Source organism: Bicyclus anynana, chromosome 20, assembly GCF_947172395.1.
Source record: "Bicyclus anynana chromosome 20, ilBicAnyn1.1, whole genome shotgun sequence".
NCBI lineage: Eukaryota > Metazoa > Arthropoda > Insecta > Lepidoptera > Nymphalidae > Bicyclus > Bicyclus anynana.
Genome location: NC_069102.1, coordinates 7,457,507 through 7,579,402, shown reverse-complemented (window position 1 = coordinate 7,579,402; position 121,896 = coordinate 7,457,507). Strand labels below are relative to the sequence as shown.

At 36.2% G+C, this 121,896-nt stretch overlaps 3 protein-coding genes across 3 annotated transcripts; 2 read left to right on the top strand and 1 right to left on the bottom strand.

Moving 5' to 3' along the window:
- Positions 1-1,408: 1,408 nt before the first annotated feature.
- On the top strand, positions 1,409-4,939 carry LOC112045154 (uncharacterized). Its single transcript, XM_024081241.2, has 3 exons — positions 1,409-2,551; positions 3,357-3,490; positions 4,524-4,939. Exons 1-3 carry the CDS (start codon positions 1,776-1,778, stop codon positions 4,706-4,708), a joined length of 1,095 nt encoding a protein of 364 aa, XP_023937009.1. The 5' UTR covers positions 1,409-1,775; the 3' UTR covers positions 4,709-4,939.
- Positions 4,940-6,132: 1,193 nt separating this feature from the next.
- On the bottom strand, positions 6,133-41,960 carry LOC112045181 (proton-coupled folate transporter). Its single transcript, XM_024081271.2, has 5 exons — positions 40,788-41,960; positions 30,876-30,977; positions 16,911-17,132; positions 10,129-10,285; positions 6,133-6,320 (listed from the first exon to the last, which is right to left on the bottom strand). The coding sequence occupies exons 1-5, from the start codon at positions 41,758-41,760 to the stop codon at positions 6,224-6,226; spliced, it is 1,551 nt and encodes a 516-aa protein (XP_023937039.1). The 5' UTR covers positions 41,761-41,960; the 3' UTR covers positions 6,133-6,223.
- A 14,958-nt stretch (positions 41,961-56,918) lies between these two features.
- LOC112045177 (uncharacterized) lies at positions 56,919-85,936 on the top strand. The gene is made up of 5 exons (XM_024081267.2): positions 56,919-58,314; positions 73,914-74,015; positions 77,108-77,329; positions 79,421-79,577; positions 82,348-85,936. Exons 1-5 carry the CDS (start codon positions 57,339-57,341, stop codon positions 82,439-82,441), a joined length of 1,551 nt encoding a protein of 516 aa, XP_023937035.1. The 5' UTR covers positions 56,919-57,338; the 3' UTR covers positions 82,442-85,936.
- Positions 85,937-121,896: the final 35,960 nt, after the last annotated feature.

Below are 121,896 nucleotides of genomic sequence, written 5' to 3'. Positions count from 1 at the left end.
ATTTTATTATAATAGTTAACAGATTACAATGTGAATTTGAAGTTAAAGTACATAGGTACCTACTTCCGGCTTGCAGTTTCATTGGCTAGATGATTTTAATTATTTAATTTTTAATAAGTTTTGTTTCGTCTTCAGAAAACGTTACGTACCTAACAATAATAAAAATTATTATAAATTTACATAATAGTGTTTTGTATTTTATTGCTATATTTAACAATAAAAAAGGACAAATAAGTAAATGAGAGAAAAATATGAAGAAATGATGTGAAATGTTTGAAGCAAGTTATATTTCAGGACTCTTGGCCTATGTTGTGCATTCACCACCCGCTGGGCAGTTGGCATCGACGACTTGAAGCAGTGTGTTAATCGACGGGCAATTATTGTCGGCGATCACATAAAATAAAAAAAAATCAAATAGACTTCACCGATAATACCTATCACGAGAAAAACTTCTTTGAATTCTCAGGATAACGTAGGTAGGATAACCTATCTATTAAACTCCTATTATAGGTACATTATATTAAGATGGATTATTATTTACGCATAGTTAAATATTAATTATTTTACAGTTCTATTATAATAAACTCACTTAATTTAACTAAAAAATAAAATGAAAAAAAAATGAATGAAGTAAACTCTTAGTGGCATCTAGTGGCCAATAGACTAACTAAATTAATGCTGTTTATTATTGCTATTCACCGATAGATGTCGCAGTTTAAGCCATGTAACTTAAAAATAAATATTAATCTCATTTAAAAATATATTTTATAAAATAATCCATAATAATTATTATTATTAGTTTTCAATTACATTAAGTGTGTAAGTTTCATTATTTTTTTTAGTAAATAATTGTTTCGCAGGAGTTCTTGTGTACTGCAATAGATGTCACTAAAATGAAACTCAAGTGAAATCATCTAACTACATTGAAATTTGTTATATTTTATTCACACAAACAAAATATTACTTAAATCATTAACTAATTTAAAAAAAGTAATAGTAGTAAAAAATTATAGAAATTAAATTGGAAAAAAAACTAATATTACAGAACGAATATTACAGAATGTATGAATGCCACCGTGACAATGACAGGTTTGAGATTTTTGAATTTTGATTTTGATTGTGAAATGTGAGTACAGGGTTCCCAACTTAGGGGTTTTCCCCCCAGATTTAGGGGGCAAATAAGTGAAATGGGATTTTTTTAGGGGTCTGAAATTTTTAGGGGTATTTTCAGGGATTTTTTGACTCTTTAATATTTTTAAATTGATGATAATTTTAATATTTCTTTCTTGGCCTAGCGACTTATAACGACATATAATACGTTATTCTACAACCACTCTGAGGCAATTGGAGGCAATTTTCATCGAAAAAAAAAAAATTGGTAAAGTTCATTGGTCAACATGTATGATTTCAAAAAATCTGAATCTTCACATAAAGACGTACTATTTTGTCTGTATTAAATATAGACTTTTGAAACATATGACAGCATATTATTTCTAAATTATTATGAATTTATATTTTTTAGGGGGACAACTCAATAATTAAGGCGATTTTAGGGGTTTTTGACACCAACTTTAGGGATAAATATTTTGGAGAGTTGGTAACACTGTGTGAGTACTCGTATTTAGAATTTTATGTGTAAATTTATATATAAAATGTATGTATTTAAATGTTTTAAAGGCTTTTTTACGAAATTGAAGTAATAATGGTATATTTAGTTTTCTAAGCGTTTTACTTATTTTATTCTCGAAGAAAATTCCAGTTCCAGCAATCTAAATATGCAGCGACTAAAATCTCCAAGTAAATACTTTAGAACTTTATACAATATTAGAAAACTAAGTCGAAAAGGTTCTATACTTACCTCTAACTTAACTGCAACTATCGAAGCTTTTGACCATGAGTCATTACAAAGAAATAAAATACAATCTCAAGATCTTGGCTTGAGATACTTTATGGAAATGGATAGCGATAGAACCGATATCACAGATATGAGTGTCGCCGAATTAGACAATTTATTACAAGAATTAATAACAAAAAATAGAGATAAGCAGCTCACTAAGTTTGTGTACCAATGTCTTGATAAACGAAAACGCATGGGTGTCAATATGCTTAAAAAGTTGTTCAGATATTACAGTATATCCGGCCGGGTAGATATTGTGGAGGCACTGCAGAAGTACTGCTTTAAAGAAGATTTTAATTTGTATACTCGTAATGGGGAATTTACACACTATATCGCAAAAGCTCAATGTATGAAAGGTAACTCACAACAAGGTCTGTCGGTATTAAAAGAAGCATACATCAAATATGAAAAGTTGAGAAGTTTTTATCGAGTGATATTTAGAGAGCTAATTAACGATACTGTATCAAATCGCTCTGAAGCGTCAATGGTGATATTTAAAAAATATGTACTAGAGTTTAGTGAGGCGTGGAATGATCATTATCCCTTAATTTGCTACTGGCACGTCTGTTGGTCCAGCAACTGGTTCTCTGATCAGGTGACTTCAAATGAGCTGATGGAAAAGTCGAAAGTTCTTCAAGATATTGTCAGAGATAAGTAAGTATGAGTAAATCCTAATAATCCAAGATATAGTCCACAACTCTGCTTGGAGTTTTTCTCTCTGCCACGCAATGGACCCAGCACCTGCACAGTGAATCTATGGAATGCTAAGATATTTGTCTCGTAGGGACATAACGGATCTATAGCATAAAATTATCATTGATGTACTGTCTATTTCATGACATCTTGTGGTCTCAAAACCTTTTGAATATGGTAAGTGATGATGCAATCTAATATGGAATCTAGCTAACTTAGGATTAGAATGAAAATCCACACTATTTTCGGTTTGTATATGACATCATACCTGAATATTAAATTGCTTGGCTGTATGTCTTACGGTGGTAACTACTCATAGCTACAGCATAGCCATCTTTAACTAAAGAATTTTGGACTCAAAGATGTTAGAAATTTCGACTTAAGAGATTAATCAGGGGTTCTCCTCAAGGTGTTGGTCGGCTGACCACTAGGTGAACCAATGACATAGAGTGTGTAACAGGGACTAAAGAGTCGCTGGATACTGGTTGACTATGTCATGTTTGGAAGTTCTTACCAAAGGTCTACATTCAGCTGAGTATATCCATCAGTTGATTATGATAATGAATACAAGACAGTTTTGAAAAATAAATGATGATTCAATCCTCACCCTGTTGGTCTATTGTCATACCCACTCCAAACACAGTCTTTCCGGACTAGTTAGAGGGGAATGGGAATATTTGTCATATTATAAAAGTTTTGGAAAAATAGTATGCAGTGTTTTTTTTTTTAAATAGACTGTTTACTTATTATTTTTGTATAATTTCAGAGCAACAACATTTAGTATCAATATTCTTCGTGAATACAATGAAGATGCTGTTGTTAGATTACTACAAAGTTTACTGAAGTATGCTATGATGGAAGAGTATGCTAAAGTATTAGAGATTTTGTTTGACTATAAATGTAAGTAATATAATGTATTTTTTTGGGTCAATGGTCTCGTGCTTGACAATAGTTCTGCCTTTAAGGAGCAATGCTGAGATCTGAGATGGGACGTGTTTGTCTAGAAAACTCCTATTCACACTTGCCTTGGAGCTGATAAAATAGTGTAGTTGTCTAATATAAAATTTAATATAAACAACATTAATTTGTAGTACATGGAAATAGGGTCCTAAATATATTGATATAAATTAATAAAAGTTAAGGATTTCTTTTAAAACTTAATCACATATTTTTTAAAATTTTCCAAACGTCAAAAACGCTGTCGTCCATTTTGTGACGTCACTTGATGTGCTAAACATAGAACTAATTGATAACAAATATTTTTAACAAACACTACATTTGTATGGGATTTTTTTTAGTGCCGTCATGAAACAGTTGAAATATTTTAGCTTTTAGCTAGTATTGTCAAAAACATATTTAATAAAAATTTCCTGTAATCACGTGTCAAAAAAAATATCAAAATTTTTTTTAGTCTAGTAGAATGATAATGAACTATTTAAGACCATTTAAAAAAAAAGTGTCAACTAACCTATTGTAGTTAACAAAAGAAAAGAAATCTGTCAATGAAACAAAAGTTTTAAATTAAAATTATTAGGTTTTGGATCGAAGCAGATGTTACTTTGCGGAAGTTCATCATGAATAGGTTGTTTCTATATAATATGAATAGGTTAGTTATGGTGTTAAGCATGTTTAAATGCTTAACACCACAACTAACTTCTCCAGGCTTGCGGGAGCATGGGAGCAACCATTGTTTTCAGTTATTACACTGCACAACTTTTGTCATAGGAATGACTTTTATCACTTGAGTGTTATCAATAACCCTGAAATTGTTACTCTAGTTACAAAATGAAAAATTATCACCAACCCACATAGGACCAGTGTGGTGTGTCTAGGCTCCATATCCCCACTACTAAAAGAAAGCTTGACCCTGATAGTAGGCTGTTACAACATGCTGATAATTATAGTACTTACCATAGTTCCAATTGTGTTTCAGTAAGGAACAAAGATATGCGAGGCTGCACAGAGATACTCAAGAACTGTGATTCACTTGGTATATCATTGCCAGCCGACCAACAAGGAAGATACATAAGAATGTTAATATATAAGGATTATTCAGACCCAAAACCAGAAGACAAACCGAAGAAACCAACTTTAAAAAATTTCAAATTGAAGTTTTAGACATAATTTGTGATATTGTATAGACTGATAAAAACTGACTTCTACTAAATTGAACAATGGGGAATATGTATTGTAAGAAATAGTAGTCTGAGACGGATGTGACGTCGCTTGATCTCGTGTTGGCTTGTGCCTACACTAGGTGGCGCGACTTGTTTCCGGCTTGTGACATAAGGCGCTCGCCGTACGGTCAGCTTTAGTATTATTGTTGCGTTCGAGCCGTCCACATATCTTGTTGTGTAATTCTTTATGGATTAATTTGGGATAGGCGGGGCGAATAACTTGAGCGATGAAGATGAGTGTTTGATGTATTTGTCACCAAAGGGATCCCTCAGACCTGGACCCGGAGTCACAAGTCGGTGGGACTGCTCAAGGTATTCTCTGCCATTCTAGGGTTCTATTTTGGTTACATTGTGATTAGATTTGTTGTCCTGACAAATATTGTAAATAATCTTTGTTCAACATTGGTTTTCTTATTTTTAAAATCCACTTTTGAGTTTTTTGTTGACCATTTTTTTTCTATTTTTAATCAATTTCTGTCAAAACAAAACTGATAAAAGTGAAATCTTGTGGTGAAACATTATTATTGTTTTAAAACACCGCCATTTTAACGCACTATGCGAATGTGTTGACGTCTCAAATATCTATTGGTCACTTTTCTATTGATTGCTTGATGTTGCTGTATTATTGAATTGTTTTGGGAATTGTTTTCATAAACTAAGAACCTACAATTAATAATAATTTAAACCGAGTAAATTAGTTGAAAATATTGTGAGTAATTAAAAAAAATATCTTGCCTTAATTTCAAACACGTATATTCACCATATTGTATGTATTGACTGAAATAAAAAACGTTTTCTCAGTAGCTGATAAATAACACTTAGTTTTGAGTTTCAAATTAGTAAATAAAAAGGCAAAATGATGTACAAATTTAGACAAATACATTATTACATAGATAAGATAAGATAATTTTTTTTAAATGTTTCCTAACTAGTTGCTAAGAATTTACAAAATATATGACAATTTAAATTATTTATAAAAGTTTGTTTTGTTTTGTTTTTACCCACCTCAGTGACCCAGTGATTTACCTTGCAGCTTTGGAATACTAGGTCCAGGGTTTGAGTTTGAAACAGGCAATGAAATATTGATAAACACCAAAAGGCCAGTAGATATTTGTAGTACCAGTAGGTTGGTAGATTTTATCATCATCATCATCATAATCCATCATCATCATCATCATCATCATCATCATCATCATCATCATCATCATTATCAATACATATTTGGCTCACTGTCATGGGTCTCCTCTCAGAATGAGATGGTTAGGCTAATATTCCACCACGCTGACCCAATGTGGATTGGCAGGTAAAATTAGATAGATTTAGGTATGTGAAATTAATTAAATAATATAAAAATAAAAGTAACAATAAAGTACAAACCTTAAATTTATTGAGATTTTGTAGTAGGTACATAATAGGCCTTAAACTAAACATACAATAAATATACATTAGGAATACACTAAAATCTCGTTATTTCGTTCTCCTTGGGTTTGCTCTCAATGGACTGGGAACTAGATTCCATCTCGATGTCTTTTCTATGTAAAATATACAGGCTTCTGGAAATAAAAAAAATATATAATTAGGTAATAAATTGCTGCCTATAACTGCCTCGTAGGTTTAGTCAAGTGGTTCGACTATACGGTTTCAAATCAAAGGTCATTGATCCTGATCAGTAAAATATTTAGTGTTTACCCGACTACGGCGAAGGCAAAAGGAAGGGTACCAAAAGATTTTGGCAGTCTGTGTATTATGTATGTATGGAACGTATGTTCCTCCGAAGCGCCTAAACTATTGAAACGATTTTAATAAATGGTGGTCAAAAGATTTGTAATAATGGCCAGGATGACATAGGCTATATAATGTTCATAATTTTTTTTTTATATAAACCACATCTTCTAAACCCATCACGTGTTTACTATATAAGGAGCATGAGGTGACAAACTTTCAGCTTTTACAAAATGACGAAGGTCTGGCTGTTGCTGGCTCTCCGTCTATCAGTAACGGTCATTATCTTTATAGTGGTCGTTATGGAAATAATCATAACATTATCACTTTAAACCCATTAACCAGTATCGGAACAGCGTGGTGGGTCTCTACCCAGTATACCCCCTTCTGGCCCTGCAGTTCAAAAAGCTGTTAATCAGGGGCGTACATAAGGTTGTACATCAGGGTATGCACTAGTAAGACAATGTAACCAAAGTGGGAAAATGTGCACTGGATAAGCATTACCAAGTCATTGTTAGGGTTTTTTTCTTTATAAGTTAGCCCTTGATTACAATCAGACACGACATCGTACCGGAACGCTAAATCGCTTGGCGGTACGTCTTTGTCGGTAGGGTGATAGTTAGCCACGGCCGAAGCCTCCCACCAGTTATAATAAGCCAGGTATGCAGTGCTTTACTGCATGTATGAAGTGTACGCCACTGGTGATAAAGATAAATCTCAGCTGAAACGAAATCTGCTCTCCGGTTAATCTTACAAATAATTAGCTTTATAACTTTACTACGCTGTAAAGTAAGGAAATAACTAGTGGAAAGTCACTAGTTTTTGTTGCGACGATGTTTAAATTAGATTGTTGTCATTCACAACATTAGGTAGGCGTATAATTACAATTATAAATAAACCTTTTTTTGTCCACCTCAGTTTATAATGGGAAGACAGAAATGCGCTTTTACACCATGGGTATATCCCAAGGTCTTTCAAGGCGTTATTTTTTCTTAACTTCAAATTAAAATAGAAAATTCGGTTCAAGGTTTTGATTGTTATTAGAAATCGGACTACTTCTTAAGGGCATGATACCGTTGACCGCAAGGTCTCTTTTTGCTCGTGTTGAAATGTAGGCGGCAATAACTAACAGATTATAAGATTTTAAACCAATTTTCATGCAGATAGAAAAATAATGTTTTTGTAGTAGGTATCTCATCATCCCATGTCCGGCTCACTGTTGAGCACGAGTCTACTCTCAGAATGGGGATGATGACTAGGTTTGAATATATTGATTTTTATGATACATTTGTGTAAATAAGGTCAATGTTAACTAATTTATATATAAAAAGCAAAGATTGTCTGGATATTTGCAAAATAAATAAGATTATAAAATTTCAAAAGCTATTAATTTTTTGTTATCGTAATTAGATGAAAATTCATACTGTTTTAGCTTCCTTACATTAAATGTGACATTTTTTAATAAATAAACTATAAACATAAACGCACAAATAACAAAGATATTTGCAATTTTGTTTGAACGCCCATACAAATCTAACGATCAGCGAGCCAATGACGTCACTTATTCGTGTCATTTTGTATGGAGCGTTTTTCAGGGATCCGCGGCAGCGCCGCAAATCTGACTCTTTAAATCCCTGTAGCTCCGAAAGTAATGATCGCAGATATCCTGTTATTTTTACAAAATTGCTTTACTATTAGCATACTCTTGATTTATATACAATTTAAAAAACTGTCATCATCCCTAGCTCATCGGTAAAGCAGCAGGACTTGTACTGAGAAAGCATGGATTCTATCCCTGATAGATTACGATACATAGATAAACAGCCAATTTTCAAATTTTAGACGGCCTTTGTGGCGTAATGGATTTAAAAGACGGTGGTCTTGGGTTTCGATCCCCGGCTGAGCGGATTGAAGTTTTCTTAATTGGTCCAGGTCTGGCTGGTGGGGGGCTTCGGCCGTGGCTAGTTACCACCCTACAGCAAAATAATGTTTTATAGTAGGTACCTAATACCAATTAGGCCTCAAGAGCTCATCGGTAAAGCAGCCGGCCTGGCACTGAGAAGTCATGGATTCTATCCCCTACCGAATGACTAGGACTGTTGTCGTAAATACTGCGTAGTGACACAGTCTTTGACGACTAATTGAAGGAGAAAGAAATATAGATAATATTAAATACAAGCAAATGGTTCACGTGATGATAAGTGATCATCGCGTACAACAAAGGAATGTGCATTTGCAGGGCACACTTGCTCAGAACAAGACTTTAGTGTATTTGCTAAGGCATTTGTATTCTTGAGTCTCGTATGCCTGTACCAATCATCAGACCGAAACAGTGTTCTTTGTTAGTACTATAAAGTTTTTTTTTATTTACAAGTTAGCCCTGGACTACAATCTCACCTGATGGTAAGTGTTGATGCAATCTAAAATGGCAGCAGGCTAACTTGTTAGAAGGAGGATAAAAATCCACACCCCTTTCGGTTTCGAAACGATATCGTACCGTAACTCTAAATCGCTTGCCTGGTCTAAAAAAAGTTGTGGGTCTAAAAAGGCAACGATATTTCATACTATAAAATATCGTAGGTCTAATTGTAAGGGATGTTCAGAGAGAGATAAATTAATTATTATCATTTAGCATTCTTTCAAGCAAGTTAGCTTTGATTTGTATTCTAATTTTAACGCGACCTTTCATTGAAATCGCACAATAAGTAACTAAATACTTGAATAGTAGGTAATCGCGCAATGCTCTTACAAAAAGCCGATTAATTCAGAACGATTTCGGAGTGCTAAAATCCAGTTTCCAAGTAGGTCTATGTCAATATTTAAACTTAACTATCTTTTGCTATTGATTTTGCTTGCAACTGTCTCGTAGGTTTAGTGGTTAGCTGTATGGCTTCGAATGACGAAGTCCTGGGTTCGGAAGCCCTGGGTCCGGCAGTGAAAAAGGTAGGTACTGAGTTTTTCTGTCTTCTTAAAAGTTTTAAGTGGGGCAAGTGGCGGTTATACTCTTTCGTTGGAGAGCCCATTAAGTCGTCTGTCACAATAATTATCATTGCCATCTGATAGTGGAGTTAGCCCCCTCCCGCATTGGAGCAGTGCGATGGGTCTAAGCTCATATCCTCTTGGATAATACCTAGGTTACCTAATAATTGGTTGATACCTATGTTTAAAATAGGTTAAAATGCTGCTACTAAAGTATAGGTATCATCAGTATCAACCTATATTCGGCTCACTACTGAGCACGAGTCTAGCAGTCAGAGTGAGAGGGATTTGGCCTTAGTCCGCCACGCGGATTGGCAGACTTCACACACGTTCACAAGAAAATTCTCAGGTATGCAGGTTTCCTCACGATGTTTTTCGTTCACCGTTTGAGACAAGTGATATTTAATTTCTTAAAATGCACACAACTGAAAACGTCACGTCTCGTAGTATAGGTAGGTATACGAGTATGAACTTATTACAACGAATGAATTTTTAAAATTATTGCTTGTTTATTTGTCCCGCTAATCTCTGAAATTGGTGGACTGATTTTGACGGGCTATCACTGGCAGATATTGATCTTAAGGAATAACGTGATAGTAAAGGGGATATGAAGCCCGCCACTCATTTCGGGTTGGCGGAGTAAATGTTAAAAGTACTTACAAATATATAATTATGGCAGGGACGGCTAGCGCGGCGCTAATGAGATAGAAGGCGCCCGAGAACGTTGACAAGGTACTGAGGTAAACCTTGCTGTACACAGGCGAATAGATTACAGGGACTAAAGCCTCCGATATGCTTATTAGAGAGCTCGTTTTTCCTGAAAATAAGTAAAAAAACCACTTTAGTAGAAGTAAATGTTACGACGCGGAAGTGTTATCGCCGTTTAATGTTGGAAATAGTAGTCTGTGACGGATATGACGTCGCTCGATCTCGTGTTGGCTTCAGTGTGCTCGTGGCTTTCGAGCCGTCCACATCTCTTGTTGTGTAATTCTTTATGGGTTATTTGGGATAGGCGGGGAGAGTGACTTGAGTGGAAAAGGGGAGTGTTAGTCGACTGTCAAAGGATCCTTTAACCCTACACACATCGTTCACAAGTACGTGACTTATTATCTAGGGTCTTATTTTGGTTACAGTTTGATTTGTAAATTAAGTTGTCCTGACAAGTGTTGTGAATCATAACCTTTGTTCACATTAGTTTTCCTAAATTTGTAATCACTTTTAAGACTATAATAGTAGTCTGTTAGCTAAAATGTCATAGATTTGAATTTCTTACAATACAAGTAAAATCTAGTTATGAAACTATCATTATCATTATATCAGCCGATGGATGTCCACTGCAGGACATAGGCCTTTTGTAGGGACTTCCAAACATCACGATTCAGAGCCGCCTGCATCCAGCGAATCCCTGCGACTCGCTTGATGTCGTCAGTCTACTTGGTGGGGGTTCGACCAACACTGCGCTTTCTAGTGCAGGGTAGTGAGAAACTAGTTTGGACAAATACGAGATATATTAGGTAACGAGGAATGAAGCTGCTTTCAAAAACCTCAATAGGGTCCAGATTGATTGATTTAGAAAAAAAATTCGACTATGTAAGTATTTACGTAAGTAGATATCCAAAACAAGACAGAACATTTATCGTTGTCAAATAAAACATCGGAGGCAATTTATTAAACTACATATTTATTAGCGATTATTATTAAAGGTACCTACTTAGTAAATGGCCTAGGTATTCATCTGTTTTTAAGTTAGTTAATAATTAAGTGCCTACACTTATCTTATATGCGTACCTACCGATCTATTATCACCATCATCATTACTATCAACTTATAGTTCGGCTGCTTTACTATCAACTTATAGTCCGGCTGTTCGAATACAGTAAGTTTTTCTGTATTCTGAGGTCTCATAATCCCTCTCCTATTATAATGAAGGGTGGACCATTACAACAGAACGATGAGGGTTTTTTTTATTATTTACAAGTTAGCCCTTGACTGCAATTTTACCTTATGGTAAGTGATGATGCAATCTAAGATGGAAGCGGGATAACTTGTTGGCATAGGACGAAAATACACTTCAATTTCGGTTTCTACACGACATCGTAAATTCGTAACGGTACGCTCAATCGCTTGGCGGTACGTCTTTACTGGTAGGATGGTAACTAGCCACAGCCGAATCCTCCCACCAGCCAGACCTGTACCAATTAAGAAAAAACCTATCGGCAAAGCCGGATAATCGAACCCAGGAAACCGCGCATACCACTACGCCACGGAGGTCGTCTAAAAGGAATAAAATATGATAATGAAATGTTGAATAAAAGACAACATTTATGGAGGTCTGAATTTGTATAATTAGATAACTCTAGGTATATCTAGTTGGAAGTTAGGTAATTATGTGTCTTTGAAGTTATGATTAGGCTCTTTCTACTGTTATACTCATTACTCATACATATAGGTAGTTTATGATTCATGTAAGCAGGGGCGTAGCTAGCGCCGTATCTGCTATATCAATGACTAGCTGACGCCGCGCGGTTAACCCGCGTGGTTCCCGTTCCCGTAAGAATACGGGGATAATATAAAGCCTATAGTCTTAATATAGCCTATAAATGGGCTATCTAACACTGAAAGAATTTTTTTGAAACCAGTAGTTCCTGAGATTAGCGCGTTCAATCAAACAAACCATACCACAGGGGCCTCTACGTGTGAAAGCTAAAATTAGTAACAAGTAATGTACAATACGTATATAATAATGAAGACGAAAGTCTTCGAACAGTGCGTGATGACCTACGGATCCGATACTTGGTCGCTAACTATGGTCACTCAGCGGGCGATGGAGCGAGCTATGCTTGGTGCTCTGCGTGATCGAGTCAGAAATGAGGAGTTCCGCAGACGAACTAAAATCACTGATAATAAGTATATAGGTTGGTAACTCTAATATTTGATTTATTTAAAAAAAAATATAGCTACGTTTATCTACATCCTGTGTCAACGTGCCGTCTAATCATTTTAGGCAAATCCGTCACAAATGAACAATGAGTTAACGGATTGATTGTATGAAACGCAATTTCAGTACCTACTACCTACTACCTAATCGCAAGGCCGTTAAAGATGTCTATTTTATCTTGAGGGTTTCGCGTTGCTTGTAGAAAAGTGTATTTGGTCAGGCGTGTTTATGTTTATGAAGGACCGTCAGTAATATTAGTGTCTTCCCGATTCCCAAATTTGATCCACAGCGCCAAAATCATTTTGAGAATGGATCTTCATAGACTTATAAAAATTTCGACTGTATAGTCGAAATTTTTTGTATTGTAGTATACATATACCTATATCATTACCTATATATTTATATAATTTTTAGGGTTCCGTAGTCCACAAGGAACGCTTATAGTTACGTCATGTCCGTCTGTCATCCGTCCGTCACCTACATCAAAAATATGAACAAAGTCGTAAAATTAAAATATTGAAAAATATTTTTTTTAGCGGACCTTACCAACTTGTAAATTGGGGATGATGTTTTTTTTACTCGTTTATCTCATAGTATGGGGTATTGTTGGATAGGTCTTAAAAATACAAGAGGGGCCTTTTTTCAATAGGATATATAATGAAATTACAGGGAAAACTATAACGGCTAATTAGCATCGCTATTTAAAGAGTAATAGTCGACCAACTTATAAAATGTAGTTGGAATTCGAAAATTGTAAACTAATAAGTCGTCAGTATGATAACACAGAGTTTGTTAAAACTAGAAAGGTAAAATTTAGTATGGGTATTGGGTATGTACATTAATTTCGGCTAGTGTATGGTAAAAAAAAGGTTTGTAGTTTTTTTGGGTTCCTTCTTTACATGCAAAGTGAGGATGAATTTTTCATCGTCTATCCCATGGTGAAGGGTATGGTTAACGGTATTTTTGTATTGCATTATATAGATAATTAAAGTGCTAACTTAATCTACGGAACCCTACTTTGCGCGTGGCCCGACACGCACTTGGCCGGTTTTTTATACATATAATAGGTAGGCAACAAATATCATGGTACGCTATTCCAGTCTTACTTATTGTTCAGAATTTCTTATCTACCCCTACCAAAAATTAAGAATTTTCGTACATAGACAACAAACATTGCTCGGTTTGAAGGCGATGCCAAAAAATTAAATGAAATTTTAAGAGCCGATTTGGCATAGCAAAAAAGGATCAATAGAAAGGACATAGATACGATGTTATTTTCTGCTTTTTCAGAGATTTAGATTTAGATTTAGAGAGTAGATTCAATAAAAAAAAAAAGATTTTATCTAGAAATACGTTGGTCTATGGAAGGATCCTATTCAACGTTTGTCGGGTCAGCTATTTAAAAATAAAACTAAAGCTGGTATCCGTATAAACAGTTGTTAATTATTCAATAAAAAAAAAAACAGGAAAATCTACTTGATATTAAACATTCTTTACAGAGTTTCATGTATAATATTTCAATAGCTTTATGTTAATAAGGATCAAAACCATTTATATTATTCATTTATTGATAAAAATTGGTAATTTTTTAATGTAGGAATGAAAAGAAATTCAGAAATCTTGATTTCTGTATAAAATGAATCTCCTAATCGCCTATTTTCTTGTATAAAATCCCATTTATCCATTTTAATGATCAAATTATTCATGTACCTACAAATCTTATTGACAGCGACAGTAGAACTTTTTTAAAAATTAATCACTTCAAACGTCCAAAATAGTGATAGGGATGTGCTTGATTGGACATAAATATTTTTCGATATCGACATATCTATTTATGAAATTCCCGTTACTAAATCAAGTTTATCAGCGATCGTGGTGTTATTTAAAGAAAATACTCTAGCTTAGAAATTGAATACAATAAAAAAAAAACGATTAGAATGAAATGTTAAATTTTAATTTAAACAATAAAATCACTGTCGTTATAAATCGGCGTCAAAACTAGGTCAACATAGTGACGCTAAATAAAGTTAAATAAAAAAGTAAACAATCACAATCAATTGCTCTACTTCTATTGTAGTTTAAATAAACTAAAAACACGTCACATTTTATCAAAGTTTCAATAGCGCACCTGTCATAGTGCGTGTAACACATGTATAAACATACGCATACCGCAATCTGCGCCTTTGTATACTATATAGTTAACGTATATACGTGATATTGTTTGTAGGATATAAGCATGTCTTAGAACAGGAAATGATAAATACGTGCTATGGAATTGTAGACATATTTGTTTTTCTATTTTAAAATATAAATGCGAAAGTAAATTTGGTTATTATTTCGAGTTACCATATATGTTTATTGTAGACATCAAAGAGTTCCTGCAGGACTTAAAAAAAGAAAGTACATCAATGTGGACGAAGTCGCGAGTGTATGCTAGTTATATTTGAGAAGACGTACTTAAGTATATAGACATGTCTGTCTAGCGTAGACAATACTAAGAATGAAATGTACCTATTCTATATTTATTTACCTGTGCATAGCATAAGTGTATTTTCATGTGTCTATGCACTCAGGTACCTATTTGATAGTGGAAAATACCTGAATAGGTATCTGTATTATGAAATCTAACGGAAACTAATATAAGAATATGCCGATCATTGAAGTTAGAAGTGCAAAGTGCCTTCCAGGCGGTCGAAGTCGTAAGCTGCTGGTAAATAATAGACCATTATGAGAATAAGATATCAAAATAAAAAAATGTAAATAAGGAGTTTACAATATCGACCTGCGGAGTTAAGCAGCTCCTATTAAGTACGTATGCTAAGCAACACATTTTACGATTATCAATATTTTCCCATCCCTATTTGAATGAATTTGAGCGTCGTTTCAGAGCGATTTAATATGATTTCTATAAGTTGTATTACCTAGGTACTACCTAGGTACTCGTAATACAATTATATTGCAATGTACAGAGAGAGGATACTACGTAACATCTTACAACTTTAGACAAGTCAACGAATCGTGAAGTGGAAATGGGAAATGCGCAAGGCGCGCTAGATACATTATATATATACAATACATATTTTTCACTTCGATAGATTATAATATACCGAAAAATAACAAGTTAAATTGTAATCAGCATGTTCAATTTACAATATATCGACAGATTACATATCACGAGTGAGATTATAAACTAACGTATTTTACAATTTAACGGTGACATATACATTAAATAGGTCCTAGCTTTGAACATCCTATACATATGTATTTAACTCGATGCGATGACAATGACGAAAATTGCTCTAATGCATAACTGCCCCTGCATCCCATAGAAATCTCAAAAAAAAAGATCAAGTTCTAATAAAACTTGTTACACTTAGACGAATATTACATCGACGAGTTTATACCAGAATCACACCCCTGTTCTGACTCGGTTATGTGCTTGCAAAGACGATGAATCTTTTGTTTTTACAAATCGTTGTTTTTGTCTACCTTGATAGCCTTGACTGTAGCTTACTAACCTACCACTAAGTGATTTAGCCGTTATGATGGTGCATCATAAATTCGAGCTAAAATCACGTGCGTATTAATCGATATCACGTTTAAGAGATTAATTACACCTATTAAACTGACAATTTAAATGATATTTTTCAAGCTTAACCTAATTTTCAATCATATTGGACCTTTACCGACCTTACGTAATTAGAGCGTTCATTTTTGTAAAATTAAATCCTTTTTTCAAGATTGCGGAAAATGCATACATAGGAAATGCATACATTGATCGAGATTTTGTAATTTAGTCTAGGCTTCGACCACACCATATCCAAAATTCAGCTTTCCCGGTTCATTTGTATTTCTAACCCGATTAGGTATTTTCGACATAATGATATCTTAGTGGCAGCGCTGTTTACTTGATGTTCTGTGGCCGGCATTACCGATATCCAAAAAAAGCCAAAACGATTCCCAAAAGTAGATTTATAAGAGTAGTGTGACGTTGTGTGACGGTGTCTACGCTGCCTAACAAACAACTGAGCTCAAATCATCAAATACTTTCTTATTTATACCAACACTATGTCTCCCTACTACAATAACATACAATAATAAATGTTAATACCAAGACGACGACGGCCTCCGTGGCGCAGGGGTATGCGCGGTGGATTTACAAGACGGAGGTCCTGGGTTCGATCCCCGGCTGGGCACGTTGAGATTTTCTTAATTTGTCCAGGTCTGGCTGGTGGGAGGCTTCGGCCGTGGCTAGTTACCACCCTACCGGCAAAGACGTACCGCCAAGCGATTTAGCGTTCCGGTACGATGCCGTGTAGAAACCGAAAGGGGTGTGGATTTTCATCCTCCTCCTAACAAGTTAGCCCGCTTCTATCTTAGACTGCATCATCATCACTTACCATCAGGTGAGATTGTAGTCAAGGGCTCACTTGCGAAGAATAAAAAAAAAAAAAAACCACCTGTAATCGAGAAACTTGTAACATTAGGCAGTAAACTAACTTACCAACTTCATCAGCGTTCACAAGTTTCGAAGCGATGGAGCGCAGTGACGTAGCCCCCGCAGAACTGAACATGTCAAGAACAGGTCCCAGGAAGTACACGGTCCTGGTGGGCGCCATTGCGTAGACCACGCTGGCTGCAACTCGACTGAGGCATGCCGCGATGCCGATGATGCTGTCTTCAATGTTCCACCGCTTGCTGAACAAGTATATCGTTATGAAGGAACCTGCGCAAACAAAAAACTCAAGTTTGTAACAATCCACAGGTAAATCCCCGAGGCCATCCTAAAAACTCTGGCTTGAATTCGTGAACGCCGACACGAGAATCAATACAATTAATAAATCGGATTCTAAAGATCTGGCAAAGTAAGCCAAAGGAGATTTTATGGAATTAAATATCACGTGTCTCAAGCGGTGAAGGAAAACATCGTGAGGAAACCTGCACGCCAGAAAAATTCTGTCTTTGAATTTTCTGCGTGTGTGAAGTCTGCCAATCCGCATTGGGCCAGCGTGGTGGACTATTGGCCTAACACCTCTCATTCTGAGAGGAGACTCGAGCCGTATATAGGTTAATAAAGACGAAGCCAAAGCAGACCTTGTGGTAGTGGGAGAGTGCTCAGAAAAAGATGAAACGTTAGAGAAACCCCGTATATATTTTCGTCCGAAATACCTCAGTGTTTGTAGACAAAAGTCTACGTATTGTCAGTGATGATACGGATCGCGACTTGGACGTTAACTATGGGCCTCATAAAAGCTCAGAGTTACTCAGCGAGATCTCACTCACTCAGTATCTCATGATCGAATTGTACATGAGGACTTCCGCAGAAGAACCAAAGTCATTGACATAGCACATGGTTCTTAGAGCCGATTGACGTTTTGGTCCCGAGATGATGATATGGTAACACTGCACCGGAAAAGGTCAACACCCAATTATGAACTGATGACATTAAGCGGGAAACGGGGAGCTGCTGGACGTTCGAGATCATGGTATTTGGTAGTCTTCAAAATATACCTATAACTAGGCGCAGATATACAAACAAAGCATGAGCCTCTTTAGGTACTTATATATTGTCAAGAAATGCTGTAGGTATGTTATAGCAGATAAAATAATTGAAGTCACTGACATATCCTAGTGAATTAACAAATCCACAATATTGAACAGCCGGAAAATTATAGTACAAGGCTAAAATACCAAAATTTATAACATACTCGTAGTTTAATCTAATGTCGACTGTTTTCATGCTTATTAATTATTCTTCTTCCTACGAACTGTATAATTGCTTCGTTATAGTCATTATTTAGCTAATGCAAAATTATTGTCGTTATGTTATTATTTTTAACTATACGTAACAGTGAATAATAAATTTTGTTATTATTCGCGATACCTGATATCGCACAGACTCACAATATTATTGCCTAGCCATTGACCATCAAGTATGCCCATGTGTCTGCAGCGCTGCCCGCAACGAAGACGTTTAGACGCAGATATCCATACAAAGCATGAGCTTCTTTAGGTACCTATATATTGTCGAGAAATGCCGTAGGTATGTTATTGCAGATAAAAAAAGTCTCTGACAACTTTTTCTCAAAAGTTTCTGGATTATGTTGTCAACAAAAAAGTACCTAAACCATCTAGGCAACCCATAGTTTGTAGCTTTTTCGTCCAAAGGTTTTAACTTTTGTTGTAAAAAAAAATAGTTTTTGAGAAAGATTTAAAACTGCTAACCTAAGTAACTAAATATAAACTAACATGGTAAGCAATATTTTCCTCGAAAGTTCAGTTCAGTTGTTAACATTGAAATAAAACGCAACGATAAAGTATAAAATATCGTGGATAGTCTCGGATATCTTTTTTTCTCAAAAGTTTTTGGATGATGTTTGCAACAAAGGAGTAAAACGTCTAAGCAACCCATAGGTTGTACCTTTTTTTTTTCAAATTTTGTAGTAAAAAAAAAACATACATACAGCCGAACGTAGAACCTCCTCCTTTTTGGAAGTCGGTTAAAAAAAGAAAAGTCCACAGTCCACAGTCCACCAGGACCTCCGTCTTGTAAATCCACTGCGCCACGGAGGCCGTCAAGTGTAAGACTCCGTAGGGTTCCTTGTGGACTACGAAACCCTAAAAAGACTCACTGATTGATTAACAAATCCCTCCTCCCTTAAAATTCGAATTTCCAAAAAACAATTTGTTTTTGTTTGTCAATGTTAATTTTTATGATGAATCAGTCACTCAGTGGTATTTCGCTTATAAGATATTGTCTGTCACAACTTGAACGTCTCAGTTACAAAAAGTTACCTGACTTCGAAACCTTATAACGGCGCGCCGCAATTTTGTACCATTTAGCTCGCCTTGCTACCGGCTCCTTATAATTTAATACTTGGTCTGTTTATACATAGCCTTATTTTGAAATTACATAATTATAATATAATAAGACATTTATTATAATATTTTTTTTGTCTATACTAAATTATAAAGAGCTAAAGTTTGTGGTATTGTAAGAGTAATCTTAGGATCTACTGAACCGATTTTGAATATTATTTTACCAATAGAAAGTCACGTTATTTGTTATTGCCATATAGGCTATACTTTATCAACGTGAACTACGCGGGTGAAACCGCGGGGCGTCTGCTAGTATCTAATATTTTGAAGACAATAATAGTCCATGAGACAGGTAAACCCTTCAAAAACACTGTTAAAGATCAAATCTCCATCTCAGACAACACAAGGGTTTTTACAAAGCAAAGGGTTTTGCGACTGAAGACATGATTGCTCATAATATTCTGAAAATATCAAAAAAATATTTTTTATTCTTGAACAATAATTGAGGATTGACTCTTGACCTGCTACCTTCCAAATTCAACGTGGTCCAAACTATATAGCTAATTGGCAACCAGTCAGTCATAAAACTGATCGTGTGTTGGTCGCGATTTGCAACACACAGACAAGACAAGGTTTTTGCAAGACAACATAAGGGTTGCCATCATGCCAATCGCGACCATCACACTATCAGTTTTATTGGACGTCAGTGGCTAACTAACATTATGGTAATAGCATCGGCGGATACACAACTTTCATTGATTTCATCATTTGTGTCCACTGCTTAGTGACAGTAGCCACAGACACAATTTATTTTTTTAAAGAATATTATCCATTCCCCTGCAACTAGTCAGAAAAGACTGTTGGGAGTGAATACCTGAATAGTTCGAACCACGACTCCTCGACAATGAGTCTTTACCGTTGAGCTTGTAACGTTTGTAATGGTTTTAATTAAACTTTGACGAAATGCATTTTAAACGATTTTGTCACGTTTAAATTCAAAGTAGCATTCGTAGACAGAGAAAGTAATAGACGCATTTATAGTTCATAATCCTATAGTTGATTGCATTCTTTCAAAAAAGAGAGCAACGCATGGATGACGCGTGGCAGTTTTTTTCAGTTCTTAGGTCCTTGCATTACACATACGGGATACTAAAATATGAAAACTATACCCAGGCCGTAAAATGGAGTGGAAAAGATAAAATAAATAAGGAGTTACGTTTACTTTAAGGATCGCATTATTGTGGGTATTGTCATATTTTTAGGTTGTTTGAATTGAACCCATGACCTTGGAAGCAGAAGTCAGGTTCACCACCCCCTGCACCACTGTCACTTGGTCGTCAAATAATAGTTGGTGTAGTAAAATCATGAAATTTAAGCACTGCCAAAACTATTAAAACAATAAAAGATCAAAAAACAAAGAACTATTAAAACAGTTTTTATAAACGCGTTAATAATTTAGTCAAGTACGAATGATTTTTGAATTTACCGCCCAAAGATCGTTCGTACTCGACTAAAACATACATACAGTCGAACGTAGAAACTCCTCCTTTTTGGAAGTCGGTTAAAAATACTAAATTATTCTGTACGGCCTATTAATGGTCCAAACCCATAGATTATGGTTGTGTCCAAAGAGTTCGGAGTCTTTGGTCTTTGGCATGACATTGACATTAATAGTAGTTTTTTCTTCTATGGTAATTGCGGAATCGGAGTGTAATAAAAAATAAAATTGTTCTTTCTTTTCTTTAAACCAAAATAAAAAACAGGTGTTATAAATTAATAAAAATATTTATTTGTACAACTTTGTAATTTGTATTTACATTTTACAGGCATCAGTTATTTTTTAATTAAGTGGTTGTTTATATACTTACTTTCAAATTATAGATACAAGACAGTGTGATCTCCCAAAATATTAGGTGGCAAACTATCCCCTAAAATGCGTTACTCCTTCAACCGAAGGTATACTCATCTGCCTTTAATTTCAATGGCGAGCATAATAGGGGGATAGGGGAGAGTACTGATTTACGGCAGAAATAAGCAAGCACTTTCCCCTGTCAAGTGCTATCACAAAAACTCTATTAAGACTATTATGAAATGATTTGCTAACGTAGTCAGGGGCGTAGCTATATCAGCCGTATCAATGATACGGGGCCTCCGAACCACAGGGGCCCCTTATGTATGAAATTAGTGAAATGTAAAAAAACAATATATAAAAAAAATACTTTCATAGTTTTTTTCAATGATCCACAATGTAACCCGAAAAAAAAGAGTTAAGGGTAAATCAAATACTTAAGAATTTTTCGGGATTTACCGCTCGTCTATCAATGGGTCCTCAAACTAATTTTGATATATGGCCCCCTTAAGGTACGCTATTCCACTGAACGTAGTTGTAAGATTCTGCCTCGAGAGAAAGAAATAAACAAAAGATATGGATAATGTTTCATAATATGTTGTTTATAATAAAAAACTTACTCATCTATACTAATATTATAAAGAGGTAAAGTTTGTAAGTTTGTAAGTTTGTCACATTTTTTAAATGGGGTAATCTTCGGAACTACTGGTCCGATTTTAAAAATTCTTTCACCAGTAGAATGCTACATTATCGGGGAGTGCTATAGGCTATATTTTATATTAGTATCATATATATTAGCCGAGTTATCACAGTTTTTGTCATACAGGTCGGACTGAAAATCCTCTTAAACAGACTTATTCGCATGCGCTGCCTTAACTATTGTGTAAAATTGAAATTAATGTATGGAGACTTTATGTATCTTTAAAAGTTCTACAAAAAAGTCCGCGACACCATATATCTATCTTCTATATATTAGCAGATATAGTACCTTTTATGTTTTAAAAAATATTAATTTTATATACTTAGGTTTACGTCAATATTTATACAACTAAACCTTAATCCTTATTAAAATAAATTATTTAATAATCACAAGGATATTATGGAGATAAGATTTGCCCTTTACAGTATGTTAATTACTTAAATAGTTTCGGAGATAATACAACATTTCAAAAAGACGCAGAAATTCCGCTATATGACGCCCGGCGCCTTCATTTACGTAGTTCCCGTTCCCGTGTGAACATGGGGATCAAACATAGCCTATGACACTCGCAAATAACGTAGCTTTCTTTTGGTAAAACAATTTTCCAAATCGGTCCAGTAGATTCAGAGATTACCTCCTACAACCACACGAACTTTACCTCTTTATATTATTAGCATAGAAGTCTCTATTTCTCTAGGTCATACCACAACTCTCGAAGGACTGGACCGATTTTGCTAAGGGTAGGAGTAAGATAGAGAAGTTACAGGGTAGGGTAGGGTACGGGTAGGGAAGCGTAGGGGTAGTGTAGGGGTAGGGTAGGTTTAGGGCCGGGTTTAGGGTAGTGGTAGGGTAGGGGTAGAGGTAGGGTAGTGGTAGGGTAGAGGTACGGGTAGGATAGGGAAGTGGTAGGGTAGGGGTAGGATAGGCGTGAGATAGGGGTACGGGTGGGATAGGGGTAGGAAAGGGATAGGGTACATGGAGCCTATCCTCCGTAGGATGGGGGTAGGGTGTAGGTAAGGTAGGGGTAGGTTTGGGGTAGGGTAGGGGCAGGGTGGGGATAGGGGTAGGGTAGGGTAGGGTAGGGGTAGGGTAGATGTAGGGGTTGGTTAGGGTAGGGTTGGGGTAGTGGTAGGGTAGGGGTAGGGTAGGGTAGGGGTAGTAGTAAAGTTGACATCGAAATTTACGCGGACGAAGTCGCGGGCGTCCGCTAGTTATTTATATTTGAGAGCTCCTTCCGGTAAAGATGTCATCATCTTGTAGTACTAAGTATTTACTTAGTTACGAGTAGCGAGAAATTGTGTATCATAGAATAAACATTATAACGGAAATTGCCGATTACATATTATTTTGAAGAATAAAACTGTCTCGATGACAAATTTAATGAGGAATGTTTATCAACAAAGAAATAAAAAAATGAGGATGTAAATCGCAAGTCATTTTACACCTGCTAAATTAATGTCAATAAATTGGATTACGCTTATAACACGTACAGTTCTCAGTTGATTTAATGTTTATTTTAATAGGTTGTTAGTATAGACAAAATTAGATTATTTGAATAGATAAGCAGGTGAGCTGAGAATTTAAAAAATAAACATTTCTCAAATATCATTTCATTTCATAGTCTGACTCAGGACTCGAACGCAGGATTCGAAACCTTGTGAAAGAACGTTTGTGATCCTTGTGAACCATCGAAGCAGTTTACCAATTTATAACTTACTAGCGGACGCCCGCGACTTCGTCCGCGTGACATTTAGTTTCTCCCAAACCCCTCGGGTACCATGGATTTTTCCGGGATTAAAAGTAGCCTATGTGTTAATCCAGAGTAAAATCCATTTCCATTCCAAATTTCAGCCAAATCGGTTCAGTAGATGCGGCGTTAAAGAGTAACAAACATCAATACAAACTTTCGCGTTTATAATTCGCGTTAGGATAATTTAATTATTGAAGTCACGGATTTGGCGAAAAGCACAGCACTAACTAAGAACTGTAGTAACAACTCATTAACAACAACAGTAACAACACATCACGAACAACAGCAACAAATCAACATGTACAATTTGTACAAGCAGGTGCGGTTGACTTGATGTTTGAATCAGCGTTGCGAGACAGTGATGATTCTAAATTCTTGAGGAAATACCAGTGAGTTATTACTGTCGTCCCCTTTTATATATAAAAAGTGCAAAAATACGTGTCGTTTAAATTTGTATAATTTTCCACTTGCGCGTTGACCATGAGAGGAAAATTATTTGAGTTTATATTATTCTAGATAGATATGAGTACATTAACATTAGATTTACATAATTGATAACAACTAAATATTGTGCGTTATAATTTATTTAAAATCGCAGAGAAGACGAAGTTGTTATTTGTTTTATAATACGCAGTACTATTAGTAGTTTTTATTAGAGTTATTTTGATTATGTGGTTGCTTATTTAAAAATGTTTCTATAATATGCATTAGGTTGCAGAAGCGAAGGCTGACAAATTCTAGTAGGTAACCCGTCTACAGGACCAAGCGTAATAATATGTACCTACTGTTTTTTAAGTAGCGCGAAGGGGTTTATTGTACAGATTGTAAAAATGCTGTTGTAATATTAAATAGATACATATTTCGAGCGTATAAAACAATAATGAATATGTATGTATGGTTTTTAAAAGGTAACCCGATAGGAATCGTGTTGTTAGGACCCATCGCCCCTGGTAGGTAGGTTTATGTTTATCCAGTGGCGTATCTTGCCGCGGAGGGCCCCTTTATCAAAATTAGTTGGGGGCCCAAATGAAGGGTAAAGATATCTCAGAAAGGAAACAAAAATGCTTGTATTAAATTAAAATAAATATTATATCCCGCAATAACCGATGTAAGATGTTAACGACCTTTGGGGCACACGCTTAACCGGAAAAAAATATTGCTTTTTTTTATTCTTTACAAGTTAGCTCTTGACTACAATCTCACCTGGTGGCAGTTTAAGATGGAAGCGGGCTAACTTGTTAGGAGGTGGATGAAAATACACACCCCTTTCGGTTTATACACGGCATCATACTGGAACGCTGAATCGCTTGGCGGTACGTCTTTGCCGGTAGGGTGGTAGCTAGCCACGGCCGAAGCCTCCCACCAGCCAGACCTGGACCAATTAAGAAAACCTCAATCGGCTCAGCCAGGGATCGAACCCAGACCTCCGTTTTCTAAATTCACCGCGCATACTACTGCGCCACGAAGCCGGCCGTCGTGTTTTTTTTTTCATTTTTCATTTTTAGTAAGATATCCGGCATAAGAAGTAGATACCCTCATCTGTTATATATTTGGGATTAGATTAAATTACAGAAAATATTTACATTGACACATTGCAAATAGGTTGCCTAGTTAAACTGCAGCCGGATAGTAAAATAGTATTTTTTATAAACATTATTTCCGTTAAAATAAAATTCCATTTCAGATGTGAAAACTTATAGCATTTTTTATGTAGCCCAGAGGCCCCGTATCTATACAAGAGTTTGTTTGTTTGTTTGGTTGAACGCGCTAATCTCAGGAACCACTGGTCCGATTTAAAAAATTCTTTCAGTGTCAGATAGCCCATTTATCGAGGAAGGCTATATTTTATCCCTGTATTCCTACGGGAACCTGAAACACGCTGGTGAAACCGCGCGGCATTTACTAGTTATTGATAAGGCGTCAACGCTATAGGCCCCTACATTGAATGGCAATGAAATATTGAGAAATTTGAGTTGGTAAGTTGGTGTTTCACCCTCCTTGTTTTTCGCCTTGGAGAACACGCTGTCAATTCCAGTCTTGATAATGATAAAGACTCTGTATGAAAAATCTGTAGGTTTTTCTTTAGAAGCCTGGACTCATGTCACATTAGCCAAAGCCCGCAAATCCGCATTTGCAGCAGCGAAGTGGGTTTATAATTTATATATAGCAAATAGTCCACCACGCTATGTCAACCACCAACGCTGGTCCAATGTTTTTGGCAGACTTCATACATGCATTCTCAAGTATCCGGGTTTTCCTCACGATGTTTTTCCTTCACCGTTTGAGACACGTGATATTTAATTTCTTAAATGCACGTAACTGAAAGGTTGGAGGTGCATGCCCCGGACCGGATTCGAACCTACACGTACACCCTCCAGAATCGGAGGCAGAGGTTTCACTGGACTATCATAAACAGCCCATTTCCATCGATATTCTATTGTGCTACTGCTACCTTTAGATAATGTGGTTAACTGTGGTTTGATATGTATATCTACATATTTAATTAATTAGGCATTGTACATAAAAAAACTTAAGTATACCAAAGCGCTATGACTAAACCGTAACATGGAATATTATTCTCGATTTCCGTAAACCGTGACGCATTGTTGCAAAAATAAACAAATTAGTCGAGTTAATTTCAGTTTAAACAGAAAAAACGGTTAAGACAAAACTCATTTTTCTTTGTTTCGATGGTTTCGTAAAATTCCGGTGACGAATTATCTTTTCGCAATTGTTACAGTCGTAATTGACAGGGTGAAATCAATAAATCAACTTTTTTTTGAAACTAACTGTTTTCCGCAATTTTATCCTCGTGGTTCTTTTCATTTTCCTTGTGTGCTATACCAGACTATAATTTGTTATATTGTCCAATTTCATACATCTGAACAGCCGTTTGATCAAACATTCATAAACCATTTAACTACAGCATTTTTCGGGAGCTCTTTTCACGTCGAAAACGGTGAATTATGAAAAATCGATTCTAGAAACAGCTGTTTTTATAAACGCGTTAGATCGATAAAGGGGTAACGTCTAACAAGGCAACCTTTTGATGGGGATGGGGATGGGAATGGGGATGACTAGGTTTGAATATATTGGTTTTTATGATACATTCGGGTAAATAGGGTCAATGTTAACTAATTTATACATAAAAAGCAAAGATTGTCTGGACATTTGCAAAATAAATGAGATTATATAATTTCAAAATGTATTAAAAATCTTTTATCGTAATTAGATGAAAATTCATACAGTTTTAGCTTCCTTACATTAGATGTGACCTTTTTTAATATGTGAACTATAAACATAAACGCACAAATAACAAAGATATTAGTAATTTTGTTTGAACGCACATACAAATCTAACGATCATTACATTACCTACGACGTCATTAGTTCGTGCCATTTTGTATGGGGCGTTTTTTAGGGATTCGTGGCAGCGCCGCAAATCTGACCCTTTAATCCCTGTAGCTCCGAAAGTAATGATCGCAGATACCCTGTTCCTTTTACAAAATTGCTTTACTATTAGCATACTCTTAATTTATATACAATTTATAGAACAGTCATGGTATCCTATTGGTCTGAGCCATAGAGTGACTGCAGCTCGATTGCGAAATTTTGACATGCAATATTTGATGCATACCGTCTAAAGCTGTTTTCCGCAATTTATCCTCATAGTTCTTTTCATTTTCCTTATGTGCTACACCAGACTATAATCTGTTATATTGTCAAATTTCATACATCTGGTCAGCCGCTATGATTGATCAAACATCCATAAATAATCTTTAAGTTAGCTAATATTTCGTAGAAGATCAAGACTTTTCTATGAAGTGTTAGAAAACGTGCAAAAATATTTAATATGAAAAGTTATAGCGATAGCGTGACTTAGGGAATTTTTCATTTTTTTACTTTTAGAGGCAACGTATACCTACTTCTATAAACTTAGATTAATAATATAAAGAGGTAAAGTTTGTTGTATAGCAGGGGTAATATCTGTAGGTAGGTAGGATTTTCATTTTTTTTTTGCCATAGAACGCCACGTTTTTGTGAGTGTCATAAGGTACATTTTATTTCCGTATTCCCACGGGAACAAAATATACTGCTACGCACTACGCGGGTAAAACCGTGGGTCGTCAGCTAATTGTGATATAAAAGTAACGTAAAAAATGCAAGCTTTATTTATTTATTTAATTAAAGTTTACATAAATGTAAAATACCTAATTATTTAGATTTTAGAGTATAATATCTAAAATATTCTTAAAATCCCACTGAATGACGCGTTAGTATTTAAGTAATGAAATTCTGTAATTGTTTTATATTTTCAAAAAAGCAGGGGGGTTTTCCAAACCTAATATCGTCATGCATCCTTGCCTAAAGTGTGATTTTTGGGTAATTTAAAAATTATTATTCAAATAGCTCGTCGGTAATCATTATACGTACATAGATATACCTACTTGTATTACGAACTTACGAGAAATAGATTTTTTACTACGAATGTTCCATTTTAATATTTTATTGTTTTGGTTAATTCCGCAAAATTTATTGCGGAATATTCATTCATTTGTTATTAAATATTTTAATAACAACTTGTGAATTATTAGTTTTGACTATTTAACAGTTAAATATAGCTCAAGTCATGTAAATCTGCTCGTATTAGGGTAACAATGAACTGTTTAAATTATAATAATTATTATAAAAGCAGATAATTGTTCCATTGCGTAATAGGTACGTAAAATATGTAGATTATGGCGTAATATCAAAACTGAACACGTGTGTAATGTATAAATAGTTGAATGAGACAATTGTATGTTTACATCTTCTATACTTTCAAAATGACTATCAGGAGGTGATTAGTGATCGATCCTGATGCCAAAAATGCAATCAGTAAAATTTTTGTCTGTCTGTCTGTCTGTCGTAGGTGTAGGGACAGGGGGGTGGGGTAGGGGTAGGGTAGGGTAGGGTAGAGTAGGGTAGGAGTAGTTAAAAGTTTAAATAGACTTTCACGTGGACGAAGTCGCGGGCGTCCGCTAGTAATTAATAAAAGTGTAGATTGAGATCCACTAGACTATTATGGCTAGTAGTTTTTTGAAATACAGACAAAACAGAACGGTACAGAGTATCTTCTTTGACAATAAGAATAAACAAGGCAACGAACCCTGAATAGCGCTATTAATTATTAAAATCAATTATGTTTTAAATCCACCAAAAAAATTTTCATCAGTTCTTCCATTAAAGAAAGACCAGGAAAAAGGAAAAGTCTTGTTTCTTAACGAAAATTTGAGACGGAGGGCCGATATGCGTCCCGTAAGGGCTTTTCGCGGTCTCGCCCCTAATCCCGGAAAGCAATGGAATTGAAACTCTTCATCAAGCTTTTCATACAGTGTCCCGGGAAATACGTTCTAAGATCTGGAGTTAAATTAAAAATTCCAGATTTTTGAAACACAATGTATTTGGTGTGTAAGTGAAAATTTTAAATAATAACTAGCGGACGCCCGCGACTTCGTCCACGTAGAATTCAGATTTTCACAAATCCTGCGGGAACCATGGATTTTTCCGAGATATAAAGTAGCCTATGTGTTAATCCAGAGTAAAATTTATTTTCATACCAAATTTGAGCTAAATCGCTTCAGTAGCCGCAGCGTAAAAGAGAAATAAACATACTTACACACTTACACACACACAAACTTTCGCCTTTATAATATTAGTGTGAAGTGTGATGTGATAGTTCGATTGTGCCCGTTCTCGTAAGAATAAAAGGATGTAACATAGCCAGTGCTACTTGCTGATAATGTAGCTTTTCATCGGTGAAATAATTTTCAAAATCAGTTCAGTGGCTTAGCTGTGAAAGCACAAGAAATAAAAATGTTAGTATGGATGAAACTCTGCAAGATCTGCGCTTATCTACCTGAGGAAACAGAAATGATAGTAAGCCTCATGTGCCTGTGATTACAATGGCAATCAGCTGGCCTATTCACTAACTTTGGTCTATTAGCCACCTAATATAATTAACATCAAATCAATAACATTTGTCGTATTCCGTAAGTCATTGTTACCGAAAATCACAATATTAAACACATTGGTAAGTAATTTATTATCAGTTACTAAGCAATAAATTAAAAGTGAATACGAAATAATGTGACTCAACAGTAGCTAGTTGGTAATTTTCGTGTATATCTCAAAGTTAGAGAATAGGTCTACTGAGCATCAATAATGCATTTAGGCGTCAAAAAAAAAACATGGCAGTATCTGACACATTGAGTTCTCCTATACTAAAAGTATTGGTTATGTAAGAACTCGTATCGTTTTTGCAATTTTTGAAAAATGGCTTCGTATATATTCCACCTTTATTGTTTACTAGCCGACGCCCGCGACTTCGTCCGCGTGAAACTCGATGTATACTTTCAACTACCCCTATCCTGCCCCTACCCTACCCCTAACCTACCCCTAGCCTACCCCTAGCTTACCCCTACCCCTACCCCACTCCTACCCCTACGCTACTTTTCTGGTTGATTTTTTACACTTTGTGTCCGAAAAACCCAAATATCTTACGGAACCCTATTTTTTTCCAAAATAAAATTTAGCCTATGTTACTTGTGGATAATGTAGCTTTCGAATGATGAAAGAATTTTTAAAATCGGACCAGTAGTTTTTGAGCCTATTCATTACAATCAAACAAACAAACATACAAACAAAGTTTTCCTCTTTATAATATTAGTGTAGATTTCACAAGTTACTCTATCGGATTAATATTATGAAATTTCTATGACTAAAGGGTCTATTATTAAAACACTTACAATAGGTAGAAACTTTCTTAAACAAGCAGTGCAAAATACTCAATACAGATTTTTACTATTATAACCTACTCTTACATAACGTTTCTGTGAGTCAAGTAAAAAGGCGCTAACGATCATTGGTCTTGTTCACTGTTAGACGTTAGAGCTTGGCAAAAGAGGGACGTTAGAGCTTGCCAATTTCGTTCGTAACACTCCTGATGGTCCGCGCGGGTGCGCGTGTAGCGATGAATGAAAAACCCACGACTGATGCATCTCACTTGCCCGCACGCACTATTTCACACCCGCGCATTCTTTCCCCCCGTCGCCCGCATATCATGGGGGTGTCATCAACGAACCAGACTATAAAATGAGATTGCCTGTCTGTCTTAAAAAAATAGAACGGTTTTTGTATTTGAAAGCTCACGTGACCACTTGATTTTTTTAACCCTCGATGCAAAAAGAGGAGGAGCCACGTTATTTGTGAGTATCATGAGCTATATTTAATCCCCTTATTCTCACAGGAACGGGAACTACCGCGGGGCGTCGATTAGTTAGTTATATTTAAGCGAATAAAAAAGAACTTACCAATAGAGCCCACGAGCACGGAGTAGGTGAGGAAGAGACTGTAATCCACTTCGGTGAACTTGAACTTGTAGCGAGTGAACCAGTACGTCATCTGCGCCTCACCTTTGTATCAAACGAAACAAAATTTTAGTCCAAACATAAGTAACGTGGATCCTTGGACATCTCCAGTCCGTAGCCAGGAGGGGGAGGGAGGAGAGTTTGTAGCTCATAAGCCTAGCGACTAACGACGTAATCTCGTAAAGAGAAGTTTCAACCAATGGTGACGGATTTGTCCAAGAGGGGGAGGTAAATCGATAATACTAGGACGAGAAAAACATAAATTGTGTATTGTTTATAATATTATTTCAGTCAAGAGCTACACACAAATTACAGCTCACACAAATTACAGCTCACACAAATTTGATTCGATCAAAAGTCGAATAAATGACCTTAGGACTGTGTTTCCATTTGGTATTTTTTTTTATCTCTAGCAATACCCTCTGCCTCTTCTTGACGACGTCCGGTCTTATCAACATATTTTTAAGATGGTTCGAGTGCCTTTGCACATTCGCTGCGAAGTCATTTTACTTATTGCCAGTGCGTTTGAGATATATTAAAACTCAAAACAGTACTTAACCACAGTGCAGAGGAGACCTAAACAATCTCCTAAAGGCACACCGTTTGTAACAAAATAAGTCACCAATAGCATGACTGCGTTATAGTAGCCTGTAGAAATAATAATAATATACAAATATGTAACAGGTCTATTACCTATACCAGACAGTAGCCAACTAGTGCTGACATAGTTCTAGTCTAGATTGCTTCGCCCACCCCCCTTTCGGCGCCACCCTAGAGCCGCCACTGGTCAAAGGAGACTCTTGCGCGGACGGCCATCTGCAAACATTACGCTTAGCAGCCACTACGCAATCGCAACCCCATATAGGGGTACCTATTATCAATGTACGATCTCTCTGACGGGAGTTGATAAAGCTTTGAGGTAGGTATATTATGTATATTAGTTAATCTATCTATCTATCTATGTATATCTATATCTATACTTATAATAAAACTGGTCAAATTCTATACTTTTATTTACTCTTTTTTTATATGCGCAATTTGAGATTTTACTTATACCATTTGTAACACCAAACGGTACCGAAGCATAGAGTACTATTAGCGCCATCTAGAGTATACTTATAATACGAATTCTGTACATTCAGTACATTGACGATATTTTGAAAGTTTTTGTGGAGTACCATACCATTATAAAACCGATACTGAAGCTAAAAATATTTTTTTTTGATTTTTTGTCTGTCTGTCTGTCCGTGTTTTTTTGTTATTCGGGCACCACGCTGAAAGTACTGAATAAATTAAAATGAAACTTGGCACGGCTTAAGACCATAATACGGAGAAGGTAGGATACCTTTATTGCGAAAATGAATAGGGGGCGAAATAGAGGTTGAAAGTTTGTATGGAAAGTCCTTTATTTTTAGAGTTACAGTTTTAAAAATTTGTTTATAAATCATAAAAAAAAAATACAAAATATAATGTAATTCAAAAATTTTTAAGATTCAACCCCTAAAGTGGTGAAAGTTTACATTGATTTACACGCGAACGAAGTCGCGGGCATCCGCTAATACATATAAGTGCTTATAAACAAAAATTACTAGTTTATTTCCAATTTACAGTACCGACTAAGATGTTAAATTAAAGATGCCTAATTATTATAATGGACTGATCAAGTAAAAACCGCTCTCCATGGATCGCTCCACGAATGTTCTAGGAGAGCCACACTGCGGGAGGAATGGCGACGGATAGTGAGGCTTGCCACCGCGCCCAAATGACGACCACGACCACTCTGTCAAGAGTGTGACGACGAAGAAGAAGAATTATTATCGTCAACATTAATATCATCCTATCATCCGAAATGACTGTTGACGACTTCAAAATAGGTAGTTAGTTAGGCGTAGCTATTTCTAGGTAGGTAAATACAATGTTTATGTACCTACTACAAACGTTAAATATCTCATTTTTATAACTATACATCTTAGCAAGATAACTAAACAAATAAGAGCAGTTACCTACTCGTTAACAAAATTAGTCGTGTTTATAACCCGAATTAACTTTAGATAAGTATTATGTTATTATAATTATTATCTACAGAATTGAGAGCCAAATTAAATGGGTCGTAGTATTTAAAATTTTCCTGTATCAGTGTCCAATAATAATTTAAACAAAACCATTTATAAATTACTAGCTTTACGCTTGCGATGTTCGCGTAGTTCCCACTGTAACCCGTGTTACTCGTTGATAATCTAGCTTTCTATTGATGAAACAGATTGGAAATCAGTCCAGTAGTACTGAAGCAAATCGTAAGAAAAAATCGTAATTAAGATTTGCGAGTAATATACTTTGCTGCTTGCTGTGCTCAAATCACAAAGTAGTAATATCGGTAAATTCTAAATTCATTTGTTTTAAGTACGCAATTTGATACGTCAGTTGACTATTTGTAAAGATTCTACCACCGGTTCGGAAGGCTGGTTCTGCTGAGAAGAAACCGGCAAGAAACTCAATAGTTGCTCTTTTAAAAAAATCATACATTATTATAATTTACACATAGGCAAGCTACAAGCATAATTCCGCTGAGTGACTTAAGTCCTTCTAATAAGGCTCTTAGAATCATTTCCAACAAATTGGTTTTATTTCTGCAATACATTATATAATGATAATGTTTATGGATTTCTTGAATATTTATCATTCTACAACATTCATGTAGAATAACATAGCTCCAAGTACATAGTGAATTCTTAAATGTACACTCGTTTTTATATTTCACTAGCGAAAGCCTGCGACTTCGTCCGCGTGGAAATCAGTTTTTCACAAATCAATCGGCAACTATGAATTTTTCCGGGATGAAAAGTTGCCTATGTGTTAATCCAGAGTAAAATCTATTTCCATTTCAAATTTCAGCAAAATCGGTTCAGTAGTTGCGGCGTTAAAGACAAACAAACATCGATACAAACTTTCGCGTTATAAAATGAGGTATATTTTGCTGAGTTCTATGTGGAAAAATTATCTTACTGTTTAATTTACTCGCTACAAACATTGATCTCCACTGTCAAACGTTTGAGATCTTTGATCTGCGACCCACTTACTATATTTAAATAGAATAAGACGTAATAGAATCTAATTACATGCTTCCTCATTTAAATAGCAAAATATGCTCAATATTTGGTATAGTTATTGTATGAAACTGTAAACAAAACTGACCTGCATGGCCCGTAAGGCAGTAATCTTCCACTGACTTTATAGATATTTCACAGTTTTTTGACGGCCTCCGTGGCACAGTGGTGTGCGCAGTGGGCTTACAAAACGGAGGTCCTGGGTTCGATCCCCGGCTGGGCAGATTGATATTTTCTTAATTAATTGATCCAGGTCTGGCTGGTGGGAGACTTCGGCTAGTTACCACCCTACCGACAAAGACGTACCGCCAAGCGATTAAGCGTTCCGGTACGATGTCGTGTAGAAACCGCAAGGGGTGAGGATTGTCATCCTCCTCCTAACAAGTTAGTCCGCTTCTTAGATTGCATCATCACTTACCTTCAGGTGAGGTTGTTGTCAAAGGCTAACTTGTAAAGTTAAAAAAAAAAACAGTAATAGATAATATTCGCTTTTTTTCAGATTTGAATGATTTGTGTTACACTAGCATGTGGGAATGAGGGCATAAAATATAGTCAACGTTACTCGCTGATAATGTAATGTTACATTGGTGATGGCATTTTTGAGAGCAACACAAAAACATAAATACTCGCATTTATTATATTAGTTGTTATTTGAAACTCAAAAGCCTTTAACTTTCAATCTCATACGATGTTTTATTTATTAGTAATTAGTAGACGCCGCGCGGTTTCACCCACGTGGTTCCCGTTCCCGTAGGAATACCGGGATAAAATATAGCCTATAGCCTTCCTCGATAAATGGGCTATCGAACTCTGAAAGAATTTTTCAAATCAGACCAGTAGACCAGTTCCCGAGATTGACGCATTCAATCAAACAAACTCTTCAGCTTTATAATATTAGTATAGATTTTGTATCCTATCGTAAAGCCGCTTTAAGAGCGCGCAGCGCGTCGGTACGATATGGATAAAATTCGAAGCGCAAACGAGACGCTGAATTATGGCTTTCACGTGAGTGAAAAGCACGGAGCGATTGACGCGCGACGCAAATTTTATGGCGTGAGCGCCAAAACCATTTTTACCTAATTGCAAGTAAATTAACTGGAGCGGACTTGGCATCAACATCAATGGCGAGTACATCACTCAACTGCGGTTCGCGGATGATGTAGTCATCATGGCACAGACTCTGGATGACCTTAGTACCATGCTCAATGACCTCAGCAGCGTTTCTCAACAGGTGGGCCTGAAAATGAACATGGGCAAAACAAAAATAATGTGTAATGCTCATGTATCGCTCCACCCAGTTATAGTTGAGAACGCTGCACTCGAAATTGTAGACGAATACATATACCTAGGACATATGATCCAGTTAGGTAGGTCCAATTTCGAGAAAGAGGTGAACCGTCGAATCCAACTCGGCTGGGCAGCATTCGGGAAGCTTCGCGACATCTTTTCGTCCGAAATTCCTCAGTGCCTGAAGACAAAAGTCTTCGAACAGTGCGTGTTGCCAGTGATGACCTATGGTTCCGAGACTTGGTCGCTAACTATGGGCCTCATAAGAAGGCTTAGAGTCACACAGCGGGCGATGGAACGAGCTATGTTAGGAGTATCTCTGCGTGATCGAATCAGAAATGAGGAGATCCGCAGAAGAACCAAAGTCACCGACATAGCTCAACGAGTTGCGAAGCTGAAGTGGCAATGGGCGGGGCACATAGTTCGAAGAGCCGATGGACGTTGGGGTCCCAAAGTGCTGGAATGGCGACCCCGCACTAGTAAGCGCAGTGTTGGCCGACCCCCCACCAGGTGGACTGACGACATCAAGCGAGTCGCAGGGATTCGCTGGATGCAGGCGGCTCAGTATCGTGATGTTTGGAAGTCCCTACAAAAGGCCTATGTCCTGCAGTGGACGTCCATCGGCTGATATGATGATATGATGAAGTAAATTAAACAACATAACGAAAAACAAAATGGCCATGTTCAAGATATATGTATACCTAATTTTCTATACAAAACAAAAATTCATGAAAATAAGTTGGTTTTCCTGAGATTGAAAGCAAAATGTGAGCAAAACATGTATTTTTCAAAAAAATAAACTATCGAGAAAAGTTTTACAAATTGTGTATTTTGTGTAGTCATAACGAAGGCTCCTAACTTTTCCAGAATCTGAGCTGCAAAACCATTTGTAACCACCAAATTACATATTGCACACTCTTAAGCTCTTTGTTAAATTATTTATCGCCTGTCACATGCTCAGGATAGTGACCGAGGGTAACGTACTCACCGAGGTATAAAATCATGCAAATAAAAAAAAATAACTTTACGGAACATCGTGCCTTAAGTTAAAATGCGTGCGCAATACAAAATTTTATAAAACCAAATAAAAAATAAATAAAAATCTAATTTCCGTAGGTACTCACTTCGAATCGAGACGGTTTTATAGTGTTGTGTGAATTCCAATAAATGTACATAAAAGATAAGTTCTTTTTTTTAAATTCTTTCCAAGTTAGCCCTTGGCTACAATCCCAATTGATGGTATTGATGCAATCTAAGATGGAAGCGAGCTAACTTGGTAGGAGGATGAAAATCCACAGCCCCTTTCGGTTTCTACACGACATCGTACTGGAACGCTAAATTGCTTGACAGTACGTCTTTGTAACCATCCAGACCTGGACCATTTAAGAAAACCTCAATCAGCCCAGCCGGGGATCGAACCCAGGACCTCCGTCTTGTAAATCCACCGCGGACAGCAATGCGCCATGGAGACCGTCAAATTAGATCTATACTAATATTATAAAGCTAAAGAGTTAGTTTGTTTGTTTGAATGCGCTAATCTCAGGAACTACTAGTCCGATTTCAAAAATTCTTTCAGTGTTAGATAGCCCATTTATTGAGTAAGGCTATAGATCATATATTATCCCCGTATTTCTACGGGGACGGGAACCACGCGGGTGAAACTGCGCGACGTCAGCTAGTCTTTACTTATAATAAATCTGTAGAAAGGTCAATTCTGTACATGAAATATATTTTCAAAATAACTATCAGGGGTGATTAGTGATCGATACTGATGCCAAAAATGCAATCAGTAAAATTTTTGTCTTTCTGTCTTTCTGTCTGTCTGTCTGTATGTTCGTTATAGAAACAAAAACTACTCGACAGATTTTAACGAAACTTTGTACAATTATTCTTCATACTCCTGGGCAGGTTATAGTATACTTTTCACCACGCTACAATCAATAGGAGCAGAGCAGTGAAGGGAAATGTTGGGAAAACGGGAGAAGTTACTCCATTTTTTAAGCTTCCGTCGCGTGTGCAGCCTTAATGGGTAGGGTAGGGGTAGGAGTAGGGTAGGGTAGAGTAGGTGTAAGGTAGGGTAGGGCAGGGTAGGGTAGGAGTAGGGTAGGGGTAGTTAAAAGTTTACATCTCACTTCACGCGGACGAAGTCGCGGGCGTCCGCTAGTTTATAATAAAGCGTTACAAACAACATAATACGTGCGTCAATTTGGTAAATGTGTTATCAATGCGTTCTCACCTACACTGATAGATCACGTATAGGGTCTATGAGTTATCAATATCCTAACATTTGACCTGCAGTCTATTATTAATGTCTTTGTGTTAAAGGAAGATGCGTATAATCGGCACTTAAATAAAACTACTTGTATGGTTTTATCTATCACCACGAAGTTTCAAAAATTTGAGCATAAAACGAAATCTATAAAATAAATCTGTAGAGAAGTCAATTCTGTACATGAAATATATTTCCAAAATAACTATCAAGGCGTGATTAGTGATCGATACTGAAAAAATGCAATCAGTAAAATTTTTGTCTGTCTGTATGTTCGTTATAGAAACAAAAACTGCTGAACGAACTTGGTACAATTTTTCCTTATACTCCTGGGCAGGTTATAGTATACTTTTAATTACGCTACGATCAATAGGAGCAGAGCAGTGAAGGGAAATGTTGGGAAAACGGGAAAATTTACTCCATTTTTTAAGCTTCCGTCGCGTGTTGAGCCTTAATGGGTTGGGTAGGGGTACGTTGGGGGTAGTGTAGGGTAGGTTAGAGGTAGTTGTAAGTTTACATCGACTTTCAAGTGGACCAAATCGCGGGCGTCCGCTAGTAAAGACTATTACCTAGAATAATGGCCACATAACGTAGAAAACGCTAAAGTTAACGATAAGTAAACCATCTTAATTACGTTCCTATATGTATGATGCGGTTCTCCGCTGAGCACAAGTCTCTTCTCAGAATGAGAGGGGTTACGCCAATACTCCACCACACCAATTAAAAAAATTCTCAGGTATGCAAGTTTCCTCACGATGTTTTTCCTTCACCGTTTGTGAAACATGATATTTAATTCCTTTAAATGCACATAACTGAAAAGTTGGAGGTGCATGCCCCGGACCGGATTCGAACCTACGCCCTCCGGAATTTGAGGCAGAGGTTATAGCCGTTGGGCTATCACGGCTTAATGTAAATTATGATTAGAAAATTACATACATTTTTGCCACATTTTTAACCGACTTCAAAGAGGAAGAGGAAACAAACTCTTCAGGTTTATCTAAACTACGAAGATTTGATTTATTTTATAGTGATAGTTTGTTTATTTGTTACATATAAGCTCCGAAACTGCTGGACTGATTTAAAAAGTTCTTTCACCAATGTAAAGCTACATTATTATGAAGTAATACTCAAACGGTGAAGGAAAACATCGTGAGTAAACCTGCATAACAGAGAATTATCTTAATTCTCTACGTGTGTGAAGTCTGTCAATCCACATTGGACCAGCGCGGTGGATTATTGGCCTAATCCCTCTTATTGTGTGAGGAGAGTCGAGCACAGCAGTGAGCCGAATGTGGGTTGATAATGAACGGAACGGGAACTACGCAGGTGAAATCGTCGAGGTCTGCTAGCAGGTAATCTAAGTATAGATATGGGGTTTTGCATATTGCAAAGCAAGTAAACTAATCACCTGCAGTAAAATATTTAGAAATAACATGTTTAAATATTTTTATTATTAATTACCGTAAGATTAAATTATGCGCGTAAAGTTTAATGAGGTAAAGTTTTACTTAAAAACAAAGCATAACAAACGTGATCTATTTTTAACGTTTAATACGACGCATTTAGGTATGTTATTTTTTTATTTCTCATATTATATCATCACATTACGTTCACATTATACAATTATGTGATAATACTTGAACTTTATTGTTAGTAAATAAAGCTAGAATTGTCCGAATGTCCCAAAATAATCTATATAATATTCATGAAGTCGTCGTCGTCATCAACCCATATTCGGCTCACTGCTGAGCTCGAGTCCCCTCTCAGAATGAGAGGGGTTAGACCAATAGTCCACCACGCTGGCCCAATGCGGATTGGCAGACTTCACACACGCAAGAATTAAGATAATTCTCTGGTATGCAGGTTTCCTCACGATGTTTTCCTTCACCGATTGAGACGCGTGATATTTAATTTCTTAAAATGCACACAACTGAAAAGTTGGAGGTGCATGCCCCGGACCGGATTCGAACCCACACCCTCCGGAATCGGAGGCAGAGGTCATATCCACTGGGCTATCACGGCTCTCATGAAGTAGGAAACAAATATTAGATTTGTCTAGAAACTGTACGATATTTGTATATCTAAACACACTATTATATAGATACTTGAGCATTTTGAAAAGTTTTCAGCTTTTGACACCTGGACCTGTAGCTATGTGGCACGTCGATTTTCTACAATCGCTAACGCTTCCAAAAAAAAAAGTATGGGAATGACATAGCGCTATCGACAGGTCACGTGATCAAGTTGTTGATTGCATCTGTCATTCCCATACATTTTGTTGGTTTTTGAAGCTTTAGCGTTTGTAGAAAGAGAATCGCCCTTGAATAGCTAAGGTAGGTACAGGTAGCCAAGTAGACTTTTACGTACAACTAGCGGACCCGCGACTTCGTTTCGTGATATTCAGTTTTCACAAATCCCGCGGGAACTATGGTTTTTTCGGGATAAGAAGTAGCCTATATGTTGCTCCATAACCTTCTCTATCTTCCAGTGAAGGTCCCGTTAAAATCAGTTCAGCGCTTACAAAACTAGCCCGACAAACAGAAAGACAGAAAAACATTTTAAAAAAGCTTGTTTTTGGTTTGGTATCGTGTAAATAACTGAGAACGTGAGAAAGCACATATATCTTGAAATACACAGACAGATACTTCAATTTCATTAATATGTATCGATAACAAAGCAAAATGAAGAAAACATTAGTTCCGAGGGCCTAGTGGCAGTTTGATACTGTTACTGTCACGTAACGTAAACGCGAATTTCTAAGGAATTGAAACAGCGCCATCTAGCGGCACTACTGCACAACTGTTTCAATTCCATATAAAATTTGCGTAAACGTCGACGTGCTAGTAACAGTATGGAAATATTGAAAACTCCCACTAGACACACAGGTTAAATTATGAAAAGTTTGCGCTGTTTCGATTGATATCATGCTTAAGATTATTGCAGGTTTATCGCATATCAACATCGAGAGAAAAAGGAAATTTACATTCGGCCATAAAAAATGAAAATAAAATTACCCTACCTACATGAACGCATGTGGCGTGTTTTTACGACAATAATTTATCACACAGAGGTTTGATAATGTAAATATTTTTGTCCCGAGAATATAATTTATATTACAAATGAGTCGTAATAATTTTGTGACCTTTTACTTAATTTATCGCTCTTGAATATATTAAGTAATAAAAGTATTTTTACCTAAAACTGGTCCCACGATGAACATGTATGCAAACATAACTAATATTATTTGCAAGCGCCGCGATCCTTGGCGCGATTTGAATGCTACGTTCACTGTTGCTGCGAAGTCTTTCGCCGAAAACATGGAGAACACCGTGATTGGTTCTTCGTTGTCGATCTTCTTCTTCTTCTTCTCCTTGAGTCTAAGAAGGATGTACACAAAGCCAGTCAGATAGAAAACACACGCCACAGTAAAAACGCCGTAATAACCGAAACGTCGCGTCATTATACCACTAAGGGCGAGTCCAATCGGCCTGCTGAGAGTCAATATAGCGGTTATAATACCTAAACGAAAAGTCCGTTCAGTATCACTAGTTATATCCGTGATGTAACTATAAACAGCCATTGTCATAGCAACACGACCACCGGCTAATGCTGGAGGGAGGCCCTCTATTAAAGCAGTTTCGTTTAATCCGACCTGAAGGAAAAATACTGTGCTCATGATTATGCCAAAAATTGATATGAGTTTTCCTAAAATTGGGAGCACCATGAAGTTCTTTCTGTTGCCTGTCCGATCGCTCCAAGCACCCACAAAAAGGGTTAATATCCCTGGCAGTGCCGTCTGTAAGGGAAAGCTCCAGGCTGTCATTCCCGCTACCATCTTCTGTACATTCTTCTCCTGTTCCGTATAATTGTGTGTGCGACCTTGCATAATGTGGCTGCATGTGTCTTCGTCGTATTTCAAATTTACTAGGCATGACTTCTCTAAACACAAATTCTGCACAGCTAAGCCCGCTAAAACACTCGGTAGCACATAACATATTACATACGGTTCCACTGTCACTTTTGATTTCAGAGCCCATGTTTTTTTTATAAACTCCTTCAAACGGCCGCTGAATTTTTTCTCCGTTTTGTTTATATCTTTCTCATACGTTTTGCATTTGCAAGAATCTATATTGAAGATCTTTTCGGGCACTTCGACCCGTAACGTCATTTTGATTATAGATTGCCAATGAACAGTTCATTTGTTTTTAACATACTATGCAATATATTATTTTGTTTTTAAATTCGCGTATATTAGTTATTATTTTTAATTCGACAGTCGCGACTGCACCGTAGCGCGTGCGGCTTGCGTTATGCAGTTAAGTAGTATCGCAACGACTGTTTTTGTCGGCTTCTACTCGACTACTGCCTATCAAGTAACTGTTGTTACTTTTTAATTTGTCATTAATCTCGCTTTGAATACGTTGCTCCGCTGAACTTAGTTTATTCAGATACTGAAATAGACTATCACGTTCATTCTTAACACTGCGACCTTCCCATGGCTCGCCTTGGGAATTCGTGGATGAATGTGCCCTAATGTTATCAAAGTTGTTTTTATTTATTCCAATAATTAGACTAATTTGACTACGTGTTTCAATCAATATTTATACGTAATACAGACAACACGTACATGTACGTCCTAATTTTTTTTTGTAAAGTCGGTCAAGATGAAAATTGCGTAATGATATTATAAATTAGATGGATGCCATTGACACTGGGTCTAATTTGTGAATGAGCTATAAATAAAAAGCAATTTTGTCCCCAAGGCTTTTAATTGAAGGTGCTCTCTTTCCTGAAATTGGATTTAAACATTATATCTGCCGAGGGTCGAACATTTTTTGTAATTTAATTTTGAACACTTCCCTGACAACAGATTTTTCTTTTTCTTTTAATTTTGATGACTCAGTTTGATTGTTTAATTTGGAAAAAATTAAAAAATAGTAGGTACCAGATATTAGTTGTCTCCGGTGTAATTTGGCTGGGATTTTCAACCGAAGAAGCTAAGAGCTTTTAGATCCTTAAAATTCCAAATAAATCATATTCATCATTAAAGTGCCATATTCGGCTCATTGTTGAGTGATTAGGCTATATGTCCACCAACGCTGGTCCAACGCGGATTCATATACTACGAAGAGAATTAAGAGAAGTCCCAGGAATGCATATTTCGTCACGATGTTTTTCCTTCGACTTTTAATCCATGTGATATATATTTTTTAAAACGCACATGTCCCGGACCGGATTCGAACCTACGCTCTCCGAACTAAAAGTAGAGGTCATATACACTGGGCTATCATGGCTTCCGTGACCTAATAACTTTCATTTTTGAATACTTAAAGTTACCATGCCCATTGTAAGACAACACAACTTAAAGTTTCTTCTGAGTTCTATCTGAATACCTACCGTATGAAAATCTACCCAGTATTTTATAATAATATAAAAAGACAAACATCGAGACCAAGTGTTCATTTACACAAGCGGCAACTCTACAGATTAATAAATATACTAAGATAATACTAATATAATAAAGCTAAAGATTTTTTAAACACTGATCTCTTTATCAGTTAGGATTAGGGACCAACCAACTACTGAGACCAATCATAGTCATAGAAAATCCTAAATTCCGAGTGTAAGGATTCTTACCTTACAGACAAAATGGGATTAAATGCTGATGAAGGTTCGGGTTTTTAGTATAATACAAGCCTAGGACATTCGCGACTCCGTTCGTGTGAAATTTTGTTTTTTACATACGAAGGCGTCTTATAGGAACCGTAGATAAAAACAACAGAGCTATTAATATTGGCATAGTAACTGTGTGTGTAATCAACCCATATTCGGCTCACTGCTGAGCTCGAGTCACCTCTCAGAATAAGAGGGGGTTAGGCCAATAGTCCACCACGCTGGCCCAATGCGGATTGGCAGACTTCACACACGCAGAGAATTAAGAAACTCTCTGGTATGCAGGTTTCCTCACGATGTTTTCCTTCACCGATAGATTTCCTTCACCGATAGTAACTGTAAATACAGTGAAATAAAATAATATTTATATCTGATATAACCTTCAACACTAATTTAATGCACTGTCTAACTTTTTGTAGAATCCTTAATATTTTGTTAAAAAACAGTTAGTTATGTCAATTTGGTTAAATGTTTCAGAAAAAAATCTTTTAAAGTACGTAATTTTTGAGAATATCTAAATTTCCTTGTGGCCAGTAAAATAGCCACTGGCCAGTGGTAGTGAACGGTCACTAATCATCACAGTAACATCACTGGCTAGTAAATGGGATATTGACGACATCCTACAAATTAACGTAAATGATTGTAAAATAATACAATACTGTAAATAAGAAATATATTTCCTATTCAGCCTTTAATTATTTTAAGACAGAAAAACTTTACATAGTAATTAAAACAAATTAAAATTTGTTTTAAAGTAAAAGTATTAATTTAAAACAAAGTTAAAAGAACATTTTTTCGTTTAACAAGACCACTTATTTACATTGGCGGATTCCAAAAAAAAAATTAACTACTCCACCTGGGGTGCTGAAGGAGACGATGATAATGATACGAGTAGATGGTAGTTGTGGTGGCAGAAACAAAAACTTTTGAAATGGTTTTAACGAAAACGTTAAAAGTTTACAAGACCTGTTTTTTTTACTTTGAGTATATGTAATTGTTCTATTTAAAGCTAAATCTATTTCATCAACACTTGTGAATACATTACTGATAATCGCGTTAACAGCCAGATTGTTGCCAAAATTTTGTGCACGGTGGCAGGATAAGCACCTTCTTTAAAATTGGCCGATTTATCAAATAAAACGCGCCGAATTGAACCTTGGCCAGTTTACTGTCTAGCGGGTCGTAAATGTGCGTATAGATTCAACATTCAATTAAAAATCTGTTAGTGAATGTCCAGATTACTGGCCACTTTGTATGAGGCATACTTTAAAGGGTTATTCGATTTATAAATTATAGATGTCGATTTTATATAATAAGTAATAATGCGAAGTGACATTGACGCAATTTACAATGGAAGTATTGTTGAAAATATCCGTTGAAATTTTACGTTATTGCTGCTAATTGGTCTATTGTGTGGGGACTATCATATTATGGTATTGATAAATAGTACAATTAAATGATTTTTGTAAAATAATGACGGCTGTTGTCAACCGAAAATATAATATGGAGGTACATTGTTTGTAACTATGTCTAAAAAGATCAGGCGCTGTGAGAATGTGAGTAGGTATAAAAAATCGAGAACCGAATTTTGTTTACAATTTTGTACTCAGGAAAACATAATCGTCAAACACGAACACCATGTATCTACTATTACGGTTATTTAAGACTAAATATAAAGCTCTTTTATTATTGGATCAGCAAACAAATAACCCGTAATACTATATTTTCTCCTTACCACAATACTATGGTGGCGGCAGATCGTTCACTTTACGGGTTGACTCGTATTTATTGTTTAATTTTTCCTGTTAATTTAGTTTCCCGTATATGTTAATTTTGTTATTTTATTACTCTGTTCTTTTTTGTTTCATTATTTTATTTTACTTAGTATAAATCATATAATATGTAATCATGTATAAGTTTTAAGTTAACCATAGTCGTAGACACGTCCGTGAACACACAAGGTTTCACATGAAAACCAGCGCCACAGCTCGCTGTGGCATCGTGCTGAGGTGGATACCTTTTTTGTCCACGACCAGATATTTGTATGTTCTGTTTGTTTATTTTATTTTATTACTTAAACAAATTAAGATATTCTATTCTATTCTATTCTAGTCTACTCAGATTAATTATTATAATTATAAGGAGATAGATTATACCCTGGATTAATACAAAGTAAATTCCCTGGATTATTGCGGGATAACTGAAAAATAGTACTCACTCCGGAGCGCTGTAAAACCTTAGCTGTTGACTTATTGAAAAATGTTTCATATAAAAGTTGTTTCCCAAAAAATTATCTACAAAAATGGTCTGATGTTACTTTTTCGTAAAATGATAACAAAACAGTTATATCGAAAAATATATATTATTATATTTCTGGAATTTCTGAAAATTTTTGCTTATAACTTTTTTATTTATTGACAAAAAAAGTTACTGAACCAAAGTTCGACAAAAAGTTACTGAACCAAAGTTGTAGAGAATTTAATTTCGCTAAAAAAATATTAACAATTTTTTTTTATCAGACGATATATTTTGTAAACTATGATATGTAGACTCGTATGAACTCGTATGATATATCGTAAAAACCATTTCAACCCTTATTTTCAAGATGGTGGCCGCGGGACAAGGGTGGCGACCCCACAAACTTGGTTTTACCTCCCCTACACAGCAAAAAAATTATATTGCGTCCTCTAAAAAACGCAAGGTACCTAAGGCCTAAAAAATGTAACATTTCAATGGACTAACCGGCCAAAATTTATCGAAGGTTAGTGACATTTCTATATTTAAATTCTTTAACAATGCGTGATTAATTTGTTTGTATTATTGCCTTGTGTATAGATAGGTAAATATATTTTTCTGTTGGGCAGTTACAAATACGGCGACCAACCATAGACCATTGGACCATGGCATTGAAAGCAGATGCAGCTTGCTATTTATCACTTACTATTATTTTTTTTCGTTTTTCGTTTAATGACAAGACAAGACAAGAAAAATATGCTTGGGTGTCTTAAGCACATATTGAGCGTGAATAAAAAGAGACTTACAAAATGCATTTTCACTACTCTTGCTCAAAAACACTGTCATATTACCACTCCACAGCGGGGCTAAGCAAGCATTTCAGCCTCTAGGGGCTAAAGTAATTTTGTTTTTTTAATTCTTGTCTGTTACGAGTAATAGCCAAGTACTAGCCTCCTATAAATGGAGGAGGTTTTATTCTAAATTAGAATCATTATAGGTACGCCCTGGTTGTTTTGAAAAATAAATAAAAAACTTTAAATTGGAATGAAATGCAGCGTTCTTGTCAGTGGAATGCGTTAATTTTTTCATTTATTTTTTATTGAGTTGCGAATAGACCGAGATTTGAAGACATGGGACATCCTTTACGGTTTACTTTACCTTTGCCTTTTTCTCATGTAAAAAAATAAAATTAAAAAGCAGAAGAATTTAAAAAACAATTGGCGTGAATAATACACACTTGGTTTTTTTTCAGAAAATAATTGTTTTGTAATCGTAACTTACATATTTTTTAACAATAATTGTTATTGTTATCTTCATCTATTGAGAATGGTGATCCTAATTTGGAGATGGATGAAATTTTCAATCTGTTACCATCAAAGTCCAGACGCATTTACTTAAATACTTACCTACGAAAAAATTAATAAGTGAAGAAAACAACAACGAATGATTCACTTACGAAAGGAGTTTTTCAAACTACTATCTCCCACGTTTACCTCACATACTCATTATTCATCTTTACAGTAGTCGGAAATTATGTTACCGGGTAAAAGCATCTCCCATAATATCCAAAATTGTAGACTTTGTACATTTAATTTTCAATTAAAATAAATCATTGAATATTGAACTAAACTATTTTATTTTCTCGCAATCGTAGTGAAAAGCAGAGTGTAACACGTGGGGCTAAACCCATTATAAACTCGGTTTCTATTTAGGCGGCCTAAAAATACCTCGTATATAAATAGCTCATAGAGTCATAGCTCATAGAGTCGCGAAGCTGAAGTGGCAATGGGCAGGCCACATAGTTCGAAGAGCCGATGGATATTGGGGTCCCAATGGCGACCCCGCACTGGAAAGCGCAGTGTTAGTCGACCCCCCACTAGGCGGACCGAGGGCATCAAGCGGGTTGCAGGGAGCCGTTCCCACCCTACCGACAAAGACGTACCGCCAAGCGATTTAGCTTTCCGGTACGATGTCGTGTAGAAACCGAAAGGAGTGTGGATTTCATCCTACTCTTAACAAGTTAGCCCACTTCCATCTTAGATTGCATCATCATTTACCATCAGCTGAGATTGTAGTCAAGGGCTAGCTTGTAGAAAGTAAAAAAAAATCCTGTACTATTAACATCACGTGGGTCTTCTAATTGTTCCTTCAACTGTTACTATCTAAAAAAAAATTTAATAAAAAAAATACAACCGACTTCAAAACCTAAAAACGTACCCACTAAACTAAAAAGTGAAAAATAACATCATGATATGTTCTACCTGCTGATCAGTATGAAGGCGGTGCTAAGCCGGTGATGTATTAATTCAAGCCATGTGAGAATATCTTATAGATTTAGATTTTGCAGACAGTGTTGTTTCATGTGGTCCTGTCAGAAATGGCTTAAATTAAGACAACACCGGCTAAGCACCGCCTTCATACTGATCAGCAGGCAGAACATATCATGATGTTATTTTTCACTTTTTAGTTTAGTGGGTACGTTTTTAGGTTTTGAAGTCGGTTGTATTTTTTTTATTAAAATTTTTATTATTTTTCCATTTTTAGTGTAAAATTTCATCTCAAACGAATACATCAGACCCCTAATGACAGTCACAACCCATTTTGGTACAAATATCTCAGCAATACAAATTAATCGAGCCCAAGCACAAGGTAGCTACCGTAAACCGTTAAGGGGTTCCCTTAATTGACCTTGGTCTTCATCATCAGACCCCTAATAACAGACAAAACTCATCTAGGTCGAAAGTTCTCAGCAATACGAATTAATCAAGGCCAAACACTAGGTAGTTACTGTAAACTGTTAAGGAGTTCCCTTAATTGTCCTTGGTCTTCATCACCAAACCCCTAAATGAGAGTCACAACCTATCTATGTGGAAAGTTCTCATTAATACAAATTAATCAAGCCCAAACACAAGGTAACTGCTGTAAATCAAGCCATGTGAGAAGAGCCATGTTCATGAAATTGTAGTGCTTAAAAGTACTAAATGGAAAAGTATACGAACACACTAGACACCCATATAATTTTTGAAAGTTCCCCTCCATTTCTCCAGGATTCCATCATCAGACCTTAACACGATGGCAATGGGACCAAATGGGAACTATACCGTTTCAAACAAAAAAAGAAATTTTGAAATCGGTCCAGGCGTCTTTAAGTAATCGGTGTACATACATAAAAAAAAAATACCGACCGAATTGAGAACCCTCCTTTTTGAAGTCGGTTAATAAAGTAAACCTTTTATGACGATAATACATACATTGTGATTGAGCACGTAAAAAATTATGCGTTCTTGAGCGTAAATAAATAAATATGACGTTTTGGCTATTTATTAACAATAGATCGAGATTTATTAATAACGCTCCGTGAAATTGTAGGTAATTGCGCAATTTAAGAATATAATTATTAATGATGAAAAATTTTCAAAGAGTAATTATTGCTTAAATGGAGATGGTCCAAAATTGTATGGATCCCAGGATCAGTCAATGTACCGTGGCGGAAATAAAAGGAAATAAAATTTTCAACTATTTTCGAATATACAAATCTACGAATTTAGTTTAATTCTTTCGAAATAATATTCATCCTCTCCCAAGAAATGCAACACGTGCAATAAGGGTAACAATGGCGGATTGACGGCGTTTTCAACGCAATAATCATTTTGACGTTTGCTGTCAAATGTCATGTCATAGTTGCTTTAAGGGCGCCATCTTGTTAAAACTCAAAAACTTGGGTTTAAATTTTATTTATTTGTTTTTATTTAGTTACATTTATTGACTTATTTAAATGTTAACAAATACCCTGTATTTTTTAAATTTTAATGATACGGGGTACAAGAGTGGACCTGTAATGGACCATTTCCTTAATGAAACAAGGATTTCACTAATTGTCATCATTGTCACTGCTGGACATTGGCCTCCTGCTGGCCTATTTACTATTATGGTTTTTATTATCAACCCATCAAAATAAAAAACAAATCAATTGACAAAATGTCATCCACATACTATGATACAAATTACAAATGTCTTCCGGTACTTACGGTGTATATTATATAGTATGTAGATGACACTTTGTTGTTCACTTCAATCAGTTGATAATAGAGACCAAATTAGTGCATTTAGGCCACTGGCAGGTTAATTCACTAACATTGACGTATCTATGTTAGTTGACATACTTATACGAAATTGAGATTATATCTTACAAATGTCATCCGGTGCCTACTGACGACCCTTCGTACGTTTACATAGTAATAGATAGACAGACATTTCTCTTTTGATTTGATGTTTATTTTAACAGGTTACATTGACCTCTTAAAATAAAAGGACTCACAATCATGTAGAAAATTTCTCTTAAAACTGGCCAATTTTCCTTTGACAGTTTTAGAATTATTGGTAAAGAAAATTATACCTAAAGGCCTTTAGATATAGTCCAATATTCAATAAAATCCCACATTCAGAGCAAATTCAACCCTAAGGATTGAGTTTAAGGTTGAATTTGCAAATGTGACTACTTGAATTGAGTGCTAAGAAGTTGTGTTTGGCACTCATTGAGTGGGGACATTTTTTGGTTGGTGATTGTGCATCCACTTTTTAATAGGAGATCGATGGATTGTTATTATAGACCAAATAATATAGTAAATAGGCCAGCTGTTAGTACTTCCAAACATCACGGCAAACTTTGTCTATTATGCTCTCTTCTACCTACCTACCTACCTATCTATTATCTATGATTGTTTTTCCTATTACAGTGAATATGAAATTAATGTATGAATTAATAATAGGTGTAATATCTAAAGCAAAGCGCCTTGTATTATTAAACAGCAATAACGTTGACTGGACGTATTTGAAGCATTTTCAGTGTGCGAAGAATTTTAATATTATACATTTTGGCAGCAACCTTGCCTGTACCCTAATTATGTCATCATCATCATTAACAGCTGGGCATAGACCTCTTGCATAGATTTCTAAATGCCACGGTCTCGTGCCGCCACCGTCCAGCGGCTCCCTGCAACCCACTTGATGTCTTCGGTCCATCTAGTGGGGGTCGACCAACACTGAGCTTTACAACACAATCTTTACTTCGAACTATATACCCTGTCCATTGCCACTTCAGCTTCGCGACTCACTGAGCGATGTCAGTGACTTTTGGTTCTTCTACGGATCTCCTAATTTCTGAGTCGATGACACAGAGAAATCCAAGCACAACTCGATCCATCGCCTCCTGAGTTACTTTAAGCCTTCTCATGAGACCTACAGTTAGCGATCAAGTCTCGGATCCGTAAATCATTACTGGCAACACGCACTTATCGAAGACCTTTGTCTTCAGGCACTGATGAATTTTGGATGTAAAGATGTCGCGGAATTTACCGAACGCTACCCAACCGAACTGGATCCGGCGGTTCACCTCTTTCTCAAAATTGTATCTGATGTTAAGAGTAAAACCATCACCTGCCCGTCAGCCTAACGCAAAATATCTTATAAGCCTTACCCTGTGTGATTTCTCACAACAACCTCAGAAAACGGTATGGTGAAAATAACTACTTCCAGTACCCCAGACAAAATATAAGTTTTCGCAAACAGTTCTATTGCTGCAATAGCGACTTTAAGGTTATTTGCTACTTATTTAAGGACAAAAATTGTGTCAATGGTCCCGTGGATAGCTGATTCAGCCACAGACAATTAGGTCCATGAGTATTTAAACCACCAACAAATATCTACTTTTAATAAAAAAATGCTAAACTTTGACATTAATTTTTTTGAGAAAGGTCGAAAGACTGTAAGTACTGCTTTGTAGGTCGTTTATTCCATTTACGCAAACGATATCTATATTAAAGAGTAGTACAGTACAGTACAATTTTTGGAACCTAGAGAGTCACAAATCAGAACAAATTGAGAGACGATCTTTCAAAATTGCCTGTACAAAAGCTTATTGTATTTTTATTATCATTGATTTCATATTATTGAAATTCAAATTACTACTGCAGTTTTAACGAGTAGGTAAATTGCTATTTAAATATACGCAGGCATTATTTTGTATGTTTCGTGTGAATGCACCCGTAAAACACTATATAAAAATCAATATTTAGCTATAAAATATACAGATAAGTAAAGGACTAGCAGACGGTAGTCGTTTCACCGTCGTAGCTAACTTTTAACTGATATAACCTTCCTTCATCAACATTAACAATTTAAATTCGGCTCTATGTTGAGCACGAGACTGCGGATTGGTAGGCTTTACACACGTAGAGAATCAAGCAAATTCTCTGTTTTGCAGGTTTTCTCACGAGGTTTTTTCTTCACCGTTTGAGACACGAGATACTTAAATGCACATACTTACCTGAAAAGTTGGAGGTGCATGCCCCGGACCGGATTCGAACCTATACCCTCCGAATAGAAGGCAGAGGTTATATCCACTGAGGTATCACAGCTCTATGCTATGTGTTTGACTCTAAAAGCAATTTATTTGCATCACGCTAAGGTATTCAGTGGTACACACAGCTTATTCCTGGAACACTTCCAAATTCGCTTTAGCTGTAGTAGGCTTTGTGGTCAAAGTGAATAATTAATTGTGTGTACTTTGTTGCACTATGCCAAGTGGCGGTGTAGTTATAATTTCACCTAAAATGTAGTTATGGCATGGATTTTCAACATTGGTTTGTATTTAACTGTAATGTTACATATGTTATCACTTTTGTTTAGAATTGCTTCGTTGGTTTTGTGGTTAATGTGCGTTTTTGGATCACGAAGTGCTGGATTCATGTCCAGGGTAGGGATTTTATTTTTTTAATTTTTTACAATTTAGCCCTTGACTAGAATGTCATCTGACGGGAAGTAATGATGCAATGTAAGATGGTAGCGGGCTAACTTGTTAGGAGTTATATAAGCACTGTAGATAAATTGGCATCCTTTTGTTGTCGATGTCCAGTCGATTCGCACAAAACGTTTCGCATCGACGTTTCTGATAAGAACAGCGAAGATGTGAAATACCCTTCCGGCTTCTGTGTTTCCTAACACTTATGATTTGTTCACCTACAAGACAAGAGTGATTAGGCATTTTCTAGGCAAGCGCGCTCCAATCTAGACCTCATGATTGTAGTCAAGCGCAGGGCCATACGGCGAACGGAGCAGTCGCTCCAGGCGACAAATCCTAGAGAGCGCCTAAATGATAATCCTTCTCAACCGTAGACGTCACTGCGCCTGATATTCAATTAGTCACCTCAGAGTATGGTCAAGATCTTCGCGTTCCATTCTTACTTTACACTCCTAATTTGGTATAGGTATCTGCATATTATTAGGAGCAAACAGGAGAGGCGCCATAATTGGATCTCGCTCCATTTTAAAATTTACTTCAGGCCGGCGCTGGTCAAGCGCAAATCTATTTTGAATAACAAAAAAAATATTGTAATGATTTGTATTGATTACTGGATTTGTATTGCCTTAATAGTTTATTATATTGTATGGTTAATGATGTTATCAGAATAGCAGCTAAAAGCTTTCACATACATGTGGTAAACCACTTTTGCGATCAAACGCTCGGTGCGGCCAGAGGTTTATAAAATTATGGATACTAGGTATTTGCATTAAATTAAACTATGTGTTTTTGCTACTGCTACTATTTCACGTGACGAAATATTTTTTTTTAACTATAGGGATGATGACAGTTTTTTAAATTGTATATAAACTAGCGGACGCCCGCGACTTCGTCCGCGTAAATTTCGATGTCAAGTTTACTACTACCCCTACCCTACCCTACCCCTACCTTACCTACACCCTACCCCCATCCTACCCCTAGCCTCCCCGTACCCTATCCCTTTCTTACCCCTATCCCACCCTTACCCCTATCTCACGCCTATCCTACCCCTACCCTACCACTTCCCTATCCTACCCGTACCTCTACCCTACCACTACCCTACCTCTATCCCTACCTTACCACTACCCTACCCTGGCCCTACCCCTACACTACCCCTACGCTTCCCTACCCGTACCCTACCCTACCCTATAACTTCTCTATCTTACTCCTACCCTTAGCAAAATCGGTCCAGTCCTTCGAGAGTGGTTGTATGACCTAGAGAAATAGAGACTTCTATGCTAATAATATAAAGAGGTAAAGTTCGTGTGGTTGTAGGAGGTAATCTCTGGATCTACTGGACCGATTTGGAAAATTGTTTAACCAATAGAAAGCTACGTTATTTGCGAGTGTCATAGGCTATGTCTGATCTCCATATTCACACGGGAACGGGAACTACGTAAATGAAAGCGCCGGGCGTCATATAGCGGAAATTCTGCGTCTTTTAGAAATTTTGTATTATCTCCGAAACTATTTAAGTAATTAACATACTGGAAAGGGCAAATCTTATCTCCATAATATCCTTGTGATTATTAAATAATTTATTTTAATAAGGACTAAAGTTTAGTTGTATAAATAATGACGTTAACCTAAGTATATAAAATTAATAATTTTTAAAACACAAAAGGTACTATATCTGCTAATATATAGAAGATAGATATATGGTGTCGCGGACTTATTTGTAGAACTTTTAAAGATACATAAAGTCTCCATACATTAATTTCAATTTTACTCAATAGTTAAGGCAGCGCATGCGAATAAGTCTGTTTAAGAGGATTTTCAGTCCGACCTGTATGACAAAAACTGTGATAACTCGACTAATATATATGATACCAATATAAAATATAGCCTATAGCACTCCCCGATAATGTAGCATTCTACAGGTGAAAGAATTTTTAAAATCGGACCAGTAGTTCCGAAGATTACCCCATTTAAAAAATGTGACAAACTTACAAACTTACAAACTTTACCTCTTTATAATATTAGTATAGATATAGATTAGTATAGATTAGGAGTATGCTAATAGTAAAGCAATTTTGTATTAAGTAACAGGATATCTGCGATCATTACTTTCGGAGCTACAGGGATTTAAAGGGTCAGATTTCAGATCCCTGAAAAACGCCCTGTACAAAATGATACGAACTAATGACGTCGTAGGCAATTAATGATAGTTATATTTGTATGGGCGTTTAAACAAAATTACTAATATCTTTGTTATTTGTGCGTTTATGTTTATTGTTTCTATATTAAAAAATGTCACATTTAATGTAAGGAAGCTAAAACTGTATGAACTTTCATCTGATTACGATAAAAGATTTTTAATAGATTTTGAAATTTTATAATCTTATTTATTTTGCAAATATCCAGACAGTCTTTGCTTTTTATGTATAAATTAGTTAACATTGACCTTATTTACCCGAATGTATCATAAAAATCAATATATTCAAACCTAGTCATCATCCCCATTATCACAACTAATCGAAAGTTATTTAAACAAATATTACCTAAATATTGTCTACAATGTCGAGTTGAATGTTTAGGAAGTTTAAATACTACATATACATTATACATAAATAAACACACAATTTGTGTAGGTACCTATATGTGCACTCAGTGGAGTAAGTAGCTAAATTCGGATCACTTTTTCCGGTGACATCGTCGACATGTAACTTAACTGATAGTAGAAAATCTTTGCTGTGGGTTTTATACCCACGATGGCAAAGAAAGAAAGAAGCAGTTATCGAATTACTAACTTATTATTTACAGGAAAAGAATCCCATTATTTCATTTTGGCGTAAGAAATATTAATTAGTTTACATCATATTCGAGGTAGTAGATATCTACGGGCTTAACGCTGCGAATTAAATATTCTTTTGAACATTTCTGATCTCGGGCTTATATTAAAAACCTTTGTCCTGTAATAATTATTGAACTTAAATATTTATTTCAGTAAATAATGACTTTAGTATAATTAAATATGAATTACTAGCTGACGTCGCGCGGTTTCACCCGCGTGGTTCCCGTTCCCGTAGGAATATGGGGATAATATATAGTCTATCCTCGATAAATGGGCTATCTAACACTGAAAGAATTTTTGAAATCGGACCAGTAGTTTCTGAGATTAGCGCGTTCAATCAAACAAACAAACAAACAAACAAACAAACTCTTCAGCTTTATAATATTAGTATAGATTAATTTCTTCTATTTAATCCTGTTACAAAATAATAGCAATATTTATTGCAGTTGATTTAGATGTCATATAAATTAATTTTAGAACTAATGCTTAGAACATATGAGCCTGCCAATGCATGGAAAACTATCAGTAAGTTAAATAGTTGGTGTAAAGATACCCACTCATCAGTGGCGTGCATAGGTCTTTAACTAGGGTATGCACCGAAGTAAAAATTGGAAAATTCCTTGTCTAACTATAGGTCTTAACTAGGGTATGCATCGTGGAAAATTCCTTGTCTAACTATATATTCTGTGGTCCTACATAGGTTTGTATTGACCCCTTAGAGTAGGCAGTGCATTTTTGCATCTATGAAGTGCACGCCACTGCTAGCCACTTTCTTGTTAGCCGTTCTCTCGAATTTGGCTGACGCTATCTGCGTGTCTCAATGTAGGTAGATACAATTATTTTAATTAATAACTGTGGACCAATTATATTAATTACTGAACTGAGGATCATCATTGCATTCGATGTGTGTAATGGGGATGATGACTAGGTTTGAATATATTGATTTTTATGATACATTCGGGTAAATAGGATCAATGTTAACTAATTTATACATAAAAAGCAAAGATTGTCTGGATATTTGCAAAATAAATCAAATTATAAAATTTCAAAAACTATTAAAATTTTTTTATCGTAATTAGCGTTTATCGTTTTAGCTTCCTTACATTAAACGTGACATTTTTTAATATATGAACTATAAAGATAAACGCACAAATAACAAAGATATTAGTAATTTTGTTTGAACGCGCATACAAATCTTGTGTATCATCTCAAACAAAACAACAAAGATGCCTTCCAATATTATTTTGCTCTCTATAAAACTCACCTGACGCACATACCATATTCGTATTACAAGAATGTTCCAAATAAAACGACAACCACGATAGGTCGTAAAATATGAGAATTTATTTCAAATACACATTGTAAAGACTGTCGTGTAAACAAGAGAAATAAAAGACTTATTTATCTTTATCAGAGACGTTATCGATCAAACGTTAGAACTCATAAAGTACTGCATATGTTAATATTTAGTCGCATTTCGACACTATAAATTACCACAATATGGATAATATAATATGGCTTTATACATAAAAGTTAATAAAGGATCAACGTTTGAATAAAATAAAAATTTTAGAAAACTTGCTTAAACGTAAATTTTGTAAACACAAATTATGAGTGAACGAAATACATTCGTAACAGGACAAAAGCACAATTTACTAGCAATTGAAATAGTTCAGTAAATACGTAGGTACATAGTAAATATTTCACAACAGCGATACGTTGCATCAAACGATAAAATAATTGACTAATAACAACAACAAATATTACGTTAATCACGCGGCCCAACCAACTATTTTCAAGGCACTTCAATTATTTCGTAGCCGTTTAATACCTACCTATTTGGTTTTTTATTCGGATAGAAGAAGCGAAACAATGTTGTGCGATGCGTAACTCAAGGTGCTCAGATAAATAAGCTATTTAATAAAAGAGTTGTGGTGTACGTACAACACGTCTGTTATCGTAACGGACGAGATGCGAGTCGCTCGCTCGCGCCCGCCTCGGAACACTCTCATATCGCGCTCGATTTTACAACCTGACATTAACGACTCTGGTTTTTGGAAACGACAGTCGGAAAGCCTCGGATTAAGCAGTCTCTATCGGTCGCAGGCGCCGTGTACAAATGCTTGTTACTGTCAGTGCAGTGCGCGATTCAAATTACGAACAGTGCTACCACTTTTACTAACTCTCACTTTTAGTGACGGTTAACATGACTGCCAGTAACAGCTGCAGCTCCGTCGATCTCACCAAATCGAGTTTGCGTCTCACCGGCAACAAAGAAGAGGAGACGTGGCGGGAAAAATCCAAAACACTGTTGAAACAGATTAAATACTTGTTCCGTGAGATCACTGTTGAGCCATGCCTGTTTGTTTACATGCTGTGCACCGCTTTGTCGTCTTTAGCGGTGCAAAACATGCACTTGGAAAAGTCATGCCGCGTCAATTGTGGGTTCAGTGAAGATATATGCGATCGTATACGAGACAGGAACACAACTGGACTGGAATCAGAGTTGAATCAGGTGCAATCGTTGGTTGCCAAGATTATCGCGTGGAAGTTTCCCCTTCAAACGGGAATCCCGGCTGTGATGGTGCTATTTATTGGTGCGTGGAGTGACAAGACTAAGAACAGGAAGATATGTATCCTAGTTCCATTTGTGGGGGAAATTATCGTCAATTTTGGCCTTTTACTCGCAACATACTACTTTTACGAGCTATCGTTGGTCGCAACTGTGTTGATAGAGGCATTGCCGGCTGCGTTTAGTGGCAGTTACATCGTTATATTCATGGGGATGTACAGCTTTATGGCTGACAGGACTACTGTGGAGAGCAGGACGTTTCGCTTGGGACTAGTCACCATATGTGTCACTTTAGGCACTCCCACGGGAACAGTGTTAAGTGGTATACTATTGCAGTCATTAGGATATTACGGTGTGTTTTCAACCTTGATATGTTTACATACTTGTGCGTTTTTCTATGGTGTTTTTAGACTCGAAGACGTGTTACCTTCCAAGGAAGATAGGCCCGTGCGCGAAGATGGGCAGAGTAACTTGAAGCAGTTGTGGAACGATGTATTTGGACTTGTCGCTAATACCGTGTTGGTGGCAATTAGACCTCGTGCGTTTGGCATGAGAAAACAGATACTGTCAGTTATCATCCTTTATGTTATCATGGTTGGACCGTTATATGGTAAGTTGTGCTGATTTTTTTACAATAATTTTACTCGTATATAGCAGTTTAGTTATGTATTAAATCGTGTTCGTATAGTTGATAGCTTAAAGTGTAGTGGTAGTATATTAAGAGGTTTCTGTGTCAGATCAACGAAAGATTAAGAATGTAGCTATAAAATAAAAGTTTTTTTATGAATATGGGGTGCTATAATGAAAGTTTTCTATTAATTTGGCTATTGGCTATTTATGAATGTGAGTAGGTAAATTATAAACTTAACAGACGCGCCAAAATTTCACCTTCTAGTGTCATTAGAGATTTTTATGAAAATTTAAAAAATCAAACTAGGTACTACTCCAAATTATCTATTGAAGTAACTTGATTTGTCTTTATTTTGATTGATGTGGTTTTAAGAAATATCATCACCCTTCTATGTCCTAGCCAGTTGGAATAAATATCTGGATAACGTAACAATATTTTACTCACATTCTGACAAAGATCCCCATAGACCCTAAAGGTTTGAAAAATCCATCAGACTAGAAACTCCCAAAGAGGGTTGACGTCAGGTAATCGGACGTAAAATAACGAATCTAAACTAAATAAAATATATCTTAATGTCCTAGGAAATATTTAGGCTAATGATAAAAACGTTCATATCTGTCGATTCTGTAGACGCTCTTAGATCGCCGCGTGTAAATATAGTCGCTTATCTGAACTTGGTCAATTAATAGGACGTGATTTAGATAAATGCCGCCCCAGATGAGGAGTTCACGACATCTCTTGTTTCAATGTAACGGTTATTTGAAAAGATTTCGAGCCCGTTTATGACAATAATTATCGTATTTTATGACGAATGAGTGCTAATGTTCGTGTTGCGGTCAATGACCCGTGTATTGTACTCCTAATGGCAGGATCAACGTCAGTGTGTGAGAAGCTTTATGTTTTGGACAGAAAAACCATAAAGGCGCATTTTCGCTAGGCGACATGTCGCATATACTTATCGCTCGATATTTACTTAGTTGTCCCTGCAAAAGTTGTGGGACAATGTTCCGGGACATATGGCTCGATCGAGCATCGACTAGCGACATGTTGCGCGACCCGTAAACGTCGCTTGGGACGTCTGGCGGACGACATGTGAATTTTGTGTCGAGCGATAGAGTCGAGCGACAAATGTCCCTTAATATAAATGCGGCTTAACGTGACAAAAACAACACTTAACAAATTAAAAACAGAAATCCAAAAGTAACAATTCACATAAAAAAGAAGTTTCATAATATATTATAATTTACATCATCATATTTAATTACAATTTCAGAAATACATTTGAAGTTAAATATTAACTAGCAAACGCCTTGTAAGTTCAAACAACAGAGACTTTTAAATTTTCTTCTCGCATTTCATGAACTAGGTACAACTTAGTTGAAGTTTTCAAATTTTGGTAGCTAGTTGAGTTTCAAAAATCCTTCCTTACTGAGTCTTAACAAAACCAAGAAGTAACTACCTATTCTATCCAAATTTCAGCTTGTTAACTTCAGCTCTTTCGTTTTCGTAATTAAGAACAATAAACTGCACTACGGCTTTTAAAAAAGATAACCCTATAAGAGTGCCATTGCGTTAGTACTAGATTAGTCTTTAAAAAAATATTACTTTGACCTACATTAAAAAACAGTGATTTCTTTATCACCAAATGAAATAGTTAAATATACTCTATATAATATATCAAATTCTGAAATCCAAAAAAACAAAACTATAGTTCATTAGTGAACGTATGAAGTGATTATTAATTATTTTGTTACTCGAAAAATTTGTATGCTGCTCATGTTTACGGCTACTCTTATGTAAGCTCTACGTTTGAATCATTACTTAGTTACTCGATCTAAATTTTAATGAAGCTCTTTTCGATTTCGGAAAATTTGGAAAGTCACTGTCATCATGTTATACCTAGTCAATAAAGCATATATAAGATTAGCTGACGCCGCGCGGTTTCACCCGCGTGGTTCCCGTTCCCGTAGGAATACGGGGATAATATATAGCCTATAGCCTTCCTCGATAAATGGTTTATCTAACACTGAAGGAATTTTTCAAATCGGACCAGTTGTTCCTGAGATTAGCGCGTTCAATCAAACAAACAAACTCTGCAGCTTTTGTATATAGCTTTTTTATAATACTAGTGTAGATACGAATTAAAAATTTGCACTGATTTTTTATTCCGGCACCACCACTTTTAATAAAACGTAAATTAAGTTATGAGAATAGTAATAAATAGAGAAATCTGCCGGATCTTAACAGCCCGGTGAAGTATTCAAAAATATATTGTTAGTTGTTACACCAAAGTCACCGACAAACACTTTAAATATTAACACAATTCGAACATAAAATAATAAAAGTCAAGAATAAGTTTAAGCCATGCTAAATCCTTGTTTAATTTATACAGACGTCATCAAACGAATCGCAAGATCACCGTGAAGTTTGGAACTGCACGGCCTTGTGGGCGCGTAGGTACAATTCATACAATCGTAAAAGCAATCTCTTTTAATTGGACAGTGATTTTTTTTCTTTTTATAATATTCTTGCTTTATACTTACCCTGGTTGAGCTGTGATAACCCAGTGGATCTGACCTCTGACTTCGATTCCGGAGGGTGTAAGTTCGAATCCTGTCTGGGGCATGCACCTCCAATTTTTTTAGTTGTGTCACGTGTCTCAAACGGTGAAGGAAAACATCGTGAGGAAACCTGCATACCAGAGAATTTTCTTAATTCTGTGTGTGTGTGAAGTCTGCCAATCCGCATTGGGCCAGCGTGGTGGACTATTGCCTAACCATTCTCATTATGAGAGGAGACTCGAGCTCAGCAGTAAGCCGGATATGGGTTGATAATGATGATGATGATGCCTATTATGAAGTTTAATCTGTGATGGCTTTGGCAGATAACAGTTCTACCTATGGTAGAAACGTGAGTAGAAAACATTCATTCTTTATAAAATGCGGTATGTCTGGCTGTCGCAGGCATTTTTTCTATTAGCAGATAATCTAATAACCACCGTTAATCGTCCAGCGAAACACATCGTAGACCATAGACTAATAATAATCAGACGGTATCTCGCTTTCAAACAACTGAAAGAGTAATAGTGCAGTGAATATGACCTCTGCCTACGGTTCGGAGGGCGCAGGTCCAGGGCATGCACCTCCAACTTTTCAGTTATGTACATTTTAAGAAATTAAGTAGCACGTGTCTCAAACGGCGAAGGAAAAACATCGTGAGGAAACCTGGATACCTGAGATATTTTCTTAATTCTCTACGTGTGTGAAATCTGCCAATCCGCATTTGGCCAGCGTGGTGGACTAAGGCCTAACCCCTCTCATACTGAGAGCAGTTTCGAGCTCAAAAGTGAGCCGAATTTGGGTTGTTAATGATGAAACAACTGAAGCACCGATTTTGTATGTGTGTATTGCAAGATATAGGAAATTAATGGCCGTCTGTCTTTATATGTGCATCTGTGTGCGTGTCAGCGTGTACCTATGCGAATTGGCAGAATCGGAATGTGATAATTTTTGGTTCAGGAGACGGTGTCTGAACTTTTTATCACGTCTATGTCGTAGTCAGTTAAATAATTAACGTTATACACGTTACCGCTCTAGAAATATTGCACCGAAGACAGTAGAAAAAACTTAATTGAATGTGAACCATTTTGTTTTCATGGAACTTATTGCTCATTAATGTCCGCGGAATAATCTTATATGTATGACTGCATTTAGGTCGATGCACGCTGCCGATCGAGGTAAACTACTGCTTTGCCACGCAACGTCGATTCCTCGTTGCCATGTTTAGCAATCGAAAAATGTGCAAAAACTCACAACGCCTACATTTATTATCAATATTATTTTCTCTTATTGCCTAGGAAATAGATTCATTATATCTATACTTATAATTATAATAAATCTGTAGAGAGGTCAATTCTGTACATGAATTCCAAAATAACTATCAGGGGGTGATTAGTGATCGATACTGATGCCAAAAATGCAATTAGTAAAATTTTTAATGGTTTTAAACTTATTTCGTGGTTGTTCATTATGAAATCTCGTCGTTTTATCGTGGTATGTATATAATATATAATATTCATAGTAAATTTTTTGTCTATCTGTCTGTCTTTCTGTCTGTATGTTCGTTAAAAAAACAAAAACTACTCGACGGATTTTAACGAAACTTGGTACAATTATTATTCATACTCCTGGGTTTTATACTTTTCACCACGCTACGATCAATAGGAGCAGAGCAGTGAAGGGAAACGTTGGGAAAACAGGAGAAGTTACTCCATTTTTGCAGCGATACGTAAGGGCTGAATTAAAGAGGTCTAAGGGCGGACGAAGTCGCTAGTCTGACATAAAGTAGATGCATCTCTTTGCCGGGATTCCAACGGGATTCCAAGTTATAATAATAAAAATTGTATTGCATTTATTAAACTAGGTTTTTTAAATGTCTGTTTAGTTGTTCGATTTAAAGCATTTTAATTAAACAACTAATCAGACATTTTTGAAAAAACCTACTTTAATAAAATTGTTGCATTTATTAAACTAGGTTTTTTAATGTCTGATTATTCAATTTGAAGTATTTTTATGTGTAAACAGTTAATTTTCTATTGATTTAAGTAAACACATTTTTTCTTGTTTGAATGATGATGGAACAAGGCGGGTAATGCTAGCCACAAACGGTCAATTATTCTCACGTTTCTGTAGCACCCACGACTAGGTATAATTGATCGTGTGTTGGTTGGTCATGTGACTTGTATAGTATGCCGCGTGGGTACTGCCGTTTGGTTTTCAGAAACGTGAGAATAATTGACCGTCAATGGCCACTTTACAAGATGGAAGTTTATGGCTGTAAACATCTCTTTGCAACACACATCCGCTAGAAACATGTTCCTCTATAGCCTGCGCTCGTGATTTGACCGAAACACCAATGCTTAGCAGTAATTATAAGCATAGGGATAGTAGATCGCTGGACGAGCTCTATGTATAAGCTTTTTTTTTATTCTTTACAAATTAGCCCTTGATTACAATCACACCTGATAGTAAGTGATGATGTAATCTAAGATGAAAGCGGGCTAACTTGTAAGGAGGAGGATAAAAATCCACACTCCTTTCGGTTTCTACACGACATCGTACCGGAATGCTAAATCGCTTGTCGGTACGTCTTTACCGGTAGGGTGGTAACTAGCCATGGCCAAAGCCTCCCACCAGCCAGACCTGGACCAATTAAGAAAACCTCAATCAGCCCAGCTGGGGATCGAACCCAGGACCTCCGTCTTGTAAATCCACCGCGCACACCACGCGCCACGGAGGCTGTCAAATAAAATAAAAAAAAAATAAAAACCTTTTAATTAATATAATCGAAAACACTTTTAATTAATATAATCGAAAAGAAAAATATCGTTTTTCTAAATGTAGTTTTTTTTTAATATGGCCATTTTGAAATCCTCATGATGAGCCTTTGAAATTGATAGCCATATTGCAATATTAAAAAAAAAAAAATTTTACCTCTAGTCTACACGTCTCACAGTCGTGTTGGCTTTTTTTAACTTCACCTATCTAAAAACACTTGGGTTATCCAGACAAATCTAACGATATTAACTGCGTAAGTCCGTTCAGTGGTTTCGAAGATATGAGGTAATAAAAAATATTACCTACAAACATACATGCATAGGCACAAGATACGCGCGCAAACCTTCTTGCAGTCGTGATAAAGGTAGAATAACCTTGAAGTATCTATCAACTAGGTACTATCATAAAAAGAAGGACAATATAATATGATTTTGAATAGGCAGACGAGACGCATAATAAGATCTAAATAGTTATACTTCTGTTGTAATCACTTGTCTAGCAATAACAGGTTTTGTAGCTTGTACCGAAATTTGCATATTTTTCTTCTTATTTCGTCTAATAGAAATCCGGTTCCATGGTCAGAATCACAGAACATAGTAATATACAATATCATATCAGCCGACGGACGTCCACTGCTGGACATGGGCCTTTTGTAGGGACTTCCAAATATCACGATTCTAAGTAGCCTGCATCCAGCGAATCCCTGCGACTCGCTTGATATCGTCAGTTCACCTGAGGGGGTTGACCAACACTGCGCTTTCTAGTGCGGGGTCGCCATATAAACATAGGATAAAACAGCTTAAACATTGGCAAAAGACTATTCAAATTTGGTTCAGTAGATCTAGAGATTACCTCCTATAACCCGTACAACCTCATCTATCTATACTTATAATAAATCTGTAGGGAGGTCAATACTGTACATGAAATATATTTCCAAAATAACTATCAGGGGGTGATTAGTGATCGATACTGATGCCAAAAATGCAATCAGTAAAATTTTTGTCTGTCTGTCTGTCTGTATGTTCTTTATAGAAACAAAAACTACTGGACGGATTTTAACGAAACTTGGTACAATTATTCTACATACTCCTGGGCAGGTTATAGTATACTTTTCATTACGCTACGATCAATAGGAGCAGAGCAGTGAAGAGAAATGTTGAGAAAACGGGAGAAGTTACTCAATTTTTTAAGCTTCCGTCGCGTGTACAGCCTTAATGGTTAAAGCTACATGGAAATCATGTATGACGGAAATGTTTTCCTTAAAATTATCTATAAAAATACAACGACATATATATGTCTATCTTTTATGGTTGACTCACAATAACACGTGTAACTCCTAATCTAATTATATTTGTCTACTCTTATGTTTATAACACTCATCACTCATCCCTAACTAAAAAAGTTAACATTATTACCTATTCAATAAAAAAGAATCATAAAAATCGGTAAAGAAACACCAAAGTTATACAAGAAATACGCTAAGCCATCGCGCGTGAATACTAATTCATGCTATATGGATTATTTTTGTGTAACGGTTGCCGCGCTCGATGCGACTCGCGGGGGGGGGGGGGGGAATAAATAAAGAAGTGCAGCCTTAATGAGTAGGGTAGGTGTAGGATAGGTTAGGGTAGGGGTAGGGTAGGGATAGGGTTGGGATAGGGTAGGGTAGAGGTAGGGTAGGGTAGGATAGGGGTAGTTGAAAGTTTACAACGACTTTCACGCGGGCGAAGTCGCGGGCGTCCGCTAGTATCTAATATATATACCTACTAATATATATTACTTATACCCTATAAGTAATATGTATTAATAAGTATATTTTATGTATTTGTACTATTTTTTTATATTAATGAAATCAAACTTGTAATATTTTAGTATTAATTAGTATTTGTTGAAAATAAATTCATTCTTGTCTAGTGGTAGCCACAGGTCGAGGCTAGTTATCATCCTACGCGCAAATACGTACCGCCAAGCGATTTAGCGTACCGGTACGATGTCGCGTGGAAAACGTCGGAGGCACGTGTAAAATATACTTGTACCTCTTCCAAATAAGCCAGATTCCATCTTCGACAGCATCATCACATGGTGTGACGGCAGTCAAGGACTATGGCAATGAATAAAAGAAAAATCAATTTAGTTGTTTTGTCTTGCATTTATTAATTTAGAATAAATGGGGAAAACAATAACTTGTCTTTTAAATATTAATTTTGTAATTTTAAAACTAATTACGAGTATTTAAGTAAAATGAGTTCAGAAAAATGAAGAACAAAGACTTCGCTCCAGCTGAATGGAAAAACTTAATTGCTTTATGAATAATTATTGCAATTTGTAAAACTATTCATTCAAACATTTAATTAATAACTCAAACACACAGTTAATTATTTCTTTTAACAACTGAGTTATTTCATGTTGAATAAAATAGTTTTTAGGTCATGATAAACAAGTGACAGTTTTTTGTCATTCTTAAGTACGGTGACTTAACAATGTGAATACAAAGAATTAATGCCAAATTTAATGCAAAAACCTATAATTAAAAATCGATCCAATGATCCTAAAGTTTTTGTTTTTTTACTCAATCAAAAGTTAAAGTTAGTGATGATTTCAAATTCTAAATTTATTTATTTCAAATAAGCTTTTTGAAACGTCAAGTCTGAATATTTTTAAAGACTCTACCTCCGGTTCGGAAGGCAGATTGTGCTGAGAGGAGCCGGCAAGAAACTCAACAGTTGCTCTTTTGAAAAATAAATCATACAATATTACAATAATTTATAACTATCTAAAAATGGCTATGTAGTTTGTCTGTACGCTGTAGAAGTAGGTGCGAGAGGATTACCAGCAAAATCTCTCTATAACTTGCTTATAGACTTTGACCTCTCTAGAAGTGCAGCTAGTTCTATATTAGGACGAGTATCCAAAGCTGTTCTAATAGGATCTTACCAAATTTGGCTAGGCAGGGAGAACAACACGAGCAAAGAAGGGGAGTGATCGATGGTCAACGAATTCCTTAACCCTACATCCAGTAGTCACAAGTCCGGGACTCTGCTCGGAGTTTTTCTCTCTACCACGCGATGGACCTGGCAGATGCACGGTGAATCCATGGAATGCTAAGATATTCGTCTCAGTATAATGATGCAACTAAAGGAACTTCGTTATTTGTGCTTATATGAACGAAGTAAATATCCTTAGGGAATTTTAAATACTTAATTAACATACTTACTTAATTAAAGTGGAAGAACAAAAGAAGAGAGAAAGATCAAGTAGAAAATTGTTGGAAAGAGGATTGTGTGTTTAGAGGAGTAGACGATGAGTTTGACTACAATTGACGAGAATGGACGATAAGTTGTGCCAACAATACTTATAGCAATGATATTTTATACTAGACGCCGCGCGGTTTTACCCGCGTGGTTCCCGTTCTCTTAGGAATACGGGGATAATATATATCCTATAGCCTTCCTCGATAAATGGGCTATCTAACACTGAAATAATCTTTCAAATCGGACCAGTAGTTCCTGAGATTAGCGCGTTCAATCAAACAAACAAACAAACTCTTCTGCTTTATATTATTAGTATAGATAATATTAGTATAGATAGGGCACTAGCGAATCGAAACATGAGGCGGACAAAAGTGCATAATTGTCTTTATTTCATTTAGTGGCTTATTAAATAACGAAAATTATTTAAACAATTAATACCTAAATATTATCTACAATGTCGAGTTGATTATTTAGGAAGTGTAAAAACTATATGTACATAAATATATAATGTAAGTAAACACAAAATTGTGCATATGTGTGAAGTCGCTAAATTCGGACCACTTTTTCCGCTGGCCCAATGCGGATTGGCAGACTTCATACACGCAGAGAATTAAGAAAATTCTGGTATGCATGTTTCTTCACGATGTTTTGTCTTCACCGTTTGAGACACGTTATATTTAATTTCTTAAAATGCACACAACTGAAAAGTTGGAGGTGCTTGCCCCGGACCGGATTCGAACCCACACCCTTCGGAATCGAATGCAGAGATGCACTGGACGATACTAATACCGACGGTTCAAACGTTCCAGAGATGAAACAGAGCTAGACAGACAAATTGTCAAAAATCTTAAAAAAAAGTTTGATTGTGTTTTAGTATCGAGTAAATGACTATAAGCACTTGAGAAAACACAGTTATCTTAAAATCACAAACAGACACTTCAATTTTTTTATTTGTATTGATAATGTTTTGATGTAGGTATTTATATACTCCACACGTAGGTTCTTATGGTTTGTTATAGTTTTTTAGTAACGTTTATGACGTTCACTGACGATCAAGTAAGCTCTCATGCCTGCAGCGTTAACAGCTTGACATCTAATAAAATTTATTGTATGTTGGTAGCGATGTGTATTACATCATGCCGATCACGACCAACACACAATTAGTTTTATCGGCTGTCAAGCCGTTAGCGCTGCAGGTATGTGATCGTACTTGATCATCAGTGGCTGACATTAAAAACTCATAATTATTATTTGAAACAGTTGAATATTTCAGAATCATTGGAAAAGAACGATTCTCGTCATCAACCCATATTCGGCTCACTGCTGAGCTCGAGTCTCCTCTCAGAATGAGAGGGGTTAGGCCAACAGTCCACTACGCTGGCCCAATGCGGATTGGCAGACTTCACACACGCAGAGAATTAAGATAATTCTCTGGTATGCAGGTTTCCTCACGATGTTTTCCTTCACCGATTGAGACACGTGATATTTAATTTCTTAAAACACAATTGAATTGTTGGAGGTGCATGCCTCAGACCGGATTCGAACCAGCCACACCCTCCGAAATCGGAGGCAGAGGTCATACCCACTGGGCTATCACGGCTATAAAAAAAAGAACGATTAGTTTATTCTTATTCAAAAAAGTACATCCATGACTTATATTATTTTTTTTAAATGTTATGTATGTCATCAGACCTGTTATTGTCTACAGCCTGCTCCTATCCTGATGGATATGACGTTGCTCGATCTCGTATTGGCTCGTGCCGACGCTAGGTGGCGTACGTAAAAAGTAAGGAGTTAGAGAGGGGTAGAGGTCGGTTGGCGGGAACGACTTGCGATATAAGGCACTCGTCGTACGGTCGGCTTCAGTATTATTGTGACGTTCTAGCCGTTCACATTTCCTGTTGTTGTTTTTATTGGTTACTAAGGACTAGGGATAGACGGGGAGAGTGACTTGAATGGAAAAGGGGACTGTTAGTTAACTGTCAAGTTGTATGTAGGGTAAAGGACGTTCTTAACCCTACATACAACGGTCACAAGTCCGCGACTCCACTCAAGGTCATTCTCTGCCATGCTAGGGTCTTATTTTGGTTACGTTTTGATTTAATTAAGTTGTCCTGATAAATATTGTGAAATAACCTAGTAAGACACCATATCATAACCTTTGTTCGACATTGGTTTTCTTATTTCTGTAATCCACTTCTGAGTCTGCTAAAAATACAGCTATAGAAACTACCTAATTGATTGTATTGAGGTTATTGTGGTTTTGCAGCCTTGTGTTTTATTTTATCCTTATTACTTATAAAATTTCCTTCAGACACTCCGACAAGGACCTTGAATATTAATGTTGGCAGTTGACAAAATGGCAGAATCGCAATTTCAATTGATAAGTTCGTCTTTGTTTTGCACACTTTTGTATGTTAATACTAGCGGACGCCCGCGACTTCGTCCGCGTGGAATTTAGTTTTTCACAAATCCCTCGGGAACCGGGATTTTTCCGGGATAAAAAGTAGTTTAAGTGTTAATCCAGGATATAATATATCTTAATACCAAATTTCAGCTAATTCGGTTCAGTAGTTGAGGCGTGAAAGAGTAACAAACATTCATATCATCAATATCATCAGTTTTCGCAAATCTTGGGAAACCATGGATTTTTCAAGATAAAAAGTAGCCTATGTGTTAATCCAGAGTAAAATGATTTCCATTCCAAATTTCAGCTAAATCGCTTCAGTGGTAGCGGCGTTATAGAGTAACAAACATTTAAACATCCAAACATACATACAAACATTCGCATTTATAATATTGTGAGGGTTTGTACTCGTAAATAGGGTCATTGTACTTATGATTGCAGCTCAAAGCATTAGACAACTTACCCAGGCAAGTTAGTTAGTTAGGTTATTGTTTTTGCCTTGGGTATTTGACTACCTTTGAATATATATTGATTTTTTTTGTCAATTGAGGAAAATTAAGTCAATATTAACTAATTAATACATAAAACAAACAAAAATTGTCAGGATATTTGTAAAATAAATGAGGTTCGAAAATTTATATTTAATCATACATTTTAAAATATGAAATATAAATATATTAAAAAATTGCCTAAGCTCTGCGTATATTGGTAGGCTTCGGCCGTGGCTAATTTCTACCCTACCGGCAAAGAGTACCTACCGCCAAGTGATTTAGGGTTCTGGTAAGATGCCGCGAAGACAGCATCAGAGGTATGGGTAAAAAATAAACTTGTACCTCTTCCAAGTAAGCCCGCTTACATTTTAGACTGCATCGTCACTTAACATTAGGTGAGATCGCAGTCAAGAGCTAACTTGTCATTAATTAAAAAAAAACATAGACTCTAATTGAGAATCGCCTCCTTTTTTGAAGTCGGTTAAAAAGGATGGCGGCGTGTGTGGTTATGGCCAGCTCCCGTGTTAGTCACGTGTTCGTGACGACACCAAGGCTCTATGTAGATGACGCCACAGCCGCATTGCAGGTTCGACAAATACTCATACGTACATGTAGACAAATAAAATACACATACGAACCGTATAGTGGCATCAATGACGTACAAGTATACAACGGAACCCACTGCGCGTGACCCGACACGCACTTGGCCGGGTTATTTTTTTATTTTTATAATTTCATAACATTTAACAATTATGTTTTTTTACCAATCCCGCGGGAACCATGGCTTAGATATAAAGTAGCCTAGGTTCTGCTTCAAGGTCCAGTTTATACTAAATTTCATCGAAATAGTTTCAGTGGTTAAGCCGTAAAAAAACAGACAGATATACTTACTTTCGCATTTATAATAATTCAGTATTGGTATGGATTAGTATTAAAATTATTTTCATTGGGCACGTCGGTATGCAAGCCTGACACCGTCTTAAAAATATATATTTTATAGTGTTCTTAAACCTTAATTCGTATTCTCACTCGCTGTTCTGTATATCCTCATTTTAGGTTCATTCCCCCCAAGTAACAATTTTCAAATTCAATGTATTTTTACTCCTTCCTCCTTATTAAATCCGTTAATGAACATTTTTAAAGGTACAACATATGCCTACTTTCTTATACGAGTATTAAACTGCATTAAGACTGAACATTCGGTGAGATCGCTGTCTAGCGTTTATTTATTATATAAAAAAATCTGACTTCTATTCGCACAAGTTACCGTTAGTTCTCATATAAAACTACCAAATAATATTCGATGCTACGCCATTAAAATATAAGGGTTAATGCTCATAAAAGCCATCCAGCACCCTTGCAGCACTGCCTTGTCTCGAGTGGTTATGTTGTGGTCATGTCTATACTAATAAATATATAATAAAGATGAATAGTTTGTTTGTTTGAACGCGCTAATCTCAGATTCATTCAGTCCGATTTGAAAAATTCTTTCACTTTCACATGAACAAGGTTACATCAATTTCTAATAAACATACCTAATATATACTTTGTCTCAAGGACATTTTGGACGTGTTAAACTAACAGATTTTGTACATTCATCATCATCATCATTAGCAACCTATTTTTCTATTTTTCGGCTCACTGTTAAGGACGAGTCTCCTCTCAGAATGAGAGGGGTTAGGCCAGTAGTCCCCGTATAAAAGTATATGAATAGGAGAATATGCGGTATAAATAAGGATCTTGTTAAATAATTGGCTCAATAAAAGTATGTTTCTTGAAGAAAAATAAATTTTTTAATCACTTCTAGGGCAAAATGTTCGTTGTGTACCAAAGCGGCGAAGTGACATTTGAAGCTGTATTATTTTTTTTTAATTATTTTTTTCTGTAACCCACAAGCTTATCAAACAAAATAAACGAACAAACAAACAAATAATAAGTCTTCAAAAAAATATCGTAAACTCGGGATGTGTAGTCAACGATCTCAGCTATGATATATGTAGCCGTTATGGACCAATTATAGATGATTTGAAAATGTCGTAAAACGTTGTAGCAAAATTATTTTGATAAAGTAATGGTTTCATTATTAAAGTAGATTTTTCAAGATTTTTTTAAATATGTGCAAGTTTCCGGGCGGTAAAGATAAGCCTGGGCCGGGGGCATTCCCCTTTATAATATTCGTTGGATTCTGCACAAGTAATATTGAATAATCTAGCCTGTCATTCAACTATAGTACTAGCTTGCTTGGCGTGCTTGTTGTGTAAGCTTCTTTTTATAGGTATAAATGTAAAAAATACTACTGAGTGTCTGGGCTTTTTTTTTTTGGGCCACCTTCCAAATTCACTATGATCGTTCGTTCGTTATCAACCCATAATTAGCTCACTGCTGAGCTCGAGTCTCCTCTCAGAATGAGAGGGATGAGACCAACAGTCCACCACGCCGGCCCATTGCGGATTGGCAGACTTCACACACATACAGAGAATTAAGAAAAATCTCTGGTATGATCAAAACTCTATAATTGCCTACCGTAGGTACTTTTCTATAAATTTTCAGCATTTTTAAATTGCCCTTTGTCTTTCGCTGTGTATAAAATTCGGAGAAACGTGTATAAGATTTTATTAAGTTTTAATATAAAGCGGACAAACCTACCTACATGGGTACCAAAACCTGTTCGAATAACGATTGTAATATGACTATTAACCAAAATGCCAAGCTAATAGTAAAACTATATTATAATAGACGGAGAGCCCGTGTACCCCAGACCTTCGTCATTTTAGAAAACAATTTAAAACCAGGCATCATCCCTACTATGGAGTTTGGACCGTAGTGGCTTTGGGAAGTATCAGGTTTTAAGGATCCAGACCCTCAACCGTCTAAGTATAAAGTATATTTGTTTTTATATATATATCGGCATAATATGTATGAGTAATTATATACCCATTTGCTTGGCAACTTGCACTTGGCTTTATGGAAACCCTTCGCTAGAGACCGTTGAAATTTCAAATTAAATAGTGTTTTTCGGTTACTGCGAAGCTAAGAGACTGGAGACTGGGAATATCATTTCTTATATTATGCCGATAAAAACATAAAAACAATACTTATTTATTTACTTATACTTAGACGGTTAAGGGTCTGGATCCTTAAAACCTGCTACCTCCCAAAGCTACTACGGTCCTAACTCCATAATTGGCTACCGTACTTACTTATAGTAGGAGCATGAGCTGACAAACTTTTAGCTTTTATAAAATGACGAAGGTCTGGGGTTCACGCGCTCTTAGTATATAATGTTCCGTACTCAGGTCAATAATCGGTAGTGTTGCAAGATTATGTTAATTTATTCATATTCAAAAACAACCTTGTAAGAAAATTAGCCACACGAATCGCATCTTAGTACATTAATTTTCTTACATTTGTATTTCTAAGATTTTCATTTATTTTAAATTGAAAATTGTACGTATTTTATAGTCAATGACAAAGTTTCATAAAACACTGTATGTTATAGATCAAAAGATTACAAATAATTAGCATAAAAAACAGCGAAATTTTAAAGTAAACGTGAAACATAGCCTTCTATTTACATACAAGTCAGTCACCTCCATACAAGACTGATAATTATAAAGGACAACGCACATTATTCAAAACGTCACCGGGCAATATGCCAAAATGTCACAAATGAAGGTCTTGCTGCTGCTAAATGTTTACGAGAAGAATATAGATTATATCTAATATTTCTAAGATGATTTTTTACACAAACGCGAGTAACCGATACTTCTCCGGTTGAACCATTAAGCTAATGAGACGTTAAAATATATTTCAATTAAAAAATAACAGTTATCTTTAAAAGCAGTGTATACACGCTGCGTAGGAGGTACGTTTTTTGCTGTCATTTTTTTTACATTATGCGGGCGTATGGCTGGTTTAAATTATGTTTTTGTCTTTACTTGAACGCCACGAAAGTCAATCATAGCGATTGAAACAAACGAGTTAAGCTACACTAAAAAATAGAACTGATGTTCCAAAACTAGCAGGTGTAATATGCCCATCGATCTGCGCTGGCCCTATGTTGTAAACTAATTCGTATGTTTATTTTTTTCAGGTGATTCGCAAGTAAGCTATTTGTACGCGATAAGAAAATTTAACTTCAACAGTGTGGAATTCAGCGTGTATGGAACAATTAATATAGTTCTTGGATTATTTGGTAAGACAATTTATTTTTATATTATATTACATAAACTTAAAGTCAGATTAAACATTCAGAGTGGAATGTAGAGCCTTAATCAAATTCATTTATTGCTATAATAGTGGTAATATCACAATAGATATTAAATTATTTTAGAATTTAAACTATCGTGAGTGTTATTCATATTAATTGATTATGAAACAAGGCTAAAGCTCACGTGATATTAGGTCGGAGTATGCCCGACTAGTTTCGAACCCATACGGGGCCCTTAGTCATGAGCTGGTTCCTGCATCGAGGCACCAGCTAACTAATATCACGTGAGTTTTAGCCGTGTTTCATAATAAATTAATATAGATATTAAATAACATAAGGCCTTAGCCATGCAGCACGCCGATTATCTTTCTACAAACGCTAACGCTTCGAAAACTAACAATGTGTATGGGAATGACAGATGCGATCGACAACTTGATCACGTGAACTGTCGATAGTGAATGTTCTATTTGCCAATTTAAATTGTTTGCCATTGTGATTTTCGTTAACAATGGGCTTCACAGAATACGAAAAACGAGGTTGTTATTTATTTGATGTTAATTAATATATTAGGTGTCTAATAGACCGTAGTTACTGAATAGGCCAGCAGGTTTGGAAAGTATGTGACACATAGACGGTTTACATTCGTATGAATATTATAATTTTACTGTAAGCATTAAGATAAAGAAGATAAAGAGCCGTGATAGCCCAGTGGATATGACCTCTGCCTCCGATTCCGGAGGGTGTGGGTTCGAATCCGGTCCGGGGCATGCACCTCCAACTTTTCAGTTGTGTGCATTTTAAGAAATTAAATATCACGTGTCTCAATCGGTGAAGGAAAACATCGTGAGGAAACCTGCATACCAGAGAATTACCTTAATTCTCTGCGTGTGTGAAGTCTGCCAATCCGCATTGGGCCAGCGTGGTGGACTAATGGCCTTACCCCTCTCATTCTGAGAGGAGACTCGAGCTCAGCAGTGAGCCGAATATGGGTTGATGACGACATTAAGATAAAACGACCTTTGGACGGACATTTTTTTGTTAATTGAAGTAAACATTGTATTTATAATAGTATCGCTTTACGGAGATAAGTTTAAGTTATCACGAATTTAGGTCATGTTATTAACTAGGTCAAATTAAAATCGTAAAATCAACCTATCGGTACAAAGTAGTATCGAACACAAAAGGTATATATAAATGATATAAAGTCGCATAGTTCTACTAGCATAATAGGCGTGCCACAGGGTTCAATTCTGGGTCCTTTTCTATTCTTAGTGTACATAAACGATTTACCATACCATGTCATAGGCATATGTGAGATTGTACCTACTGTTTGCTGACGACACATCCTTAATTTTTAAGACCGACAGAAATAAAGATAACTCTGACGACGTAAACCGTGCCATATCGCATGAGCCGCATTAGTTCACTGCAAATAATCTACTTTCAAATGCCAAGAAAACTAAATGTATTGAGTTTTCATTGCCAAAGTTATAAAATTAGATAAGCATATAATGATCGATGGTGAAACAATGGAAATGGAGAATTCCACAGTTTTCCTGGGAGTGACCTTGGATTGTAAACTTCAGTGGGGTGCTCATATAGAAAAACTGTCTGGTAAATTTAGCTCAGCTGCATTTGCCGTGAGAAAAATAAGACAGTTTACTGATGTTAATACAGCTAGGCTTGTTTATTTTGCGTACTTTCACAGCGTATCACAGCTTACGGTATTTTAGTGTGGGGCAAGGCTGCTGATATACAATCTATATTTGTACTTGTACTTCAAAAAAGAGCAATTCGAGCAATATATCAATTAAAATCACGCGAGTCCCTTCGTCAAAAGTTTAAAGAAATAGCTATACTAGCAGTAGCCTGTCAATATATATATAACAGTATAGTCTATGTAAGATAAAATATTAATTTGTACAAACGAAAAGGAGATTTAAACCCACGTCTTACTAGACACGGGCATAAGTTAGTTATTTCTGCATATCGACTCCAAAGAGTAAAAAAATCTTTCGTAGGTTTGGGTGTACTCTTTTATAACAAGATCCCCAAGACTGTGATGGACCTGCCAATGCATAACTTTAAGCAATATGTTAAAAAACATTTACTTAGTCGAGGTTACTACAACATTGATGAGTTCCTTAAAGATAAAAGCGCTTGGAGGCCATTATTTCAGCTTTCACCTTCACACAAAAAGTAAAACTATAAGAAATTGTAATGTTGTCATAAATTGTAGATTATAATACTGTATGATTTAAAAAAAAAAAGCAACTGTTGAGTTCCTTGCCGGTTACTTCTCAGCAGAACCTGCCTTCCGAACTGATGATAGAATCTTTACAAATAGTCAACTGACGAGTCAAAAGTGCTTGTAAACAGAGTCTACTTGAAATAAATGATTTTTTGATCGGTATCAAAGTTGTATAGGTACTATGCAAGTAGTTCGTAGACAGAACATAATCAAATTGTAATAAATGAACCATATTATTCGCTTGTATCATTTATATTTAAATATGCTTGTATATTATTATTGTATAAAATAATGCAATAAAAAAATTCTGTTTATGATTATGATGTGCGAGTAACTCGAGGAATAAATAAATCATAAAATGATAACGCATTAACTTGTGGCACTTTCAATACATTCTGTATTAACTCTAAATATCATCATCATCATTATCAGCCAATGGCCGTCCACTGCTGGACATAGGCCTCTTGCATGGACTTCCAAGCACAATGGTCTCGAGCCAGCGACTACTTGCAACCCGCTTGATATCCTCGGTCCACCTAGTGAGAGGTCGACAAACACTGCGCTTTCCGGTGCGGGGTCGCGATTCCAGCATCTTGGGACCCCAACGTCCATCGGCTCTTCGAACTATGTGGCCTGCCTATTGCCACTTCAGCTTTGCGACGCGCTGAGCTATGTCAGTGACTTTGGTTTGTCTGCGGATCTCCTCATTTCTGATTCGATCACGCAGCTCACTCCATCGCCCGCTGAGTGACTTTGAGCCTTCTAATAAGGTCCATAGTTAGAGACCTATATATATATTTTATATACTAGTTTTTTTTTTCTCCAGGAACATTCTTCTGCATAACAATCCTGAGCAGAACGTTCAACGTGCAAGACAGCGTCATTGGCTGCCTGGCTGGTGTCAGTAGGATAGCAGGATGCTTAGTCTTCGCCCTCTCCCCGAACAGGACTTGGTTCTACACAGCACCGCTGTTCAATATATTCAGCCATACTGGACTCACTGCTGTGAGATCTATCGCCACTAAGAGCGTGCCAGTCGAAGAAGTTGGTAAGTCTTTTTTTATTGAACGAAAATCCTTAAAAACTTTTGCAGGACTTGCAAGTTGCAATTCTACCTCCTTTAAGTTAGAATAGACTGTACTAAAGTACAGTCCTAATGATACAAGATGCCAGATCACAGAAAACATATGTACAAGTTCAATTTAATCCTGTCCAATTTAAATTACGTTTTATAAGGTCAATCCATTACGCATTATTTCTCTTCTTCTTCTTCGTTTTTTTTCTTTTTCTCTTTATCAGTTATTAGCCTCGCCTCGCTATTTCATTTGCGTAAATCTCGTTCCGTAAGAATACGGGGATACAATACCTATGACTTTCACAAATAACGTAGCTTTGTATTGGTAAAAGAATTTTTGAAATCGATTCAGTAGATCCAGAGATTACTCCTAAAACTTTACAAACCTCTACCTACATCTACCTCTTTGTAATATAAGTATTGATATAGGTATTTTTTTTTTAATTTAATATTTATTATTTCCTCATTACTTGTGTTTACTGATGAGCAAGTTTTAAAAATGTCTACATGCTCCTTGAGTAATTGCATCTTAATGTCCGTGCAAGTATGATAATTATATTTTTACATTAATTTCTTTATAACTATGGTCGTTAATATAAAAGCCCATATAACCTATCAAAACTACAATTTATTTACCACGAAATTGCAACTTTAACTAAAATGTATGCTAAAATTTTCTTGTATTTTTCTGTAATGTAACATTCGTACGAATGCTCGTTACAAGTCTACCAGCACCTTTACATGTCAAACTGTCATGATCAAGAATTAAATTAAACAAAATGTATCTATCATAAAGATTATGTAACTTAAAAACGAAAGTGAATCTTAGAAACTCTTTTTAAGACTTTTTGAATGGTAGATGTTTTTCCATAAACTTAAGGTCTGCAGACAAATACAGGTATATAGAAATCTAACTCAAGGCAAACCACATGAACTACGTAACTTTACATAACAGTTTATACATTAGCTATTTGTAATGTAGGTTACTGGCAACTGTTTGCAAGTTTGCAAACTGTAATGATTCGTTATAATTGCTTCCTGAATCTGTATTACGTGCGAGGGGAATACTAAGCAATGATTAGTTTCATTTAAAATTATCTGGTTGCTTGTTACATTATCTATAGCTAGCAGATGACCTGCGGTTTCACCCGCATAGTTACCGTTCTCGAGTGAATACGGAGATAAAATATAGCATATTATTACGATCACAATTCTATTAGTAAAAGTATTTTCAAAAATATTCAATGATTTCCTTCATCAACCTCAATCAACTTTTCCTCTTTATAATTTTAGTATAGATTATAGATATTTTCAAATTTTAAACATCTGATCCGATTCCGGAGGTTGTGAGTTCGAATCCAGTCCAGGGCATGCACCTCCACTTTTCAGTTGTGTGCATTTTAAGAAATTAAATATCACATGTCTCAAACGGCGAAGGAAAACACCGTGAGGAAACCTGTATACCAGATAATTTTCTTAATTCTCTACGTGTATGAAGTCTGCCAATCCGCATTGGACTAGTGTGGTGGACTATTGGCCTAACTCTTCTCATCTTGAGTGGAGAAGCGAGCTCAGCAGTGAGCCGATTATGGGTTAATAATGAAACATCTAATAATATTTACCTACTTAATTCAACTGTCTCGTTGATCCAGCGGTTAGTCTATATATTTTTGGATCATAATGTCCTGGGTTGTTTTAACTCGAGCTTTAAAATATTGTGCTTTTTTTCTTCCAATTTTTTAGTAATATGAATATTAACATAGAGTTGAAAAATTAGTGGTTTATACCCGCATATCTCGGAACCGTTATTCCATCGATTCCGGTCATTGCAATCATCCTAATAGTGACCAGAGCAGCGTAGTGTGATATTTTATATCCATTTACTACACTTATAAAAAAAGTAATTAGAAATTAAGATCGTAGCACAAAAAGTTTACTATCTAATTTTGTGTATAATATGAAATCGAATCTGAAAACTATACACAACTGAAAAAATACAATAGTCTAAAAAAACTAAAATATTATTTTAGACTATTCAAAGTTATTAATTTTATTATTTTCCAGCTAAGCTGAGCTCTGTGATCGGCGTGATGGAAGCTCTGGCTCCTTCGATATACATGCCGACCTCCAGCGTCATATACGTACAAACAATAGACACTTTTCCTGGGGCATTCTATTTGTTCGACGCTGCCCTTACAGTGGTAGCCTTGGCACTATTTGCGTAAGTCCTTTTTCACCTCACTTTCATAAAAACATTATAGACCAAGAGCCTGCGACAGGCTTAAAATCAGTCATCGTATGCCATACCATAGGCCATAGGGTAAGTATGGTAAGAAGTTTGGGTTGCGCTGGCTTTGAAATATAGCATGTTCCAAGGTTTAAGATTCTAACTGTTCATTTACACGAGCGATAGCTGCTACCGAGACGTCGACGTCGTCTCGGCAGCAGGCGACCGCCCCCGACCGCCACCGGGAGTCGAATGCAGTCGGAGACGCCGTCGCCTGCCCCCGCGACTTCGCCGACTGCAGTCGAGTGCCGTTGGCTGCCGCCGAGATGTCACTGACAGTAGTCGGCGACGCCGTCGCCTGCCGCCGAAACGTCGCCGACTGCAGTCGACTGCGGTCGTCGGTAGAGTTGCCACTCGTGTAAATGAACCCTAAAACATTTTACCAACGAGGTATTTTAGTAACATTCTCCTCGGTATAATATGAAAATATCGAAGAATTACGTGTTATACTTGGAGAATTTAAGATCTGAAGTCTTGAAACCTTACCTTCCAAAGCCACCGCGGTCCCGTAATTTTTTTAATACCATATTTGAACGGGATTCCATTGCTGCTCTAATGGGATCTTACCAGATTTGGCTAGGCAGGGAGAACAACACGAGCGGAGGATGGGAGTGTTGATCGATCCTCAAGGAATTCCTTAACCCTACATCCAGCTCACAAGTCCTGGACTTTGCTCAGAGTTTTTCTCTCTACCAAGCGATGGACCCGGCACCCGCACGGTGAATCCATGGATTGCTAAGATATTCGTCTCATATTAGTTTTTACTGTTACTAGTCAACGTTAACTACGTAAGTAGTATTACAAGTAGTATTTCTACTAGTCAGTTTACTGCAATCGCTCCTTATTGGCGAGGATGCAGTCTATAGTGGAACGCGTTTACGTTGAAGATGTCTTCATTCATTAATTATGCCTGTTTTCATAGAAATCGTTCTTTTCATAGAAAATTCAATGTTCTGTTCCTATCTTATTAAGTTATAACGCTTTATATCTCTTATTTTCAAGCTAAAATATCATAATTTTTATATTTTAATATAATTTATGGCTAGTTTTAAGTTAAAAAGTTATCGTGCATTTATTGCTTTCCAAGCAAATTAGGACGGTATTTAATTGATTTTGATAAAATTTAACCGACTTAATGATGGCGAATTTTATGAAAACCTAGTATAAAACAATAAATATAATATGAACACCTGAACAGGTACATCGTGTTTACTTTTAGGTACATCATAACGAGAATCTGTTATATCTGGTAGTTTCTCTTTTGCACACAGGATCTTTTTTGTAATATGTAACATAAAATATTGTGTGCAATAAAGAATTTTAAAAAAAGAACGTGATGTGAAAGTGATTACGTGCGCTCACTTTCAACAAAACGCTGTGGGATTATTATAAAAGTCTTCTTTTATATCAAACCGATTCGTTAAAATGTCAATCAATGGATAAACTTGTTTCGATCAGGCTGACAAGAATAAATATCGCATATTAATTTTTTGTTCTGATGAATGTTGTTATATTCGAACTATTAAAGCCAAATTGGGACGAGAATAATGTAAACAAACCAAATTATAGTGTTCGAAACTGCGGAATAACAAATATTAAGTACTAATTGCATTAAACTGGCAAAAAAGGCTATTTATAAATACATAAGTATCTGCAATGGCAGCGACGCATATTTTTTATATCTGTCATGTTTTCATACTGATAATGATTCGATTATATTTCTATATCTCCTAGTCCTAGGTAATAGATTTCTTAGCGATTTCTGCAGTAGGGCCAATTTGGTACATTAAAAATTGATTATTTGTGCTTGTGTTAGCTTTCATTAAAAAAAATCGGTTGTCTGTAAAGTCGGTTTACTGATAATAGTTGAACGTGACAACGTCATAAGAAAATACTGATGGAATGGTTGCATTTTTCAAAAGAAAATGTTCGTTTTTCTAAAATACTGTTTAATAATCTTCATAAACCAGAATATACTTTATTTCTTGTAAAAAAAGTTGGCAACCCTAGAGCGAGGGAACGACGCATGGCGTCATATTTACGAGTGTGCAGCCGGCTCCATCGAATTATATGACGTTGTCACGTCAACAAAGCTCTATAAAAGTTTAAAATTGATATCTCAAACTAAAGTGAAATGAATAAAATGCATCTAAAGCGATAACATGTCTATATTTATAGATATAAATTAAGTTAAAGTTATTACTAAGTTATTTAATTATCATGTTGATGTAATCTCCAAGGTTGTCTGGTCATTTTAACCTCAAGAGAGCTTCAATAGCTCTACGCTGGTAAAGGGCAGGGTCTGTAGTCATGTGGCACGTCGATGCTCTATCTACAAACGTTAACGTTCGAAAATTAAAAAAATGTATAGGAATAGCATTCACTTTCGACAGGTCACGTGATCAGGTTATCGATCGGATCTGTCATTCCCATACATTGCGTTAGTTATTTATAAGCGTTAGCGTTGGTAGAAAGAGAATCAACCTACCACATGGCTTCAGTCCCAGGACTCGACACCGAGAGGCCGTAATTCGAAACCCCTCCCGCTAGACTCTAGTCGTATCCACTCTTAATACAGTCTTCTCCGCATTATTAGTTATTAGTATTGGTCTTAATAAAAAAAAATTAAAAAAAAAAAATATTACGCATATTTTTGTATATTATATTTATATGGAAAATACCTTAAAATTGTGTTAAATTTCAGATACATCTACGCGCTAGTGAAACGAAGAGATGTAGTCACGGACCCAGACAGTAAAGAAGAATACGCTAGGACAAACGAAGTATCTAGATTTTAAAGCAATATTATTACAGCAATATAGCCCAGTCAATGATGTTACTAAAGTAGGGGACAACTGGCACACTTACAGGGTAGTTTAGTAACATAATAAAAAAAAATAGCCTTTTTCTGTGACTTTATCAAAAAAAGACAGATTGACTGGACACCAGGGGTGTTACCAATTGAATCGTCGGGTCATCAATAATTTCCCTATATGTGCCTATTGCTATGTATGTCATTACGGCTCAGTTGGTAACGCGCTGACTAGTCACTAGTCAGCCTAATTATGCTGACTAGTACGCTATAATGTCAATATCGATAAAAAGGTACATGAAAATGACAATGATGGATCAACGACTCAGATGATAATGTCATAATTACGAACTAAGTAACGCCAATAATTTCAAACCACGTAATAAAAATAATTTTGTCATACGAAATTATGAATTTGGATTTTATAGACGTTCAAGATTTTATTAAATAGATTTTTTACTAATGTACATTGTATCTAAAGGCTGAAACGGGCTAATATTGTTTAATTATTAATCCCACTCCTGAGCTTGTAACTACGAGCATGTGGCACATCGATTCTCTTTCTACGAACGCTAACGTTTCAAAATGACAGATCCGATCACGTGACCTGTCCATAACAAATTTCATTCCAAAATATTTTTTAATTTTCGAAGTGATTTCGCATGTAGAAATAGAATCGATTTGCAAGAATGTTACATACCCTGTATAAGTCTACATAAAAATATTTGGTTTAGTTGAATTAGCGAGATAACGAACTATTACAATTAATGTTATTAAATTTCTTATAAATACAAAATAATTAACGTAAAGTCAGTATAATTTCCTTCTATTAAAAAAAGGTTAAAATAAGACAGGTTTTAAATTTGGTGCTATTTATAAATTTAGTAATTAATTGTTATTTACCATCTGTTATAATAGAAGATGCTTATTAGAAACGACCTTCACCCATCTGTTTATGGATGAAAAGTGTAAAAAAAATTAGTACGTTAAAAAATAGATTACGAGTAGGTTGGCTAAAAATTTCCTGGCAAAACTATTATTTACCATTGTTATTAACTATCATTATTAAGTCTTTGGCCAAGAGTTTTTGAGGCAAACTACTCGCAGCATATTTTTTAACGTACTAAAAGAGATGTCCGAAATTGAGCCTACTTTTCAGAACGATACAGAAATAAAAAATGTACTAAAATCTTGTATATTCTACTACATTACTCCAGAATCTTAGTCAAAATAATATTTGCTAACAGTAAATGTCAAAGTCAATCAATGAATGATATGTCATTGTTAAAAATATTATGTCAAATGTTCTATTTAACAAAGTGACAGTTTCCTAAAGATTTGACGTTTAGAATTGTCGTACTTTGACTAAATGTGTCAAGTTATTATCAAATCCTTATTAAAACTGTCGGTCTGTCAGTTTGACACTGATAATGCAATGAATTTTATGTCAAAGGGATACGAATTGCCCAACAAGTAATTTGTCTAATTACGCAAATATAGATTTCTTATAAGCCCCACGTTCTCTATATAATTGTCCTAATTTATGGCCAATAATTTTCAATTCATACAATTTGGGCCCGAGTTTGTATTGAGACTATATTTCTCCTTTGATATAAAACACTTTCCATCCAATAAACAGATGGGTGAAGGTCGTTTCTAATACGTTTGTTTAATGACATTCAAACTACCTTTGATAACACGAAAATACTTAAGCTAAACACTTTATAATGTTCTTGATATGATATTCTTAACTTTATCTTTAAGTGTTTGGATTATAAAAATTATCAAGTCATTGAGGTCGGTCACATTGAACTTGCAAACGTCCATTGTTGAGAATTACATGAAAAAATTGTTCATTGATGGACGATTCTATTACAACTATGACAATTTATTTTTGAAACAAAACAAAATGCCTTTAAAACCCTTTATTTTTTAAACTGTTTGGAGTCTTGAGGTTCAAGCTATTTTAATCAAAAACCATGCACAGGCATGTAACAAACACATATAGTCAACTGTCACTGTAAAGTCATTCTATCTTTTTACTCTGAGCGTCTTTGCATTCAATTAATTACATATTAAACTTACACCACAGATAAATAACTTATTAACTTAATATCGGTTGTTACTATTTGTTTGTGTAATTTATTATTAAAAAATAATATGAATGATAAACGGAGCTAATTTGTATAAAATAATGTCAAGAGAAGTCAGTCTCTCTTTAAATAATAAGTGTCAATTTTAAATTCACTTCTAACCTTAACAAAAGACGAATAACATATATATTCTCCAGCTTTATAAAAGTAAAGAGTTCAATTTCATAGGATTTGAAGAATTACAAGCTATTGATAAAACATTAGGTTATTTGTGGCCATGGCAATTTATGGTGCGGCCACGGCTTGTATTAATGTGGCTGACCTCCTCCCGTATGAGGCACAAATACCTGCCTAGTAAAGACATATCTCGAGACAATAAAAAGGCTATATTGTCAACTCATATCGGCAGAGTTGACATCTCTCTTTCATCTCAACGCAAGAAAGAGAGAGCAATATTTCGATTTTGTGGTTATTGGTCGACACTATAGCCTTTTAATCGTCTCGAGATATTATATCGTGGTGCACAATAATTAATATGGTAATTATTTTGGGGACATTGGGAAAAACATATAAATAATAATTGAAATTGAATTATTCAAATAAGTATTTTCATTATACTTACACTAGGTGGAGGTTGATTTTTCTTGTATGTTTAGTTATTGTAGTTAACTTAAAATTAACATTTTCAGGCGTAGTTTAAGGTGAATTTTACAATTTCATCACGAAAAGTTATTCGAATTTATCGAGTGTAATAAAAATATAGTGTAAATATGTATTATAATTATGTATTTTAAAAAAAAACATTTTTTCATGACACAGAATCCTCTTATAATAAAAGGACGCACAATCATGTAGAAAATATCACTTAAAAACTGGCCAATTTTGCTTTGACAGTTTTAGAATTTTTGGATAAAAATAATTATACCTGGAGGCCTTTTAATAAAGTCTAATATTCAATAGAATCCCAAATTCAGAGTAAATTCAACCTTAAGGATCTAGTTTAAGGTTGAATTTGAAATGCGACTACTTGAATTGAGTGCTAAGAAGTTGTGTTTGGCACTCATTGAGTAGGGACGTTTTTTGGTCGCTGATTGGGCATCCACTTTTTAATAGGAGATCGATGCACAGAATATCAAATGTATAAATAAATGATTTTCAATGTTGATGTACTTGTAAAATTATAACTTTACCATAACTTATATGCCATATTATATGTAAATAACATATTTATGTAATATTATAATAAAATGGGAGACTTGCCTAGGATTTGCCAGTTGGTTACGCAATATAAGTGAAGACTGTTAATATTTTATAGATTTAAAAAATATAGATATTTTATTTTTTATTTTAATAGTTTAAAATTTAAAATATATTGTTACAAAATGTTGTTTATGTTTATTGAATTTCCATTTTTCCGGTTAAGCGTATGTGTTTAGTTTTCAGTTATCAAAGCACGTAAAGATTTGTGTAAGTGTTTTGTTTGTAAAATTACCAATAATCGTGTTAATGGCATTTAACTGCAAATATTTGCAGTCTGACTATAGCTCAGTTGTCAAATATTAGTTATTATTTATCCACAATACGATATATATTATTTTTGAAGTGTACTTGTACTCCGGAGGGTGTTGGATCGAATCTGGTCCGGGGCACCTCCTACTTTTCAGTTGTGTGCATTTTAAGAAATTAAATATCACTTATCTTAAACGGTGAAGGAAAAACATCGTGAGGAAACCTACATACCAGAGAATTTTCTTTATTCTCTGCGTGCGTACGTGAAGTCTGCCAATCCGCATTGGGCCAGCGTGGTGGACTATTGGCCCCTCTCATAAAAAGAGGAGGGAGACTCAAGCTCAGCAGTGAGGCGAATCATCATCATAATCATCAGTATCATAATCAGCCGATAGATATCCACTGCTAGACATAGGCCTCTTGCATGGGCTTCCTAGCACAACGGTCTCGAGCCACCAGAATCCAGATTCTAGGTCGGATCGGAATATGGGTTGATAATGATGGTCTAAAGTGGCTCAGGTCTGAGCTGGTGGTAGACTTCGGCCGTGGCTTGTTACCACCCTACTAGCAAAGGCGTACCGCTAAACGATTTAGCGTTCCGGTACGATGTCGTGTAGAAACCATCACAGGTGTGTGCTGAATAAACTGTGTGTGGCCGGTGAGCTATATAAATTTAATAATTATAATAATACTAATAAATCCTAGTACATTAAAATACATGGATGTTAATTCGTACATTATTAATGGGTAATTCGTATTATAATAATATAATAATATTAGCTACAGGCCTTACCATTAACATTGTTGCAATAATACCGGATTATGTGCTCCGATAAATTATTAATACTTTGGGAAATGTTTTGATGAATTGTATTTAGTTTTACCGCAAACAAAACTACATACCTATCTTTACCAAACTGGCCGTAATTCTAGCGTGAAACTTATTAGACTTTGTTTACTTTTCGAAGTATGTTTGGCTATAGATGAAGGGCAAGTAAGCATAAAGCTTTGGTTTTTGATCGCGCCGCACGCCGCTGCGGTGTGCGGCGCGCCGCAGCGTTTTGACGGCCTCCGTGGCGCAGTGATATGCGCGGTGGATTTACATAACAGAGGTCCTAGGTTCGATCCCTGGCCGGGTCGATTGAGATTTTCTCAATTGGTCCAGGTCTGGCTGGTGGGAGGCTTCGGCTGTGGCTAGTTACCCTACCGACAAACACGTAACGCCAAGCGATTTAGCGTTCCGGTACGATGTCGTGTAGAAACCGAAAAGGGGTGTGGTTTTTCATCCTCCTAACAAGTTAGCCCGCTTCCATCTTAGACTGCATCATCGCTTACCATCAGGTGAGATTGTAGTAACTTATAAAGAATAAAAAAATAAAAAAAGTGTCGTAAGAGAGCCTTCAGTTTTATCACAAAAACTAAGAATTAATTGCTAGATATTAACAGTGCAACTATTTTACTTGTGAACTTTTATATAAGGTTTAACTGTTTCTTAATAATTTTACCGTTATTATAAAGGAATTTTGTCATTTTAAAGGAATTTTCGGTATTAAATGACGTCAAAGCCCCAAGTTTGCTTTATCTTAAAACGTAGTCTTGTTATGGTTTGCACGTTATCAATAAAGTCACTTATTTATGTAAACCATGCGTATTTTTACAATTTTGCTGTCAATTAAGACCCAAAAAAGTAAACGTAGGCTTAATGAACGGAGTTAAAATAAAAGTTGTATTCCTAAAAGCTTTAAAATAAGGTGCGAACAACGTTTGGCCCAAAACAACTTTCTCCAACCGTTGGTAGGTTGGTAACGACAAAGCACTCGTGATCCGACCTAAATGCATGATAATTTATTAAAATACCTACGTACCTACTACCGACTCGCTTCAGCTTCACACAGATGTAAAATACCAGTTTATTATAGCGATTATTGAAAGTATACAAGACCAGTACGTACAGGGTCACGTACAAAATTCCGAAAACGTTTTCAAATTCCTAAAAGCAAAATTATTTTTTAAACTATACATCGTTATTACGATTTATCACGTATATTTTCCAGTTACGCGCGCTTGCATTTTGGGCGAAAAATATACAGCACTAGTTACCATAAGTAAATTTTGTAAAAATCTAGAGTTAGGTTAGGTTAGGTTAGAACGTCCTCAGCGATAACCAGTTTGGTTTCCGCAGAGGCAAGTCTACCATAGACGCAATAGCGCAGGTGAGGGACCTTGCGGACAGCGCGGTATCCCGGGGCGAGGTGTTGGTGGCGGTGTCACTCGATATCGCCAATGCCTTCAACTCCTTACCCTGGAACTGCATTATGGAGGCAATGAGGTACCATATGTTCCCCCGTTATCTGAAGCGGAATGTGGCGGCTTACCTCTCCGAGCGATCGATTAGCTATCCAACTAGTGATCGATGGTCAGAAAGGGCGATGTCTTGCGGTGTCCCACAGGGTTCAGTTCTTGGACCCCTCCTGTGGAACATTGGTTATGATTGGGTGTTGTATGTTATGTAACATCGTATGTTATGCCGACGATACCCTTGTGACGGCTCGTGGCAGCACTATTCTGGAGGCTAGACGTAGAGCTACAGCTGGTGTAGCCCAAATTGTAGCCAAAATACGGAGTCTTGGATTAGAGGTAGCGCTGCATAAATCCGAAGCCCTATGTTTTCATATGAAAAAAAAAAGGTTAGGTTAGAACCTAAACAACCCAGGTGACAGCAAGGACACTTAAGTTAGTGTTTAGGTTAACCTGTTATTTCACTGAACCAATTTAGAGATTTGTACAATTCAGATTGATAGATTTGTTTAGGGAAAAGATAAAATTGTGTCGTTATTGTAACATTCTCCAGGATTTGATCATACATTTACTTTACAAACACTTAATATACATTTGCATTCTAAATCTATACAATCTCAGAACACGTTGGTTCTAGCCTTGTATATTTTCTTAAACTATTCACTGAATTAGCGTCACTAAGTATACGCGACCAGTACGCAGAAATCGTGTATATTTTCCAGAACTTTATTTTGTTTTACGTTCTGAAACCATACAGTGCTAGAACACTATGAGTGCGTTATTAAGACCTACCAATATTGAGAAATACCGCTTAGCATCGCCTTCAAACTGATCATCAGTTAGTACAAAATATGATATATCGAACTTAGAATGACATTATTTTTCGCTTTTTAGTTTAGTCAGTATGTTTTATGTTTTTGAAGTAGGTTAAATGTTTTTCATTAAAATTTTTTATTCCTTCACTGTTTGAGACACGTAATATTTAATTTCTTGACAAGACAGGTTGCAGGTGCATGCCCCGGACCGGATTCAAACCTACGGCCTTCAAATCAAAGGCAGATGTCATATCCACTCGGCTATTACATTCTTTACTAGGCTACGTAACACAAATTAAACGCTAAATATTTTAAACTACAAACTTTTAATGTAATTTCCTACGGGACATTCTGGTGAGGCAAAGCTGCCGGCGCAGTAGATTCTGCCAACCAAGTAGTAGAAACACTACAAACATACGGATAACACTATAAAATAAACCTACTTGAAAAAAAAATATTCGAATTTAAAAGTTACACAGAAGAAAAGAAAAAAAATTAAGAGTTATCAATCTATATTCGGCTTACTGCTGAGCTCAAGTCTCCTCTCAGAATGAGACGGGTTAGGCTATAGTCCACTACGTAAATTCTCTGGTATGCAGGTCTCCTCACGATGTTTTTCTTCACCGTTTGAGACACGTGATATTTAATTTCTTAAAATGCACTTACCTGACAAGTTGAAGGTGCATGCCTCGGACCGGATTCGAACCCACACCCTCCACAATCGGAGGCAGAGGTCATTATATCATCCACTGGGCTATTACGGCTCTAAATTAAAAATATCTCTTAATTTGTTTTATAAAGAAATACTGTTAGGTATTTTCGAAAGGTTGTTAAATGCTATTTTATTAACACAATAACGGTTTAATATAGATTAGTCGTGAACACGATAAAGCAGTTTAAAAGAGCGTGTATAAACTGTAAACGTCATAGCCATACGCTCCCAATGTGTTATTTACATCTAAAGGTACTGTGTTACACATGCTCTAAAATAGCATGCTAAAAACGTGCTATTAAGTATGCTCCATACGAGCATGCTTATCATCAGATTACATTTGCTAGCAATAAGCATGCTATGTTTAAGTATGCTCCTGAATAGGCATGCTCAAAGCAAACATTCCAATTACACATGCTAATTTGTATCTATTGCTCTCTGTCTAGAGTATCGTGTTAGACAGGGAGAGATGAAGTTGAAGAGAATACAGAATAGCAATGCTGAACGACTAGCACACTCAATAAGCAAACGTGTTCAGACGCGCTAAAAGCACGCCCCCTTCCACCCGCGCAGCAAGTAGCATGCTCACGACTGTTGATTCTTGAGCAAGCTCGAAATAAGCTTACTCATTATTAGCAATTTTGCGATACACATGCTAATTAGTAGCAACTGCTCAGTAGTAGCATGCTTTCTGGCTAGTAATGAGCATGTGTAACAGTAGCTTTATGTTAAAAATATTGGCTACACATTACATGCCATATTTTTATCAGGTTTGTCAATACTTCACGCATTTTTCTACAGTCTAGTTAGGTATTATATACACTTGGAAATGAATTTTGGATATGTGGTGGGTAGAGCCTTTAGACTAGAATAATTTTTTCGAACGATATCTCAATATCGATGAACGATAATTAATTGTAGAGCGTACAAACAGTTACAAAAAAGTTTATGTATCTCAACGGAGAACTGAATTCAACCTTTTCTTCTAGATGGGGGAAAATGCACTTATGAAATCTTGGTCGAGAATGTGTGTTAAATGTTAAGCTTTTTTAAGCCACATTATATCTAATTTTCTTGGTTCATTTGCATTTCTCAGCCGAATTTTCCGGGTAACGACAATACACATCTAAATTAAGGCTGCCTTATTATGGCAAGTCGTTTTAGATGTGAAACAACTATTGGTGTAAAATCGAGTAGAATGCTTCTATTCGAGTCTTCTCTTCTTGACTCCTATGTGTGTGTATCATTATCATTATCAGCAGACGTCTAGTGCTGGACATATGCCTCCCATATGCACAACAGGCTTTTGAACCGCCTGCGGCTACCTGAAACCGCTCGATATCGGTCCACCTAGTGGAGGGTCGACCAACATTTCGTTTTCACTATCGCCATTCCAGCAGTACGTGTGTATACTGTTAAATAATTGTGTTGGAATCCTCAATGAAATCGCAACAGCATCACCGAAGGATTGGGTGAGAGCAGAAGCTTTGCTAAAGTTGAGCCTGGATGGTTGGATGGATGCAGTGGCGTGCACAGGTTTTTAACTAGGGCAAGCACTACTGGTGCAAAAAATGATAAATTCCTATCGCAATACAGGTTTATAGTAAGTTCTCAGGGTAGGCAGGGCATTTTGGTATCTGTGGTGTGCACGCTACTGGATGGATGGATGAATAAGAACTCCGAACGGAACGTCTCTATAGCGACGTCTTATAAAAGGACTTCAGCATAGAGAAACGTTGGGTGCAATAGGATGTAGCAGGAAACAGGAATTAAGTTACCACAACCACATAAATCTCGTGTAAGTCATTACATTATCATTGGAGTACCTAGACTAGTATACCATTAAAGATGTTTACTTGTTTACCAGGTAGACTGACGACATCAAGCGCGTCGCAGGGATTCACTGGATGCAGGCGGCTCAGGATCGTGGATGTTTGGAAGTCATTACAAAAGGTCTATGTCCTGCAGTGGACGTTCATCAGCTGATAAGTTGATGATGATCTGTTTGTAATAAATAAAGAAAGAAAGAAAGATAGAAAGAAAAATATTTTTATTTGGTCAGTAAACTTAAAACTAAGCTTTTATATTTTACAACGAAGAAGAAAATTGAAAGTAAAAGCGCACTGACCAAATAAAGGTCTCTCACTAAGCTTAAAGCTGCAACTAGCTGCAGCGCTGGTTTTCAGTGGAACCCTTTAAAAGGGTGACATCACGGGCGCAAACAACAGTAATCAAAAGTAATAAAATAAGTATAAGCAAAAAAAAAATGACATAAAATAATATAACTACAAAAATATAAAATATAACAAACAATGCCTAAAAATAATAAAAATCACTATAAGTACTACACTACACTAAAAACTAAATAATAAAACTAAAAATAAAAATAAAACTGCCTACTTATCTCTATTAAATGTTGGAACTTTATGATAAAAAATTCTGTTTCTGCTGTGATATTAAATATGTTTTTAATTTACGTTTAAAAGCATAGGTAGATTTAACAGACTTTATAGGTGGTGGCAAATCGTTCCAACATTTAGTAGCAGCAAACTTAAAGCTTCCCTTAAAAGCTGCTGTCTTATGGACAGGTACAGAAAGCCTGAGCAAACAAACAAGGCTTCTTAAGATGCCAAGTTAAAGGAAACATACAATTATTATAACATACGGCAATAGTAAAGCAGCTACGTTGTCCTAGGAATTGTCCCGCATATATTGTCAGGCGCTGCACCTTTGCGAACTAAATATTGATTTTTGTTTTATTTTGGTATTTATCTTGGGCCTCCTTAATCCGGCCCCATAGCAAAATCCGTCGGTTCTAAATATAAACTATCTCCCTATCAATTTTCAAGTTTGTACATCAAGCGATTTTTGATATTTCGAATTATTTTGATTTTGGGAATAAATAAAAAAATAAATTTATATTTTGTTACTGTCCGAATAAATTAGACAAACTCACAGAACAGACAATAGGCTCTCATTCGCACGAGAGTTTTTTTAACGGACGTTATAAAAGCTTTCAAATATTGTATGAAGTTAATGAAGGTCTATTGCCAACGCCCTAAATTGAAAATGCAATACTGCTCGAAAAAAAGCGCCGTGATTTAAAAACGCTTTCGTGAGAACATATACTTGGGAATGCATTTTTTGTATTTGAACGCTTTTTTAACGTCTGTTAAAAAAGCTATCGTGCGAATAAGGGTCCGTAAGCCCTTATTCGCACGAAAGCTTTTTAATAATTTAGTTTAATAAATATAAACTATCTTTCTCTAGCGATTTTCGATATTTCGTAATGAATGACTTTTCGCTTTTATATTTAGATTTTGTGGACCCGTGTATTGTTTAAAATAAAAACAAAATCATCATGAGGCAACGACACACACATCTGATAGAATCAACGCCTGCTTAACTCGTTCAATTGCTAAATTGCTGCGACACTTATTCGTTGCTTACTTATTTAAAAAGGAATCTTTGTCTTTGAAACATAGCGGTTTTTTTTCTTTACTACAGTTAAGTAAATGGCTTTTGTGAGGTCTTTGAATAAATACAAATATAAATATCAGTGGCGAAGGATAGAATTTAGATGAAGGTAAGCTGTCCCAAAGAAAAAAAAATTCATATGGCGTGATACAAACTCCGGTTTATCATATATCTAGATACAGTACAATAATTAATATGCATGGATTTTTAAAGGCGGTGGAAATTAGCTTACATGAACTCTTCGCCGCTGATAAATATAATACTCAAAACAACACATCACTATCTAACCCCAAAGTAAGCATACAGAGTTGCTTGTGTTATGGGTACTAAGGTAGTTGATATTATAATATTCATATACATTTATATAGTGTATAAATACACACAGACACTGGAAAAAACCCATGTTCATCACATAAATTTTTTGCAGTTATGGGAATCGAACCCACGGTCCTGGATGCAGAAGGCAGGCAGGCAGCAGGCACTACCCATTGCGCCACGCGGCCGTCAAAATACATCAATATTCCATGGGCAGGAATTGAATCTGATACCTTCTGTCTGGCCCTTTAGCACTAGACTGTTTTAAGCTATTGACATTTTGTTTTCTTTATATTTGTCACATATGAGATAAAACTGATGCTCAGAAGTGGTATGATAAATAAATATGCTGGAGATAAAGTCGGAATCTTAATTCAATTCTGAAGATCAAAAGCGTGCGCGAAGATTCGTATCTTTCCAATTGAAATAAATCATTTGGCAGTGGGGGATTAATGTATTGTAACTTGCCAATTTTCGGCGTAATTTGGCGCGAAGTATTGGGATGAAAATTAAATTTCCCCTCGGCTTTATGGTTATTATACCTCTAAATATCTCGATGCTCTGATATTTCCAAGAGAATTTGAAATGTTTGATACATTAATGTATCTAATGGCGAAATTGGTACCTACTATATAATTCGATTGAACCGTTAAAGATTAAGAGGCGCGGAGAGTGTCAGCCAAAATTCGTAGTTAATATAAATATGCAGAAGTAAAAATTTCGTTTCACATAACTAGATTTTTAAGATTTAATACTACACTAATATTAATTAAAAAGGAGGAAAGATTTGTACTTTTGTATGTTTACGAATTAACTCAGAAATTACTACACCAATATGACAAAACTCTTTCACTAATAGAAAGCTACATTATCAGGGAGTAACATGGGGTATATAACATCACGCTACGATAAATAGAAATGGAGCATCAATGAAAAGTGTGGCAAAAACGGGAAATAAAATTTCCTTCTGAAAGCTTCCACTGCATTGGCTGTGCGTAATAGGTTCAGTTACTAAAAATATGTGTGTGTTTTGTGTGTGTGTGCGTATGCGTGTGCGTATGTGTGCGTGTTTGCGTGTTTGCGTGCGTGCGTGCGTGCCTACGTGCGTGCGTGTGCGTGTGCGTGTGTGTGTGTATGCTCTTCTTTTGTGCTACTGAAGCGAATTGATTGAAATTTAGAATAGAAATAGGTTTATTCTGGATTAAGCATGAATTTGGCTCCCATCTGTGAAATACTGAATTCCACGCGGACGAAGTCGCGAGCCTCTGCTAGTTACTTATAAATTAGATTGTGTTGAGGATAAGCCACTATAAGTAGGTAGTTCCTGTGCATGATTTAATCATATTATACAGGAAATCCTATTTTAAAGCTAAAGGAAAGAAAAATCCATACAAGGTAAAACAGCTTTAATAAAAATGAATGAGGGCACTATCACAAACAATTTATACTGTGCAGCAAGAAACCCGGATACTAAACTAGTTAAAAAGTAGCTAAGTTAACTCCAGAGGGATCTCTGTGTTGAGGCTGGACTGAAAAATTAACGTACTAACTATATTGTGTTGCGTCGGTTCACATTAGGGTATTTTTTTGAAAAATATGACAATAATAAATTTTTATTAGTGTTTTTATAATTTATTCTGTTTTTAACCCCCATCGCAAAATAAGGGATGTTATAAGTTGCTGTCTGTCTGTCAGTCTGTCTGTAGCACCATAGCTCCCGAACGGATGATGCGATTTCAATTATTTTTTTTTGAAGTGAAACTTCTTTAGGCGCATGAGGGTAAAATTTTTACAGATATAACGTCACGCCGGTATGCAACGGAAGTGTCGAAAAAGAGAGAGAGAGCGATCGAGACCGATTGAGAGAGAGTAAGACAGGGCGAACGTAGCATGAAGCAACTAGCCGTGGAGTGAGAGTAGGGAGCAAGCAAGTGAGAAAGATTGAGAGAAAAAGCAAGACAGAGCGAACGTCGTATCACGCACAGTGCTATGGAGTGAGAGGTGGGAGAGAGATTGAACGAGAGAGAACGAGACGTTTTGAAGAGAACAGAGTTTTTTTCAAATCCTTGGAGCCAAATTTTAAAAAGTAGATACTTGACATTAAATACCCGATTTGAAGGGAAGCTCAAGACACATACAGAACAGACTTTCCCGGAAGCAGAACCCCATGTGAGAAACCCTTAAAGAAGGAAAAAATTTCAACCCGTGTGGAGTTACGATTGGTTCCAGAGAGGCGCGGTGGATGCAATATCCGAGTAACAACTTAGTTAGCGCATCAATGTACACTAAGACACTCGACCTCACCAGTTGAAGATCTTACACAGCAATATATCTCTTATTGTATACTAATGAAGATCAAAATTGCATAAACAATTTTTGTATGTAAAAAGCACTCTTGTGACATATAAGGCGTACTTGCTAATAGCACCAGTCATTGGCTGGTTAAATATCTATTTACCGACTTATAAGCTTCGCTTGATTATTATATCTATCAACTCATATTCGGCTCACTGCTGAGCTCGAGTCTCCTCACAGAATGAGAGAGATTAGGTTAACAGTCCACCACGCTGGCCCAATGCGGATTGGCAGACTCTACACACGGAGAGAATTAAGAAAATTCTCTGGTATGCAGGTTTCCTCACGATGTTTTCCTTCACCGTTTGAGACACGTGATATTTAATTTCTTGCAATGCACACAACTGAAAGGCTGGAGGTTCATGCCCCAGACCGGATTCGAACCCACACCTTCCGGAATCGGAGGCAAAGGTCATATCCACTGGGCCATCACAAGTTTTTATTACTTACTTATTTTTACATATATTTATTTTTATGTTTGGAACAAAATAATAATTGTGGGGCATAGATTTATAATAAATAGATTTTTATGTACCCCGAAATGGGAGTCCTTTACGCATCGATACACTACGATAAGTACGCTTGGTGGCGAGAGTAATTAGCTTATAGCTTGACAAGTTCGCTGATGACACTCCCATGATATGATATGCGGGGAGGGAAGGACTGCGCGAGTATGGGTTTATCATTCATCGCTACCCGCCTCCCGGCTCCCGCAGATCATCGGGAGTGTTATGAATGAATTTGCCAAGCTATAGCTCTTACACTCACATATTTGCAGAAGTGTTACGATTGGAGTAAAAAACTGTTAGGTGTTGCGGGTCTATAGGTTGTTAGTCTAAGATTTAAGATACGGGGTTATTACGTTACATATTGTTTCATTACATTCATCATGGATTTTTATAAGAAAACCAAAAACTGAATCATAGATTAAGTTGTTTAACATTTTAGTCGTTTGGTTGAATTGTGGAATGATTTTTCTATTTTGAAGTAAAATAACGTGGAAGCATTAAGTTCTATTGCCATTTCAATTTTCGCAATGAAAGAATTATGTAAAGTATACAAATATATCTTTCTGATAAGGAGCTTTGTTTCAAGAGAGAAACAGTTTTAGAATTTCCAGAGAAATTGTGAGTGCTTTGTTGAAATAGAAAATTGCTGCAGGATTACGTTCCTATTCACAAGGATTTATATCATCTTGTCGCTGTAATACGTATACGAGAGTCCAGGTTCGTGACCCGACCGGATTTTCATAATTAATTTTCTTAATAATATTAGGCACTAGCTGCAACCCGTGGTTGTACCTGCGTAGTTTCAATTCTTGTAGGAACACGGCGGTGAAATTCAGCCTATGTTTCTCGTTGATAATGAAGATTTCGGTCGAATAGTTTCAGAGCCTACAACGAACAAATGAATGAAATCTTAACTTTTTAAAATATTAATTTAGATGTCTACAGTTTCCTTGTATAATATTCGTTCCTTTTTTTTCGTGATAGCCCAGTGGATATGACCTCTGAGGGGTTCGAATCCGGTCCGGGTCATGCACCTTCAACTTCTCAGTTGTGTGCGTTTTAAGAAATTAAATTCACGTGTCTCAAACGGTGAAGGAAAAACATCGTGAGAAAAACTGCCAATCCGCATTGGGCCAGCGTGGTGGACTATTGGCCTAACCCCTCTCATTCTTAGAGGAGACTCGAGCTCAGCAGTGAGCCGAATATGGGTTGATAATGATGATTCCCTTTTTACCTCCAAGTAAGCGAAAAGTCTGTTCATTTGTCACTTGACAGTAATCACACCTGATCGATGACGTAGGTGGACCACTATCAGATTTTAATGATAATAAATGGGGCTGATGGCTTGACGTACCCTCCTGCTCGGGGATGTTAAACACCTACTTCCCAACTCCGAGCTGAGATTTTATATACTAAAACATAGAAGAAAGAAAAACTCAGTATTCTATAAGTGGTCTATATCGACCCCTAGGGGTCTATGACAAACTCCAAGGGGTCTATGACAGCGGAAAAAAAATTGGGGGTTCAAATTAAATGAAAATGCTTTCCACTATAGTGGAGCATATAACATACACTGTACCTATTTTTTACAACATATTATCTTATAATATCAAAACATACATTATTTTAAAAGTAAATATGAAGTAAAAAATTATTATATATTATAAAATTGTGTAACTTGTAGGATACAGAAAATCAATATCAAATAAGTAGGGGGTCTACCCAACACGGAAAAACATGGCAAGGGGTCTACGACACAAAAAAGTTTGGGAAACTCTGCTATAGACCAACCCGGGATACCAACCCAAGTCAACGCTACCATCAAAATGGTACCACAAATATTTTACAAGAAGAAATAAAAATATACAAAATTGTATTTACCCCTTTCTCCTCTTGAATAATCACACGAGTCACGACACTCGTAATTTTTGTAAATGTATAGACTCAATACGTCCTTATTACTCGAAATGTCAAACCTCGATGGATTTTGCCTCGGAATTTTGATTACTCTCGCAAATTTAATAACACATCCTTTGAAGGAACCATCAGGGGATGTTTACCAAATATATTTGATGTCTGTTTGCAATTTCCGACTATTTATTTTTTATGTTAATGTGATGTTAAATTGAATTATAATAAAATTTCATCTCAACCCATTTACCAAATGTTACAGGCATCGATAAATAAATATAAACAGTTAAAACCGCGGGCTTCTGTTAGTGTAATATTCCTACAAAAATATGTAGGTAATTTTAAGTTAGGTTATGAAAGCCCGGTCGGGACACAAACCTGGACTCTCGTATTCACAATGAAAAACTTAGTTGCAGACGAGCGACTAAATGATATAAATCCTTGTGAATACTTAGGAACGTAATCCTGCAGCAATTTTCTATTTCAACAAAGCACTCACAATTTCTCTAGAAATTCTAAAATTGTTTCTCTCATGAAACAAAGCTCCTTATCAGAAAGATATATTTGTATTCTTTACATAATTCTTTCATTGTGAAAATAGAAATGGCAATAGCACCTAATGCTTCCATGTTATTTTTCTTCAAAATAGAAAATATTCATTCTACAATTCAACCAAACAACCAAAATGTTGAACAGCTTAATCTATGGTTCAGGTTTTGTTTTTTTATAAAAATCCATACGTAATAAAACAATATGTAACGTAATAACCCCATAAATTAAATCTTAGACTAACAACCTATAGGCCCGCAACATCTAACAGTTTTTCACTCCTAACGTAACACTTCTGCAAATATGTGAGCGTAAGAGCTATATATATAGCTTGGCAAATTCATAAATAACACTCCCGATGGTCCGCGGGGGCCGGGAGGCGGGTAGCAATGAATGATAAACCCACAACTGATGCACTCCACTTCCAGCCGCGCGCACGATTTCACACCCACTCAGTCCTTCCCTCCCCGTCGCCCGCATATCATGGGAGTGTCATCAACGAACTTGCCAAGCTATAAAGCTAATTACCCTCGCCGACAAGCGTACTTATCGTAGCGTATCGATGCATCAAGGACTCCCATTTCGGGGCACATAAACTGCTTTAGAATCCTGCGACTACACACTATCTATGTACTATAAATGCTCAGCTCAACAGTGAGCCGAATATGGGTTGATAGATACAATATCTAAGCGAAGCTAAGGGACAAAACCGGCGGAGTATATTTAATTAATGAAATAGAAAATGAATAATTAGGTATATGGATATTTAACCAGCCAATGACTGGAACCATTTTAACGAAATATGCACAATAAATAGCACCATATGGGTGGTATTTATTGTACATCAAACTGTCAAAGGAACTTTCTTTCAAATAATATACTCAGAGGTACAGTGGGCGGATATTTGTGACTCTGAGTAAATATTATTATAATTACTTGTCAAATAAAAATTTTCGGGCTTACCTTAACACGGTACGAGTTGTCGTATACTGTCGTACTAAGTCAATAAAACACACAACCAAACACACTAATAGACACTTGTGTATACCACGGCCCTAAGTACGTCCAGCTATTGCATCCAATGATCTGAAATTGAGGCCGAGAGTGTGCAAATAGGTGTTGAACCAATAGACGTTAACTGAAACCAACACGACCCATATGTTTCCGCTTCGTTGTAAATGATACAATTACTACGAGATTTCCTTGTGTATTGAAACATTGGAAATGTAGAGTATGATCAAGATTTAGAGTCACTGTTCTCAGTTGAACGTATAATAATATACTATATGAACTAGCGGACGCCTGCGTTTTCATCCATTTAACCCAAACCCCGCGGCAACCATGATTTTTTAGGATAAAAAGTGGCCTGTGTATTGCTTAATGACCTTCTCTATGTTCAGTATTAATGCCATCAAAATATCCTGTCCGCCATATTGGAATTTAGTCACGTGACCATTTTTTTTCGTATTCCTGAGAACAAACCCTTTCATTTGATATCCATATCACAGGGGTGTATTTCAAACAGCCAGTCCGCCATCTTGGGGAGGCCGCCATATTGGAATTGTAATGACATTTCTTAGCTAGTCATGTATTATTTTTGTCATCAGAAGTCAGAGCGTGTGCAAAATTTCATTCTAATCGAAGACCGGGAAGTGGGTCAAATTAAGATTCCAAGATTTTCTTACATACATAATATGTTACAAGTGAAGCTAATATAAAGCGTGTAATCATAACAAACTGTTATTAGGTTACAAATAAACACAATTTCTTTAATCAAAATTCAGAATATAACTAAAAATATTATGATCATTCATTAAGTTAATAGAATACGAAATAAAGAAAATTCTATTCTATAAATTTCTTACAGTTTTCGTGACCAAAACCAACACTGTACTACATAATTTATTACGACAGAGGGTCTAAGCTGCTAGATGATTTATTGGTGTGCTCTAAATACCCACTGTCTGTTATCCTAAATTTGTACACCTCTAATGGAAGCCTAATGAGCCTTCAAATTATAATTTTACAGCGGTATTAAACGAAATTTTACGTTGCATAAAACTATTATTGTTTCATTATCAATTATTATCACGGCCCACTGCTGAGCTCGAGTCTCCTCTCAGAATGAGAGGGGTTTGGCCATTAGTTCACCACGCTGGAGCAACGCAAAGTTGGAGGTGCATGCCTCGGATCGGATTCTGCATACCTGAGAATTTTATAATTCTCTGCGTGTGTGAAGTCTGCCAATCCGCATTCGGCCAGCGTGGTGGACTATTGGCATTACCCCTCTCATTCTGAGAGGAGACTCGAGCACAGCTGTGAGCCGAATATGGGTTGATGACGGCGACCTCATTCTAAAAGGTAAATTGTTTTCGGGACATCATTTAATATAAATAATTATATTAAATCAAGGTAAAAGTAAATCAAATAAACTAACCATTATTTATGTACTGCTAAGCCTAAGGTTGTTCTTATTCTTTTTCTCTATTAATGGTCAACATCGAGTTGGATCATTTATTATGTTGGGCTTTACTAGCGAATGATTTATTGGCTTCCCCGATAACGCAAGCCTGTTATATTTTCTATTAATGACGACATAATAAGGTATCCAATTAGTGTTCGGCTGTGTAGTTCGGGGTACTAATTATGTGCTGGTATTTCTTTTATTATCTATACTTATATTATAAAGCTGAAGAGTTTGTTTGTTTGATTGAATGCGCGAATCTCAGGAACTACTGGTCCGATTTGAAAAATTCTTTCAGTGTTAGATAGCCCATTTATCGAGGAAGGCTATAGGTTATATTTTATCCCCGTATTCCTACGGGAACGGGAACCACGCGGGTAAAACCACGCGGCGTCTACTAGTACTAAATAACAGAGAAAGGCAGTAATACTAGAGTAAGTATTGTGAGGAGGTTCGTCACTCTGAAAAGTGACCACCGGTTGCTTTTGCACGCTATTGACGATCAATTATTCTCACGTTTCTGCGGTACCCACGACTATAACTGATCGTCTATTGGTCGCTGCGTGCATGACGGCTCGACTTATGAAACGTCTTCGCTGCCGTTTGCGCTGCAGAAGCGTGAGAATAATTGACAGTCAATGGCTGACTTTAGACACTCAAAAACTACAACTCTCCAAGGTATGGTAATGCTCTACCATAAACTAGAGTTTTCACGTACCCAACGTTTTTAATAACCGTGTATCGTGTATTTACAATTTGTACTGAAAAAGAGACAATTTTCTAATAATCTTGTTTTATTAGTGATATGACCCCAGCTTTCAATTCAATCAATCAATCAATCAATCAATTTATTTATTTGCAGATACATGCATTATATATATCTCGATACCGTCCAAACGTCACCTTAATGGCTCCACGGAAGATCAGTGGTGACCCTTTTAGGATCACATCATGCAAGTTGCAATGTATTTAATTTATTGTTTTTTTTTCTCTATTTTCTTTGTATGATGTGCATTCTGAATAAACTTTTCTTTCTTTCTTTCTCTATATACAGGTGGTCGGTAGATGTAGATGGTAAATGTATCTTGCCAATTTGGCATGCAAATTATTTATTATTCGGAGGGCGTAGGTATGGATCTGGTTTGGGACAAGCACCTCCTACTTTTCTGTTATGTGCATTTTGAGAAATTAAATAGCACATGTCTCAAACGGTGAAGGAAAAACATCGTGAGTTAACTTGCAGAATTGTCTTAATTCTCTACGTGTGTGAAGTCTGCTAATCCGCATTGGGCCACCGTGGTGGACTTTTTTTTTATTATTTACAAGTTAGCCCTTGACTAGAATCTCACCTGGTGGTAAGTGATGATGCAGTCTAAGATGGAAGCGGTCTAACTTGTTGGGAGGAGGATAAAATCCACACACCTTTTCGGTTTCTACACGACATCGTACCGGAACGCTAAATCGCTTGGCGGTACGTCTTTGTCTGTAGGGTGGTAACTAGCCACGGCCGAAGCCTCCCACTAGCCAAATTATATTAGGCTATATTGGCCTAACCCCTCTCACTCTGAAAGGAGACTTGAGCTCTGTAGTGAGCCGAATATGTGTTCTCTTTTAGTAGAATCTACCGTACAACCAGTAGATAATATAGAACAATAACTAAATGAATACATTAATATTGATACTCTACTGATTGATGGTTAAGTTAGTTAATTGAACTAACATGTTGTGTTGTATTCGACGGTATTGAGTTTCAGCGGCGTCGGCTTATCTTTGATATGTTAATTATAATTAATTAATTAGTAAATCGCTTATGTATATTATGTTTATCTTTAATTAGTGTTATTAGTTTAGTTATATCGACCTATTACCGTCAATATTGTAGAGATAATTTTATAACAGCGTTGTATTATTAGCTCGGCATAGTATAGCTACATAACACTTTACACGCTCGTTATCAACCCATATTCGGCTCACTGCTGAGCTCGAGTCTCCTCTCAGAATGAGAGGGGTTAGGCCAATAGTCTTCCACGCCGGCCCAATGCGGATTGGCAGACTTCACACACGCAGAGAATTAAGAAAAAATTTTTGGTATGCAGGTTTCCTCACGATGTTTTCCTTCACCGTTAGAGACACGTGATATTTAACTTCTTAAAATGCATAATAGCACATAGCACATAGCTGAAAAGTTGGAGGTGCATGCCCCGGATCGGATTCGAACCCACACCCTCCGGAATCGGAGGTAGAGGTCATATCCACTGGGCTATCACGGATACTAATTTCATATCTAAATGAAAGTTATAAAAATTGCTATTTTTCTGTCTCCGTTTGTGCATTATTCTTCTTTTTAGTATTTTTTTCAATGCTAAAGTCTTGCACTTGACGACTACGAAGATGCCTGGTGGAAAGCAACGATGAGGTCTAAGATGGAAAGAAATTAAAGATATTTCGATGACAGAACATCGTTGGCCAAGTCACTTAATATATCCATTTGACTACAAAAAGTGCCCAAACAAAACACGCACTAAATACGCAACTGCTCACCTCGCGCGTTCGATTTATGAACACAAAGCATGAGAAATCTATACACCATTTTAAAGCACTTATTTTCTAGAAAATTTTAATACATCCACAACTATAGAAATATTCAATAAAACTATTAAAAAAATAAATAAACTTGCAGATATTCGATATTCAATTAACCTTTGTTTGATAATATTTTGTCTTATGCGAGCCTGTATATCTCCTGTATATGCGAGCCTATATTACCTGTATATATATAAGTGTCCGTGCCGTAGAGCCGTGATAGCCCAGTGGAAATGACCTCTGCCTCCGATTCCGGAGGGTGTGGGTTCGAATCCGGTCCGGGGCATGCACCTCCCGGTTGTGTGCATTTTAAGAAATTTAATATCACGTGTCTCAATCGGTGAAGGAAAACATCGTGAGGAAACCTGCATACCAGAGAATTATCTTAATTCTCTGCGTGTGTGAATTCTGCCAATCCGCATTAGGCCAGCGTGGTGGACTTAGCCATTCAAGCCTGTAAGTTAAATGACTAAGTGACGTGTGTATTGGGTAAGTATTTATATTTATAACCAGAACAGAACTAATTAAGAAAATACAAAATCCTAAATTGACCCGAGCTATCTTACCCAGCTTTTCCTCGTTATAAACCAAATTTATTCCGCTTTCCAGGCTTTAGTAAATATTGAACAGTGCTCTCATTAGCTATTTTGGAAAAGCAATCAAAGCCTGACAGCACCTGCTTTTGTCACAAACAAATCTACGCTCGCTTTATTAAAGTCCTCGTGATTAAACTATTGAAATTTCGGTACTTAATCACAATCAGTTTTAAGTATAAGAAATTACGTAAATCAAATGCGGAGATTTTTTTTTTTTATTTTTTACAAGTTAGCCCTTGACTACAATCTCACCTGATGGTAAATGATGATGCAATCTAAGATGGAAGCGGGCTAACTTGTTAGGAGGAGGAGGAAAATCCACACCCTTTTCGGTTTCTACACGGCACCGTACCGGAACGCTAAATCGCTTGGCGGTACGTCTTTGCCGGTAGGGTGGTACCCACGGCGGCGGAACTAGCCACGGCGGAAGCCTCTCACCAGCCAAATTGTTCGAGTATCTGTACAGTCATTAACCAAACTCTTTTTAATATCTCTGCCATTGATAAAGTAAAAAGACCATGGTGTTTTTTTGATAACTATAGTAGCCATGTCTTTCATGACCAATAGTACCTTGTTACTCAAACTAAGCATGTGATTATAAGTGGGCACGAGTCAATAGTCAAGAAAACGGGGATTGAATGCAGATCCTATATACTATATAGGTTATAGCCTGTGTTATAGGTACCTAAGATAGCGGACTTTATTGTTTATATTAATAAACTACATATAAACACTTACGTGATGCATAAGTACACCCAGACACTGGAAAACACCCATGCTCATAATACAAATATTTTCCAGCAGTGGGGTCACTACCCCAATGCAGTACGTGTAAAGGCATGCCACCAATATGAGTATGGATACAGTTTCTTGGGAATAATGAAAGAATCCAATGTTTCATGATAAAATGAAACTCGAAACCAATCAACTGACCAACGAAGCAATTAAAGGATTATCTTTAATACATATTAAAGAAAACATGATTTTTATTATGGTTTAAAAAAGTTTTATATCTGAAATCTGTTATATGTACCTACCTATTCGTAGTTGAATAAGAAATTACCCTCATAATACAATAATGGTGTTTAATTCCAATATTAAATATAATCCCATAAGCTTGACTATACCCATTCTGAGAAATTAATGCTTTTAGAGGATTTAAAAAATGAATACTCATATGAAATATGACACGTTAAGCTTACGAATTCCGCGGAATACAGTAATCTTTAGCACTTTTGAAAATGAATAGATTTTCTTTGATCTCCCTGAGCTTTTATTTGCTAAATATTTTTTGAAATTCACAAAACATATTGATAAATTTAAACAAATAGAAATGTCTTACTGCAAAAAACTATTTAGACAGATCATAAAAACAAACAAAAACTAAAAAAATCTGTAGGCGGATAACGTCAATGAAAAAAATTAGGTTTTAGTATTCATTTTTAATAATATTTAAAAGTTTTATTGGGACAATCTTGACGTCATACTTTAGCCGATTATTTAAAACTATATATTTCTACAATTTCCTTAAACTTTTTTGTTGTAGGATAAATAAAGCACAATAAAGCACATTTTACTTAGGTAATGGTACTTCGACTAATCATCATCATCATTATCAACCCATATTCGGCTCACTGCTGAGCTCGAGTCACCTCTCAGATTGAGAGGGGTTAAGCCAAATAGTCCACCACGCTGGCCCAATGTGGACTGACAGACTTCACATACGCAGAGTATTAGGAAAACTATCTGGTATGCAGGTTTCCTTACGATGTTTTTCTGCTTGAGACACGTGATATTTAATTTCCTAAAATGCACACAACTGAAAAGTTAAAGGTGCATGCCCCGGACCGGATTCGAGCCCACACCCTCCGGAGTCGGAGGCAGAAGTTATATCCACTGGGCTATCACAGCCACGACTAATATACACCACTAATCTCTGAGTAACATTTTCGTCGGTAATGGTAGATTGCAATAGTAGATAATACGGTTAAAAGCATCAATGATCAGTACTAAGGTATATTACCTTTGAGGAATCCCTTTCGTCCTTTATTTTTGCGAAAGGAAACCATATTGAAATAGATGTCGGACGGGCAAGGAGATGTATTGGGAGTGAATGTCCAAGATGAAAAAGATAGATCGGCCGTCAGGATGAAAAACGAATTGTAGCGAACAGTGCAGACCGAGGCTGCTTTATCTACGTTTGCTGTACATGGACCATTTGTATTCACGATAAATTAAAATTTTATTCGCCAGGTTATCTGTAATCTCATCTGATGTTAAATAACGACGCAGTCTAAAATATTGTATAATGCTTGGAGAGAGTGTGGCCTATCTTCGCAACTCCGGGAATTCAGAACTCGAGAATTTCTTGGAATAAAGAAATGCTCAATATTTCATAGCTCCATCCAGGGTTTGAACCCAGGTCGTCGGGTTCCGAAGTCATGTAACAAAGCTAATAACTGTACCGGTTAGGCATCCTTCCTTGTAGTGGATATGGAGTGGTTGTTTATGCGTTTTGGGCTTATGTCGATAATGTTTAGGTAAGTATGTCGCGACCAATTCAGATGTTAATAGTAATGACCAAGGCTGTCATTTTAAGGTGTTTTAAGAGACAAACTGTGACCCTACATATTATATATTTATGTATAGTTCGTGCGTTAAAAGCATAGTGAGGTGACAGTTCGTTTCACTCATGAAAGTTTGTCGCGATTCACCATAATAGTACGTATTATGAACGTCATTAGCCAACTGTCACCCGCACCGTGCTACAGCGCACATAGTATAGTGTATATTTAGGTACTTGTGTAGCGTATATTTAAGTTTATTTATTTTGGGTATTTAAGTAAGTTTATTAATTTTGAGTATTTCTTTAAGTAAGTTACATATTTTCAAATTGGCTTTTTATACATATGTAACTAGCAGACGCTACCAAATTTCAACTTTTATTGTATTATTAGGGTTGAATTTTAAAATTCTTTTTAATTATTTTACATTTCTTGTTTTTTTTTCATGATTTATGGACAACGCGACTTCAACCGCCTGAAGTTTATTTATTCACAAATCCCGCGGGAACCATAGATTTTCCAAGACGAAAAGTAGTCTATGTATTAATCCAGGGTATTGTCTATCTTAATTAGTTTTAAATTTCATTCAAATCGGTTCAGTAGTTGCGACGTTAAAGAATAACAAACATCCATAAAAACTTTCGCATTTATGATATTAGTAGAGACGTACCAACTTCTCATCTCTGATTTTTTACCGACAATGCCAATTGAATATTTCATTGCTCGACCCAGGACTCGAACACAGGCCCTTGGTTCTAAGCCACATATTATGATAATCACTGGACCAACGAGGTCTACTAATAAGGTCAAATATTATTGTTCGTAAAATTATATGTTAAGATTCCACTCAAACAAGAAAAATAGGTTTGAAGTGTAAACATTTCCTGAATATTTATAGAAATGATTAATTATCGTTCAGGGCGTGATGGCTGTTTATTTATTCCGTTCGTCAAATTTTCATAATCGTTTGTCTTGATTGTTTGAATAACGCCCACTTTGTGAATTTGTGGGTGAGCCGCACGGAATGTCTATTGACCTATAAATTCATTTTATTGATTTAGAAAATTGTTTCTACAAAATTATCTTTCTAGCACACTAAACAGCCATGACCACGGCCATTGGCTCTCTGAGCCGAGATCCGAGTCTAAAAGGAAACTTTAGAGAGTCATTCCGCCCATCTCTCCTGCTTCTACCTTCGGACTCCATCAGACAATGCATCTGCGCTCGCTCAAACCCCCCCAGTACCGTCGTCGTTTAGGTCTTATTATGGAGCCTACGGCATATACATAATCAGAAGATAATAAAATTGAAAATTTTGAAAACCTCCGAAGGTCATGAAATTATTAATTACACTCTCAATCAAGAAATCAATATTGTCTTCTTTCAGTGCGCTTTCATTTAAGACCCCACTCGAGTATACTTGCACTTTTCTTTCCCACTTTCATCCCCCAGAACTTTTAAACGGCTCAACCGATTGTCATCACACATGGCTAAGAACACTCGCACATAAGTTACCTTTCATACGGAATAAATCAAACTGAAATTGCTTCATCCATTCGTGACCTGTCTGCTACTAACTGAAGAAACCATATGAACGCTCCAGGCCGGCACGATTGGTCGTTGAGACCAAGCTACGTATAGTTCATTAGGAGCGCACTATTCTTCTTCTTTCCTGGGCCTTTTCCACACTTGGCCACTAAACGTTAGCCGTTGTACGTCGGTCTATTTGTGCTGGTCCCCACTGGAGTCGCTCCAGTCAACCGAGCTCTCTCCAGAAGCTTAGCAGGCCGCCCAGGTCGCAAAACGCCAAGGAGTGTTGCTGGAGAGCCAATGTGTGCTGCTCGTTGTTCAGATACACCTCTGCATAACATGTATCAGTGTTTAAAGTTTAAACTGACAGTTTACAGGCCATTTTACCATGAGTCGTGGTTTTGGTCGAAAATCTGGTATATATAAATACGTACCAGTGAGAATTTCATAAAAGAAAAAACTCCAATAGTGTTATTTTAAGATCCTGACCCAGAACTCGACCTAGGATTTCATAAGAACGTTAACTAAGACAACAAGACAGTCAAATGTGATGTAAATAACCGAAATGAAGGCTGTGGAGTTATATTACCTATCTCCTCAATAAGACCACTTGGCGGCGCCGCTAAAGCTTCCACTAATCTGTACCCAGACTTCATTTCGTTATTTCTGTCACAAATTTCGTGAACATGATTAATTATTTATATTATTAAAGAAACAGAAAATCACTCGCACTCGTTATGGATTTCTATTTCAATAATTGTTTCTATAGCTGTATTTGTTTATAGAGCTTTTATACACCTGACTTGGATTTTTTTATTGAGAAAGAAAATAAGATACATAAGCTAATAAGCATCGTGAAGTTTTTGTGTCTGATGTTTTTGCGTATCGTAGTCCACAAAAGGATGGACCGATCTGGATGCTAATTCATTTCAAAAGAAAGTTTTTTTTTAAATTCTTTACAAGTTAATCCTTGACTGCAATCTCACCTGACGGTAAGTAATGATGCAATCTAAGATGGAAGCGGACTAACTTGTTAGGAGGAGGATGAAAATCCACACCCCTTTCGGTTTCTACACGACATCGTACCGGAACGCTAAATCGCTTGGCGGTACGTCTTTGACGGTAGAGTGGTAACTAGCCACGGCCGATTTGACGGCCTCCGTGGCGCAGTGTAAAGTTCAAGTCTTAAGCAATAAGCCAATTCGATGATACTCATTGACTTCAGTAATTCTAGTCGTGGTTATATTTTATTTATTTTAATTAGTCATATTTTATTAATTTCATTTTTTAGTTGTATCCAAGTTGCAATGGAACATAAAGCTTAATTGAAATAAACAGAATGGATAAAAAAACACAACGCTTAAGTACCTATTTCTAAGTATTGTTCAACGTCCTATGTTTAGATTTACTCTCTCTAGAGTCTAGACAGTAAAACAAACAGCTTCAAAGGTGTAAACTTATCGGAGATCAAGTACGTACTAAAGCTTTGGAGCAATAGCTTTGTTTGATTTAGTAAGTGCAACTTGTATTGTACAAGATACTATAATATTCATTAACTTTAACTGATCAATATATGATCAATGTGATGTATGACGTCATAAACCTTTTGTGAGTATTTACAAATACCTGAACAATCTCGAGTCGCTAGCACCCAAAGACTCCCTGCAAACCGCATCATGTCATCGGTGCTTCTACTGGGGATCGACCAACACTCCGCTATTCCATTTCAAGGTGTCAATTTCAGCACCTTGGGACCCCAACAATCATCAGTCCTTCGAACTATGTGTCTCGCCCATTGCCATTTCAACTTAAAGATTTAATCCTTTGACAGCAGCATTAAAGGTCCAAACCAAGCCAACATTTACTCAATAACTTTTGTATAGGCTGGCAAGTTCGTTGATAACACTCCAATGATATGCGGGCAACATGGGTAAAGACTGCGCGGGTGTGAAATCGTGTAACGTGCATCAGCCGTGGTTTTTTCATTCATCGCTACACGCCCCCCGCGCGGAACATCGGGACTGTTACGAACGAACTTGCCAAGCTATAGTCACTGGCAACAGTTTCAGGCTCCCTCCTTAAATTGTAAATCGATTGGGAGAGAGCATACGTCCGGACGTCATACCCGGGACTCGATAGTAACGCACAAAAGCAGCTAAGGACTCCGGTAGGGTGGTAACTAGCCACGGCCGAAGCCTCCTTTAAATTTACAACGTTACGACCGGTCGTAACGTTGTAAATTTAAAGGAGGCTTCGGCCGTGGCTAGTTACCACCCTACCGATAAAGACGTACCGCCAAGCGGTTTAGCGTTCCGGTATGATGTCGTGTAGAAACCGAAGGGGTTGTGGATTTTCGTCCTCCTAACATTTAGATTGCATCATCAGTTACCATTAAGTGAGATTGTAGTCATGGGCTAACTTGTAAAGAATAAAAAAAAAACAATTCAGTGGTCGTCTCTTAGGTCGGTATTTGATTCTTCTATGGATCTCCTCATATTCGATTCAATCTCCGAGCTCGCTTGCACCCTCGCTGTACCTAAAAATAAACAAAAGTTACAGCTCAGTATTGATCGATATGCAGTAAACAATTTATAGCATATTTAAGGACAATTGAAGGGAGCAGCCCTCGTCTATCTGCTGATAAGTGTATCACTCGACAATTGACCCCCTGACCTACATAAAGAAAATGACGAGATACAAATTGGTTTCCCCTGCCTATTTTGATTTGTTTTGTACATAATAAGATTACTAACGAATTGTGAAGGTAAATTATATAGTAACAAGCTGCCATTATACATAATTATATTGTGGTAATGTCGTATATTGCTTACGCCATCATATGAAAGCGTTCATTTAAAAAGATAAAGTTGAGATAAACTTTTATATTTATAATTTCCCTGCAACTCAAACAATTTAAGTGAGTAAACGGTCTCATCACAATATTTTTTTAAATAATAGCAACCCTCTTAAAACTCTATTAAAATTACCTGAAGAAATAAGTCTGGAAAGAAATTTCTAAAACCATAAAAAATGTTACAAAGAGCAAATATGTTTGAATATGACTTGAAATATTTGAGAAAGGCATTATAAGGATGAAATAAATTATTTCCATAACAGTGTAGAAAATTATAAGCAAGCCATAGAAATCACAAAACCATAGAAATAGCGTGAACCTACAGGTGATTTTGTTACCAAGCATGTGACATACTCGTATATTAAATACCTCCAACATTGAAATAAAGAAATCCCTGATAGTGGCGGTTTAAGAATGCATAGTCACCCTAAGCCTGCTAACCTGTGCTGGAGAGGCGTGGTGGGTCTAAGCTCTGTATCGGCACTCTTATAAGGAGGGGGTAGTGAGCCCTAATACTGCATGATAATGCAGTCTAAGATGGAAGTGGGCTAACTAGTTAGGAGGAGGATGAAAATACACACCCCTTTCGGTTTCTAATCGGCACGCTAAATCGCTTGGCGGTACGTCTTTGACGGTAGGGTGGTAACTAGCCACGGCCAAAGCCTCCCACCAGCCGAATCTGGACTAATTAAGAAAATCTCAATCTGCCAAACAGGGCATCGAACCCGGGACCTCCGTTTTGTAAATCCACCGCGCATACCACTGCGCCACGGAGGCCGTCAGATTGATTGCAGATGTATGATTGCAATAAGGTTGGAAATCGAATACATGCCTTTTGTAGCAATTCAATCAATCGCACCACTACACCCAAACGTCTCTTAATAAGATTATAAATCGATTTGCTGTCAGGACACCGCCAACCACATCATCAGCTTTGTGTGAACGCACTTGGGCGTCACCTATCAATTTCAGGTTTCTTGGTCTAATGGCAAATGCAGTATATGTTCACACGCAGATAAAAGTACGACATGAATCAATAACGAAAAAGTGTTTGTCTGTGTTTTTAAAATAACTATGTTTTCAAGTGCTTAGTAAACAATACTAAAACATTAATAAACTTTTTTTATATATTTTGTCCGTTTCTCTTTCTGTATGTTTGTTTGTTCGGGCTAATCTTTGGAACGGCTGCACCCATTTTACTAGGATTTTCAATGAAAGATAGAGAAGTTGTTGAGCAATTTAAAGGCTACATTTTATCCTGTCGGCCTATTCACTATTTTGGTTTTTATTAAAATAAACATCAAATCAAGTGACAAAATGTCATCTACCTACTATAGGATATCCGGATGACATTTGTTAAAGAATCTCAACTATTATTTATGTCAACTAGCTTAAGTCAAAGATAGTGAATTAGCCTACTGGAAAATCCTTGGTTTCTGCGGGATTTGTAAACCAAAGCGCTTTAGTAGCCGCAGCGCAAACGAGAAACAAACATTCACACAAACTTTCGCTTTTATATTATAAGTGTAGCACTATTATTTTGCCATAAATACCTAGTATTTTTTTTAATAAATATATCTACTTAAAAAATACACATCACTATCTAGCCCCAAAGTAAGCATACAGAATAGCTTGTGTTATGGGTGCTAAGATAGTTGATATTATAATATTAATATACAATTATATACTACATATAAATACTTATATAATGTATAAATACAAGTATATATAAATATAAGTATCTAATACTATATAGTCTATAACGCCTGATAGATGATAGAATACACAAAAAAAAATGTTTGATACAAAATATAACGTGACGATGTTGTAAAATTACGGATATGCCTCACTTTACCAGTCCGTCAGAGGTATGGTAGTTCGTTTTTATGTGAGGTTGCTATCTGGGTACATTTATCGCCCCTCAATTTCTGAGGAAAATAAACGGTGCAAATATCCGGCCTTACGTGGCGCGTAGATACAACATATTCGTAATACGGGGGCCTCTGAGGTGTAGAGATAATATAGAAATTGGGGTTTGTGGGTATGTTTTTGCGTAAAACATTGTCAGTTTTCACGTAAGACAGAAATCAGCTTGTGTGTAAGTTTGTGTGTGTGTACTTACTTACTTACACAGTAAGTAAGTAAGTAAGTATGTGTGTTCCTCCTTTACGCTACGGCTACTGAAGCGATTTGGCTGATATTTGGAATGGAAATAGATTACACTCTGGATTAACACGTACTTTTTATTCGGAAAAAATTATAGTTCCCGTAGGATTTGTGATAAACTAAATTCAACGCGGACGAAGTCGCGGGCGTCTGCTATTAAAGAAGGTAAAAGTGAAAAAGTCTTTGCAGTTTTTTTTAAACTACATCAATCATTCACTTTCCAAGCGGCATTGTTGCAGTCAACTTAAAAATAAATATCTAAATAAATGAATTTTTATTTTGGTGTTAAAACCATAGAACTAATAATAATAATCTAGATGTTTAGTAAGATTAGGAACGTTTTTTACTTAAACTATGTAAATATTGTTAGTAATCTAATAGTAAGACATCAGTCCACAAATGACGGAAATATCGCTAAACATACATAAAACATACATACAGCCGAACGTAGAACCTGCTCCTTTTTTGTTAAAAAGTAATTAAGTCTATGAGAAAGCACACTTGTGCCCAACTAAAACATATGAATCAGGCTATTTACCTAAATATAGATCCCGAATATTTCTTTTGAATAGTTATAACACTACACCAGATATCAATTTTTATCTTTATGTTTGCATATACTACATGAGTTCGAAGATATGGTTGACCGATGTGTATAATATTTTGATTAAAATCCTTTATGAAATAGGTATTAGGTAACCAATTTCAATTATTACGTTTATGTCCCAAGGCGAACTAGTTTATTTATAAATAATCATTATTATAAAGCTGAAGAGTTTGTTTGTTTGTTTGTTTGCTTGAACGCGCTAATCGCAAGAACTACTGGTCTGATTTGAAAAATTCATTCAGTGTTAGATAGCCTATTCATCGAGGAAGGCTATAAGTTCCATATCATCACGCACCAATAGGAGAAAGAAAGTAAGAAAGAAAATCGTTTATTTCGAAATTATGCCACACATCACAATATCTCCAGTAGGTCATCCAAGAATACCCTGCGATGTGTGGCATAACACAGAAAATGGCCCAAGCTCAGCACGAGAAGGAGCGGAGCACCAATGAAGAATGTTTCAAAATCGGGCGATTTTTTCCTATTGAGAGCTTACGCTGCGTGTGCTGCATAAATGGTTAAAGTTTTCGTATGTATAAAACATGTGGAAATATAAACAGAAGGGGTGAAATAGGGGTTGAATGTTTACACCAATTTCCACGATAACGAAGTCGCGGGTGTCCGCTGGTGTTGTACCTTTTGGCCATCTATAATAATAATATAAAGCTGAAGAATTTGTTTGTTTGTTTGATTGAACTAATCTCAGAACTACTGGTCCGATTTGAAAAATTCTTTCAGTTTTAGATAGCCTATTTATCGAGGAATGCTATAGGCTACATATTATTACCGTATTTCTACGGGAACGGAAACCACACGGGTAAAACCGCGCGGCGTCAGCTCGTTAACAATACTGACAATTAACAGTGAAATTGTATAGGAACAAAGTAACAAACGAGTGTGAACAGACATTATACCCGGTCGTTGAATAAAAAAATATTGGAGAAATAAATAACATTGTTTGTATTCATACTCCGGCAGACCAGAAAACAATAAACGTAAGTGCTGGAAAAATAAAAACGGCGAGCATTTTACTCGCGCTATCAAGTTTTAGGAAAAAAGAGATTTTAATGTTGTAGACGAAGAGTGGATTATTTTCTTTTTTTAAAGTAGGCTTAACATTTTAACATTTTTAATATTAACATTTAAACATTATATTTGCATACGTTCCACCGTTATTAACCGACTTCAAAAAAGGAGGAGGTTTCTAAATTCGACCGTATATAGGTATATTTTTTCTTTTTTTTTTGTAGTTCCCGTTCCTGGAGATAAATTTAAATATGACCCTATGACACTCACAAATTACATAGTTTCTTTTGGTCAAATAATTTTCAAAATCGTTTCAGTAGACCCAGAGATTACCCCTACGTCCTACAACCTCACAAACTCAAAAAATTACCGCTTTATAGCTAGCGGACACCCGCAAATTCTTCCGCGTGAATAAAGTATTATGGTCTCAAAACGTGCCAAGTTTAATTTGAATTCATTCAGTAGTTTCAGCGTGATGCCCGGTCAACAAAAACGCGGACAGACAACAGACAAATAGAATAAAAAATATTTTTGGCTTCAGCATCGATTATTAAAATGCCCTCCAACAAAATTTTCAAAATATCTTCAATGTACAGTATTGGACCTGCAACAGTTTTACAATACGAGTAAGTATAGATAAGATATAGATATAACCCGTGCAAACATCCATACAAACATAATACAACATAATTCGAGCTAGGTGTCAAGTTAAGCCGCACGAGCTGTATATTGTAGGTAGCTTAGTTATTTTCTTTTTGTTAAACTTAAGGTAGAGATTTAAAGCGCAAGGTGTAATAAAGATAAGGTGCGGTAAAGAATAACTTTTTAAATGGAAAATTGCTTGAGCCATGGCGGCAAAATACTGATATACCTACCTACCCTGCTGCTTAATTTTAGTAAAGTCAAAACTTCAGACGGAGGTCCTGGGTTCGATCCTCAGTTGGGCCGCTTGAGGTTTTCTTATTGGTCCAGGTCTGGCGGGTAAGATTCTTCGGCTGTGGCTAGTCACTACCATACAGACACATAAGTAACGCGAGCGATTTAGCGGTCCGGTACGATGTCGTATAGAAACCGAAGGGGTGTAGATTTTTATCCTTATTAGATCAAGTTTACAAAATAGAATTTAAGTTTAAAAAATAGAATTTTTTTTATTTCTTTGTTCTGCTTTTCTTTTCTTCATACATTCAGTTGCCAGGTTTGATTTTTTTAATTTAGTCACAATAAATTCAATATACCGAAAAAGTTACTGATAAACAACAACTAACGGTAAAAGGGAAGGGACAAAGGTTCAGCGACCCATTTGTCGATTTGGGTCAATGCTGCCTAATCAAGGCGATAATTTTATTTACGCTGCCGAAATTAGACACCTCTCTCAGTGATGAGTTTTCTAAGTTCTTAGGTGCGAGACCCTTTTTAGGGTTCCGTAGCCGTAGTTCACAAAGAACTCTTATAGTTTCGCCACGTCCGTCTGTCCGTCCGTCCGTCCGCCTATCCGCGGTGTAGCGCGGATACTATTTACTACTAGAAAGCTGTAATTATATAAAATGTAGCTGACACCGCGCGGTTTTACTCGCGTGGTTCCCGTTCCCGTAGGAATACGGGGATAATATGTAGCTTATAGCCTTTGTCGATAAATGGGCTATCTAACACTGAAAGAATTTTTCAAATCGGACCAGTAGTTCCTGAGATTAGCGCGTTCAACCAAACAAACAAACTCTTTAGCTTTATAATATCAGTATAGATTGCATTGCATGAATATAAACTTTAATTAATGTCGACAAAGTCGTAAAATGAAATCTTTAAAAATATTTTTTTAGGGTAGCTCCCCTATATTAGGTTATATAAGGTTTGGAAACACAATTTTTCAATTTAGATTCGATCCGTTTGTAAAATATTAACGTTTTAAGTGTTAATTTTTGTTAGAGTCAAGTGTTCCGCTTCTACCAGCAAAAACGGTTGTTGTTGTTTTATGGATACGTAAAATTTACGAAAGTAGGATATATTATAATGGAATTACAAAGAAAACTATAATAGCTAGTTAGCAATTCTTATTTTAAAAGTTATAAATTACCATCCAAAGGAAATGGGAACGAAAATTGGATGCAATTAGCATGCCGTTGTTAATTCAAAAATGTTATTGTTAGTCGCCTGCCGCCAAGATGTCGCCGACTGCAGTCAACTGCAGTCGTATATGTAATCATAGCATATGTAATAATTCATTATAGCTACTAAGTTTAGTTATTTTATCCTACTACTCGTAGGAAAAGATTTTAATTTCCGATTGAACTGTAATTTTATAGAATTATAGACATAAGTACGTGCTTTGGACGTTGTCGATATAATAACTGTACTAATCTATAATTACGCTGCCATTATCCTCGCGGTTCAAATATTCATAGTTTTTCGTTTCATTTAGAGCGGTGGCACACGACGCGTCGTCTTATATAGAAAAATCTGTGGCATGACACACACACGATGCGCTCCGGCGCCGCACCGGACTTGCAACCGCCGAGACGAGGCGGTGAGGGGTGAATGTGTTGCGACATCGGAGCGCCGCTGCTCACCGCTCAGTGCTCACCGCTCAGAGAGAAGGCACACGTTGCGTTGCAGAGGCGTTTTTTCAAATATTTCGTTTGATGTTGTTTATGGTATGGTAGGGGTGCTCGTGATGCTAAATGGGGACTTATTAACTTGTGCGTCGCAGGTCGTACTCGTATTAGGTTTGGAAGATTATAATAGAAAATAATAGATAATATAGAAAATAATAAAATAGATTATAATAGAATATATAAATAGTTACATATATAAATATATATATAAAGTTACATAATAATATTTCAACTTAGCGTAATTAGTTCATATCTGAAGTTATTTTTTTGGTTTCTCCTAAATTTTTCCGTAATACATCTTAGAAATTAATATATATATATATAAATATGTATAACATATGGAAAGTGAATTCACATATACACAAAGAAGGGAAAGGAGACAAAAAATTCATGAAATTTGTGTGAATTCGATGACGATAACTTTAACTTGACAGTTAAAAAAGAACATATTCTAACTATACCTACTAAAATAAACTTGACTATATTTTTCTGATACTCACTTCTATATCAACCAACATAAAAAACAAACACCAGCAGAGCTTCCATTCGTTTGGCAAAACAAAACAAATACTGCAATAAAAAACAAAAAACAATTTAAAAGCTCCTATATAAAGTTATGACTTCGCTGAAACGTATGCTACCGGTAGGTAATAACCATATCCGTTTCATGAATACTTTATAAGGCTTTGTGTTTTCACTATAATTGAATAGGTACCTATTATTTAAGCAAATATTGGAGCTCGCTCTTAGGGGTTATTATTCGAAGGAAAAGCAATCAAAGCTCGTCACCTAGTTATAATTTTACAAATTATGGTTGTTTGATTGTAAAAACTAAGAGCTGTGACAGCCCGGTGGATATGAACTCTACCTCCGATTCCGGAGGGCGTGGATTCGAATCCATGGGCATGCATTTTTGAGTTGTGTGCATTTTAAGAAATTAAATATCCCGTGTCTAAAACGGTGAAGGAAAAGCATCGTGAGGAAACCTGCATACCAGAGAATATTCTTAATTCTCTGCATGTGAGAAGTCTTCCAATCCGCATTGGGCCAGCGTGGTGGACTTTTGGCCTAAACGCTCTCATTCTGAGATGAGACTCGAGCTCAGCTAGGCTATTCTATAACGATACTTTGTATAGCTCGCAAGTGCGAGTTTCGAATTCACCTCTATCTTTCTCATTCTATAGTATCGTGTTAGACAGAGAGAGGTGAATTCGAAACTCGCACTTGCGAGTTATACAAAACTTTGTTAGAGAATAGCCGTGCTGCAGTGAGCCGAATACAGGTTCATAATGATGATGATGAAAAACTATTATGTGATAAACCTGACAGTGACCCATTTGGCTGATGATCTTCGTTATACTCAGACTGGGCATCTTTGTAACCGTAAACCTTTGAAACTAAATAAATAAATTGATTGATTGATTGATTGAACTTTTTGGCTTTAAGTTTACAACTGCAATGTTATCCTACCTGTATTATATGTATAAAGTAGTAAGCACCGGATGACATTTGTAACATAAAATATCAATTTTATATAATATGTCAACTAACATTATGTCAAATATGAAATTGAGTATAAAAATATCATCTCGGGTGGATATGACACAGTAGGTAAATGACAATTTGTCAATTGATTTGGTGTTTATTTTAACAGGTTGATAATAAAGACCAAAATAGTGAATAGGCCAACATATTAACAACTCAAACACCTATTGACACCGAGACAACATAGCGTACCTACGTAAACATAACTTAAAAGGTTGTATTGTACAATGTATCGTTACAAACTTTACATTGGCACCGCTTATTAACATAACAGAGACAAACATAATAAAACAATATCCACACAGAATACAGATGTGTACAATTATATGCATATATAGTTGGCGACGTACTTACTGTGGGTTTACGATCTTTTGTAGTAAGCACAACGACGAACTATCCTTGTCGGAACATACGATTAGTTAAATAAAACGATAATTATTAAACTAGTGCTTCGTATGCAGTTAATGCTGCATACTTATATGATTAATTTATATTCGTTCGATTAATTCATCTTCTTTAGCATACTTTATTGGTACTACAGGGCCAACTTCTCTCTTTTTTACCCGACTACGGCGAAGACAAAAGGAAGAGTAATGATTTTGGCAGTCTATATATGCTCCAACGTAGCGCCTAAACTACTTAACCGTTTTTAATAAATGAGGTGTCAAAATATTTGTAAGAATAGCGCGGGTGACAAAGGCTATATAAATTTTATAAAAAAAATGGCGGTATTTAAACCTCATATTCTAACCTCGAAAAAAATCAAACCGAGATAATCACTATGTGTTGGTATCAAAAGAAAGGTCTACAGCACATTACGAATACATACATTTTACATCATATTATTTGAGTTAAAATACATCTTTAAATTGCGGTAGTACGTACAGATCGTGCGGTTTTCATTTAACTATATCAGACCCCCTTCAGCGTCTGCACAACATCGTATCGGAACGCTAATTCGTTTGGCGGTACGTTTTTGCCCGAAGGGTGGTAGGTAGCCACGGCCGAAGTCTTCCACCAGCCAGACCTGGACTAATTAAGAAAACCTCAATCAGCTCAGATGGTTATCGAACCCAGGACCTTCGCCTTGTAAAACAACTACGCATATGACTTCGCCACAGAGGTCTAAAAAGAAGATTCAAAGGTTAGGCCCAAAAGGCTGTTTCCACGCAGTTTAGCAGAAGTAATAGTAGATATGTAATTTTTGAGTTTGTTATTACTACTATCTGCGTGTAAATCTTTTTTATTATCCTTTCGAGAGCCTGGTGGGGTCTCAAAGACCCAACTTGGAAAGCCTTACAAATACAAATTGTCATTTAACGCTATTTAGTACCTAAATATCTTTTAAATGAGTCGTGATAGCCAAGTTGGGTGCATTTTAAGAAATTAAATATCACGTGTCTCTAACGGTGAAGGAAAAAACATGGTGAGTAAACCTGCATACCAGAGAATCCTTAATTCTCTGCGTGTGTGAAGTATGCCAATCCGTATTGGGCCAGCGTGGTGGACTATTGGCCTAACCCCTCTCATTCTGAGAGGAGACTTGAGCTCATCAGTGAACCGAAAATGGGTTGATAATGATGATGATAGTACCTAAATTATTTTTTGTGTACAATTACATAGAAATATGATTTTGTTGAAAAATCTGAAATAGAATATTAAAAAATCTCCTCACCATAAAATAAGTCAAGAAATTCTACCGACATACGAGTACTCTCAGATAGTAATAACTCATGAGGCGATGGTTGCCTCGGGTGAGAAGTTGATTTACCGCATGGCGTATGATATCTTCGGAAAATTTTATCTTTTTCTATCTTCTTTAATACTATAAAATTGTATATATTTCTAAATAGCAGAACCTCGCGGTTTCACCCGTATACTTTCCGTTTCCGTAAGGGGATCAAATATAGCATATAACACTCGGGGATAGTGTAGCTTCCAAACAGTGAAAGAATTTTTCAAATGGATTAAATAATTTCGGAGCCTATTCAATACAAACAAACAATCAAGTCTTTCATCTTTATAATATTAGTACAGATGACCTGGCAAAAATAAATATAAATAGAAACTGAAGCGAAGTTTTGTCTGTAGGTATTGTTTCATGAAAATCGGCGCATTTATTTAGGAAAATAAATATATATACGGAATTTATCACAGATGGAGTCGCGTGCGTGAAATGTAGTTGTAGAGTTATTTTTGTACGGTTCATATTAGTTAGAAAATCCCATGGGACGGTACAAAACATCAATATGGCTAAGCAGCTTACCGATAGATTAGAGATGTTTCAGACTAGCGCTTTATATGCGCGTATGCGCTCGTTTTTGGAAACGCATGTAGGCGCGTATAGGCGCGCC

Coding starts and splice junctions, on each gene's coding strand:
- LOC112045154 (XM_024081241.2), top strand. CDS start 1,776: ATGCAGCGACTAAAATCTCCAAGTAAATACTTTAGAACTTTATACAAT. Junction 2,552..3,356: donor CAAGATATTGTCAGAGATAA/GTAAGTATGAGT, acceptor GTATAATTTCAG/AGCAACAACATTTAGTATCA. Junction 3,491..4,523: donor GATTTTGTTTGACTATAAAT/GTAAGTAATATA, acceptor ATTGTGTTTCAG/TAAGGAACAAAGATATGCGA.
- LOC112045181 (XM_024081271.2), bottom strand. CDS start 41,760: ATGACGTTACGGGTCGAAGTGCCCGAAAAGATCTTCAATATAGATTCT. Junction 30,978..40,787: donor CATCGTGGGACCAGTTTTAG/GTAAAAATACTT, acceptor TTTGATACAAAG/GTGAGGCGCAGATGACGTAC. Junction 10,286..16,910: donor TGTGAACGCTGATGAAGTTG/GTAAGTTAGTTT, acceptor ACTTATTTTCAG/GAAAAACGAGCTCTCTAATA.
- LOC112045177 (XM_024081267.2), top strand. CDS start 57,339: ATGACTGCCAGTAACAGCTGCAGCTCCGTCGATCTCACCAAATCGAGT. Junction 58,315..73,913: donor CATGGTTGGACCGTTATATG/GTAAGTTGTGCT, acceptor TATTTTTTTCAG/GTGATTCGCAAGTAAGCTAT. Junction 79,578..82,347: donor GTAGCCTTGGCACTATTTGC/GTAAGTCCTTTT, acceptor GTTAAATTTCAG/ATACATCTACGCGCTAGTGA.